The sequence below is a fragment of the Microcebus murinus genome, chromosome 2 (assembly GCF_040939455.1).
Source record: "Microcebus murinus isolate Inina chromosome 2, M.murinus_Inina_mat1.0, whole genome shotgun sequence".
In the NCBI taxonomy this organism is placed as follows: domain Eukaryota; kingdom Metazoa; phylum Chordata; class Mammalia; order Primates; family Cheirogaleidae; genus Microcebus; species Microcebus murinus.
The window spans coordinates 80,584,427-80,703,633 of record NC_134105.1 but is presented as its reverse complement, the minus strand read 5'-3'; the positions used below and the strand labels follow the sequence as shown (position 1 = coordinate 80,703,633).

Genomic DNA, 119,207 nt, shown 5'->3' with positions numbered 1-119,207 from the left:
TTTACCTCACCCTCATTCTTTTCTATGACTCCCCACCTCCCTTTCCTCTAATATATATTTTCTGTTATCTAAAAATTTGCCTATTTAGATATTTCATATGTATCGTTGTATAATACTCACCCTTTTTTGTTTAGCTCATTTCATTTAGCATAATGTTTTCAAGGTCCATACATGTTGTAACCTGTATCAGAACTACATTCATTTTTATAGCTGAACAATATTCCATCGTACTTCTATATCTCATTTTATTTATCTACTATCCATCAGTAGTAAAGATGGGATTCTCACCATGTTGCCCAGGTCTTAAACTCCTGGCTTCAAGCAATCCTCCTCCCTCTGCCTCATCCCAAAGTGCTGGAATTATAGGACTAAGCCACCATGCCTGGCCCTCATTGTGATTTTGATTTGCATTTTCCTAATGACTAATGATGTTGAGCATCTTTTCATGTATTCATTGGCCATCTCTGTATCTTTTTTGGAGAAATGTCTACTCTAGTCCTTTGCCCATTCTTGAATTGGGTTGTTTGTTTTTTTGTTGTTAACTTCTAAGGGTTCCTTATATATTTTGGATAGTAAACCCTTATTGCCAAATCCAAGGTCATGAAGATTACCCTTGCTTTTTAAGCTAGACTAATTGTTGTGGTATCATTCCACTGGGATAAAGGTTTAACAAACTGCTTGGTATCAACAGCTGGACTTCAAAGAGAATGATCAGTGCTGAGAATCAAAGAGATTCAGCTACTAATTAGTTACCCAGACTGGGCTGAAGTCTAATAGGAAAGTGCCCCCAAATACTTGTGGAATAAGCTGACAATTCAAACAAAAACTAAGAATATGAATAGGGTTTTAAATTTTTACTTATTTATCTTTCTCTTTTACCATGAGCAAATTGGGAAAACAAAGTCAATGTAAGTTGATTTTATGTAAAGTTGTAGTACATTTCAAGTGAGGCCAGAAAAAATGCAGATTAATGTTTAGCCAATATATCTGATTTTAACCAACTCAAAGTATTCATAAAATGAACTCTGCAACAAACACACAAAGTGTAGGAAATAGAAAATCCAATAGTAATTAAGAAAAGAATGAGAAAATATATATATCAACACCCAAATTAAAGTGTCAATGTTTTATACTACTCAGACACCTAGGTGCTCTTTATAGCAGTTTAAGACAATAGTCTTCTACCAGTCACAGTTAACAATTACCTATTAACAACTCTTTATATATTCAGGATTAAATTTTCAGGTGTTTTAAAATGAAGACCAGGACAACAATTTTTGCTCCTTACTGCTGTGTACCACAAGTTTGATTCTATGATATAATGCAGAGAGAATGTCTATTCATATGACTTTAAGCATTGCGATAATTTGTGAAAAGGCTAAGCAGTTTATAAAAAGACTTATAAAAGTGAAAGTGCCTGTTACCACAAGATATTACTTTCAAGCTAGATAAGTTCTGATTCAAATACGCTTAAAGCAATACAGCCTACATAACATAAAACTTTTAAGTATATCTCAATAGGTCATACCAACATAGTAAATTTTAACTATTTCAAAAGGTACAATTTCCAGCTCAGGTTAAGATGCCATAACATACTCTACCCTATTTCTCCCAATGACTACAACAAAAACCCTGGACAGAATACATGGAACAAATAACTGAGATTAGTATAGTAAATAATAAAAGTAATAAATAGTAGCAGACAAATTGGGGAAGAAATCAAAACTTAAAGAAAGACCAACAAAATGGTGAGTTTCATATTTTTTCCCCTCTATTATCTCAAGGGGACCCAAATTCTGGAACATTGCAAAAGGCACAGCCAAGAGATAACCTTTCTCTTTAATAAGATGACTGGGAAGAGGACCCTCTGGAGATGGAAGAGAATGGGAAATATTCTGTTTTTGTTTTCATTTTCCTCTATTTGCTCTGTAGGGCCCCAGTTCTAAAGCTGCACCCACCCTGTAGGCAGTGACTATAACAGCTTGCTGATTTGCCTTGAAGATTACCTAAGTCCATTTGGGCTGCTCTAACAAAATACCTTAGACTTGGCAATTTATAAACAACAGAAATGTATTGCTCACAGTTCTGGAGGCTGGGAAGTTCAAGATCAAGGCACTAGCATATTCAGTGTCTGGTGAGGGCATGTTCCTCATAGACGGTGTCTTCTGTGGCCTCGTGTGATGGAAGGGGCAAAGGGACTTCCTCAAGCCTCTTATATAGGGTGCTAATCCCATTCATGAGGGCTCCACCCAAGAAAAAGAAAAAGGGGGACACCAACATTCAGACCATAGCATAGAGAGATCCCATTGTGGGAGGTGTCTGACAGCACAGGAAGATTAAAAGTACTCAGACACCTGGCCAGGTATTTCGGCCAGAGGACCAGGAGAAGGAGCTCTGAGAACCAGAGGGTATTATGGAGATTTTGGAGAGGAGGAGAACAAGGAAGGTTGAAGAGTCCTAGGATCATCCCCAAGGTGTTCATGTGTGAAACTAATCTGAAGTGGAAGACTGCAGGGGAGGAAAGACTTTCCCACTACCCTTCTAGGTTAGAGAGCTAGGTCTAAGAAATAGACTGACAATAGGCAGATAAATCAGAGAAAGAATATACAGATTTATTATGTGCATGGGGGCACCACAGGGGGAAAAAGTGAATACCCAAAAAAGTGGTGAGATTTCGGAGCTTACATACCATCTTTACAAGGGAAAGGGGAGAGGGAACGTAGGCAACTTAGAGAAGAGTAAATTATTTTTAGGAAAGATGAACAGGCTCTTAGATGAATAGATAGGAGATACAATAGTCTGTGACAAAGTTTGTCTGGTGATGGTATCTAGTCTCCTCTCCTGTGATAATAGTAACTCTTCCCCAGTTGATGAAACATGACAGAGAACTGATGACAACTGAATTCTTTTTGGAGGATCTGTCTAGGCAGTTAAGAGGAGTTCAGAGAAGACTCTCCTTGCATTTGTTGTTTTTCAAGTATCTTCAACCAAAGTGGTATATTTGAGGTGGCATATCCTGAACTCCTTCAAGGTGTTGAAACTCCAAAGGTGTTGAACATTGGCCTGTGGTGTAGAATACTGCCAAGGTCTCATTTAGCTGCTTGGGGAAATACTCATAAAAGAGATCCATATACTGAGCAAAAGCTTGAAAACTGAAATTACATTGGAACCATGGCCCACAGAAGGTAGACCAAGACTTTTGGTTTAACACAACTAGGACTACTATCTACTAAAACAAAACAAAGAAAAAAACTCCAACATTTCCCAGAGGATTTTAACAGGACTTAAGAGTCTCATAACACAACTAAAACATCTAGGATATAATGCAAAATTGCTCAACAGTTGAAAAAAACAACAAAACCAAAAACAGGAAAATTGCAGGAACTCACAGGGGAAAAAAACAACAAACCCCAGTTCAAGATAACTCAGGTATTACCTTATCAGACCAAGACTCAATAGCTTGATAGCAGAATGGAAAAGAGGAAACAGTCTATGAATTTGAAGATCAATAGAAATTATCTAATCTGAACCACAGAAAAAAATATTGAAAAAAATTTGGACAGAGCCTGAGGGAACTGTGGAACAGTATCAGATATTCTGACATTCATGTCACTGGAGTACCGAAGGAAAGGAAAATGAAATTAGTTCAGAAAAAAATATTTGAAGAACAAAGTTGGAGGACACAGAGTACCCAATTTTAAGAATTATTATAAAGCTATAGTAATCAAGACATTATGGAATTAGCAAAAGCATGTACATGATTAATAGAAGAGAATAGAGTCCAGAAATAGACTCAGACACATATAGTCTACTGGTTTTTGACAAAGGCACAAAGTCAATTTAATGGAGAAAATATGCTCTTTTCAAGAAATTGTAGGGGATCAATTAAACATCCAAATGCAAAAATGAACCTCTGTTTCCACTTTATACTTTGTACAAAAATTAACTCAAAAATGAATCATAGACTTAATTATAAAACAAAAAAAAAACACTATAAAACTTTAAAAGGAAACATGAGATGAAATCTTCGTGACCCTAGGTTAGGTAGACTGTTTTTAGATATGACACCAAAAGCACAATGCATAAAAGAAAGACAACCCAGAGGTAAGAAAGCCTTGGCCTCATCCCCATCAGGAGACAGCCTTAACTACTCACAAAGAGCTAGATTGTACTGGGGACTGGTTTCTCATGAGTCATTAGGAAGGTCAGTTGTTCTCTCTTAAGTAGGCGGCTTAGCACACTTCTGGAGACGAGACTAGTAGTCTGGGGCTGGAGACTGACAGCCAATGTCCAATAAAGGTTACCTTCCTTTCCATAACACTCCATCTCTTTTATCAACAGCAAGAAACCTGAAATCCAGAGAAGTCATTAAAAAACCCCTTCTGGCTGCAACCTGAAAGCATCTTCCAAGCCAAACTGGGGGTAGAGATGATGACTCCAATTTCAGTGGGCCTCTTCTTTGATAGGGGAGCAGCCAGAGAAGAAGCTGGTATTGCTGGCCAGAGCTCGTTTCTTTTTTTTCCCTGGAGGCTTTTTTTCTCGGGATTCTGTTGCTACATGTTTCAACTCTGGAAGGTCAGAGGAGGAGGAAACTGAGGCAGTCTTCTTTAGCAGCACCTGGTCCACATCACACATCTCTTTCAGGATCTTGCTGTTGGGAGTGGCACAGACGGGATTGAAGAAGCTCGATCCTGGGGTCACTTCTGTGGGATCCTCCAATTTGAAGGAGCTTTCGGAATCCTGGGTCCGCTCAGTAGTGACCAAGCTATCCTTGCCTTGGTGGCGGTTCCGACACTTTGCGGGGTCACAGCTGCAGTCCACACCACAGCCTGACTTTTGCTTCCTGCACCCACACTGCTTGTTCCCACACCAGCCCTTGCAGGAGCACCCTTGGACATTCTTCCTGGACACTTTAACTAATTTTGTTGGCTTCCATTCCTCATCATCCCCATCATCACCGTCACCATCACCATCCTCATGCTCATTCACAGAATGCTCTAAATAATCTTTTAGATCCTCAATGTCCATGGTTTGGTCCAGGAACTTCTCTTTAACACGAAAAGGTTTTGGTTTAGGTGGGATATATTCAAAAGAAGAGTCTAGAGATAGAAGGGTATCCTTAGGAAGATGTTTCTGTCTGCTGGCTGCTTGGAGGAGAGTCAGTTTCTGTTTGATGATTTCATTTTCTCGAAGAAGCTGCTGATTTTGTTCACACACTTCTCGCACCTTTTCAAGTTCTTCATCCTGGCACTTCAGTGTGTTCAACAGCTGCTGTTCCTTTTCGCTGACTGACTCCTGTAGCTGCTTCTCTGCCATTGGTCTTTGTTGCAGTTGGCTGAGAAGGCACAGCACCTTCTCTTGGTGTCGTTGCTCCATTCTGACCTGCTCAGCTTGTAACTCTGTCTCTACTTCAGCAAAATGATTTCGTTCCTCACACAGCATCTTCTGTGTGTCAGCACAGCTGGCCTTGCTCCGTTTCAGGCTGCTTTCAAGCTTGCTGACCTGTATTTTGGAGGAGACCAGCTCTCCAATTAAATATTTCAGGGCACACTTGGCTTCCAGAAAGGTAGCAATATTCTCCCACCGTTGTTTTGGCCTGTCTTCACTTTCTGCATCCAGCAGCTTCTGCTGTAGGTCACCAATCTGAGCACTCCTGAGTTCCATTTCAGTCTCTAGGCTTTCAATCTGCTTTGTAATAGAATCCTCTGACTCTGAAACTAGACCACGCGCTTCAGCAAATGAGAATGTACGCCTCCGGAGTTTAGGAGGTGGATTCTCCCCAGATTCTCTTTTTTCTTTGAGGTGAGCCAAATCCTGAGCCAGGATCTTTCTGTCTTCAAGAAGGTTATTCAGATGACGTTTGGCTTCTTCAGTACTCACCATTACTTCAATTTCATTTCCAAGCCAATTCTTCACTCGAACTGCAGTGCCTTCCATTCCACGGCTCAGAGTCTCTTTCCGCTTATCTGCCACCTCCCGTTGTTTCTGAAGAGCATCCTTGAGACGCTTGTTGGCAGCTGCTGCCTCCTCGGTTTTACGTCTGAGCACATTGGATTGTTTCTGGAAGTTTCTTTCAAGTTTGAGCAACTCATATTGCCTCTTACGGTCTTTTTCTTTTAACTGCATTACTTCTTTGTCTTTTCGATGCTTCCACTGTCTAAACTTCTCAGCATCCTCTTTCATCTGACGCATTAACTGTACCCGCTGGTTTTTCATCATTTGAATCTCCTGGTTCAGTTTGGAGACCGTATACTCTGTGGATTCCTTCAATTTCAGAAGTTTGGACTGTTCGTTCAGTTTCTTCTTCAGATCAGCCATTTGACCCTCCAGCTCCTGGAGACGTTTGCGGCGGCGCTCACTCAACTTAGCTTGGTTGACATCTTTCTTTGCTGTCTGAAGTTCAAGAACCAATTCTTCCTTTTCCTTTTGCAGATTGATGACGTCTAGTTCTAGAGTTTTGATGTTATCCTGGTACTGGAACTGAATGGGGTGTAGTTGGCTATCAGTCTGAGTCATCTTCCTAGCTAGGGCCTCTTTCAGTGCAAGGGCTTTATTCAACTCAATCAGCTCCTTAGACATTTGAGCTTGACGGAGAGCATGCTGAGTGGTGAAGGCATCAGAAGACCTGCTGGTTTCTGGACTGGTTTCCACTTGAGTTTCTGGTCCCACTGCAGTATCAATGGCTGCAGCCATGCAAGCAATGGTTTCATCCGATAACTGGGTAATCAATTGCTGTAGGCTACATATTATCTCTATATTTTCTTTTAATTCTTGGTCTTCCAAAGTCTCCACTAGCTTTTGAAGATCCAGTTTGCAGGCTGCATGCTGCCTGAGCTCTTCTAGCTTGGCACTCATTTTTTCATTTGCTTGCTCTGTCAAAATGATCCTCTCCAACATCTGGGCTGTCTGACCAGCTGCCTCGCTCAGACCATGACTTAATTTTTCATTCTGTTCTACCAGAGACTGATTCTTCTCCATCAGGGATTGTAGATTTTCTGATGGTTCCACATTCATAGATCCAGGCAGGGTACCTCCATGGGCTTGTAGCAACAAGACCTGTAGCTGTTGTACCTGTTGCTTTAGATGATTAAGTTCAGCCATCTGGGGATCAATATTAACAATAGGTTTGTTCTTAATTTTTCTTGCTCTGTCAGCATAACGAAGGGTATTTAATGTTTCCTCTAGATTGGAGTCAGCAGGACTCACACAGGCTATCATAAGAGTATGGCTGTTACCTCCTAGAGAATCTTGAAGCAGTCGAGTCAACTTGGAATCTCTATAGGGCACAAAGCCACCCTTTTTGTCATCTCCAAGAGCACTGATTACATTTCCCAAACACAGGAGGCCTCGATTAATATTAATACCCTCTTTTAGACGATCCCCTTCAGCCTTGGTTTTCTTCTGCCTTTCTGATCCAGCAAGGTCTACAAGATGTAGCTTGGAGCGAAAGCTACTATTCTTGTCACTTTTCTTTCTTTGCTCTATGGAGATTGTAAAGATGGCATGAGATCGGGATGACTGGGAGTTCATAGCTGTGGAGGCCACAGTCCTACAATTGTTGCCCTGCTCCAAACAGGAAACAGTATCCAGGGCAACTAAAACAGCCTTCTCAGTGAGTCCTACAATCTTTATGCCTTCCTTAGGGTCCTCCCGTATATTTATTTGAGGTGCTTTCTCACGAGAAGGGCATAGAAGATCCAAAATTTCTTCATTGTAAACCTCCAAGTAAGACACTTTCAGAGTAAATTCAAAGTCACTCTTTTTATCAATTTCTTTGAAGAGCAGTTGTATTACCCTAGGAATGACCCCAACTGTTGGCTCATTTTCTTGTTCTGCAGTGTATGCACCTCCCATCGAATAGGTTTTTCCAGAGCCAGTCTGCCCATAGGCCAGGACAGTTGCATTATATCCTTTAAATACGCCTTTTATGAGTGGCGCTACTGCCGTGTCGAAGACTTCTTCCTGCTCAGTGGAAGGGTCAAACACGAAATCGTAGGTAAAAGACTTATCAGTGCCAACCACCACCTGAGGCTCCCCCGGCACGAAGGAAAGGCACATGTGGCATCCCTCGCTAATCTCTTTGGGGACCAGAGGGCGACAACGCAGAGCCACTCTTACAGGAATTCCCTTTGCCTCTTCCTTCATGATCCTACCTCAGCGCCGCCGTCTCAAACCAGACGTCCCTTTCCGGTCTTCCCCGGTGTCCCGCCGCCCTGTCCCAACCGGAGCTTTAACCGCCAAGTTTCAAATCGGTCCCCGTGACGCTAACCAATCAGAGCGCAGACAGCCTGTGGGCGGAGCACGCACGGCTGCGCGCGCAGGTCACGAGCTTTCTGTTGTTTGGGGGTTTTTTGTGTGTGTGTATAAAATATTTTTTTATTGCAAACAAAATCTGAGGTATGAGAAGCTGATCTAGAATTGAATTCAACATCAAAATTAAAAAAAACATTTTCTCTGCAAGACACTGTTAAGAGAATTAATAAACTGCAGACTTCTATTTTTGAAAATAGATAATGTTTGAAAATTGTCTATCATGACAATCACCTGTTGGCAACTATTTTGATAATATTTGAAAATCACCTGTCTGACAAAGGACATATATGCGGAATATATAAAGAATTCTCAAAACTTAAAAAGAAAAAAAAAATCCCTGTGTGTTGTAGGATATGTAGGAAAAAAAGAAAGAAAAAGATAAAGAAGAAAAGAAGAAAAAAATCAGTTTAAAAAATGGGCAAAGGATTTGAACAGACACTTCCCCAAAGAGGATACAGATGACAAATAAGCACAGGAAAAGATGATCAACATCATTAGTCATCAGGAAGAAAAATCACAGTAAGATACCCTTACATACCTGTTAGAATGGCTAAACAAAAAAACTGACAATACCAGAGCCTGACAAGGATGTGAAGCAACTTAAATTATCATTCATTTTGTTGCTGAGAATATAATATCACATAGCCACTCTGGGAAAAAAGCGTGGCAGTTTCTTAGAAAGTTAAACATATACTTAAATGACCCATCAACCCGGCTTCTAGGTATTTACTCAAGATAATTGAAAACTTATGTTTACACAAATCCTATACATGAATGTTTATAGCAAACTTATTCTTAACTGCTGAAACCTAGAAACAACCTAAATGTTTTTCAGTGGATGAATGCATAAACAGATAGTTATATATCTGTATAATGGGATACTATATGATTCTATTATATGAAACCCAGGAAAAGGCACAATTATTAGGAACTAAGAGTAGATCAACAGAAGCATAAAAAAATTTTTTGGAGTGATATAACTGTACTGTATCCTGGTTATAATGGCGGGTATGCAAATCTATGCATGTGTTAAAACTAAGAGAACTTGACACCAAAAAAAGTAAATGTTAGTCTCTGTATGTATACATATATAAAATACCTTTAGCAGTGGTAATATTTTTTTTAATTAATTAATTTTTTTTTTTTAAGAGACAGGGTCTTACTCTGATACTTAGCCTGGAGTGCAGTGGCCCAATCGTAGTTCATTGCAGCCTCAAACTCCTGGGCTCAAGCGATCCTCCTGCCTCAGCCTCCCCAGTAGCTAGAACTATAGGATAGGCATGCACCATCATCCTTGGCTAAGTTTTTTAATGTTTTGTAGAAATGAGGTATTCCTGTGTTACTCAGGCTGGTCTCAGATTCTTGGGCTCAAGTGATCCTCCTGCCTCAGCCTCCTAAAATGCTGGGCTTACCAGCATGAGCCACCACGCCCAGCTCAGTGGTAAACTATAAAATCACCTTTGCCTTTACCACAGGTTGTTTTGGTGGTATTTTTGGTGAGCTGGCATTCACCAGAACAAGTAAATACTATGTTATGATTTTTACAACAGGGAGGTACTAGGTATTTAGGAAGCGTGTATATAACAAGGTATTGATATTCCTCCCCTTCAAGTCCTGTGCTGGGAAGACCACTCATTTAATTAAGGAGTTACTCCAGATGTGCATGGCTGTGTGGTCATTTTTCTAGCTCCTCATTACTACTACCGAGCCATTTTCCCCTCACTGACAAGGAAGACAGATTTTCCCTTTCCATTCTTACCATCTTATGCCCCTGCTTATCCCTGACATCTGCTAGTTGCCTCTCCACATTTCTGAGGAGTATTAGCATGTGATTTAGAGTCTAGTTCCTCAATTCTACTTTATTTAGCCACCTACATCCATGGCCTCATTTTGGCCTTTATCAACAAGATGCTCTTCCTCTGAAATAATAAGCCCCATAGTTTGGTATTTATCCAAAACTTCCTTTCTTTTCAGCTCTGTCATTTTATTACTCCCACTATACCTATTATTTGGATTCTTCAGGATTTCCAGTCACTTTGTTTCTTCCATTTGTCTTATTCTGTTTCCTTTTTTCTTTCTTCTTTTTCTATCTGGCTTTGACCTTCACTGTACCTCTTCCCATTACCTTCCATTGCCCTGTCCTCTCATACATACTTCTATTCATTTATCCACAATTCCCCTAAATTGGATCAATCCAGTGATTTCCTTTCCCCTTCATTGTGGTGGGATTCAGTTGACCAATCTGCCAAAGATTTCTGGAGAAAATTATGCAACCACACAATTTAGTGGATTAGAACCATTGCAAATTTATGGTCTTCAGTATTAAATATCTACCTCATGGTGATCTTCGGTATCTTCAGTCATTTCTCTCTATTCTTCACAATGATCATTTTCAATCACACAGATCTCCTCTAGCCCCTTATGCGAACCATCCCCCTCACACACATACCTCAAAAAGAAAACTGAAGGCCGGGTGCAGTGGCTCACACCTGTAATCCTAGCACTCTGGGAGGCCGAGGCGGGCAGATTGCTTGAGGTCAGGAGTTCGAAACCAGCCTGACAAGAGCGAGACCCCGTCTCTACTATAAATAGAAAGAAATTAATTGGCCAACTAATATATATAGAAAAAATTAGCCGGGCATGGTGGTGCATGCCTGTAGTCCCAGCTACTCGGGAGGCTGAGGCAGCAGGATTGCTTGAGCCCAGGAGTTTGAGGTTGCTGTGAGCTAGGCTGACGCCATGGCACTCAGTCTAGCTTGGGCAACAAAGCGAGACTCTGTCTCAAAAAAAAAAAGAAAAAGAAAACTGAAGATATCAGGTAACCACTTTTTCAGCTTCTTGCACTACTCCTGTGGTAGGTAGACAGAATTCTAAGATAGTCTCTCTGATCTACACCCTCAGGGTCGTGCCTGTGATTAGATTATGTTAGGAGAGACAACATGCAACTTTACTTGAGCCTTGTGATGCTTAAGAAATCCCCTCAGCCTTTTGTTTTCCAAAATTACACCACCCCTTTGTGTTATGAGCAGTGGCTTATCACAAAAAACACTTTTCCCCATATAACTTAGATAAGACTTTCTGACTTTTTTGTGATTCCCATAAGAGTCCCCTGTGACTCCGTTGTTTACCTGTGGCAAGCTCCTTTTACATGAACCTGCTCAAAGGGCAGATACAGACCCTCAACTTCCATTCTTTGCCTCATGATTGGTAAGCTGACATTTGTACTGTTTGTCTCTCTGAAACTAGCTATCCACAGGTAAATCAGCTAATCAACTAAAATGTCCCTTGATTGCAAAACAGCTTCAGCTGTAAATCATGCCATCTACAGCTTCTTTACCCCTCCCTATAAGAAGGTTAAGGCATAATCACCTGTGGAGACACTCTGCTCCTTGCATCTGGGGTGTTCTTCCTAGTGCAATAGCCTGAAAAAAGTCAATATTCTTCCTTGCCTAGTTTTTGCCTATTGCACTTTCAAAAGGCTCAGACTTTGTGATGCCATGATTCAAGCAGGCTTGGATCTTAGCTTTGGATGCCTGTTTACCTCACCCAGGCAAGGAGGTCTCTCCAGGCCCTGTGCTTTACTCCTGCCCGGTGATCCAGAGATGCCAACTCCTGGTCCTGAATCCAGATTCCTGTCGATCCATGGCATAGTAAGGATTTAAATTTTATTATTACTTAAAATGTTTGTAAAACGAGATCTCATTATGTTACCCAGGCTGGTCTCAAACTCCTGGCCTCAAGCAATCCTCCCACCTCAGCTTCCCAAAGTGCTGGTATTACAGGAGTGAACTACTACACCCAGGTTCAATTGTATTACTTTTGAGTACTGGCTTGATTTCTGGTGCCATCTTCTTTTGGTTGTATGATCCAATCTTTTGGTTGTCTCTGTAAACTAAGTGGTTTATAAAAATCTTGTCTCTGTGGGTGAAAGACAGCAGTTTGTTACTTTTTTCTTTTTGTCTTTGTTTATTTTGAACTCAAGTCAATTAAGAATTTGTACCCATTGGGAAGAGAACTGCTCTAGTGAGTTTGTATTTTTGCTTGGCTGAAATTTTAAAATTGCAGCTATAAACTCCATATCTGGATCTGTATATATGTTTTTGTGTCTATTTTCTTACTGCCAGATGGTATTATTAGATTGTAAAAATCTCTTATGGGTGCTCTATTTAGATTGGTTTAGATATAAATAGAATTCCTAAAATTACCATACGTTTAGGAAATTGATCTTCCATAATTCAATGAGCTATAAAAAATGTATTTTTATAGAGATTAACTTAAATAGTTTAAGAATTCATTCATGTTATTTAGGTAAATCTTTGGCAAATGAGACTATTTTAATATTTCATTTAATAAAAACAGCTATGTCTTCTCAGTTATCTGTATTATTTAATAAAATACGAACATACATCTTTATTCTAATTGGGTATATTCTTCCTAAACTTATACAGGTTTACAGATCAAACAAGCTAGCATCACATCTATTAGATGTTTAAGATTATGAAAGATGTAAATTTGTGTTTAACCAAATTGAATCATTATTCTGGCAAACCTTATTTCAACAGTAATTATGTTTTGTAGTATGTCAGCTTGGAAATACTTTGTAAGATCTTTAGGTGACTTAAAATATTGGATTGGGCCTTAAATGGTGGCTCAGCCTGTAATCCTAGCACTCTGGGAGACCGAGGCGGGAGGATTGCTTGAGGTCAGGAGTTCAAGATCTCCCTGAGCAAGAGTGAGAACTCGTCTCTACTGAAAATAGAAAAATTAGCCGGGCATGGTGGTGCATGCCTGTAGTCCCAGCTACGCTGGAGGCTGAGGCAGGAGGATTGCTTGAGCCCAGGCATTTGAGGTTGCTGTGAGCTAGGCTGACGCCATGGCACTCCTGCCCGAGCAACAGAGCAAGACTCTGTCTCCAAAAAAAAAAAAAATCTTGGATTGATGCAAAATTGGGCCAGGATCGGGAAATGTTTGTGTGGAAATGATTGAGATGAGAACTGAGGGGCTGAGGGCCCCTGGGGATGACAAAGGTGCACAGCGGGTAGAGAAGCGAAATGGAGCCTGCAGTCTGGGTGATGGGAAGTGACCCGAAGGCACCAGCTGCCAGGTGCTTTACCCTCTCAAAGCTCCCAGTTTGCTGGCTGCAGAAGCAGCTTTTGGGGCTTGTGGGCATAGAAAAGCTTTCTGGCAGCTCGGGAGCCCAGTGACTGCCAGAGACGTGGGGGAACGAGAAATAAGCCGCTCCACCTACACTTCTTGCTGGACTCCAAGCCTCTCAGGGGTTGATCTGTACCACTATCCTGCTTCTAATTCTTGGGGCTTTCCTCCTGTGTTTGAGAACGCAGGAACCCACTTGAATCATCATGATAGCTGCTCTTCCCTCCTGTATACTTTGTTTTCTTTTCTTTTTTTTTTTTTTTTTCTCGAGACAGGGCTGTGCCTAGGCTGGAGTGAGGTGTGAGGTGGTGCAATCATAGCTCACTGCAGCCTTCAACCACAAAGCATAATTTTAAGTTTACGTATTTTTTTTGCCACTGCCCCCCCCATTTATATATATTTAATATACTTTTTGCCTCTCATACGATACAGAGAGGCTATATGCTTGGATATGTTAATAAATATGCTCATTTTTGTGACCTTGGGATGGGTGTCACTATAAAAAGTTTTGAGCGGTATAATCATATGGTCTGCTGGTCTGCTAAATATGCTTGTGTAATTACAAAACAGCTGCAATTATCTACCTCCTAGTTTTCTCTGTAAAATAGAAGTCCCTGTAGTTACAAAGTTATAATCGATATATGAGAATGAGACTTTAGTAGCAGCAAGAGAAGAGCAACTTTGTATACAAGGTATGTAGAATGAATTTTTTTTTGAAGACAGAGTCTGGTTCTGTTGCCAGAGCTGGGGTGCTGTGGCATCAGCCTAGCTCACAGCAACCTCAGACTCTTGGGCTCAAGCAATCCTACTGCCTCAGCCTCCCGAGTAGCTGGGACTACAGGCATGCGCTACCATGCCCGGCTAATTTTTTCTACATATTTTTAGTTGCCCAATTAATTTATTTCTATTTTTAGTAGAGACGGGGTCTCGATCTTGCTCAGGCTGGGGTGTTGAACTCCTGAGCTCAAGTGATTCTCCCACCTCTGCCTCCCAGAGTGCTAGGATTATAGGTATGTGCCACCATGCTCACGGGGTAAATTTTTATTAAGGAAAATGAGAGTAGTTTTGTGCTAAAGTAAAACAACTCTGTTCCAGAATGAGAAGGAGTAATGTGTAGGAAAAACCGGAATGGATATAAAAAGTCATAGAAGGTTCACAGAAAGGGAATTTTATTTGTGGTGGTCAAAGCTGGCTAATGTTTGATGGGTTTGTATATAGATTGTCAGAAAGAGTTTTGATATCAAATATTACACTTATGCAAAACTAGAATTTGGTTTTCTCTGTTAAAATGACAAAATCTTCTTGGATTTCTTGTCTGCTTTAGGAACAGGTTGCAAGAGAGTTTTGTTTATTTCCTGAGTAATCTATGTAACAAAAATTCTGTGTTGTATCAGAATAATTTCCTGTGCTTTATGTTGACTTTGACTTGTCTTTAGTTCTGTAAGGGAACAAAGTCTTCCCACTGTTGAAAGAAGAACAAAAGTTCTTTACAATCATGTTATCTTGTATGTATACTTTTAAATGTTTTATTGTCATTTGGTAAAATAGGGAGCCACGTATTTTTTCCCAGTGACCCATGATCCTATTAAATCAACTGTTCAATCCTCCTGACAACTTTTGATATTTTGCCTTCCCAACAGCAAGTCCTAAATGATATATTTTGCACCTACAACTGATTTTTCCAGAAAGCTTCTGAAAAATTGAAAAGAATTTATTCTTTCATCTTATAAGAAAAGATGTGCTAGAAATAATTATGTTTGTTATGTTACCATTGATGAGTTGCATGGGAAAAGTCTAATCAGAAGAGGTGCTTAACCTTCCCTAGGCTAAATTTATATTGCTAAAATGCTATTAATATAAATATTTCAGAAATAGTGTGCTGTGTAAGTAAGTCCCTAGAGATTTGTCAGTATCCTCACTGTCCATGTTATGTTTCTATTAGAGTCTCAGTGCTGCTTTGCCAGGTATTAGATAACAAAAGTATAATAATACTGGTCATAATTTATTTTTTCAAATGTTAAGTTGATCATAACTTTCTTTCATTTGAATCTCATATCCTCTTGTCCAGTGGTTTTCAACTGGAGATTTATATCATACAGAGTTTTATTAATATACAGATATTTAAGACCTATCCCAAATTTTCCAAGTCTCTTTAACTTGATTGATGCGGAAAATGTTGGGCACTGGGATGCAGCCGCTTGCTGCCTACATGTAGCTCTGCATCTCTGCGGGCCAGTGCTGCGCGTGGCCAGTTGGAGGGCACACTGCTGGGGCTGCTGGGGCTGCCCCCCCACCACCACAGAGAGGCGCCCAGCCCCACATGCCCCCAGGCCCATGAGCCGCTGCCTGTTTCCGGCCACGCTGTTTGTGTGATCCTGATTGGGTAAATTTTGAATCCCACTGGTTTGGATTGGATGTTAAAGCTTGTTGGTGATTGAATGTTAAAGCTTATTGTTGATTGGATGTTAAAGCTTGTAGTTGATTGGACGCTTCTTGAGCCCCACCAAGGGTATAAAAGCAGGGGCAGAAGGGCAGGAGATCTGAAGACATGAAGAGAGCTGTAACACTAGGTGTGCTGAGTCTGCTGTAGAAGAATAAAGGCTGTTCTCGGATTCTTCATGTGCCGCTCGGTTCTTTCCCCGGTCAAACGAATAAAAGCCGTAACAAGAGCTGTAACGCTAGCTGTATACACTGCCACAACAGATAAACTTATATATTCTTGTCTAACTAAATGCTTAGTATACTCATGGTATGTTACATTTCAAGATTACTATATGTTATATCTGAAGATTTTTCCTCTGTAAAGATTATGTTCATTTATTTTCATAAACAGAATTATCTACTCTTATTTGAAAATAAGATTAATCATTATGTTTGTAGATATTTTATCTAAAACTTTTTTTGGGTTGACATTATTTTGTTTTAAAAGCCATAGAAACATTTCTTTGCGAGTTGCATTATTCTTGTAATAACCTCTCATCAGATCTTTTGCTTTGGAAAGTTATCAGTAATAACTACAGCCATTTTAAGTGTTTTGTCATCTACAGTTTTTTGTTTTATTCTAATGCATCTCTGAAAGCACTTGCAATATGCCACAGGCCAGAGTGAGTTAACAAAGATGGACTGTTTCAGAGCCCTGTGAAAAAGGAGCCCTGTGACCAGGTACTCTTGGGCACAGGTTTATCATGACATTGTTTAAACAACTTTAAGTTTATTTCTTATGGCATTGTTTAAACAACTTTAAGTGGACTGAGTCAGAATTTCCAGAACTCTTGTCCAGAAGCAGATAAGCTCCTGAGATTGCTAACCCAAGATTGAGTGGAACAAGAATTAGTTAGGTAGAACTGGATGAAGTGATGGATAATTGTGAAGGTTTTGTTTGGAATATTATTGATGTTTAATGCTATATTTTCTGCATATAAGGAACACCTTTCTCTTGAGCTATTATCTATAACTCATAATAATGTAGTAATCTATGCTTTTGTAAATAGAAATGAAACATTTATCTTTTTCTCCCTGCCTGATCCCTCCAGAATTAGGAAACTCTTACTGGCTATTCTTATTTTCATGACAATATAGTTATTTGCACAATTTCATTAAGAGTCTGTCTTCCGTGTTAACAGGACTTAATTGGAAACATTGGTTATGCAACCAAGGCCTTGCTTGAAACGTCACATTTGAGAATAATACTCATTTAATCAGATATGACCTGACACTTTTAAGGAACTATGGTTAATTTTATGGAGCTAATAATTACAAAGCATGCTTAGGAAAACTGTACTGTTATCTGGTTTACAGGGTGAGTAAACAATGCCACTTCCTAGCTGGCCTAGGAACATTAGGTTATTTTATAGACTTTGAGAAGGGAGGAATCACCCTAATTTACAGGTAACATAGGTGAAATCTAATGGTGAGTTCTTGGCTTGACTTCCTAGCTCAAGAGATTTTTTTTTTTTTTTTTTTTTTTGAGATGAGATCTTGCTATGTTGCTTAGGCTGGCCTGGAACTCCTGGGCCCAAGTGATCCTCCAGCCTCAGGCTCCCAAGTAGCTGGGACCACAGGTGTGGGCCACCACACCAGGTTTAAAGAGGCTTTTAAAAGTCCAATCTGACATTTCTTATGACACTTCCAGGAAAGCAAATTTAAGAAAGATTATATGGTATATTACAATTTTTGTTGCGCACATATAATCAAATACAATGAGATGAATTTTATTTTGTGATCAAGAATAATATTTTTTCATATTTTACGTATTGGTTGATTATAGAGATTGTTCTGTAGCGCTCTTGCTCAGGCTGGTCTAGAATTCCTGGCCTCAAGCAATCCTCCCTCCTTGGCTTCCCAAAGTGCTAGGATTACAGGCATAAGCCACCTGCCACACCAAGAATAATCTTTAATTCTTTGATTAAAAGGGGAGTGACTAGAGAGCAATTTTATGTTTCAATGGAAAACTACAGCACTCTGGCCCACCCTTCTAGCTCTAATCCTGAGTTGCAATAGGGTTATCATTGCCTTCTAGCTATTTGTACTCTGTAATTGCAGGTAATTGATGGATATGCAAACTCCCCCATATCTCATCCTACCCTCTTTGTGGAAAAACCAGTTTAGGTATCTACCTGTAATTTGGACAGGATCCTATTACCTGGTACAAATCATCAACACTTACCAAAAGTTCAATTCTTCTAGTTTCCTTCAATATCTCACTCTAACCCTCTAAGCAAAGCTTCCCTAATTTTCTCCCTCCTGAGTGACTCAGCATCACTGAGAACTAAAACCTGACCACCCGGATCCCTTTCAGATCCTGCAGTAGCCTTTTTCTCCAGGATCTGAATAAGTCCTGTGAGGTAAAAACCAATAACTTCATATAAACCGTGATGACTCAGGACTCATCAGTATAGCAGACCATGCATTGATTTCTCCCTGAAAAAGCCACTGTCAGGGCCAGTAAGAAGGTTTGGCAAAATACTGGGTCATGCTTGCCTCTATGTGAGAGGTAGCTAAGACATCACCAAGAGCATCAACATCTTAGTTCCAAGAAACAGCGTCCCTGAGTTCCACCAACTCTTAGAATCCGCTGGACTGGTTACCTTCAGTTTCAACTCCTGAAACTGAACTTCAATATACTCTTTCATATTAATATTTCTCTTTTTCATTGTAGCTATCCTCTTTTAAGATGTCTGATGTCTAGGAATCTAAAACAACTGGCCTTTCTTAACCACCTCTCAATAGATAATTGAACTGATTTTGCAGAAACAGTTCCCACAAGAGTCTTCAGGAGACTATTTCTTAGACCCTGCTTGGGCCTTGCAGGAGGTTTACTCTCACTTCTGAGTTGTTCAGTGAAAAATCATATTCATTTATCTTAAACAAAAGGCTGACCATGTTGAACTTTATATGAGCCCTGTGCTCATGTAAACAGCACAGTGAACAGCAGCAGTGAAGACATCCTCCCAACCTGTGTGTGCCAGGAAAGGGCTTACTGCAAAGAACCACCCTGCTTACGGCTCCTGTAAGACTTGAGCTATTAACTCCACTATTTCCCTGTGACAAGGCCAGACACAGACCTTTCCCCCTTTGCATGAACTTACTGACAAGGCCAAACACAGGCTCAAAACTTTTTGGGTTTTGTTTCATTATTTTAACTGAGATTAGAATTGTTTGTTCCCTGGAAATCAGCTATCAACAGAGAAAAACATTTTCTGTTTAGCTAACCGGCTGAGACTGCTGCTTGCAAAACAACTTCAACTGTAAATCACCTCATCTGCAACTTGTTTACCCCCTCTCTGAAACTCTAAGGTCAAATCACCTGCTGAGATACTCTAATCTTTGGATCTGTGGTGCTTTCTCTATTGTAATAGCCTGAACAAAATTAATGTCCTTACTTGTCCAGTTTTTGTTTTTTCACGATAGCAAAAGGGATTTTTGCGGATGTGTTTAAGACCCCTAATCAGTTGACTTTAAAGATAGAGAAATTGGCCTTGGTGGGTCTAACCTAATCAGGTGAGCCCTTTAAAAGCAGAGACTTTTCTCTGGCTGGTCACTGAAGGGGAGATCAGAGAGACATACTCTGGCTAACCTGGAAATTGCCTGTAGGGGCCACATAGCAAGGAATTGCAAGAGGCCTCTAGGAGCTGAGAGTGGCCCCCAGCTGATAACCAGCCAGAGACTGGGGGCCTTAGTCCTTCAGCTACAAGGAACTGAATGGGCTTGGAAGTGTTCCCCAAGCCCCACTTAAGAACTATAACCCGACCAACACCCTGATTTCACCCTGTGAGACTCCAGAAAACTCAGTGAGAAATAAAAATAAAATCCTAAGCCCCCCAGGCAACTAAACAGACCCCCTCTTGGCAAAGGGAACCCCAGAGAAACCTTAAAACTGAGTTCCTGGCTATAATGAGAGGTCAGATGTGCTTTGTTTTACCCCCTCTCTCAATAACTGCCATTAGGGTTAAACAGAACCAGTCTTTTGAAAAGATCCTGATTTCAATCATCTACCCAATGCTGCTGCTTTCTTTTTGTGGTTTTGACACTGCAACTCACCAGCCTTTTTTCCCTATGAGGGGCTACTGACTGTAGGGTGGTTCTGACCAATCTACAAAGGATGTGTACAAAGAATTTTTGTGTCTGTCCTCTGCTTCATCTTTTGATGTCAGAGGGCTGAAAACTCCACCCTTGGGTCACCCTGATAACGCCATTTTTTACACATGCAACCTATGAAGGAACAAGGAACTCAATTGTACATTTGCATGTTTCTCCTTTCATAAATATGCATAACTTCTATAGCTTGTTAAATGTGTATATTTAGCCATTCTGCTCAGCATAAATTCCTGTTCCTATTACCTTTCCCTCTTCTGCCTGAGGCTGTGGTTTCCCAGCCTATCAGAATGGCTACCCTGCAGGCTCCAACCTTTTATGAGAAACAGGGCTCTCCTCTCCAAACTTATGAACCTTGTCATTCTTCAGCTGACACCAGCCACATCATGTTTCTTTTTTTAAAAACAGAGTCTCGCTCTGTCACTCCAGGTAAAGTGCAGTGGTGTCATTGTAGCTCATAGCTCACTGCAACCGCAAACTCCTGGGCTCAAGCCATCCTCCTGCCTCAGCTTCCCAAGTAGCTTGGGCTATAAGTGCACCACCATGACCAGCTAATTTTTTAATTTTGGTAGAAATGAGTGGGGTCTTACTTTTACTCAGGCTGGTCTTGAACTCCTGATCTCAAGTGGCCCTCCTGCCTCAGCCTCCCAGAGTGCTGGGATTATAGGTGAGAACCATCTCACCCCGCCCCACATCATGTTTCTGATCTACAGAAACATGAGTTAAAAAGGAGGTTGTTTAAAGCTGCTATGTTTGTGGTAATTTGCCATACAGCAACAGAAAACTAATACAGCCCCCTAGAAACTATTTTGCATCCTCATTGCTCCACATCTTATCTTCTTTCTCAGTGGCTATTACCTCTCTCTATGCTACAATCCTACCCCCCTCTGCATCCTCGTCCACAGGAATCTTACTCCATTGATTGTTCATGTTGTTTACTCTTCCTCAATGGTTCATCCACCTCAACAGGTAAACGTGATGAAATCTCTCCCATTAAAAACATAATAAACCATTATTTGGTCTTATCCTCACCTCCACTGATCTCTTCCTCCCTTAGCTATCAGCTGATTTGAAAGAATAATAGTTGATACTTGATGTTTCTGCTTCCTTACCTCTTGTTTACCACTGATTGATTATAGTATGGCTTTCAACCTAAACACTCTAAAAAAAAAGTGTTCTTAGCAAGGTCATCAGTGACCTCAATTTTGCCAAATTCTATAGATAATCCTCATACTTGGTCTCTTTGCATATTTTACTATGTTGCTTTTTGGTATTCTCTTGGTTTTTGTGATATCACCTTTGATGGGGTTCAGGGCACACCACTCCAAAATATTTATAGAAGACAAGAATATGCCTCTTTGGCATAAGGATTTTATTGAGCTGCTTATGAGTTACCCTTTGTGAGAGAAATTTACATCTATAAAGAAAAGCTCCATTTGTAAGGAAGTCTCCTTCTCTGTACTAGAAGGATGACTCCACTCCAAATGCATGGAAACTCTTTTTGATGGAGAACTCAGTAACTAAAATCTGCAAAACCTTGCTATTGCTTACAGTGGTTTCCATGATATCTCCATATTACTTACCCCCACCTCCAACATCCTTTTTTCTTTCACTTGAACATGGCATTTAAGCCTAAACTCAAAGCCAACTCTTGGAGATTTACCCATTTAACCTAAGTATCTCTCATGTAGACCTGAGGTATACATGTTATTAAACTTCTGTTTGTTTTTCTCTTGTTAATCTGTCTTTTGTTTTTTAGTTGGGTTCATCCCGACTAATAAATATAAAGGGTAGAGAGAAAATTATTTTTCCTCTTCTACAGTTCTGGAGAACACAAAGGGACCTCTAGTATACCCCACTTGCTCCTGAGACTGCAGATAGGATCAATTAATTTTTGGCTTGTGACTCTGGTTTTAGGGTACCCATTGGGATTCATCTTTTCCTTCTACGGAGAGCTATTGCTTTTATGCTCATATTATGTCCTAAAACTTGGTTTAGCTTTCAGCCTGTTGGGGCATGTAGGTTATCGAGCTTGTGTGTGCAGGTGGCCAACCTAAAGGTTGGAGGCCCACAAGAATATGGGCAGTCAGAAATGTGGGTTGTACCCCATTTGCAGCCAGCATCCTACCAACTTTTAACAGTTCTCAGGGGAGTTGTGCCAGTCTTTCTTTCCTTGGGCTATCTTAGGAGAGGGCTGTATATTTGTACCCTCTTTGGAGATATTACTTGTGTTCATGGTTAAGCCATAAAAGGCTTACTCGTTTTGGTCTTGAGTCACTTGATAGATATATCTTTGGTTTAAAGTTTGGTTTCTGATATTCAGAGCCTTATAGGAGCTATTTTTTTCCCTCTCTGTTCTCTCTATTGGATCCTGCTTCTCCGTGGGAACGTCTCAGTTGTCTGAAACTCCTTCCCAAACTCCTGCTGATTACATGCTCCATCATCTCTGTCCACCTTCTTGTTGGCACAGTTTTGCTGAAGATAACTTGGAACTTCATGGGCTGCTTTAAGAAACTCAAGATCTCCCAAACTGTCTCCTCTAAGACCTCTCCCTTCCCATTGCTTCTGTTCCTCTTTCCTCCTCTTGCCACCTTCAATCTTTTATCCCATTCCTTTGAATTCTTGTTATGTCCCCCTTTAAGCCCTCGTTGTCTCCATCTCTTTCTCCACCATGGCCAGACCTTTTTCTTTCTCATTCCAGCCCCTTAGCTACCCTCTTTAGTCCCCTGCAAAGTACTTACCATCCTCTAAAAGCAACTGTCTGAGGCTGGAAGAGAAAAAGGCCAATTGGAAATAGATTTAGTATTTTATTCACTCAGATGGCCTCTGGAGACATTCAGACAGCTGCTAGATGTCTCCTCAGTCACTTGCCTAAACTTTACTCCACAGCCTTCATAAAATTGATCTCTGGTGACAGGCAAATGTACCCCACAATTTTTCCTTGGAGAAAACTCAAATCCTTTCTCTGTGCCTTTGAGATACCAATTTTCTGCCTTGTCTTTTCTAGGACCTGAGAGCTATCTTTTTAAAATATAAAGTTTGGAGAGGTGGCCCTCACCAGAAGGAAAAAAAAAAGAGAGGAAAAGCACTATTTAGAAACAAAGTGGGCAAATAAGAAAATCTTAAATCTTTTCTACAAATATTAGTAAAAAGTTTTAGCTATTTGAGTAGCTAAAGCTAACTAGTCTCATTTGCCAGAGATATGATTTTGATCCAGCTATTCTTTTATAAACTAGTGAGTTTTGTATTTATTATACCTGACACGTAGCTAAAATTTTACAATGAAAGCCATGAGATCTCTGTGTCTGTCTATATGTTTATGTATGAATATGTAAATGTATGTATAGAAATGTGATCTTTATCTGTCTCTAGATGGTATTGCCAAAATTAATTTGTAAAAGAACTCTATTTAATTGGCTTAAAGAAAAATAAGTGCTTATGTAAGTTAACTATTCCTAAAACTCTCAGAAAAACTGAAACTAATTCAAATCTTTTTCAAGTTCACATAATTTGGGATAATCTTTGGTTAATAAAAGGTAGTTTAAGTTTGTTGGTTTAATCAAAACAGGTATACCTTCAGAGTTATCAGCATTCAATATAATTCAGATACTACTTCAGACTTCCTGGTAGCTGGGACTGCAGGCATGTGCCACCATGCCTGGCTAATTTTTCTATTTTTTGTAGAGATCGGGTCTTGCTAAGGTTGGTCTCAAACTCTTGGCCTCAAGTGATCCTCTGGCCTTGGCCTCCCAAAGTACTAGGACTGCAAGCGTGAGCCACCATACGCAGCCAGAATTATTAGCTTTTCTCGATAGCGTTTCTTCCTAAAGGTTAAACAGAAGTTTGAACATTATCTATGTAGAGGTAAAGGGAAAGCTTCCTCTATGTCCTCAGAAGTTTTGCTGAAAGATTAACTCATGAAAAGGTAGATTCATGTGAAAAAAGGCATACAAAATTATTGTTACTATGCACCTGGAGAGAATCACAGAGTGTTTGCCCAATATCCCATGGGGTTCAGGAACTTATATGCCATTTTGAGGTTCTAGGAAAAATGGGGGCTTGGTTCCTGGCAAACAGGTTGTGGAGGGAGGAGAAGAGGAATTCTGTTGAGGGGTAAAAAATGATACTAGGGAGAATGAATGGATGGGGAACATAGATTAACTTGTACATAGTCCTCTTTGGAATTTGAATGATCTTTAGAGATAGACATTATCTCATGAAAAGGTCTGGTCAAGAGTGGCTACATTCTTGGTCTTCTTTTCTGCAATGGGTAATGAGACAACCAGCAGTAGGGGAAAAACAGTTATTCTCCTTGGTGGGTATATCAGGTCCTTTTGTAGATAGGGGAAAAGCCTCTTCCATGTTTGTTGATATCTAAAGGCTTTTAACTCAAAATACTCAGTGTACCAGGGAACCATAATTTGGGGTAAAATTCTCTTTGCTCTTTCACCTGTAAATTTTATTTTACTTAAGAAAAATATTACAGAACACTTGATCTGAAGGATGATCCTTGAGAGCAAGACTTAGAGGTGAGAGAGGACAGAAACATTCAGGGGTGTGTGTGTGTGTGTGTGTGTGTGTGTGTGTGTGTGTGTGTGTGTGTGTGTGTGTGTAGGGGTGAGTTGGACCCAGCTAGTTCACCCTTTTCACCTAACTACAACATCTCTTTACTGTCCCAGTTTTCTCCAACTCTTTATTATGAAGGAGTTCGGAAAATGCTACTCCTAAATATATTTATCACTTTGAGCTGAAGGCACTTGAAAAACAGCAAATGCAGGGAGAGGCTTTCTCTGTCCTCCCATCATCTGCCTAAAGACAGATCCTCCAAAAGGAACTCAATTGTCATCAATCTCCTCCCTGGAGTTTCACCTACCAGGGAAAATTAACTCATAAGAGAGGAGATTAGAAGTTCACATCACACTCAGACAAATGTCACAAACTATCATCTATTCTTCTAAGGATTCTCCCCCAAGTCATGTTCTCTCCCCTAAGTGGCCCACATACCCTCTCAGAGGGTAGAGGAAAAATCTTCCATCCTCTATAATTACGTAGATCAATTTAACCTCTAAGGCCAAGTCTTTCTCTTTTCTCTAGCCTTTGGATTTTGAATCACAATGATCTGAGATCTCCAACTAAGGAGAAATGAGGAACAAATATCTATATGATATTCATATTTATAGCTGTTTTATATATAAATTTCAATATCATGAATATAAAAGTAATGCTCGACCTGAAGTTTTTTTGCATTTATTATTCAAAAGCACATTTGGTTAAAAGGGATACTCAGGATCAATTTGTGGTCATTTCTAGGAGGAAACAGGAAAGAAAAACCCCAAAACGTTCAAACGTATCCAGGATCTTTTCTTCTCTGCTAACACCAACTAGAAATTGACGTTATAACTTAGTTTTCCCTTTACAACTTGTTTGGTAAACCTTAAAATGCCAGTCTTAAGAATTCTTCCAGGAAAGAAGGGATCAAGTTTACAAATCTCTCTCTTAATCATAAACTGTCATATTTTAAGTATGGCCAGGTCTCATGTCTTTAAAAAATTCTGTGGGCACATGTAGCCTGAATGTCTCTGAGTTGAGTAGGAGAGGCTCTCTTTCAAGACTGCCTCTGTACAAAACAAAGGGAGGACAAACTGATAAGGGTCGTCAAAATGCTTAGACATTTTATAAAGTTTTGAGAACACATAGGTGGACTTCCAACCTCTTCAACTTCATAATATTTTGCAATGAGAAAATGTCTTTCATGTCTATGTATTCAATTTCCTACTCACCCATAACTATAGGAAATAATTTGAGGGCATCGAGAGTCTTATCTTCCTGACTCAAATTGGGTACTCAGGAATACCTCCCCTTTTAATAGTAGGCATTATTATCCAAAGAGACCTTATAGAAAAGTGTTTTCTTTCTTCTCTATTACATTATTACTAAACTTAAATTCTGTATTTATTGGCGTGGGGGAAGAAAAGAAACCAAAACCAAAAACCACAAATTAAATAACTATCAGTTCAACAACAGATAATGCCAAAATTTGTTTTTTGGGGGTTTTTTTGAGATGGAGTATCACTCTGTTGTCCCGGGTAGAATGCAGTGGCGTCATAGCTCACTGCAACCTCCAACTCCTGGGCTCAAGCAGTCCTCCTGCCTTAGCCTCCTAGTTTGGGACTACAGTTGTGTGTCACCATGTCTGGCTAATTTTTCTATTTTTTGTAGTGACAGGGTTTTGCTCTTGCTCTGGCTGGTCTTAAACTCCTGACCACAAGCAATTCTCCTGCCTTGGCCTCCCAGAGTGCTAGAATTACAGGTATGAGCCATGGTGCTGACGGGCCTTTGGTTTCTTTTCGATAAAGATTCATGAATAAACCTATTGATAGATTGATGATAATTGAAAGAAAATAGTCTGACATCAGTACGAACCCAAATTAAATGACTGAGGCAAAAATCTAAATCAATGGAGGTTTTTTTTTTTTTTTTTTTTTTTTTTTGAGACAGAGTCTCGCTTTGTTGTCCAGGCTAGAGTGAGTGCCGTGGCGTCAGCCTAGCTCACAGCAACCTCAAACTCCTGGGCTTGAGTGATCCTTCTGCCTCAGCCTCCCGAGTAGCTGGGACTACAGGCATGCGCCACCATGCCCGGCTAATTTTTTATATATATATCAGTTGGCCAATTAATTTCTTTCTATTTATAGTAGAGACGGGGTCTCGCTCTTGCTCAGGCTGGTTTTGAACTCCTGACCTTGAGCAATCCGCCCGCCTCGGCCTCCCAAGAGCTAGGATGACAGGCGTGAGCCACAGCGCCCGGCCAATCAATGGAGGTTTTTAAAGCCAAATTTGAGGATGTGTGTGTATGTATGTGTGTGTGGGGGGAGGAAACGAGGCCTTGTGAGGCCTAGGAAATCTACATTTTACATAGGATAAGGGGAATATTAGAAGAGAAAAAGGGAGTGATGGAACTATCAGTATGTAGATGTCCCTGGGTAGGTGAGAGAATGTCTGATTCTGTCTTGTCTCTGTTCTGTTCCCTGTAAAGATAAACTTGTAATTCACTTATAGTGTGGAATCAAACAGACTTTATTTAGTTTTAGGTGATAGACATAGCCTGCAGACCCTAAGTTACAGTTTGCCTGTCTTTGCTTATAGGAGGCCTGTAAGGAATTTCTTTAGTGAATGATCCGTGAGGCCAGTTCTTCACTGGTGACTAAAGCGTCTATCTTTCCTTTTGCATAAGGAGTTGGGGAGAGGTGGCCATGAGATTTTGATTTTATTTTTATATCATTAATGGAAACATGAAGAATTGATCATTTCAGAGCTGGCTTTCAGGACATAATTGGCACTATCTCTTACTGAGTGATTTGTTACAGTCATCTAATTTCTTTTAGAATCAGTTATCTCAAAGGGAACTATCACCAATCCCATAAGGCTATGGGGATGTTTTATTGGGAATATTTGAAAAGTGAAACAAGAGAGAGCAAAAATAATTATGCTTAATATTGGTCCAAAAGGAAAGAAAATTTCATTTCTGAGGAAAAAACCCCATATGTCATAATTTATACTGAGGTTAAACTTACTATAAAGTTAAATGTATTATAAAATTTAAAGCAAACATGCATGCCCCTATTTTGCCTGGCAAATTAGGCCAAAAGTGTTGTTCTACTGGAGAAAAACTATTGAAGGTGTGAGAGAAGTGCTGAAGAAGACACACTGCCCTCTTGTGGCGCTTCCAAAGCAAAACTCAGCACTTGCCCACAGTGCTCCAGTGCATTCCTGAATCCCACATATGTGCAGCATTCCTGTATCCTCAGTGAGCCTGTTTTTTTTTTGGGGGGGGGGGATAGCTCACCTGTCTGAGAAAATGGTTTGTTTATTAATTAATTAATCAACGTCTCTCTTTGTTGTCTGGGCTAGAGTGCTGTGGTATCTGTCAGACTGGCTGAAAACAACCTCAAACTCCAAGTGATCTTCCTGCCTCAGCCTCCTGAGCTGGGACTGCAGGCTCATGCCACCATGTCCAGCTAATTTTTTCTATTTTTAGTAGAGACGGGCGTCTCGCTCTTGCTCAGGCTGGTCTCGAACTCCTGGCCTCAAGTGATCCTCCCACTTTGGCCTCCCAGAGTGCTGGGATTACAGGCGTGTCCAGCCATGTCTGAGAGAATGGTTCTTGAAGGGATTTCTTTTTAAAGTAATCATAAGTTTAAGAGCCTGGCCAAAAAAAAAAAAAAAAGCCTCAATTGTACCCCAGTTTTCAAAGGGCTTTTTTTGCGACATTCTAAAAATATTGATTACATGCTTTTAAATTGAAGAATTCCCATTAGAATACAAAAAGAATTACTTGTGCCATAGAAGTCTAACACTTTCAATAAATTTTTATGCCATTTGAAGTCAATTCTAACTTCCTTGTATTCTCTGACCTCCCCACCATAGGATTTATACCTCGGTCCAAACAACCAGAGAGCCAGCCCTATGTTGTCACAAAATGGCAATGGCAGGCAGCGCTTATATGAAGAAGTATCCTGGAGGCACCCAGTTCTTTTCTGATCTCATGGAGATATAGGAAAAATATTGCTAAGCTAAGCATCAGAATACCTGTTTCTAAAAATCTATGTAATATTGGATAAGGCACTTGGACCCTAATTTTTTTTAGAAGTGTGTAAAAAGATATATGTGTGTGTGTGTTCACATGGCTGTGTGTGAAAGAGAGAAAGAGATATTTGGGATATGATAGAAGCCTATAAAATAAGCTAATTATGTAAATGTAATTAGGATAAACACAGGTTTACTGATCAAGTCTGAGTAATAATCTTGAAAGGATAAATTTAACAAAAATTATATAAAAGACCACAAAAAGCAGATAGTCTCTAAAACCTGAGGTGGTAAAGTAGAAAATATAATTTCAATTATTGTTGAAATAATGCAATAAAAATAAAAATAAAAACAATAGGAATACTTAATAAAGGGAAAGATTGAGAGAGTATCAGCCTTTGCTCTCTATTCCAGGAGTAATGCAGAGTAGTTTTCTAGGTTTGTCAAATTCCATAAATTGGGATTTCTATAAATATCAGGTTTTCACAAGGAGAAAATTAACTATATTCTTTTCCTTGTTTAGTTTAGAAACAACTCAGATGAAGAGGCAAATCTGTAATTTCTGTAACAGATTTTTATTGGGGGATAGTGAGACGATTTTTAATGAAGTCTAATCTACACACAGAAAAGTGCACATGTCATATATATGCAGCTCAAGTATTTTTTACAAACTGATCGTATATATATAAATAGCACCTGATTAAGAAACAGAACATTTCTATTCCCAGAAACCTCTCTCATCCCCTTTTCTAATCACTTCACCCCACCAGAAAAACCACTATTCCCATTTCTAATATCATAGATTAGTTTTGCCCATTTTTGTATTTTATGTAAATAGAATCATTTACTTATTCTACTGCATCTAACTCAACAGTATTTGTGAGATTTATCTTCATAGTTGCTGCAACTGTAGTTCATTCATTCTCATTGCTGTGTAGTCCACAGTACAAATGAATGGCAATTATTCTACTGTTGAGCATTTGGCCAGTTTCAAGATTGGGCCATTATAAATAGTGTATTTATTTAACATACCTATGTATGTATTTTGTGGAATATATAAACATATTTGTCTTAGGTATATAGCAAGAATGAAACTGCTGTCATGTTTAAGCTTAGTGGGTACTGCCAAATAGTTTTTTAAAACAGTCGTACCAATTTACACTCCCACAGCAGTGTATGAAAGTTCCGGTTACTCCATATCCATGTTGATACTTGTATTTCTTTTCTTTCCTTTTTTCTTTTTCTTCCCCTTCCCCTTTCCCTTTTTCTTTCTCTTCCCTCGTTTTCCCTTTCCCTTTTTCTTACCCTTTCTCTTTCCCTTTTTCTTTCTCTTCCCTCATTTTCCCTTTCCCTTTTTCTTACCCTTTCTCTTTCCCTTTTTCTTTCTCTTCCCTCGTTTTCCCTTTCCCTTTTTCTTACCCTTTCTCTTTCCCTTTTTCTTTCTCTTCCCTCGTTTTCCCTTTCCCTTTTTCTTACCCTTTCTCTTTCCCTTTTTCTTTCTCTTCCCTCGTTTTCCCTTTCCCTTTTTCTTACCCTTTCTCTTTCCTTTTTCCTTTTCCTTTCCCTCCTTTTCCCTTTCACTTTCCAATTTTAGCCATTCTGGTGTGTGTAGTTGATTTATATTTATCCTAGTCTGCTTTTCAAGTAGTGCAGAAGGAGGAAAGTGAAGAATTAGTTGTAGGAGCTGTGAGTAATACTACACTACCCAGGGAAGAGAGAAATTTATGTTACTGAAATGGAAGTTCAACAGTTTAAAGTAAAGAAAATATTCAACTGGTCAGTATACTATAATTATTCCTTCCTACAAAGTTTCAGCCTGATCATGTATTTTACTTTTCAAATAAACAACTTTCCAATTGTATAATGGAGGCCGAGGGGAAAATGAAATTTGTTCTTTGGAAATATATTTTATTTGAGCAGAATATCCATTCTGGAAAACAATGTATATAGGTAGGAATAACTATTGACACATAGACTAATATTCTATTATTATTTGACTTAAAAAAGACATTTGTTTCAAATTTGTGCTAACTTGGAGGCTTTATATAAATAAAGCATGCTGAATTAACAATAGGAATACTTAATAAAGGGAAAGATTGAGAGAGTATCAGCCTTTGCTCTCTATTCCAGGAGTAATGCAGAGTAGTTTTCTAGGTTTGTCAAATTCCATAAATCGGGATTTCTATAAATATCAGGTTTTCACAAGGAGAAAATTAACTATATTCTTTTCCTTGTTTAGTTTAGAAACAACTCAGATAAAGAGGCAAATCTGTAATTTCTATAATTATTTGGAAGTAGCATTGAAATTGATTAAAAACTCAACTAATGATAAACAGAAAAGTACCAATGTCCTTGCACTTTTCTTGTTTTATAAGATACGCCTAAAGAAATTTGACCTAATTTTAGAAGCTGAGAGTCTCACATTTTCTCACTAATTTGAAGTGTTAACTTTAGGACTGTCAATAAAAACTTCTCTCATTCAAGACATTAGGGAAAAAAGCCAAGAAAGAGGATATCATTAGTGGATGGTAGTCAAGCTTTAATTTCTGCTTCATGGAGTGAATTATGGAAGTATGGTTTAATTCATTAAACACAGTTATAAAATATTTGAAGTGCATTTTTTTTTTGAGACGGGGTCTCTCTCTGTTGTTGATATAAAGTACGGTGGCATCACCATAGTTCACTGCAACCTCAAATTCCTGGACTCAAGTGATCCTCCTGTTTCAGCCTCCTAAGTAACTATGACTCTAGGCATGAGCCTGGCTAATTTTTCTATTTTTTGTAGAGATGTGGTCTTCCTCTTGCTCAGGCTGATCTCAAACTCCTAACCTGAAACAATCCTCCCCCTTGGCCTCCCAAAATGTCAGGATTACAGGCGTGATCCACTGCACCTGGCCTTGAAGTGCATATTTAAAGGACATTTATGAATACTTCAATACTTTCCTTGTTATTAGAACAGAATATATTAAATAGCATTTGCAATTATGGTTCCTGAGACCTGTTACTATTTTAAAATAGCATCCCCAAATAGGTAACATGTTTAATGTATAAACAGCTCTCCATTTAGACAGAATGCATTTCAAGAGTATATTAACATTGATTTCCAGAGGGTAAAGTGTTATAACATATTTTTAAATTATTCATATATCCTAGGGAATTATTAGCTTGTCTTTGATAATCTTTATTTTTAACCTCCTTGCAGTTTTCCCAAGTTTTAGATTTTGCATTAAAATAAAACTGTATCCTTAGAGTGTAGTAAACCATAGAATGGATATTCAGTTTATTGAACTTAGTAAACCTTAAATCATTTATTTTTCTTTTCAAATAATCACTGAGTGTTTTCTATGTTCTAGGCATTGTGCTTCATGTTGGGCTTCAAATGATAACTAATGTAGAATTATAACTCTGTAAATGCTTCAATGGAGTTTCACAGGGTCCCATGAGAGACTATGGTAAGGAGATCTGGTCTAAAGGACCAGGGAAAGCCCACCTATGTAGTGAAAAAGGAAGTATAATACAGACTCATTTTTAAGAAAAAGTTCAAGTCCATACATTTTGTATTCAATGAAGCTTTGAGTTTTGCCAAGTAGTCCTGATATTTTTAGGGTTTGAATTTGTAATTTGTATGCTTACTATATGTAAAATAAATTAGTGACTTACATAAACATCTTTGTTTTTCTAAATAGCACAGAAATAAGTTTAGTTCTTTCAATGGCTAACATTTTCAAATGATTGGTTATACATAATATTCTGGCATTTGACAATTCCTAGGAAAGTTTCAATAATTGCAGAAATAGACCACAGAGTCTACCACACCTGTACTGTAAGTAGTGGGGAGAAGATATTTTACCTGGTTTGTTGAGTCTTCATCAGGACTTGAAGAATAGGACCAGTAGTTCGGCTCACTTCAACTTATTTCATTTAACCAAAGCTAACATTTACCTACTTACTCCCTCCCCAATTGTTAAAGCTAATCATTACCTTCCTTCACAAAAGCATGTGTGTACAAGAGAATATCTCTTTTACTACTTCCTGGTCAATATTGTTCCCATCATGAGGGGCAACCATGTACTGGAAGATGAATCAGTGACAGTGCCCAGCAGATGGTTTGATGGATTTGGAAGGTGTGTGGCCCTCTGTGTTCCATGTAGAGTCTCCTCCATTTCCAAGGGCCTTCTATTCTGAGCCATTTATCTCATGTAGTTAGGTGGTGGTTGAAAAATGGTAGTCAATAGTTGAATGAGAGTAAGTACCATAACAGGATGAGTCTTGTAACCACAAGCTACACCCACCATTGGGGATAAATCTCAAAAACATAGTGTTACAAACATCAAGTTGCAAAAGGTTAGAAATACTAGGATTCCAATTATATAAAGGTCAACACAGGCAGAACTAAACAGCATTATTAAGATATACATTTATAACACTATAGAGAAAATTAAGAAGACGACTCACATAAAATCAGGAGGGAGGATATGGCAGTGGCAGGGTGGGATCTGCTTTGGAGGGGCAGGCAGTATACTTTAGTGACACTGATAAAGTTCTCTTCTGAAGCTCTATAAAATTCTCCCCAAAATGCTTCCAGAAAAACCTGTTGACCATGCCTTATGTATTGCAAGGAAATATATCATCTTAACAGAATTTTAGTAGTTTCTCAAAAGTTAGGGAAAGGTATTGACAGAGTTTTGGGACATGGCTGGGTGATTTTTAAGGCAGGTAGTACAAGACGGAGCTGGTTGGGATTAGGCAGAGCTTATAAAATAATAATTTTATATTGGTGGACAAAAGTGAGGCAAGTGTTTTGAAGTGAATCTTGATGTACAAGATTATTATCAGAAAATGACTGGTGAGCAAGCTTTTTTAGTTGGCTTATAATCTTATCTTTCTAGACAGGAATTCCTGGAGTAAATACCTATTTTATTTTTATTTTTAGAGACAAGGTCTCCCTTTGTCACCCAAGCTGAAGTGCTGTCGTGCTACTACACCTCACTGCAATCTAGAACTCACAGGCTGGAGGGATCCTCCAGCCTCAGCCTCTGAGTACCTGCAATTAACAGGCACATGCCACTATGCCTGGCTCATTTTTTAAAATTATTTTTTGTAGAGAGGAGGTCTCACCATGTTGCCCAGGCTGGTCTCCAAGTCCTGGCCTCAAGTGATCCTCCTGCCTCAGCCTCTCAAAATGTTAAGATTACAGGTGTCAGCCACCAACCCCTGCCAAACAACTATTATCTTTGTTTGACTACAGTATTGTTTAAAACAGGAACAAGAAGTTTGTTTTACTTTTCAACTCTGTGGTGTGCTCATGCTTTTTATTTAATTATTCTTCTTTAAAAATTCATATATGTTATATACTCTTTTATATAGACAATATATTTCAAAACACAATTTCTTTTTCTCTAGAAAACCAATCAAACATTCAGTGAGAAATTTCTAGGCTGAAAACTGATAAACTATCCCCTTAAAAGTTTAACATAACAATTTCCCCCTTTAATTGTAAATGGACTGTTCTTTAGGTTGAGCACAAGGTATAGTGATTGGCCTCTGTGTTGAGGGCAGTTTTCCCGCCAATGTGGGATTCTGCCACGAATGGATTACAAGAGTTGAGGACAGTTTCCCCTAGCTCTTCAGCCAACCTGTCTCTCATTAGTTGTCACCAGTCAGAAGCATCCTCTCTTGTTTATCACAGTGTATTATCTTTTTTAATGTGTTCTACAACATGTAAAAGGTTGGGAAGCATGGGCTTAGGAGACGATGTTTTATAGAAAATGACACCTTTTAATCACTAGAATCATATTTGGCCCAATGGAACAATCGTATTATGAGAAATACACAGGGATGAAGAATCCCTGGGTAGAGCACATATTTGCTTATTTCTGAGTAAGAAGAACTGAATTCCGGTATGTTAAATGAACCTCTAATAGAAATAGATCTCTAGGTCTTAGAGTTAGTGCTTTGAAGTTGCCTAAAGAAAATTTTAAAAAAACGTATCTTTTCTGAAGACATGCAGAAACAAAGGGAAGTCTCCCAAGCAATCACACTCTAAGTATTTATTCCAAACTAGTTCATTTAATTTTCTGAAATACATTTCTCCCCTTTGTCCCATGATGAGAAAGACCAAATATAGTTAAAACCAACCAAACCAAAAACAATAAAAATTCATACAAAATTCTGTCTTGCTTTATTAGTAAAGACTTCAATACTAGCTCTTTTGCTTCTTTACAATTTAATATAAGTATAAGATTATAGAATTTTTTAACAAGAAAATTTGTTCTCCATTTTAACAAATCCATAAAATTTGCTGCCAATTCAGGTGATGTAAACTTTTGAGTTGTTTCCTTAAGATCAGGCTTTGGGAGGTCAAGAGAAAAAATAATTTGGAGAAACCATTGATTAAAATAAATATATTATTGTCCACCTCTACTCATTACATCTAGGAGACAATGAGCTCACATTAAAAATATTATATTTGGGAAGTTATAAAATGTTTTATGTCATTGGATGCTGGCCTTGGTTCTTGATGGCCACGGAACCACCATATCAGCCCTGGACTGCATACTCTGGACCTCTATCTTATGTAGGCCACACTGTTATTTTGGTTCTGTTATATGCAGTCAAACTTAATCCTAATATACTATGGGTCACCCTCATGAATCCTTGCTACCCTGTGGAATAGGTATTACAGTCATCCTTTTTTTTTTTTTCTTTTTTTTGAGACAGAGTCTCGTTCTGTTGCCCAGGCTAGAATGAGTGCCGTGGCATCAGCCTAGCTCACAGCAACCTCAAACTCCTGGGCTCAAGCAATCCTTCTGCCTCAGCTTCCTGAGCAGATTGGACTACAGGCATGTGCCACCATGCCCGGCTAATTTTTTCTATATATTTTTAGTTGGCTAATTAAATTCTTTCTATTTTTTTTTTTTTTTTTAGCAGAGACGGGGTCTCGTTCTTGCTCAGGCTGGCTTCGAACTCCTAACCTTGAATGATCCACCTGCCTCGGCCTCCCAAAGTGCTAGGATTACAGGCGTGAGCCATCCTTGTTTTTACAGTTGAAGAAACAAAGGCTCAGCGAGGCAAGTAATCAGCTTTGGAAACAGCAGAGACATTGTAACATCAGGATTGGAAAGAGATTGAGGCCAAATCATAGAGGATCTTTAATTCCCTCTGAGCAGTGATGGAAATAATCAATGTTCAAGAAAGGTTTTCCTTATAGTTCTGAGGGACTGAGTACATTGTGATCAATTAAGAAATGAAGTTAATCTAAGCACAAAACAAGTATAAGTAGAAAGAAAGGAATATATATGAGAACCTACATCAGATAAAAGTGAGAAGACTGTGATCCATTGAATGTGAGGTGGGAGTCCAAGATGAATTATTTTTGGAGCACTTCTTTATGTAATAAGATGTCTAATAGGACTTAGTGTTGAGTTTTGTACTTTGAAACTATATCAGTTACATGAGCCTGGCACAGTGGCACATGCCTATACTCCCACCTCACGTGGGAGGCTCAAGTGGAAGGATTATTTGAGCCCAGAAGTTTAAGACCAGCCTGGGCAACATGGTGAGACCCCCATCTCTAAAAAATGTGTGTGTGTGTGTGTATATATAAAATCAATTATAATACATATATTAACGTTGAACATTTGTACAATTAAGTGCCAAATTTGTTAGTAAATTTCCTTAGATATAACTTGCTTCCTTTGGTATTAAGCATGCCTGGGCATGAGCTCTGCCTGACTTTTGGCCACAATTCTCTTGTACCAACTTTGACCAGTGGCTACCTCTTATTATGCTTCCTGTTGTCTCATACTTTTCTGTCTTACCTTCCTTGGTAAGAAACTTACATTTGCAAATTTATCCCAGTTGTGTAACATAGCCCATGCTTGGCCCTGAGTCTGAATATTTAGCCAGGACTACATCAGTAATCTTATTAAGGTAGATAACTGCAGATACAGAATTCTGATCAGGTGATAGTAAGGGGGTATACCTAGACCTAAGCAGAAAAGAATCTAAAGCTTTCCATGGTCAGAGGGCAACTCATAATAGCAACTGCTAGACCTATGTGTGGATGGTGGGAGGAAGCATGAGGGCAAGTAGAGAAGATTATAGTCTTGAAGGTCTGTGAAAGAGGATTTGTGGTAGCAAGATCAAGGATTGACTCTTAGTCCAGTAATTTATCAGTTGTGTGACCTATGGCAAGACTCTTTATCAACATTCTCATTTATAAAATGGGTATAAATACCTTCAACGTGAAATTGCCAATTAGTAAGGGCTTCATAAATATTTGTTGAATCTGAACTTCTTATTCTGACCAATAGGCTATCAAATTGAACCAAAATGGATCACAGCCAACCAAAGACATGAAAATTAGAATTCCAATAAATGCAGATACCCTATGTTCTTAAATGAGATTAAATATCATAAACATGTCAGTTCTTATCAAATTATGTGAGTGCAAGTTTAGCAAAAATGCTAAGAGAATAGCTTTTGGATATGGAAAAATACTTAGGAAGAACAAATAGGCAGAGATATATAACAAGATTCTGCAAAAGGAGAGTAGGGGATGGGTGAAAGAGAAAGGTGGTGAGGAAAAGCACTAACAAATATTAAAACAAAAAACTGCAATAATTAAATGAGTGAATAGGCACAGAAAACTTCAACAATATATCCTAGAAGTAGACTCTACTAGTTAGGAAAAATCCAATGATTGAAAAAAATAATCACCATAAATCACATTCAACTCATGAGTGCAGAATATGGCAATCTGAAAAAAACCTAAGTAAATGGCTCACCTTGTATCAGATGCAGCTATAAAATATATATATAATAAAACCAGAAGAAAATAGCACAATTTATTAAATTATTAAATGAGACTGATTAAATTTTGAAGTGATATAAGAGATCACAAAGGTAAAGGTAAACACTGAAAGATTTGATGAGAAAAAAAAGCTTTTGTAAGCTAAGCAAAAACAAACAAAAAAACCTCTAACCCAAATTACAAGGCAAATATATCAGAAAAAATATTGCAGCCAAAATGACAAAGTATCAGTGATACTTTATAATTCAAGGCTCATACAAATGGAAAAAAAAATCTAAGCAAATTCCTTGAGTTTATTGTATTGGTACTTTGAGGGTCTATATAAGTAAGTTTGACAAAGTAATTAAAACCATTTGGTAATTAGAGGTTTGGGTTTTTAGGTTAATATCTTTTATCTGAAGATATATACATTCGCAGTAAAAATGAACCAGTAATTAAGGCAAAGACCAACTGGATCAACTTTAGTCATTTGATTTTTTTTATAAATATATATATATTATTAAGTAATTATAAGTAAAAAAGTCTTTTTGGCTATTTTAGGAGGCACATAAATACATCATGTATATTCTGGCCTGTAGTATTTGCCTTAAGTTTATGAAAGGTTAACATGGGAAGCAAAATCTCAAGAAGGTGACCTATTCGGGAATTTTCTGCACTAGCTATGCAAGGGAGCCAGATAACTAGCGCTGCTCTGGCATTAATCCCAGGAACCACTAGCAGTAGTGGGGTGCCACCAATCTAACATGAGCACAGATGCTTCATGACAAACATTATTAGCATGTTCAATGGCATAATGTTCTGGCTGTATTTTGAATGACATTGATTTATTAAATAAATTGTAAATGTATATATAAGAAAGGTAAATAAAAAGTTCACAGTAGTATAAAAAGTTTCAAGAAATACTAGGGAAGTGTATAGTTGCTAAAAGATCTATTTGTACATTGAAAGTTTATTTTGCTCCTAAATTTGACATGGCTAATTAAATAAATTACCAAAGCAGACTACAATTTTTCTTCCTCTCTTGCCTCCACACATCCTGCAGTGGTCAGCATTGACAAATTAATTGGCAAATGAATGAATGAAAGCAAAATATGGTCCTTTAGAAAAGATTTTTATTTTCTTGGCATATAGACATAACTGACATTTGTGCACTACATAGAGCAGCTTAAGACATATCAGAAATGTATTACAATTCACATGTTACAATATCGATAAATATGACCGGTCTAATGTCTCCCTAATTATCTTTGAAAACTTATTTACTATTAAAATACCATAGCATCCTAGTTAAACTGGCAAGTTTATGTCTCATTTTAAAGGGAAAGATTGATTTGGATCAGTCAAAAATCAATGCACAGACCACTATCAAAACAATACCTTACCTAGCATCACTCAAGAATGAAGCATTCTACCTAAATGTGTTTTAGCCAAATAACAGTTTTCCTTCTACAGTCTAAAATTGCTATTTTAACTACTTTGGATGGAATAATGTGTAACATGCCTTCTTAAACTTTAAAATGGACCATGCAGAGTATAACAATTTTTAAATTAATATTCTGCATTAGGAATATGAAACGCTTAGTTTTCTAGTGTAAGCAAATATCCTAAAAGTTTACCAAGGTAGGTCTTTGCCCTACTATAGATAACCCAATATGGCTATATTTTTAGAACTGTCAACTTGTTATTTATTTTTTTGGTCACATTTAATTGTCACCTATTAGTTCTTGCTTTCATTAAATGTTTTCTGTTACTGTTTTTTACCCCCTTTAAGGTAAAAGTTAGGGTACAGCAGCAAAACTACATAAACCTTTGATGAACTAATAGTTCTCTCAAGGAAGGCCATTCCTTTTGCCTCTACAGGTTATATATCGAGCAAAGAAGGAACTGAAGAAGGGAAATTTGGAAAGCAATGTGTTTACAGATAGTGATCAGATTACTATCACAACTGTCCTTAAATTTGTAGGAATTCATCTACTTACTTTAGGTTGGGAAACCAGAAAACTAAGCTAGTTAAAACTATTTCTGTAAGGTCAGCTTTGAAGAAGGGTGTGCAAGTAATAATACAGTAAATTGCAAGAGCTTTCAAGCATGAGTATTTGACAGCTGAAGCATTTATATATTTTTTGCTGCACATAAGTTTCATTTTGCTTGTTTTTCGTTTTTATTTCTCAGCCACAGTTAAGGGTTTTGGTATGTGATCTCTCACTAAGAAAAGTGCTAATGTACCATTATTTTATTACCTATAAATAAACCACTGAATAATATTAAATAGTAATGAAAGGAGTTTTGCAACTACTTTCTTCCAACTGAATGTATAATGATTAAAGTGTTTTCTTGAGGGAAAAAGACAGTAAAAAACCCAAAAAACAAAGACTTCCATCTAGGAAATGAGTAGTACTACTCAAAAATGTCAACTCATATAAATGTTAGAAACCTTATTCCTTTTGTGACATTTTCAGATTTAATTTAAGGTACCTTAACATGCACCTGGTGGTCTAGTGGTTAGGATGCAGTGCTCTCACTCACCACTGTGGCCTAGGTTTTTTAATTAAAAAAAACTTGAATAACTTTTCAATAGTTTTATTAAATTCAAGATAATGATTGAACTTATATCTATATTTTTATTAAGATTGTTCTCAGTGCTAAACCTGTCAGTGTAGGTTTTGGTTAATAGGAAACCAGTATCTACTATGATCTATCAATAGATTTTTTTGTACATAAACTAAAGATAATTTAGTTAAGTTTTTATAAAATTAATATAACAGTTTTTCTTTAAAGTTCTCATAATTTCCACTTAAAAAATGTAAACTATCTCATATAAGGAAATTAGAACTCAAGACTAATGTAACAGAACCGTTTTTAGGAAATTTCCGAATGCTTTGCATTTTTTCCCATATATCCTATGCATCACTAGCATAGTAAGTTATGTTAAATATCCTGTTGGCATTCATTATATTAAAAAAATATTACTATATCAGTGAAAAAAATAAAAGCACATTTTGAACATCTGTGCTCCATTTATGAACATACATTGTAGGTGAAAACTTCCATCATTCAATATTCTTTCAATATTTATTGAATACAGTGAGCAAAGTGCATTCTACACTTCTTAAATAGTGAGAACATTAATGAGCCACAGCCAATTCAGTATGTACTGTGCCTGAAGATAATATATATCACAATTTAAAGATAACTCTCTATTTCATTATTGCATTTTCATATTTTATTTTCACTTATGTACCAATAGATGATTTTTCCTTTTCCAACTCTGAATCTCTAGGCATTGGAACAATACTTACTGAACTTAAAACATTCCATTGATAATTATAGTATTTCTTTTTGATTCAAATAGAAAGCTACCTCTGTAGATTTTTTTTAAAAAACCCCAAAACCAGAAAGATCAATGCTTTTATAATCTTACCTAATTGGGCATCAATTTTATAATAGATAAGATTTGTAAAATGACTTGAGCATGTGCATATAAGGCATTTATGTTATACTATGACCTTGTATTCCATAATACAAGTGATTGCATACTTAATATCCATGAACCAATTATAAATCATAAAGTGTCTCAAGAATAGTAGCAATTGACCAGGCTTGCGTTTCACAGCTAAAAGGACAGTATTGGCCATTTTCATTGGTCAATTCTGGAAGTCCTTTCCAAGGAGATCTGAAAGAAAGAAAAGACATTTTATGAGATATAATCTAATACTTATTAACAAAATAGGCAAGACCTGCTGACTTTTACCTTCTAGTATAGAAAACAATCATATATAGTCATTTACTAAATAAAACAGTATCCTCAAGTTGCACATATAAAGAATTTAGACTGAAATAATTCTTTCATATTCTATCTTTGGGATTTAAGACTTACAAAGGAATTCCTTCATATATTAAAATCATAGAAGAAACTATCATTGAAAGCAATGTATAAATATGGAGACAAATACCCTCTCAGGCATAATTTTATTCCTTTTGGAGTATGTTTATGAGATTAAAATTGTAATTATGCAAGTATATTATATGGGGTTTTGATGAGATTGTAAAACCGAATGAAGTAATGAAGAAACACTAAGAACTACAGTTAGGAAAAAAAATACTATTCTAGAGTACTTTCTACTTTAGAAAAAGCCAATTAATTTCTCATTCTACTGAATAAATTTAGTGTTTATTATGCATTTATTATGTTCTAATACCAAGCACTTTATCTACATTATCTCATTTAATGTTCCTAGTAACCCTAAGATGTAGGTACCATGATTATTCCTATCTATAGAGGGGTAATAGAGATTTACAGAGGTCAAATAACTTGTTCCAAGTCTCCCTGTCAGAATATAGCATTATTAGTATATCAAATTTATTCTTAATTTTGACATAATCCTTTAAATATGAGATATAAATTTATAAAAACCAAAAATTTAGAAATCTGTAATGTTTCTTTTTTAAGTTGGATTGTGGGAACATATTTGTTTCATAATATGCTATTTGTAAATCAGGGCTATGTTACATACACTTTTCTGTAGTTTCTAAATATTTCACAGTAAAAATTGAAAAAAAAAATTCTACTGGATAGAATATCCAGGATATTTTGGATAATAACTAATAACAATATCAGCAGGGTATCATATTTTAAAAAATTGTCATAGAGAAATGAAAAATATAGAAAATATTTGTTTCTAAGTATTCAAGCTACCTCAGACTAAAATGCCAAATTTCTTTTCTTTTCTTTTTTTTTTTTTGAGACAGAGTCTCACTCTGTTGCCCAGGCTAGAGTGCCTAGGTGTCAGCTTAGCTCACAGCAACCTCAATCTCCTGGGCTCAAGCAATCCTACTGCCTCAGCCTCCTGAGTAGCTGAGACTATAGACATGTGCCACCATGCCTGGCTAATTTTTAATATATATACTTAGTTGTCCAGCTAATTTCTTTCTATTTTTTTTTTAGTAGAGACCGGGTCTTGCTATTGCTCAGGCTGTTCTTGAACTCCTGAGCTCAAACAATCCACCCGCCTCCACCTCCCAGAGTGCTAGGATTACAGGCATGAGCCACCATGCCTGGCCTAAAATGCCAAATTTCTGATGCTGGATACCTGGGTACTTGTAATGGGCTGAGTTGTGTCTTCCCCTTAGAATTCATATGTTGAATTCCTAACCCCCAGTACCTCAGAATGTGAACCTATTTGGAAATAGGGTAATTGCAGACATAATTAGTTAAGGTAAGGTCATACTGGAGTAGGGTGGGCCCTAATCCCATATAACCACTGTCTTTATAAACAGGAGAAATCTGGACACAGACATGCATGTGGAGAGAGTGACACATGAAGATGGGAGTTTTGCTGCCACAAGCCACAGAACTACCAGCAGCAAGGAAGAAGGCTGGGAGATATCCTTCCCTAGCACCTTCAGAGGGAGCATGGCCCTGCTTCTGCCTTGATTTCAGATTTCTGGCTTCCAGAACTGTGAGACAATATTTTAACAATTTCTGTTGTTTGTAACTCAGTTCGTGGTGCTTTGTTATGGCAGCCCTAGCAAACTAATATACAACCAAAATTAAGGAACAAAACAAGGTTACAAAACCACTCATATGCTGCTCATAATTAAATCTGGACACAACAGGGAACATACCCATACTGATATAAGGATTTCCCCATTCCTAAAGTGATTAGGTGGGACAGATCAAGCAAGGTCACCACAGCTGGGGGAGAGAGGAGGAAAAGGTAACAGGTGGTATGGAGTGGGATATCAGAGCCCAGGAGGCATGAGGAAGGTGTTCACACCAAGCACTAAGGGTGGAGGTGGTCCAGAACAGGTAATCAGAGCCCAGGTGGCACAAGGGCATCCACCCACAGAGGTGCCTAGTGTGGGGCATTAGGCCCAAACAGGCTGAGCAGAGTCCATGTAGTGGTGACAGCCCAGTGTGGGAAGTAGGTTACTAACTGTTGGAAAAGAGAATTACAGGCCGGGCGCTGTGGCTCACGCCTGTAATCCTAGCTCTTGGGAGGCCGAGGCGGGCGGATTGCTCAAGGTCAGGAGTTCAAAACCAGCCTGAGCAAGAGCGAGACCCCGTCTCTACTATAAATAGAAAGAAATTAATTGGCCAACTGATACATATATAAAAAATTAGCCGGGCATGGTGGCGCATGCCTGTAGTCCCAGCTACTCGGGAGGCTGAGGCAGAAGGATCACTCAAGCCCAGGAGTTTGAGGTTGCTGTGAGCTAGGCTGACGCCACGGCACTCACTCTAGCCTGGACAACAAAGTGAGACTCTGTCTCAAAAAAAAAAAAAAAAGAAAAGAGAATTACAATATGGGAAGGGAGAAAAATAGAATTAAATACTGAGCAACAGATTGGAACTGGCATGAATTCAGGTTTTCAATATATAGAGAGAGACAGAACTACATAGAGATGAAGATATGTGTGCATGCATGTATCTATGTGCATGTATCATGTATGTTCCTTAGCTCTACCTACTGTGGGGCATAGACTATGCCAAGTGCCCACATCTGGCTTCTAAATAATATTTGTCACTATAAAGAACCAGGGCTCCTTCTTGCCTCTGAATTTTTTTTAAAAAAGAAATAAAAACAAAAAGGAACCAGGGTTCCTTAGAGAATTGCCCAATTCCAGGGCTGTGGTCATGAAAGTAAAAGATAAACCTAGAACATCTTGCTGGGCTAGAAGCAAGGACTTCTATATGTGACAAATAGGAAGTAGTGTGGACAGAATTTCTTTCCTGTCTGCTACAAGCAAAGAACTAGGCAGGTTGAGTATGGTGGCTCATGCCTATAATCCTAGCACTTTGGGAGGCTGAGGTGGAGGGAATCGCCTGAGGCCATCAGTTTGAGACCAGCCTAGGCAACATAGCGAGACCCTGTCTCTACAAAATAAAAAAATTAGCTGGGTGTGGTGGCACACTCCCATAGGTATTTGGGAGGCTGAGGTGGGAGAACTGCTTGAGCCCAGGAGTTCAAGGCTACAGTGAGCTATGATTACACTGGTGTACTCTAGCCTGGATGACAGAGCAAGAACCTGTCTCTAAAAAAAAGGTAAAACAAAACAAAAAACGGGACAAAATATATGAAGCAATAATTTTTAAGACATTAAATAGGCAATGAAGAACAGTGATCCCTGGAAATGAGAATCAAATGTAGCAAGCCATATGACTGCTACACTTTACTGCCTTGAGAGAGTTTCCAGGATTTGGTACAGGGAGGGCAACAAAGATGGAGCTTCCTTGAGTTGAATCTGAGAATCTAGGAAGACTAAGGCAGGTACAATTTGCAGGACAGAGTTCCGGAGAGGAGGGAGCTATGCCAAGAAAGAACTCTGAAGATATGCAAAGGGTCCCACTCAAGTATTTGTAGTGTACCGATTAGCAAATTCTTAAGAGAGAACTACTCAAGAATGAAGAGAGAACCATCCAAAAGGATAAGATGAAGCAGTACGTGACACTTCCTTATTCCCACCAGCCAGATTTGAAAACTTCTTAATTTTAGGGACATTGGGTAGAGAACTTAGATGGTTCCTGACTCATTAGTGGAGAATAATTAGTCCTAGACTTTATGCTGTTCTGGTCAGGCTCAACTAAGCTTAAAATCAAGACCTGAAAGGATCAAACTATTTCCAAGTAGTTTAACTGCATTCTAAAACAAAGCTCAAGATTATTTACAGAAATACAAAAAAAAAAAAAAAAATCCAGCATCCAACAGGGTAAAATTTATATCTGGTATCTAATAAAAAAAATACTAGGCAAAGAAGCAGGAGAATGGGACCCATAATAAAGAGAATAAGCCCAAGCAAAACCAATGCAGAAATGAATTAGTGGACAAGTACACCAAAATAGCTACTGTAACTATGTTCCAAATGTTCTAAACATTAAGCAGAAATATGTTAGAGATGAAAAAGACCCAGATAAAACTTCAAGAAATGAAAACTACAATGTGTGAAATGAAAAAAACACTGGATGGAATTGATGGCAGATTATGCATAAGAATGACAGCAGATTTCTTGTCAAAAGAATGTAAGAACTTCAAAGCACAGAAAGAAATTTGTCAACTCTGAATTCCACACATGGTGAAATTATCTTAAAAATGAAGACAAAATAAAAACTTGTCATACTTATATGAATTGAAAAAATTCATCGTGAGGAGGCTCACTCTACAAAACATGATAGAGGAAGTCCTTCAGGCAGAAGGAAAATGATACCAGATGGAAATATGGATAATCCTAAAGATATGAAAAGCACTGGAAATGGCAACTAAGTGAGTAACTACATAAGACTTTTTTCTGTATTATTTAAATATCCTTAAAAGATAACTGTGCGCTTAAACAAAAATAGTAAGCTTGTAGTGTGGGGGTTATAACATGTAAAAGCAAGATGGATGACAATAATAGCACAAAGGCCTTGCGGAACAATATTTTAGGTTTCTTATACTATACTTGAATTGGTATATTACTTGAATGTAAAATATAAAGATGTATACTATAAACCTAATGCAACCTTAAAAAAAAACAAGAATTATAGCTAATTAGCCAAGAAAGGAGATAAAATGGAGTCAAAAATATTCAAAAGAAGTACAAAAAGAGGAAAAAGCTGATAAGGAATAGATAGGATAAACAGAAAACAAACAGATTTAATTGTAAATGGTCTAAATGCTCCAAGGGCAGAGACCATCAGGCTGCATAAGACAGCAAGACCCAATTATATGCTTCTGTGTATAAAAAATCCACTTTAAAGACAAAGACACAAATAAGTTAAAAATAAAAAGATGGAAAAGTAGATACTATGGTAACAACTAATCAAAAGAAATCTGGAATGACTCTATTAATACCAAACATGGTAGATTTTAAAGCAGAGAAATATTACCAATAATAAGGCCATTTTATATCAATAAAGAGGTCACTTTATCATGAGAACATAACCTTAAACATTTATATACTTAATAATATGGTTTCAAAATACATGAGGCAAAAGTTAATATAACTGCATAGAGAAATAGACAATTATAGTAGGAGATTTCAATACTCCTTCACCTACAGTTTAGAGAACAAGTAGACAGAAAATTCCTAAGAAATTTGAACAACATTATAAACCAACTTGACCCAATTGACATTTATGGAATATTCCACCCAATGATGGCAGAATACACATTCTTTTCAACTGCAAATAGGTTAACTAGATAGAAGTATTCTGAGCCATAAAACAACTATCAATAAGTTTAGAAGGATTAGAGTCATACCAAGTATATTCCCTGACCATAATGGAGTTAATTTTGAAAACATTAAGAGAACATCTCTGGAAAATTCATAAATATTTGAAAACTAAATAACACTGTTCTAAATTACCTAAGGGTTAAAGAAAAAATAAATAAAGTGAATAATAAAAAATAAAAAGTGAAAATAAAAAGAAAATAAAAAGAAAATATAAAAAGTGAATACAGTATTTTCAACTGAATGAAAATAAACACAACATATCAGAAGCTATGGGATGCTACTAATTTAGTACTTAGTGGGGGATTTATAGCATAAAGCACCTATATTAGAAGAGAAGAAAGGTATTAAATCAATGACCTCAATTTCTAACTTAAGAAACTAGAAAATGAAGAACAAATTAAACCTAAAATAAGGAGAAGAAAGGGAATTATAAAGGGTGGAATAGAAATCAATAGAAAACAGAAAAAACAACAGAGAAAAATCAATGAAACCAAAAGCTGGTTCTTTGAGAAGATATACAAAATTGATAAAGTTCTAACCAAGCAGATCAGAGAAAAAGGAGAGAAAATACAAATTACCAATATTAAGAATGAGAATGGTGACGTCCCTACAGATTCTACAGATAATGAAAAGATGAATAATTCACTTTAGATAAAACCAGTTGTTACAAGTATTTTTTATCTATCTTCTCATGTAAGTTCAACAGCAACTAATGAGACAATATTATTCTCATTTTATAGATGATGAAATTTATTTCAGAGAGGTTAGATAACTTGCTTAAAGTCATAAGTAAAGTAATCAGCAAGGACAGAGGTTGAAATCTAATCTGAACCCAAAGCTCATACCTGAAGCTACTATGCTATCAAACGCAGCATACAAAGAGACAGTAATAAATAAAAATGGAAAGGTAGTTTGAGAAAAGATTGTGGGAACTAAGGTATGTGGATTTCTTTCTGTAGGCAATGGGGAATTACTAACAATTTCTAAACATAAGATTAAAATTGTGAGAGTTATATTTCAACAAAATTAATCTGGGGTAATATGACAAGGTAGATAGAGAGGACACTGAAGTGTGAGGCTACTGCCTACTCCAGAGAAAGGTTCTGAGTTACAAATTGGGAAGTGGGAACAGAAAAAAAAAAGGTGAGCTCTTCGAAGGTAGTAGTGAGACAATCAAGTCTTGATAACTTATCTGGATGTTCTGAGGAGGTAATGAAGAAAAATTATAAAGTTGGAGCTTGAAGAACATGAATAATGGCAATACTATAACAGAAATGGAAACTATAGTGAGAAAAAACATGGGAAAATGAGTGATGGCAGAAGGACATCTAAGGTGTAAGAAGTTCATCAGGAGGCCGGGCGCTGTGGCTCACGCCTGTAATCCTAGCTCTTGGGAGGCCGAGGCGGGCGGATTGCTCAAGGTCAGGAGTTCAAAACCAGCCTGAGCAAGAGCGAGACCCCGTCTCTACTATAAACAGAAAGAAATTAATTGGCCAACTGATATATATATATAAAAAATTAGCCGGGCATAGTGGCGCATGCCTGTAGTCCCAGCTACTCGGGAGGCTGAGGCAGAAGGATCACTCGAGCCCAGGAGTTTGAGGTTGCTGTGAGCTAGGCTGACGCCACGGCACTCACTCTAGCCTGGACAACAAAGTGAGACTCTGTCTCAAAAAAAAAAAAAAAAAAAAAAAAAAAGAAGTTCATCAGGTAGTTGAAAAGTAGAACTGAAGCTTGTGAAAGAATCTGAAATTATCTGAATAAGTGAAGATATGAAATGAGATGAAATATACAAGAGGGAATATAAAATATAAAAGAAAGGAATATGAAGGACAGATTTTTGGAGAATGAATATATTTAGGTGTTAGGAAGATAAGCCAGTAAAAAGAACACAGCCTAGGGAGCCAGACTGCCTGGAGTTTAGTAAGAGCTCTCCCAAATTACCTGCCATTTGACTTTGTACAACTTACTCAACCTTCTAGATAATTAATGATAGCTCGTATCTGAGTTAGTATCTTGGCCATGTTACATATATTAATTTATTAATCCCACAAACAATCCTAGCTTATCCATTATCAGATGAGGAAACTAAGGCTTAGAGAAGTAACTTCTCCATGTTCACATAAGATAAAAAAAGTAATAGTAGCTATTTTATATACTTATTTAGATTAAATGAGGGATTTTATATACATACATTTAGAACAATGCCTAGAACATAGTAAGGGCTCCATAAATATTATTTATTATTATGACAGTTGTTACTGTTATTAGGTAAACAAGTGAAACCTAATGCTATAGATAATATAAAGTTTTTCTGGAAAAGAGGAGAAACCAACAATGTTAAATACAATAGCCAGGTCAACGAAGAGAACTGGAAGGAAGTTATGGGATCTTAGAAACAGAAGAGATCTTGTTGAGGGGCTTCTCCAGAGTATTGAGGGCAGAAGCAAGACTGAAAGTGGTAATGACTAAGTGGGTGGTCAGAAAGTAAAAGGAGGCCAGGCGTGGTGGCTCATGCCTGTAATCCTAGCACTTTGGGAGGCTGAGGCGGGTGGATCCCTCAAGGTCAGAAGTTCGAGACCAGCCTGAGCAAGAGGGAGACCCCGTCTCTACTAAAAAAAACAGAAATAAATTAATTGGTCAACTAAAATATATATATAGAAAAATTAGCTGGGCATGGTGGCAGGTGCCTGTAGTCCTAGCTACTCGGGAGGCTGAGGCAGAAGGATTGCTTGAGCCCAGGAGTTTGAGGTTACTGTGAGCCAGGCTGATGGCCTGGCACTCACTCTAGCCTGGGCAACAAAGTGAGACTCTGTCTCAAAAAAAAAAACAAAAAAAAACAAAAAAGAAAACAAGAAAGTAAAAGGAATTAGGAGGTTACTGCTATGGGAAGTTTGTGCTGGAAAGACAATGACAGGACAAGGTTTGATATAGTAACAGTACAAAGGCCCATTTTAAGATGGGCCAATAAATATCTTTGTAGCTTAAGAAGGAAAGATTGAAAGAGGATAATTACTAAAGCAAGGTTGGTCATGGAACAGGTGTGAAGGGATGAGATCATGAGTAAAAGTGGAATGATCCCTGGAGTGCCAGATATTCATTCTTTTCATGGTCAAAGGGAAGAAAGAGAAAATAAATGCAAATAATGAGAAATACTATAGGACAATGAAGAACAGGATATAAGAATGTTCATATCACATTGACTCAGATTCAATCTCTAGATGAGGTAGTAGAATCATGGTACGGTTGGGTTTTCTATGACTATATTTAAGCTAATGGAGTCAAACTTTGATACAACATTTACGATGGTAGAAGTCCCTTGTGTGCTTGCAAGACAGTGGATAAAATTATTCTGCTTATACATAATTACTCTGAACAATAAGACATAGATATATTTAGGTATAATCTAGGATTTGAGAAATTAAGATAGCCTTTGACTGAATTTGTGCTATCTTATAAATATAACTCTGACACTTGAGCTGCTAATAATTAGGACAAAGGAGGTGAGAAATGGTTCTTGAAATAACAGTCAAAACACAAACTTTGATATTGTAAAGTATTTCTGAAGATTATTTGCTGATTATCTTTGAATCAATTAACTCAAAAGGCCCAGCCTGAGTAGTTTGTTTTAATATCACCTTTACTAGTTTTATTTTTATTTTTTTTTTAAACTTGAGTGGGGGGGTAGGGTGTCTTCCGGTGAGGACTGGAAAACCTACTAGACAAATTCTAAAAGAGCTGTAACACTACTAGTTTGATTTTTAAAAAATTTTTTTAATTAGAATTTTTTTCACTTATTTATTTTTTTAAAAGTACTTTAAATGTTTGTATCTACCCTGTGCTAACCGTATCTAAAAATATCAGCTAAGTTTTAAAAATCAAAGACTATTCCATATGTGTAAGTCATACAATATCAAGTCTTCAACTTCAAATAAATAAATAATAAGGGAAGGTGAAAATTACATGATAAAACTCATTCTATTAAAGAGTATAGTTTTCAAATTTCATTGGATACCTAGGAGATACAGAAATGAATTCTCAGGAAATTTTATTTATCTAATATCTAATAAATTGGCTAAATACTAGTTATGGAAATTACATGCTCCTGATGACTTACCTCTCAAGATGAACATAATGTCGGGAAAGAACGTTTTTAACCAAAAATATAGTGTTTGCATTAGTTTCCGGACCCAGTAATCTGGAAAAATATAATTTTGCACGAAGAAAATATCCAACAGGCCACAGCCACTCCTAAAAAGATGATTTCAAAGAAAAGAAAAAAAGAACTATGAATATCTAAAATTATGTGAAAAATAATTTAAAATGAAACCTCAGAGGTAAGAAATTAAATTCTTACAGGTCCTTGGTGATAATTGAAGCCTTTAGCAAGATTGTAGTTGTCATTGTCTAAGGCATTGTCATAAATTCCACAGTAAACCATATCACTGCAAAATGATTGAAATTTAAGTTAAATAAAAGATCAGACATTATAGAAAGCATTAGAACAATTTCTATAGCAAAGGTAAGAGAAATAATAAAATTATTTCGTCATACCATCTATAGAATAAGCTGAGCATTAGTAAATGATCTATTTAAATTTCAATTAGTATATACTGAGTTTAGAGGACTTTAACAATGTGTTAGAGAATGATTAACAGATACTGGCTAATGAAAAAAAACATAAGCTATTCAGGCATCTTGCCTTCAAGGAGTTAGCCTGACACTAAATATTGGTTGGTTTAAAGTCAATTATTTCACTAGATCTTTAATAAATTTTGTATAATAATTAAAATACAATGATTTGAGCTAATAAACATGCTTCTCCATGAAGTTATTTAAAAATTAAAATTGGTGTATTATCAGATTACAAACAGCAATTTTGTAATACACATTGCTATAATACACAGAATTTATAATATACATATAAGCTAAACAATATTACAAACTTAGTTTTGACCAGTGGTTCCTAACTCCTCCGAAAATGCGGAGAACATATCAGAATGTAGACAAGAATACACATACAAAATTTTGCATCTCAAGACTGAAATGTGTACACAGTAAAGTAGGAAAAGTCTACAAAAATTGCAGGGAATGGGGTCCTATCATCTATTGATATAGAACAAATTGATGATGAGTATCAAACTTTCAGAAAAAAGTTGGAAAAAAACAGGTCATTAGAAACTCAAGAAAAAACGAAGTTAGAAAAGACAAGCAATATGGCATACACAATCATAAGATAAAAACAAAATTATTTTTTAAGTAAAAAGAATGGAATAATTACATAGAAAGGATGGAGAGGAATAGTGGTGAGGTGAGAACAGAATTAAATCCTCATCTGTCATCACAAAAAGTAAACAAATCATGCCTAATATTCAGGCATGATAGAAAATCGTAAAATAGCTGCATACACGCATTGTTTAGAAATATGGAAGGAACTACTAGGAGAAACACCTTACAAAATTGCCTCTGAGGAGTAGAATCGAGGGTGGGGAAATGTGGCAAGAAATTGAAATTTTTTATGTAATTTCTTCTAGGTATGTGCATGTAAGGTCAAAATTGATACAAAAGTGCACAGAAAAGCCTGGGCTTTTCTGTGCACTTTTCATCACAACCATCTTGTGATGCTTATCTACAGATAAAGAGATTTTAAGAAATCTTACTTTTTCCTTTATATGCATCTGTACTTTCCAATGTATACAATAATCATGTATTACAATCAGAAAAAATAGGCATTAGAAAATATTCATTACATACTAATTTTATAAATTTAAAACTTTTTCATTGATTATTAAATATAAAGCTAAAAAGCATTTTGAATACTGATGCTTAATGAAGATATAGAAGATGTTTTTAAAAACTCAGTTTGAATGTAATTTTAGAGATGTTATTGTTAAGCAAAAAAATTATGGTTGATGTCAATGTATTTGGATTAAATATAATGTTAACATTCTTAATTCTTATATTCCAACTTACTCTGGATCTAAAGTTTTCATGCCAAGGGGACCAAGCAGTTTTTTCTCTGCAATCTCCAAAGCTTTCCATGCTTTTTCTACAGTAAAGAGCTCAGGGGCCTAATGAATGTTAAAACCAAACATACAAATGTTTAAGGTCACAGAAGAATTAGTTCCCATCCACACAAACTATTCATAAACTTGGAAAAAAATAAAAATTATTTAAAAATCCAGTGTGAGTCAGAATTTGAGTGCAGATGCCTAACCAGATCTAATCCTATGAGCTTTGTGGTTTTTGGCCTTAGAAGTTAGGAAAGCTCTTAGAGGTGATTATTTCCTTGTGCCACTTCAAAAAAGTTACCCAGCTCCAAAAGGAAGTTGCCACAGCTACTCTGAAGGCAGAATATACCTAAACTTGTCTAATTCATTCTTTAGAAGATTTACAATAGCTTTCTTTAAGCATATCTGGTGCCCATTTGTTGCTTCTAGGGTCATAATCAAATACAGAAGAACTTAGTCAACAAGTATTCATTTACTCCAATAACTTGAGTAAATTTACCTGTGATGTGGAGAAGGAGCCGACAGTATTGTTGACCAAGAATCTGCAATAATTTTAATGATTAAATGAAATCAAATGCATACTGAACTGAAGCTATCTTTGTGTACCTTTGCATTTTTCATTCTACTATAATTTATAGTTCTATGTTTAATACACTTCTTGACAAAGAGGAAACAGCTAGGCAGGCATGGAAGAATACAGGCCTTCTCTATTTTACTATCCTTATAGTTTAAAGTATAGATAAAAAATGAGAGAGTCTAGAATTCTTGGCTAGATAGAACTAATTACATTACTGTAGAACTAATTACAAAGGAAATAGAACGTGAATTTAAGCTACCCACTTTAATTCACTTGTTCAGAGCTTTCCATCTAGCATGCTGAGGCACTGCTTGTGGCACAGGTGGCTCGAAATACAGACACCTTCAGTTTTCAGGGTATCTGGGTGAGGCCTGGGCTAACTGGGGCAGCTGGATCTGGCACAAGCAGCCTAGTCCATTTAGCCCAGTGTGCTCTAAAAATATCATTCTCTAAGTGTGCTATGATGTGAAAAAACACTGGGAAACACTTCATTAGTTATCATCCATTATATTCTATTTTTTGCTGAATACTATAGGCTAAATGTGATATGCATAATACTTTATTAATTAGAAAAGACTATCCAGTAGGCAATACCCTACTTTTTAGTAATTAAGTGAATTAGAAAACAAGTGGGAATAAAGAACTAAGTAAAACTCTACCACATTTTTTTGAAATTAAAAATTAAGGAACAAATCACGTACCACAACCATTGCTATGGTAAAATTAGGCCTGAGTTGATAGTCACACCAAGGACTTGAAGCTCCATAACTATCTTTGTATATGCCACGTTTGTGAACCAGATTTGGATGCTTTTCATTTAAATCTGAAGGGTCTTCTGAAACATGAAACAGCTTTTCAAAGTTGTCTTGTATTCTTCTGTTCCACTCATCATATGAGACTCTCACAATCTTTCCTGAAAAATAAGTTTTAAAGATTCAAAGCAATTTACATACCTAGTTATCGCCAAAGAGTAATATTTAATTAACTTACTCTTACCTACTATAATAGAAGGCAATAAATTACCTAGTTTTGAAAATGTAGCACATCTGAATTGAGATGTGCTATAAATGTAAAATATACACTGGATTTCGAGGACTTAGCACCACCCAAAAAGAATGTAAAATAGATCATGAATCATTTTATATTGATTGTGTTGAAATAATATTTTACATGCATTGAGTTAAATATCTTATAATTTCACCTGTTTCTTTTTTGTTAGATGTGGGTATTAGAAAATTTAAAATTATGTGTGTGATTCACATTATACATATTGTGCAGCATTGTTCTAGAAAAAGAATTAAAGAAAAAAAGAGATGTAAAAATTTCAAAATTGCTCACAGAATTGCTTATAATCATACTGAGGAAAAAGAGAAGCACAATAAAGGCAATAACTATGCTGCTTTTCTTATGTCAGTTCAAAGTTGCTATAAAAATGTGGTTAGAAACCAGATTTGTGACAATTTTTCATATTAGTAAATTAATGGTTTTTCTTCTCTATTCATCTCAAGGACTTTCTAATATTAGTTGATTGAATCAAATGATGATTACATAGGCTGTGCATACAGACAGTACATTTGAAGTTTCTTTGTAAATAAAATGAACAGCATACCATGTCTTTTAACTGTGACTTCATGATAAGGGAAAATATTTTTTTTGGATAATTCCAGCAACCAACGAACAGCAGATTTACTCAGGCCCACAATTTCCACAGCAGACCCATCTCTAAAATTAAAAAATAAATTTTATTCTCTAAGTTGGAGTCATTTAAGCATTAAAGTAAATTCAGCAAACAATTTTGATGAATCATATAATTATTATATAATAAACCAACTATCTCTCCAAGTAATCCTCACTTTATAAGAATGTATATTGTATAAGAAATCTCTCCTCATACTATTTTGCCATTGTCTACCTTCCTAACATCTTTTAAAAATTCTATGATGTAGAATGGAGATTATGGAGTAAAAGGAGATGGCAGTTGGAAAAAGATAGGAGTAGAGTGCCAGAGAATACTGAGAGCACGAGAGAAAAGAGAGTAAACCTGGTATATAGTGCTGGAGAAAGCCAGGGGAGGTGGGGACATTAATTTGTTTATTTTTTAAATTTTTTTATTTTTTTGGCTAAGTGGTTTCTTGGCATAGAGACATCAATGTAAAAGCTCATTTTTAAGGAAAATAAAAGGGAAGTACAAGATCTAATAATGTACCAAAATTAAACAGGGTTTTAAAATAATTTGCAAAGCACGTAAAGATAGTAACTTAAATTATTTTTTGGAGAATTCCAACTGAAGATAAAATTTAGAATAAGAAAGTAGCGTCTCAGCTTAATATACAGTATCAGAAGCTGTTTTCTGATAGCTTCTGATAATATTTTCTGATAGCTTCTGATACTGTATTAAAGCATTTAAAGTCATAACAACAAAAATGTTTTAAATGACAAATGCTAGAAAAAATTAGGGGGAAAAGGGTTCAAGAAGTGAAAGGATTTCATAAAAGACAGAACAATGGGTTGTTTTCCATGCTTGCATAATGAAATGTTTGCATTGAAAGCAGTTCAAGTTAAGAAAATGTCTTGGCTGGGTACAGTGGCTCACACTTGTAATTCTGGCATTTTGGGAGGCTGAGGTGGGAGGACTGCTTGAGGCCAGGAATTCAAGACCAGCCTGGACAACATAGTGAGACTCTGCCTCTTATAAAAAAATAAAAAAATTATTTGGTATTGTGGTGTGTGTTTGTAGTCTTAACTACTTGGGAGGCTGAGATGGGAGGATCCTTTGAGCCCATGAGGTTAAGGCTATAGCAAACTATGATTGTGCTACTATACTCTAGCCTGGGCGACTGAGTTAGAAACTGTCTCTTAAAAAAAAAGAAAATGTCTTAACTACTGGGATAATGAATTATAAAACTTTCTTTTGAGGTGCTTATAGAGAATCAACCCATGAGAACTTCCAGGACAGAATAGATAGCTTTACTTGGTAACTTATACCAAGAGGACTGTGTCTGTATAACGAGGGAGAGGAAGGGATGATGGGAAGGGGAAGTAGGAGGGAGGGAGGGAGATTCTGATTTAATGTGGCAAGTTTATGGCTAATAGAATAAAAGATTATACAAGTATGTGCTTTTTAAAAAGGGACTAATTATATATGTGCTATAAAATAAACACTACCTTGGAGTGGCTGGGATTCCTCTGTTTCTAGCTCTATCACTTTCTCCCATTTTATCCATCCATGTGCCACAATTTAATCGATTTCCTCCATAAACAAATCCTGTTTCTTCATCCACCCCTGCAGTTATATTAAAACCTAAAAAAGCAAAATAACACATTTATGAAATAAAATGTTTTATAATTATATGCTATATGTAGCATATAAAATAAATATTTTTATTTAAAACATTTATAAAACTTTAAAGGAATACAATAAACTAGACCAACCACTCTGAAGCTCAATTTAGTGATACCTTAAAAGTTGAAGATATGTATATTTTACCACATAGTAATCTCATTTCTGTATATACTCTACAGAAACCTTTATTTTTGGGCAAATGGGGATGTATACAGGATATTTATTGCCACATTGCTTGCATTAACAAGAAAACTGCTCACTAGAAGAATGGATAAACACTGTGGCTTATTCATACAATGGTAAACTATACCATTTAAAATTAATGAACTAGATTATTACATGTTCCAAAATGAATAAATCTCCAAAGCAAAATGATTGAGTAAACAAGTTGCAAAAGGATATGTATAATAAGATACCTTTTTTGTAAAAGCTTAGTTATGGATAATACTAATATATACAACTATGTATGTTTATATGGCTAGGCCTAATATATTTGTGCAGAATTTTAAAACAAATTCATTATATATAGTATATATGTTATAGTATACTGAATATATACTACATAATATATAAGTAATTTACACATATGCAAACACACATAAATACATAAGGCATTATACAAAAACTTCTGGTTATGGACAAGGGGAGAAGACTCATTTCTTCCTGTTCTTCCTAAGTACAACAAAAATCCCTGAGTGTAACACAACAGACTATCATAAGAGGACTCTAAATGTGTAAAGAGGAAGGCAGATTGGCTAGAAATGTGAAGACTTGAGGAATGACAGGGTAGTGAGTTCCCTGTTTTTTTTTTCTTTTTATTCCTCTATATCCCAGTTTGGATGTGATGTTGCCCTGGAGAAGCAACCCACAACCTCCAACAGGTGCTGACAAAAAGGTCCAAGAAAAACATACTTACTTGGAAAGGAAAGTAGTACCCCAACCAGACAGAAACTTTTATGATAACATTCACCCTATCCCAGCCGAACACCATGTGTGTTCAGACTCCCTGGAATGTTAGTGGAGACTGAGTGCACGTTGGGACTCATGTCCCCCATCTGGTGGTAGCAGATGGCCCAGGGCAGTGCTCCCCTCCCTTACTGATGTGGTGCTGGAAGAGACCAAGTGGGGAGTCTGAACTTCTACCCCAACCTGGCAGTAGCAGGTGGCCCTGGGGCAGTATGACAGCAGCATGCAGCCCAGTGTGGTGTTTCCCTCCCCTGCTGATGTGATGTTAGCAGAGACTGAGTGGGGAGCATGGGATTCCACTTGCACTCAGTGAGAGCAAGTAGTTTAGAACAGTGTTCCCTTCTCCTGCCAGCATGTTGTCAGCAGAGACTAAGAGGGAAGTGTGAACTTCCATGCTCTGCCCGGCAATGACACAGGGGTGTCGCCCTCTATGGTCAGATGTTTTTTTGCAAGCATGCCAAGACTATTAAGTGGAAAGGACCATCTTTTCAGCAAATGGTGCTGGGAAAACTGGATATCCACATGCATAAAAATGAACTGGACCTTTACATCATATGCAAAAATTCGCTCAAAATGGATCAAAGACCTAAATGTAAGAACTAAAACTATAAAATTCTTAGGCAAAAATACAGGGCAAACCTGACATTGGATTCATGACAAAGATTTCTTGCATATGGCACAAAAGGTACAGGCAACAAAAGAAAAAATAGATAAACTGGATTTCATCAAGATTAGAAACTTTTGTATGTCAAGGGACACTTTTAAGCCAGTGAAAAGACACCCCACAGCATGGGAGAAAATATTTGCAAACCATAGCTAATAAAAATTTAAAATCCAGAGTATACAAAGAAACTTATAACTCAACCATAAAAACCCGAACAACTAAGTTTAAAAATAGGCAAAGGACATGAATAGACATTTCTCCAAAGACGATATATGTATGACTGTTAAGCACATGAAAAGATGCTCACCATCACTGAGCACTGAAATGCAAATTAGAACCATGAGATACTACTGCATACCCATTAGGATGGCCACTATCAAAAAATCAGCAAATAATAAATATTGGTGAGGATGTGGCAAAATGGAACCCTTGTGTGCTATTGGTGGGAATATAAAATGGTGCAGCCATGGTGGACAGTTCCTCAAAAAGGTCAACAAAGAATTATCATGTGATACAGTAATTCTACTTCTAGGTATACCCAAAAGAACTGAAAGTAGGGACTCAGACATTTATACACCAATGTTCACAGCAGCATTATTCATCATAGCCAAAAGGTAAAAACAACCCAAATGTCCACTGATGAATGGATACACAAAATGTGGTATATACATACAATGGAATATCATTCAGCCTTAAAAAGGAATGAAATTATCATATATATGATAAGGGGTTAATATCCAGAATATAAGGAACTTCTACAACTCAACAACCAAAAAACCAAATGACCCAATTAAAAAGTGGGCAAAAGAATTGAATAGATAATTCTCCAAAGAAGACCTATAATTGGCAAACAAGCATATAAAAAGATGCTCAACATTGCTAATCATTAGGGAAATGCAAATCAAAACCATAATGAGATATCACCTCACATTTGCTAGGATCATTACTACCAAAAGAGCACAAAATAACAAGTATTTATGAGGATACAGAAAAATTGGAACCCTTGCACACTGTTGGTGGGGATGTGAAGGGTATAGCTATAATGGAAAACATTATAGAGGTTCCTCAAAACATAAGAAATAGAATTACCAGATGATCTAGAAATTATACTTCTAGATATATATTCAAAAGAACTGAAAACAGGATCTTGAAGAGATATTTGCATACCCATGTTCACTGCAGTATTATTCACAAGAGCCAAAAGGTGGAAGTGATCCAAATGTCTATTGACAGATGAATGGATAAAGAAAATGTAGTATACATACAATGGAATATTATGCAGCCTTACAAAAAGGAAATTCTGTCATATGGTACTCTGTGGATGAACCTCAGCATTATGCCAAATGAAATAAATCAGTTACAAAGGGACAAATACTGGGGGGACAAATGAGTATGATTTTACTCATTTGAAGTACCTAAAGGAGTCAGAATCATAGAAAGAGAACGTAGAAAAGTGGTTGTCAGGGACTAGGGGGAGTGGGGAGGGAGGAGGAACTAGCATTTAATGGGTATAGAGTTTGTTTTGCAAGATGAAAAAGTTTGAGGAATCCGTTGCATAACAATGTGAATATACTTAACACTACTGAACTTAAAAATGGTTAAGATGGTAAAATTAATGTTATGTGTTTTTTTCTCACAATAAGAAACTCAAAAAAGAGAAATGAAATTCTGACACATGCTACGACATGGCTGAACCTTAAAAGAATTATTCTAATACTGTATAACTAGCATGTATCAATAATAAAAAAAAAAGAATTCAGAAAGAAATTATACTAAGTGAAATAAGCCAGATCCCAAAGGGGAAATATTTATAATCCCACTTATCTGAGGTACCTAGAACGTTCAAATTAACAGAGAGAGAAACTGGGGCTGCGAGAGGGGATAATGAGGAGCTACCGTTCACTAGGTAGAGTTTCAGTTTGGGAGGTTGAAGAAGTTCTAGAGATGGATGGTGATGATGGCTGCACAAAACTCTGAATGTACTTAAAGCAACTAAATTTGTATACTTAAAAATGGCTAAAATGGTCAATTTTATGGTAAAATGATGAATATACACATGTGTATTTTACAATAAAAAAAAACTTCAATAGTCAAAAACCCAGCACTCTAATTAGAAAATGGGTGAAAGACATGAACTGACATTTCAGCAAAGGGTGGAGATGGATGGGAAATAAGCACATGAAAAGATATTCAACACCATTAGCTATTAGGGAAATGCAAATTAAAACCACAATGTGCAGTGGTCTATGCAACTAACAGCTTAAAAAATGTGGTAACACCAAAAACTGTTGAGATGTGGAGAAACAGGATATTTCCAGTTGGTGGGAATTTAAAATGGTACAACCTCTCTGGAATAGTTTGGCAGTTTCTTATAAAATAAAACATGTATTTATTACATGACCCGATCCCATTCTTGGGCATTTATCTCAGAGAAATGAAAACCCATGTGTCACACAAAAACCTGTATATGAATGTTCATAGTACCTTTATTTATATTAATATTAGCCAAAAATGGAAACAACCTGAATGTCCTTCAGTGGATGAATGGTTTAATAAACTCTGGTATATATGCATAAAAAGAAATACTGTTCAGCAAAAAAAGGGAATAAACTATTGATACATGCAACAACTTGGATGATCTCAAGGGCATTATGCTCAGTGAAAAAAAACAATCTCAAAAGGTTATATACTCTATGATTCCATTTATATTACATTCTCAAAATGGTAAAACTGTAGAGATGCAGAACAGATTAACAGTTGCCAGGGACCAGGGGTAGGGGTGAAGCAGGTAGGTATGACTATAAAGGGGCATACAAAGATATTTGTGATGGCAATTCTGTATCTTGATTGTGGTCATAGGGTCAAATTGCATGGAACTACACACTCACACACACACACACACACACACACACACAAACAAGTTAATGTAAAAACTGGTGAAAACTGAAAACACCATACTAATGTTAATTTCCTGATTTTGATTCTGTACCATAGTTATATACAGTACCTCCATTTGAAGAAGCTGAGTGAAAGGTTCAAGATATTCTATGTATCATTTTTGCAACCTTTATGAGTCTCTAATTCTTTCAAAATTACAAAATTAAAAAAAAACTACAGGCATATAAAATGATACATGCTTTACAAAATAAATATACAACAAACCCACTGGACTGGTTCTCTAAGAAATTTTATCTTTCCTCTAGAAATTATAAACTAAGATCAGGAACTGTTAATTTTTTTCACTGTTATATCCTGAGGGTTTGCACACAAATAAATATTTATCAAGTAAACAAATAATCACAAGGTTTAATTTCACATCAGTAAATCTTTAGAATGTAGTTAAATGGGGAATAAAATAGGGAATGGGGAATAAAATGAAATAAATTATTATTAGCTTTGCATTGGCTGGTAATGAGAGTATGTCATAAGATGACGTTAAAAGAAGTTAAAGCATATTTATTTTAATTCTATATATAAATAATCCTTTTAACAAAAAGTACTTTATAAGAGCCTAGGCTATAGACACAGAGACCATGGATGAAATCCTACCTCTGCCACCTAGTAGCTGTGTGATTCTGAGAAAGCTACTCTGCTTCAGTCTTTTCATTTAGTAAAAATGGAAACAATATAACTCATTCTCAATGTTCTTGGGAATGTTAAATGGGAATAACATAGGCAAAGTAGTTATGATAATGCCTAGCACTTAGAACTCGGTTAATGGCAAGTATTATGATTATAAATGCAACTACCAAAATTACCTTTCAAACTGGCTAACAAAAAGATAAGAAATTTTATCTTTCCTCTAGAAATTATAAACCAAGATCAGGAACTGTTAATTTTTTTCACTGTTATATCCCAAGGGTTTGCACACAAATAAATACTTATCAAGTAAACAAATAATCACAAGGCTTAATTTCACATCAGTAAATCTTTACAATGTAGTTAAATTTATGTACCTTCATCCTTCATGTTTCGATCTATCTGTGGACCGGCATTCCTTTCTCGGAACTGTATGCCCTGCATGTGTCTTTGCATAGTTTCCTGTATTACTTCAAACAATGGTTGATCCTGTTTGGGATATAATGGATGTTACCTCTGTTAGAAATTACATTTCTCTTATCTTCCCCCAAATCCTATAATTGAAATGATATGAAAACATATATTTTCCTTTGGAGGTAAAAATAAGGATCAGGATGTGGCTGAGGAAAGAAGTAGCTCCTATACACCACATGATACAGTTTGGCATCCTAATAACATCAATAGTTTTGGCTATTCATGTCTATGATGTGAAATAATTTATAATTTTGCTGATACATAAAAACCAATCTAGGGAGCTTATATAGTTTCTATTAGAGTGAACTATACAGCTAATAAATGAACCTAGCTTATCAAAATGCTGAACCCATTTTAAATTGGCATTGCTAGTCTTATAATGTGCATCTATAAGTAATGTGGATAAACAGTGTGTGAAAGGGGGATCTCAAATTTGAGGATCTATGATGACATTGGAAAATATCCCCAGTGAATGCAGAGGCCATTTTCTTTACCCAAATAATTAATAAATGTGATATTCAGGATGACATATACGGAACTATATAATAATATTCTAAAAAATAAGGTAAAGAATGTTAAGCAAAAGTAAAATGTTTAGAGTCCTTATATGTTTATTATCTCATTTAAAAAAACTGAATAAAATGAAAACTCTATCATATAAAAATTCTACTAGTAATTATAAAATTAAGAAGCTATGGAAAATTTTCTTGGACAAACTGTGAGAAAATAAATAGTTATATATAAAATAAATATTTGCCTGATAGCATGAGCCGATATTCACTATAGCTGAAATATCAGTCAATAATAGAAGACAGGTAAAAAAATTATTTTGGATGTTTTTTGAATACTTCCTGATATAAATAAATGTCATGGGGACACGAGTATATGCTAACCTTGAAGAGGTTCACATAGATATTATACCATCCCCCTACATTCATATATACCAAACAAACTATAATATAAAGACAGACCAGGAGTAGAAAAAGTACAGTATCATTATTGCATATTCTTAAGGAAAAAAAACACTAAAAAATGTGTCCATTCTTCACTGTTCATAAGGAAAGCTCTAAACTTGCTGGACTGTTAGTCAAGGTTCTCCATAACCTGCTTCACCCTTTGTGTTATCTCTCACTGTCCTACAGTGACCTGAACACAAAGCCAAAGCAGACTGTACAGTGTGTCCCCTAAACAGTGCTTCGGTCCATTACGTGCTTTATTATTCCTTCCATCTTTAATGTTTCTCCACAACTTCCTCCATCTCTCCTGAAATCCCACTCACCTTTTAAGGCTCATTTAGGTGAACTTTTAGGTACTTTACAAAGTTCTCCTTGAGACCCACCTGCTAGATTTCTCTCTCGCTTTTAAGCAATTACATAGCACTTCCTCTATACCTTTTTGCAATGATCACATTTATGTACACATCATCTTTTTACCATGTTGCAAGCTCTTTAGGCAAGGAGCAAGTCTTATTTCTGTGATGCCTAATAGTACCAGCAGGTGCTAAATAAATACTGATATTTGAATAATTCTTAAGATTAGGATTCTTAATTATATTTATTTTTATGTTAGAAGCTAAAAGTTATTTTTCAGGAAAATATTATTTGAAGAAATGATCATTACCAGTGTGCCAGCAGGCAAAGGAGCAGAGTCATCTGTAGGATACATTCTGGATACTGGGCACTTGAGAATGTCTACACCATTTGGAACCATTTTACAGTAATCCTGAATACACTGTAGCCACCACCACACAGCATCCCGGCAATTGTATCTGGCATAAGTTCCTTCACCAAGGAGATTAGGAATAAGACCATGCCTCAGGGTACCAGCAAATGCTAAAATAATATTCCTAAAATAACAGAATAAGGTGGATCACTTGAAATGAAAACAAACACTTAAAATATCTAAGACAAAAGTCAGTCACTACTGGTGATGATATTATAGATGCATTTTCTCTCCTGCCCTATTTCTTTATATTTTCATGTAGAAAGTAATCATAATATGATAGAACAAGCAGTGAACTAAAGTCAGAAACCTAGATTCTAGCCTAGGATTTTTCTCTAACAACCTGTGTAACTTAACCTCTCTGGTACAGTTTTTTTCATCTGTAGAGTGAGGTATGGGACTCTACTTTTGAAATCTGTGGTATTTCAAAATCTAAGTAACTACTAAATATGAACTTTATTATTTTAAATAGAAGAAACCACGTGCAAAACATAAGAAAATAAATTGGTATAAGCTGACGGTAAAAAACATAATTCATGGTTAAAAACTGGTAGAAGATAGCTTATCTCTTAAAGTATTATTCTATTATTATATATCAAATGACAACTTATTTTGTAAGAGAGCATGGCATTTTAGAAAAAGCATGAGATTGAGAAATAAGAAGGCTGAAGTCTAAATCCTAGCTTTGCCATCTTGATAACCTTGGAAAAGCCATTTAAAATATCTAGACCTTAGTGCTTTTTGGTTAAACTATTCTAAATTTTTTAAATTCCATGTCTCAGCTTAATGACTTTCTTTTAAATAACAGCACACCAGGAAACTCTTTATTTTCTAAAGTAGAAAAGTGTTAGTATGAACAGTGATACTTCCAATTAATAAAAGGTATTCAGAATGCTACTAATCTTAACCATCTGGAACAATGTTATACACTTTAATTAAAAGCCCCTCTGATTCATGAATACCTCTGTAGAGGGAGGAAGCAGAACCATCTATAGTAGAGATATGTGTCCACCAAAATAGGTTTCCTATATTTCCTAACCAAACTTAACAGTTAGTTGTGGCCAGGTAACTGTATTCTAAGCAACAGAATGTGAATAGAACTGATACATGTTTAAGTGCAGGGAAAATAGGTGTGTTTCCCCAGGCTCTTTCCCTCTCTGCCAGATGCCTGGAGAGGACTCAGAAGGCATGGAAGATGATAGATCCTCAAGATAGAAGGACATATATCCCTGAATCACTATGTGGAAAGTTGCCTACTGACTACAGCAAGAAATAAATTTTGTCTGTGAAAAGCCGTTGAAATTTAAGTGTTTATAATTTATAGCAGTTACCACTACCTTAACAAATACATTATCCTCCAGGAATCATCTAGATCAGGGGTAGGCAAACGTTTTCTATAATGGGTCATATAGTAAATATTTTAGGATTTATGGGCCATATATGGTCTCTGTCACTTCTCTCTTTTTCTTTTTAATCACCCTTTAAAAAGGTAAAAGCTGTTCTTTGCTCACAGGTTATACAAAACAGGTGATGGGTCATAGTTTGCCGACCCATGATCTAGATAGCCATATGTAAAGTTAAGAAGCAGAGATTTGTGATAGTGCATAGAAGTGATAAATGGGAGCCCCCTAGAGTAGTATTCTGAAACTTCAGCCTTAGCCTGCTGATAACCATCTGGAGATCTTGTGAATACACAGATTTCTGCTGACCAATCCTACCCACCCATACCCAGGATTGGATTCAGGAGGTCTGGCATAAGGACTAAGAATCTATTTCTAACAAGTTCTCAGGTGATGGTGACACTACTGATTTGTGGAACACATTTTGAGTGGCACTGCTGTAGAGCTTTTCAACCTCTGATAAATTCATTCATTCTATTGTGACATAAGAGAACACCATTTTAAGTCTAGAAAAAATAAAGCTAGAGCTTATAAGGTCTGACAACAAATAGAAGAAGGCCTGATATTATAATTCTTTCTAAAGACTCAAAGAGCTGGCAGTGGTTTCATTATAGAAGTCATAAAATGGTTATAAAATTTTTAGTTTTATTGAAGTAATTAGCTAATGCTAAAGATAACCTGACCTGTAATATGAAGAACTAGAATTTAGTAACTTTAAAGATTTTCATCCTTTTGAAATTCTATGATATTAAGTAAACATAAAATAAAATAAAAAACACCTAAAGAAAACATACCTCCCAAATGTTGAGAATAGATGGGAAAGTTTGAAGAGCATGTAAAAAACATTTAGATATACACTTGGCACTGGAATACTTTAGAAGGTCTCCTACCTGGCCTCTAAATAGCGTCCAGTAATCAGCAGTGTGCCTCTAAGCGCAATAAAAGTATCCCTTCCCCAGCAGCGGAAAAGACCAGAAGAAAAGTGAGGTAACCCTAACAGAAAACACAACATATGTAATATGTTAATTGTAATAATACATACAAATTTACGAACTCTATTATTATATAAACAGTTGCTCTAAACCTGGAGTACAAGGGTAAGTTTTAAGGAGTCTGCAACCCCCCATAAATTTTTTTTTTTGAGATAGTGTCTTGCCTATTCCTATTACCTAGGCTAGAGTGCAGTGGTGTCTTCATAGCTCACCACACTCTTGAACTCCTGGGCTCAAGCGATCCTCCTGCCTCAGCCTCCTAAGTAGCTGGGAGTATAGGTGTGCACTCCCATGCCTGGCTAATTTTTCTATTTTTTTTTTTTTTTGTAGAGATAGGGTCTCACCATGTAGCTCGGGTTGGTCTGGAGCTCATGGCCTCAAGTGATCCTTCCGCCTCAGCCTCCAAAAATGCTAGGATTACATTACAGGTGTGTGCCACCATGCCCAGCTAATCCCCTAAAAATAACTACAAAATGCATGTTTATACTTATGTCAACTTTTGTGGAGTAAGGTTCTAAAGTCTTATCAGTTTCTTAAAGGAATCTGTGACCCAAAAGAGATTAAAAAATCAGTGCTAGAGAGCGATGCTTATCTGAATTGATGTGTGAAAACACAGATAAATTTTTTTATAAACTAAATTTAAAGACGAAAATCAGAGATCAAATATTTAACATATAAACACTCAATATTAATTATGTATTTAAAAAGATTCCACCCTGAATTTAAGGATAAATAAACCTAAACATGAAAAGAATACCTTAATAACACTTAATTAAATATGTCTATTAATCTATCACTTAGAGTCAAAATTTATTACTAAATGTCCCATTAATTTAAAACAAGGGTGGGAAACCTGTGGCCTTAAGGCCATATGTAGCTTTCTAGGTCTTTAAGTGTGGCCTTTTGACTGAATCCAAATTTTACACAGAACAAATCCTTTTATTTTTATTAATACATTTTTGTTCATCTTTCATCTTTTTATTTTATTTTTAAAATGAACATACTTAAAATAACAAAGAATAACATAAGTTTCAACAAAATAATCCTCCCAGATTCTCTGGCACAACTAGAACAGTAGTAAGCCATAAGGGCTAAACTGACAGCTGTCTGACTGGCGCCACTACTGCAAGAGGCTGGTTGGCGAGAGTTTTGGGGGATTGAGTACGTCAGTCTGCTAACAGCTTTTGACAACAGTGCACCATGTTTCTGTTTGAAGTGGAATTTGTGAACAGTTGCATGGCTTTACAGTATTTTTTAATTTTGTCTACTTAGCAGCCCATGTCAAAGAAGACCAAGAGAATGCTGAAGGAAGAAAACAAATTTTTTAATGAGGATTGGGAATTGCAATATTATCTTGTTTCTGCTAAAGATAAGATGATTCGTTTGCTTTGTGATAGTGCAATATCAACATTAAAGAAATTCAATGCTCATCAGCATTATAACGCTCACAAGGACCACAAATATTTTAGAGTAAGAGGTGCAAAAGGTTGCAAAGCAGAAATTAAAAAATGAAAAGCAAAAGCAAAAACAATTCTTTCAAGCAGCAATAAGACCTGGAAATAATGCCAGTGAAGCAACTTATAAAGTCGTTTATATACTTGGGGAAAAAGGAAAGCCATTCAGGGACGTAGAAACTGTGAAAGAATGCATTGTTGAAGTTGTAGGATGCTTAGAGCCTGATAATGCACCTCTTTCAAGGAAAACCATAAGTGATTGGCAGCATGAATTTGCTGTCAGCATAACAAATTCAATACTTTATCAGGAAGATATATGTTATTCAATCACTTTGGATGAATCAACTGATACTACTGACTTGGCACAGGTTTTATTACTTCATTCATGTCATAACAGAAGATTTTCTTTGCTACAAAGAGTTACTGACTTTGGGCACTCTTGTTAACAGAACAGGGGGAATAGATATATTCAACAACTTTCAAGATAAATGTCATGAAGCTGGACTGAATTTGGTAAATTTAGTGAGTGTATTAGGTAATTAAATATGAAAGGTCTGATTTTGAATCAAAAGTGAAGTTTATTGTATCTCAAATAAAAGGCAGTACAATTAAAGTATGTGCCTAAACTATTGACACAGTTTTGCCATCTTAACAGCAGCTTGTTTATGCCAGCAGCAAAGAAGCCTAGAGAGCAAGTGGTAATGAAATTGCAAAAAGCATTTTCCACAACTTGTTGAGAATGGAGTATTTTTCCTTGCAAGAAGTGATCCAAAGCCTGGAAGAAGTGGTAGTCAGTTGGTGCAAGGTCTAGTGAATATGGTGGATGTCAGAGAGTTTCCAAGTCCAGCTTCTGTAGTTTGAGCAGCATTGTTGGTACAGTGTGTGGTTGAGCTGTCCTGCAAGAAGATTGGACTGTCTCTATTGACTAATTTTGGCTACTTAATTGCAGCATCCTTATCACTCCATCCAGTTGGTTGCAGTAGACATCTGCTGTAATGGATTGACTAGGTTTCATGACCCAGTAGTGAATAATACCTGTGCTTGACCACCAAATAGACACCATTAGCTTTTTTCGATGAATATTGCTTTGGACTGTGTTTAGGTACTTTATCCAATCATTGTGCTACATGCTTTCAATTATTAAAAAGAATCAATTTTTCATCACACATAACACTGGGGTGGAGAAATGGTTCACCTTTATGTCATGACAGCAAAGAAAGGCAAGCTTTGAGACAATTTCTCTTCTGACATTTGTTTAACTCATGCGGAACCCACATATCCAGCTTCTTTACCTTGCTGATTTGTTTCAAATGGTCCAATATTGTTGGAATAGTAATGTTAAACCTTGCTGCTTATTCATGCATAGGTTGCGATGGATTTGCTTCCACTATAGCTTTCAGTTCATCATTATCCACTTTGGTGTCAAGTTAGCCACATAGCTCATTTTCGAGATTAAAACCACAAGAATGGAACTTCTCAAACCAAAGTACCGTGCATGCATTACCCACATCCTTCCCAAACACTTTGCTGATATTTTGAGCTGTGTGCACTGCTGCATTGGTTCCATGACGGTACTCACATTAGAAAATAACACAAAATTTTGACTTATCCGTCATATCATAAAAATTGTTCTAAAAATTTTGAAAGATAATCACAAGCCAAAATATGTGTTTGAAAGACTGAGGATTTCCCTTCACAATAAAAATAAAACAAGAAGTGTCAAGTGAAATGTCAAAGACATCAACTGCCAAACTTAGTACTTAAGGAAATCGGACATTTCATACTTAATAACCTAATACATACATACATACATACATACATACACACATACACACACGGTACACCTTTCATGACAGAAAACATGAAGGATTTATTGCACAGATTTAAAAAAAGGTATTAACAGATCCAGATGCTCTCATTTCTTTTCATTGTATTTTGCATCAGCAAAATCTCTGTGCTAAACTTGCTATTTTACCTGACACTTTGCAACAAGTTATAAATATTGTTAACTATATTCCTGCAAATGCAATATCATCCTCAGTTTTGTAACATGCTAAAGTTGAACCACGAGGTATTCAGTGTGGATCTATCACTCTAAAGTATGTTGGCTATTGTAGGGATAGTGCTAGTCAAAATTTTACGTGTGTGAGAGTAGATAGTTAAATTATATGAAGAACAGGATCAGCAGTGTGAATTATTGAAAGATAATTTCTATAGAAATGCAGCATTTCTGTGTAATATCATGTCAAACCAGAATGACTTTAATATTTCTTTGCAAGGTAAAACTAAGTCTATACATGATATGTGGCAAAAAAAACCTAAGCATTTAAAAAAACTATCTTTTTTCAAAACATTTCTTGAAAGGGAAATTTAGGATGAACATTTTCTGCAGTTAACAAAACTGTTATAGACCTATTAATTTGAGAATACAAAGTAAGGTTCACTGACTTTGAGAATCATGATATCACACTCAAAATTAGCATTTCAGCCTTACCTAGTTGATATCACCAAGGCACCTAAGGAACTACAGATGGAGTTGATTGAGCTATCAGTAGATGACATTTTAAAGTCATTGTCTGATGGTAAGAAAGATCTAGTTGAAATATGGAAAAATGCTGTAGGATACCCATACCTGTGGCAACATGTCCCCAAAATGCTCTCTTACTTTTCAGCCACATATTGCTGTGAATCTACCTTCTCCTACCTAACAGAAATCAGGACACCCTTAAGGTCACAAATGACTGATACCCATCTAGAGGATCAACTGAAACTGTGGACCTTCATGCTGCAGCCAAATATTCACATGCTTTCCAACAAGAAGGAGACACAACAAAGTCATTAAAAGGTCAGTTAACGTTAAAATTAACAAATAGTTTTCATTTTTTGAAATTATTAAGTATATAGTAGTTAGATTTTTACAAAATAATGTACATTTTTAAGTATATGTAATTGAAGTTTCTTAAATGAGGCCTTATTTGGTTCTACCTAAATAAATACAGCCTTTCAACATGTAAAGGTTCCCCAACCCAATATAAAACATTTTAAACTGTTATATGTTGTACACAATATATACAGTTTTTATTTGTCAATTAAAAATTAATTTTTAAAAATGCTATACTGTCTTAGAAACAGTTTTGCAAAGAAACAAAGATTTCATGTACCAAATAACTTCACAGGTAACTGCAACCTTTATAAATGAGATAAAATAGGGTAACTAATGGATAAACTCTAAAATTTTACTTTTAGATTGAGTTTGGTTTCTTATAAAACATTAAAGAAATACAACTGTTATATATATTTGTACTAAAAACAATAGTCAAAGGAAAGTAAAGCAAAGGAAATCAGCATTTCACTCACAAAAAGAATTATGCTGGGGCCGGGAGCAGTGGCTCATGCCTGTAATCCTGGCACTCTGCAAGGCCAAGGTAGGAGGATTGCTTGAGCTCAGGAGTTTGAGACCAGCCTGAGCAAGAGTGAGACACCGTCGCTACTAAAAATAGAAAAAAAGAGCCAGGTGTGGTGGTTAGAATTGGTAGTCCCAGCTACTTGGGAGGCTGAGGCAGTAGGATCGCTTGAGCCCACGAGTTTGAGATTGCTGTGAGCTAGGCTGATGCCATGGCACTCTAGCCCAGGCAAACGAGCAAGATTGTTTCAAAAAAAAAAAAAAAAAGGATTATGCTAAGACATAAATGTAACAAATATTTCAGGAAGGGAAAACTGAAGACATAAATAAAAGGTACATAGCATTAATTCATAAATATCTTCAAAGCACATAACACTACTTGAAATTATCTTCTTTGTTTGCTATCTGTTGATCAATGACTGTATCTTCCCTGTAGAAAATAATACCTATAATAGTAGAAACTTCATCTGCATTGTTCACCAGTGAATATCATTGAAAATTGTAACTGGTATATAATATATCCCTATCAACATTAATATTTGTTGAATGACTGACATAAAAGACTAATAGTAAAATGTAAATTGAAAAGTGAAAGAATTCTACTAAGATAAAAGAAAATTTTGTTAATTCCTAAGTATACTTTATAATTTATGTTTCTGTTTATTGGGTCTGCACTTTCTTAGGAATTAGACTTATTTTCTTCCATTAAGAAAGATCAGAACTAAAGGCACATTCAGACTTTTTTTATGTTATTTCCAAAACAATGGCACAAAATTTCTCCACTTTGTCTATTATTTATTTATGGTTAATATATATGGCTTATATATATAGTTGATATACATGGTTGATAATTTTGATGATGATGATAGCAGCTAACATACACACAGCATTCTGTGCCATACATACTTCCTAATACTCTAACCCATTTAACTCCTTGTATGAAATATGAGTATAGATAGATTCAAGGGTGAGTTTGAATTGGTATGTCCTAAAATACAAGTAGTCATTCTTTGTTAAAAAGCCAAAACTATAAAATCTCTAGCACTAATATGTGGAAATGTTTGTATTAACTTTTTGACCTCTAAGAGTATACAACTTATACATCATATATCTTTTAAGTGGTTTCTACCTTGCCAACTATTATAAAAGTTTATAATTATAAATTAATTTTTGCAATACTCCCACCAAAGTAAGGCATTCCTGATTATTTAAAATTGCATACCAAAAAACCTATGTGCCAATCTGAATATAGTCCTATTTTTTGCAAGTAAAGAGTAGGTAACACTGTCCCTTAAGATGCTAGAAGCAAATATCAGAACTTCCATTTATATTTATTTATCAACTTTTTTTTAGTTTCTGTTTTTGTTTTATATTATATCTGTTATGTAAGTATGTCAGGTGTCATAGCTTATATCAGTATATCATTTATAAATGTGTACATTTTGGGGGTGTTTAATAGCAATGCTGCACAATTGAAAGGTTGAGATCACTATTTTATGTATAATAGGCTTTAAAAAGCAGGCTTTAAAACCAATTTTCAGCCATATGTGATGGCTCACACCTGTAATCTCAGCTCTTTGGGATCCCTGGGCAGGCGGATAACTTGAGGCCAGGAGTTTGAGACCAGCTTGGGCAACATAGTGAAACCCCATCTCTACAAAATGTAAAAAATTAGCTGGGCAGGGTGGCACATGCCTGTAGTCCCAGATACTCAGGAGATGAGCTTACAGTTAGCTATGATTGCATCACTGCAATCCAGCCTGGGCAACAGAGTGAGACCACATTTCTAAAAACAAAACACCAAATTCTTCACATGGATGTTTTTTTTCAACAATAGCCCAGGTCAGTTTCATGGGCGTATGCATGTATTCACAGGAGAATAAGAGGTACCAGGGGGAGATCAAACAGTCAAGTGAAAATCTAAAATACACTTATAGAATTAAAATACAGTTTTATGAATGTTTTATGATCATTCCAAATGAAAAGGTAACTTTTAGTTTAGTTGCTGGGTACCGCTAAGTCTTTTTATTTGGTCTAAGCAGTTACAAATTTAAGGGTAAACAGGGAATCACACAGACAATATTATTACTTTCTTCCTGCAATTTGATTATTTTTTGGTTTAGTTTGGAAAGTTCTAAATTTCAGTGGCCGTGAACACTAAGTACTTTCTAGAAATATACTTGAAATTTTTTAAAAAGAAAACAAAAGCCTATCCTTTAGTTTATTTTGCTTACTTGGATTTGTTACTCAATTCAGGTTTTAAATTTACTGGGAGGAAAGGATGCCAATAAATATAGTTGAAAGCATTTGATTAGAATTAGACACATAATAAAAATTATTTAACATTTGTTTTATGTTTTGTAACTTGTAGAGGCCCTTTACATGATCTCTTGGTAATTACAGGAGAGAGTAGTAAAATAATTTTGATTTAAAAAAATAAAAAATGCCAAGAGTTGGAAAAAATAGAAACATGCAGAAGAAAAGAATTAACCAGCCATAATTAAAAACACACATAAATCCCTGGTGCACAGTTATAATTAAATGGTAAGTATGGGTTATTATTTTTATGAGTGAATATCTATGAAATTTACTAAGCAGTAACATAAAATCTTGGAAAACATCAAACACTTTTAAAAAGTAATCATTTTCCCTTACCTTGTCCTCTATGAATATTACTGGCTTACACATTTTAATCCTGTCCATAATTTCTTACCTGCAGCTAGAGAAACACAACATTGCTCCTTTTCTTTTGTGATCTCATTTAGCCTGTATGGTACATCCATAAGTGAAGGCGAAAGAAGTGGCAGAGAAGGGACTTTTCCTACTCCACACATTTGAACTGAACCCAGTGAAAGGTGTTTCACAAAGGTTGAACCATTCTGAACAAAGCTGTAACAAAAGTGATGGGGTTTAAAATATTACTTGTAGAAATACAAAGCTTTTTAGCAGTTTTATTTTACTTGAATTCTTTTCCTCAGATAATTTTTCTACACAGATGTCTAACAATAGTAATATTAGTTGAAAAAAAACTTTCAATATGGTTAGATTTCAAAAGTACTTTCACTTCACGCATGGTTTTAGCTGGCGTTAAGTTCATAGATTGTTGTAAAACAAATGGCAGAGTTAAGTTGGCTCTTTCTGAAATTATACCCTAATCAATTTGGTGGCTCTTACTGGTATACTTCAACTGGTGGTTTCATTTTAGGAAAATTCATCATTAAAGGCAAATTTCATTCATAATAGCAGAATATTTTTTTCTCTTAGTTGATGAAAAATTAGATGACGAATTGTGCGTATTCTAAAAACTGTATCAACTTAAAAAGTTAGTGAATAAATAGAAACAAATACAATAAAACAATTTAGTTTTCCTATCAACATGTTTTATTAGCATTTAGAACAGATTTTAATGTCTAAATTTATTTTTGTATGCTACAGACTCAGGATGCTAATAAATTTACTATATACTTAAAAACTGTTTCAGCTCTATGAATCTATGACAATTCCTCATGTTTTAGTCTTTTAAGAGCATGTATAAATTGACTCTGTTTCTACACAAACATGACTATATATTCAAGCTTTGCTGGTTATACCTTGACATCTGCTTCCATGCTATATCCAGAAGAGTGGTATATGCACCAATTAGTATAGCATCAAAGTAACATGGGATAAGATAACGTGGGATCTGCTTCAGGTAGAAGAACATAGCCTGCAGCCATTTACCAACCTGTTATAAAAATAATGTAAAAAGTTAATTTGGTATGTGTACAGGCTATGCTTTAAAAGGTAAATCTAAACATGCAACTTTACTACCTAGTAATCTTATCAACCAAATTTCCATTTATTAGAACTGAAAGATGATGAAGAAGGGAAGAAAATGGTTCAGATTAGAAAACAATGTAAATATTATATATAACATGGTAATATAATTCTTATTACGCCCTTGAATTTTTTTGGACTAGAATATTGCTCCACTTACTTCAGCAATAGTTCCTGATCGTGAAATAAGCCGGCTACTGACATAGTCAATCATCCAATCTCCAGATCTCAAATTATCACAAAAAGGATGCCCCAAGTCATTCTTTGGTCTTATTTCTGCCAATACGGACATTAATCCTGAAAATTCAGAGACAAGTCATACTGTATTACTGGCAGAGTCAATTTGTTCCCAAAGCTTCTAGTCTCTACTCTTCTGGTCTCTATTCCAATGATTTTTGGTGAACACACAGAGGCAGACACAATAACCGCATAGTCCACAGTGGCACTTAACATAGTTGGAGAGAAATGTTGACAGTACTGGCTTGAACCAAGATACAAAGCCATATTGAAGAGGACTACTGTCACAAGAGCTATGCAGAACATTCCAAGATTCATAACTTTTGGGACTGGGCTTATTCTTCTGGATTTTAATGTTATATAATATTCAAAGATAACTGGCATGGTTCCCCTGCCCTAAGGCATCTAGGGAAAGAGAATTGATAAGTCTGTGTCTTTTCATGTTGAAAAGTGGTAGATTCACTAATACTCAGGCAAGATTTAAGGAAATCACAGAATTGGGTTTCAGAGAGTACAAGAACATCTACGGTGATAATAAGAATAAAATCTGCTTTGGAAGAAATCTTTGAAATATAATAGGAGGTAACTGGAAGTAAACAAAGTATCAAAATGAGGTATATAGGCATATCTTCAATCCTTATAGTCCTCAATTAGAAGCATAAGAATTCCTGTGCATACTTAGATTTTATTATTTCAATGATATACCAATAGTACTTCTTGCATCATTCAATAAAATAATAATTTATATCTTTAAAAAATTTTATATGGCTTCACTGACTTCATTTTGACTAAATTTATTTACTTAGAATTTAATGAATTTTACCATTTATGTAGCATCTTTTAAGAAATTAAAAAAACATACTTTTAAGATTAAGTTCTTTCCCTCAAGGGGCTTACAATCTTCCTTGGGAAACAAAGCTTAAAACATAAAAAAGCTGAAAAACAGTATAAAATAATGCTCTATATAAATGTGAGCATTTTCATGGAAGGCAAATAATGCTTAGTAAATGTTAGTTCCACTGATGAATAATGGAATATCATGATTAAAACAATGTTTTAGAAAACAGATCCGATGACAACCAATAGAACGGAATGATTTATGGAAGAGGATTAATAAGGATTGGAAAGCTGGTTAGTTTATTTTGTAGACAGCACTTAGTCCTAGAATAGGATGATAACTGTGGAAATAAAAAGGATATGGTATACCAAAGAAAATAGAGAAAAGAATCCATCAATCATAATTACTGATTGAATACTGAGGATGAAAGGGGAAGACCCAAAAATGGATTCCTGGATTCCAATACAACCAAATATACATTATTATAAGAAGTAGGGAAGTAAATTTTGTTTAGAGGAGAGAAATGTCAATGAAGTAGTTAAGTCTGATTTAATCTGAGGCTGCTATTAACAACCTGCAGGAAATATTCTATGGGCTGTTGAAAATATTAAGCTATCAGAGGGAAAAGGGATTGGTATAAAGTAAAAAATCATTTCATTAGGAGGATAATCAGAAACAGTAAAGAACCAGACTGAACTTTAAGAAGACAGGCTAGAAAAGGAGCTCACTAAAGTGTGGTCCTTTCAGTCAAATAGAAGGAGGAGTTCAACAACTCAGAGTGAAAATGGAATCATTAATTGCTTAAAACTGGAATATGTACACTTCTTCATCACTCACAGCACAAAACTCTTTGTGTTAAAAATAAGGGTGTTTTTGGCCAGGCACAATGGCTCACACCTGTAATCCTAGCACTCTGGGAGGCTGAGGTGGAAGGATCACTTGAGTCAGGAGTTCAAGACCAGCCTAAGCAAGAGTGAGACCCTGTTTCTACTAAAAATAGAAAAAATCAACTGGGCATGGTGATGTGTGTCTGTAGTTCCAGGTATTTGGGAGGCTGAGGTAGGAGGATCACTTGAGCCCTAGAGTTTGAAGTTGTTGTGAGCTATGCTGACGCCACAGCACTATAGCCTGGGCAACAGAGCAAGATTCTGTCTCAAAAAAAAGAAAAAAAAAAGGGTGTTTTAGAAAAAAACAAAACAAAACAAGAACCCAAAAAAGATAAAACTTACATTCTTCTTTTCCAAGGTACAATCTACATAGCGGAGTTTTAAAGCTAGTAATTTCCGAGTCCTTAGTATGAACTAGGTGCTAAGTGCTTTATATGTGTTAACTCATTTAATCTTGACCATAATCCCTTGTGGTAGGTACTGTTATTATCATCTTCATTTTACAGATGAGGAAACTGACCCATGGAGAGTTTAACTACTCGAGTACTAGGTTATACAGTTAGGCAGTGTAACCTAGGTAGTCTGATTTTAAAGCCTGTTCCTTAACTGCAATGATAAAAAAAAATCGCAAAAAACATTATGCTAATTACCAAAATAAGGTGATTTGTTTCAAGTGTCAAGTAAGAGGTATACAAAGAAACAGAATGGCTGTCTGGAGGACAAAGAAATTACTGTAAAAAAATAGTTAAGAGAGGTTTTATGGAATATTTAAGAGTTACATTGGCCCTTATAGATGAACTAGATGGACAAAAAAATAAAGAGTTAAAAAAAGAGGCATGATAAGTGGAAAACTATATGAACCAGGAATACAGGTGTGACAAAGCAAATCTCTTAGATAAACATTTAGGAAAACATTACCAACTAGATGGACTAAATGGATAGTTAAATATTTAGTTCCTTTAACTCATGTTACAACTACTCTAACTACATAATATTTTACCATAAGTTCTCTTTATAGGATAAAACAAATATGCAACAAAAAATTTCCAATTAGATGAAAAGAAAAAGATGAGTGTATTATATTTACAACCTAGTCCCATCTGGGGCCCAAACACACATATTCTATTTCTTGTTTTATATAATAAACCAGATCAAGAAACATTAAGGTTAAAGTATACATAAGGAACTACAAATGATCTTAATGGATGACACAGAACTAGTAATTCTAGGTAACACTGATTACTTTGTGCCACATGTTTTTAGTGTTTTGCATGAATGGTCTCATTTAATCCTCACAAAGCCTCACATTTAATCATCACAAAATTAAGCTAATAATACTAGTATAGTATACTAGAATTATTAATACTATTCACAAGTTATAGAGGCAGAAATTGAGGCATGAAGATGTTATGTTACTTGCCAAAGGTCAATCAATGAGTAGGCGGTAGAGCTATAATTTTAAACCCAAGCAGTCACACTCTGAGCCCATACTGTTACTTCTATAAAGAAGATACCAGATGATCCTAAAAGAAAAACACACAGTTTAGTGATCCTTCTACTTGCTTACCTTGAAGACCTGCATATTTAAGGGCTGACCAGTTTGGTATGGTGTAGCACCCTCCACCATCTTCCTGTTCTTCTGATTCGCATCGGTAAAGTATCTGATTTAGCTCAGCCAAAGTTAATTTGGAGGCAATACTAAGAATTGGAAATAAAGATAACTGGTTAAATACACTGAAATCTCACTTGCTATCAATAGAAACAAAAGAAGAAAATCTGAATTATGATTATAAAATGTCCTAGCAATGTTTTAGGAAGTCAGCATTCAAATACACATATACAACATTATAAATAATAATTAGTGGGAAAAACATGCCAAAAATTCAATTAGAAGCAACATTACTCCCAAACCAAGGAATTAATCAAGTGCCACATTTTATTTTTTTATTTTAATTTTTTTTTAGAGACAGGGTCTCACTATATTGCCCAGGCTGCAGTACAGTGGCACAGTCTTAGCTTACTACAGCCTTCAACTCCTGGGCTCAAATGATCCCCCTGCCTCAGCCTCCTAACTGTGATTACAAGTGTGCACCACCAGGCCTGGCTATTTTTTAAAATTTTTTGTAGAGATAGGGTCTCACTATGTTGCCCAGGCTGGTTTTGAATTCCTGGCCTCAGGCATTCCTCCCACCTTGGCCTCCCAAAGCGTGGGATTACAGGCATGAGCCATCATGTCTGGACAAGTGCCAAATTTTACTGATTAGAATTACACTGGAAAAATCTTTTGGTTGCTGTACCTTTTATCTTATATTTTAAAAAAATCTTTCCCTTTCAGACTTAGTTTTTTCCCTCCTTATATACTCCAAAGTGAGACATCAAGAACTTTATATGCAGTTCTCTTAAACTCAAAATACTTATCCAAGGACTAGTAAAGGAATAATCAAAAGTCAAAGTTAACTACCTAAGAAATCATATGGTCTCTGCCTTTGTATTTTCCTCCCAGTCCCTTTTCTCCTCTTCTAAGTTTCCTTCTCTCCCCTTCTAAGGTTGCAATGCCCCTCAGTTTTCTTGAATAAGAAACCAGGATTCTCTCAGATAAACATGCTTCTTGATAATGGTCAGAGGGAAGAAACTATCATGTTGATTTCCCTTTGTTCAGTTAGAAATGAGATCGTATAACTCACAACTCTGTATGAGAGGTACTATAATTTCATCTATTATAGCTTGCCCAAGGTCTTACTTCGTATAGCTAATAAGAGCCTGATACTGAATTCAAACCCAAGGTGGATATTATGAGATACATATATATATATATATATATATATATATATATATATATATATATAAGTTTTTATCTGTGGTTCCTGGCTCATAACTCCAATAGTTCTTGTTATAATGTTGAACATTTTAGGCCTCAGGAACAGGCCTCAGAAACTGAATCTCTCCCTCTGACCTACTACTGTCCTCCTTTCACTGCCCAAGCCAAGATTATAATCTAATTGTGGGCCAAAAGACCCTCATTCCAGAGCTGATCCTGCCCCATACCCTCTGTGGGTAAGAATAAGAATCTAAACAGATAGGCCTTCCTGGGTTTAGATCTTGCGCTTTTTGTCCAATCACATTTCTGCATGGTTGTCAATCATGCCTATGTAATGAAGTCTGTATAAAAACCCAAAAGGACAGGGTTCAGAGAGCTTCTGGAGAGCTGAACACATGGAGGTTCCTGGAGGATAGTGTACCCAGGGAGGGTGTGGAGGGTATGCCCTTTTTCTCATACCTCATTCTATGCATCGCTTCATCGCATCCTCTGCAATATCCTATAAAACTACGGCCCCCAACCCCCAGGCTGTAGCCCATTACTGGGCTGTGGCCTGTTAGGAAACCAGCAGCGCATCACCACCTGGGCTCCACACCACACCCACCTGCCACGATGTCCTCACCCTCATCCCATGGAAAAATTGTTTTTCCTGGTGCCAAAAATGCTGGGACTGCTGCTTTAAAATAAACTGGTAAATGTCTTTCCCTAAGTTCTGTCAACTGCTCCAACAAATTAACTGACCCCAAACAGGGGGTTGTGGAACCCCAACTTGAAGCAGGTCAATCAGAAGTTCCAGAGGCCCAGACTTGTGACTGGTATCTGAAGTGGGGGCAGGTATGGGGACTGAGCCCTTATTCTGTAGGATCTGATGCTATCTCCAGGTAGACAGGGTTGAAACTGAATTAGAGGATGCCCAGCTGGTGTCTGCTGTTTGATGTGTATGGAGAAATCATGTCACAGAAATCTTCTTGGGTATTGATTGTCACGGTTTGAGACCAGAGGAAGAAAAACCACTTTGAGTTTTTTCCAAAACACGCAGGTAATCTGGTTCTATACTCCATGCTCTTAAATACCACATTGCATAATAACATATACTCAGTATTGGTAAGGCGGAAACTCTTATACAGAGCTGAAAGTATCAACTAATATAATCTCTCTGGAGGGAATCAGTATGTATTAAAAGCTTCAAATATATGGATGAAGTCTAACCAAAAAATTACACTTCTGGAAATTTTTTCTAATACTAATGATAGCAAACATATATCCAGCACTTACTATGTGCCAGGTATTGTGTTAAGTGATTTATATGTGTTATCCTATTTAATCCATACAAAACCTAAGAGGTAGTTACTATTACAAGACCCATTTTCCAGATGTAAAACTGAGATGAAGAAAGTTCTAAGTAACTTGTCCAAGATCATACTGACTGTGGTGAGGATGAAGTTAAACCCATGTCTAAACTTTAAAACTCACACTCTTTGATACTATATAGTACCACCTAGTAAGGGAATAACTAAAGATTTATGCAAAGATGAATGTTCAAAAAATGGAGATTGATTAAATAAATTGTGGTATAGCGATATAGAATATGTTAATAATTTAAAAAAATGATATGGTAAAAGGTATTATGTATGCAACTTAGTCTCAAATAGTTCAGAGGATGTATGTGTGTGTGTGTATGCATGCAGGCATTCATGTATGCATGTCTATAAGAGAGACTGCACACGCATGGGAGAGTGCACATCTGAGCACACACACAAAGGATAAAGCAATAGGGTAAAATGTTAACAATAGGTGATGCTGACACTGCTGGTCCTTGGACTATACTTTCAGAAACAAGGATACAGAGCACCCTTAAAACTGCTTAAATCAGTCTAATGGTAACTTATCAGTTATTGAAGTGGCAAATTGCTATAAAATAAGGTATACTTACGAAGCAAAAGGAATTTTTAATATAGGATTTGAGTTGTCAACAGCAAGGCTCCCAGATTTAAAGTGAGGACTGAACTGTGTCAGATGATTTCGAAGAATTCCAATAGCAACTTGCGCATGTGGATCAAGACTAACTCTGAAAACATTAATTAAAAACGATTAGTTTTTAGGAGTAATTTATTCAACGTTAACAGGATATTCAAACTATTTTAAATATAAGTAAAGTCAATAGTTTCAACTCTAATTAACATACCTGAATATAATAACACTTCCTGGAGACAAGTTTTCAAATTCTATTTCTTGAACATATTCATTGGGTCCTTTTGTGGTTACTCCAGCTTGTTTAACAATTTTACTCTCATTAAGCTTGAAAAAAAATTAAATTAAAAAAATGATTCGACAAATAATTCTTATGTCCTTAAAATATTAAACATAGTAGTAAGCTGACAGTCCCAAATACCTGAATATGTTCTCTAATTTCTACTGTGATATTTGGCATTCCATTGATTGAATTCTCATCCTTCCTATAAGGATTTGTATTTCTCTCAATAGTTCTAGCTTCAAGAACTACTTCTTCAATTTTGCCTAGGAATATATAAAAATTTTAACAAAATTTCATATGGAACCATCTGAAATTAGGAATTGCTAACATGGTTTCAAATCATTTAACTTAGAGTTGAAAATAAAATTCAATTAATTACAAAAAACCCCAAACAGTCTGAAAGTAGATGATTCTATCCAAGATGTACTTTTCATATAAACTTCTTAAGAAAAAACAACAACTTAATTGACAAAGCGTTATTTGAAAAGAGATCTTAACAACTAATAATGGCTTAGCTCTGAGGAACAATCTATAATCTTCTTAATTTTGAGCAGAGATAAGTAAATTGTTTGAAAAGCTTATGTTTTTAAAAGACTAGACTATTTCAGAAATATAAAAAGTAAAGAAAATTTTTTAAAAACACAGGTCCTGCTACAAAAATTTACAAATATAAGTGAAGACCCTGAGTACCCTTTCTTTCCCTTGAGAGGTACTACAATTCACAATTTACTGTTTATTACTCCTGGCATTTTATTACATATCCATATTACATTCTTAAACAGCATATAATATTATTTTCCATATTTCCAAGTTGTATTAAAATGAACTCAAGTTATATATATTTTTCTGCAACTTGCTTTCTACTGGTCAACACTGTATTTTTTAGATTCATTCACATTGTTACATTAACTCTAGCACATTTATTTCAAATGCCAAATAATATTCTACTGTATGAATATACCCAAATGCATTCATTCTATTAAAGTCGTCCCTAATTTCTTTCTATTATAAATAATGTTGCAATAAATAGTCTTATGTATAAGTTCAAATGGAAATGTATGAGAATTTTTTCAGATATATACATAGTAGTGGATTTGCTGGGTCAAAGGATATATAAAATTTGAACTTTGCTATTTAAATAACTTAAGCTTTAAGCTATTAATCTGGAAATAAGTAATAGTACCTTTTGATCCAGAAATTCTACCTCTTGAAATATACACTAAGAAGACTGTTCAAAATAAAATGTTCTTAGTGTATAGTCAAAAATGAAATAAAGAACACTAAACATACTAAAGAATATTAAAAATGGAATGCTAACATAACAAAATATGAGACATTTAACATAACGAAAATCACGATTTTATAGACTGACAAATGGAAATGTTTTAAGAATGATCAATGACCAAAACAAAAACTGAGATAATATTGTAATCTTTTTTTTTTTTTGAGACAGAGTCTCACTCTGTCACCTGGGCTACAGTGCAGTGGCAATATCGTAGTTCACCACATCCATCTAATTTTTAAATTATTTTTAGAGATGGGGTCTTGCTTGTGTTCAGGCTGGTCTCGAACTCCTGACCTCAAGTGATCCTCCCGCCTTGGACTCCCATAGTATTAGGATTACAGGCATGAGCCACTGTGCCCAGCCAATACTGTAATCTTCATTTACTCAATCAATCAACAAACTTGGACAGTTGCTGCATACACAAGCACATGCTATGCTATTATATATATATATATATATATATATATATATATATATATATATATATATGTTTCATATATAATAGTAAGGAAATAAAATATACACATATTTAGAAACAAGCAATAATATGGATATATTTCAGTCATGTATTTTGTAATTGTTAAAGGTATGACATACACTATAATTACTATATATTCAAAAGGGAGAGAAATCACTGAATACTTATAGAAGGCTTCTCAAAGCAGGTGAAGCTTTTGTCCTTGAAAGATGTAAACAATTCATATATAGATGGAAGTCAAACTAGTTGGGAAGCAGTGAAAATATCTATTTGGCTGAAATAGTGGAGTGACATAGGACTAGACTGGTAGAAGAAGATGGATTATGAAAGGTCTTAAACACATGGTTAGAATATTTTCCATCTTAATTTATATATATGCATACACATACACAAATACACACTTATACACATACACACATATATATACAAATAAATATACATATATTGTGCTGAGTATAAGAGAAATACATATTAATCTTACACAAACTAGGAAATGTATTAAGATATAAACAAAAATATTTCACAACTTAAAAAATGTTAACATTTGGGAGTATTTCTGTCCAGGACCTGTTCCTTGCAATAAAAATATAAGTTACCAAAAATTTCTAATTCTTTTTTTCAACAATGTCCACACTTGCACCGTGTTATAATATATATAACTATGATTTCATATGACATTATATTAATATAATTTAATATAATGATATACTATAATGATAATAATTCTTAGATTGCTTTACCAGGGATGCACATTTGAGGCACTTCCTTGCTGTAAAATGAAGTCTTAGGATTTCTGAAAGCAGTTCTAGATACAGCAACAACAGACTGATGAATACTAGGTGAGTGCCTTGTCACTGCCACTATGTCTTCATCAACTTGATCCACATATACCTGAGAAATAGAAAGAATAACTAGGTTAGGGCTCAAACTGGAAACTCATGCTCAGATTAGAAAGATTTATTCTGAAATTAAACCTTAAGAAACAAATTTATGAAATTTAGTTTGCTTGCCTGAATAAAACCCTTGGCTCCAAGCTCCTGATGAAGTTTGTTGATAGCACACCTGGCTGCAATAATTCCACTTTGGAAATTAACATCACCTGTATTTGATGGCAATGCTCCAGGATTCCACTTAGTGTAAAATCGTTCTTCAGAAACCACTGAAATCTGAACAAAGGTAAAATTTAGCCAGGTATACATTTTAACTACAATGAGAGGTTGTGATAAAAGTGCTCAAAGTTGTTAGTCATGTAGATTTTAAAAAACAATATATAAACAAACCTGATGAGGTACTAATTCATCATAGCCTCTCGTACTTCCACTAGCACAACATGCCATAGCAACAATTGTTGAACTTGGAAGAGCATCGTATGCTGATCTGTGCTGGAAAGCAGCAACAAAGCAAAAGTTTACTTTCTTTCACATGCAAAGTGCCATTCTATGGCATAATGAAGTAAAAAGATAATTACATAAATATATTTTATAAGGTACATTAATTTGTTTTTAAACAAAACATTGTAAAAACTATGTGCTACAATCACTTATAAATCTAAGACATTATTTTGAAGTATGTGGATATTATTGCCACTAATTATCAGAGAGCTAAGTATCAAAGCATTTAGCAAAACAAGTACATACATGAAGATGATTAGATGCTTACCACAATAGGACACTCATTGTCATGGGTAATATCCATAAACAGGGCATGGGCGATTGCTGGCATTAAAGGCCTCAAACAGGGCTGAACAAAGGATCCAACAGGTTCTCCCCCATATCGGTAAACTAATCTGCCCTCTTCATGACTGTTATAGGCACTCATAGCCTCTGCAGAGCATTACAGAATATTTTAACAATCTCATTATTTATGTCCAAGAAGAGGTTAGATTTCTTATTATGACTGATTTTCACAATTAAGACCACATCAACGTTATCAAAAATAAAACTGCTTTAAGCATTTAAACAAATGTCCATTAGTTTAAGTGACAAAAAAGTCTTCCTATAACTTAACTGGAGAAATGGCTCATGTAAAGAAAAGGGAATGTTATGCTGTTTATTAGGATGTAAGCTATACAAAATCCATCATAAAAAATTTAAGGAGTACATCATACATCCACGTAGGAGATGAAAAACAGATTTGTATATTTTCAACAATTAAAAAAATGGTTTTACTTGTGAGTCATCAGTTCATATCACTGATCTTTCAATTTGAAACAAGGTATCTTACACCAAAGTAGAAATTTTTACAGCATTATATTAGAAATATTTCTATTAGAAAAATAGATGGCATTATATTAGAAAACTTCATATAGACTATTTCAGAGAACATTAACTGTGTTAAAAATTATTAAGTATTGCATATAAAGCTATAAAATGCTTTTTAATCTATTTAAACAAAAGCTAAAGTTTTAGATAGGAAATACATTGCAACAAGCCTACCTCTTATTAAGGAACTAATGCCCAGTCTAGTAACAAAGATATTGTCCAGATCTTCGCTTCCTGTGAACAGTTCAGCTACTACATATAAATTGGGTTGTAATTTCCTAGCAGCATCCAACATATACTGCAAAAAGCATAGATAAAAATGTAACAGAAAGAGAAAAGCAAGATAGGTGAAAAGGAAGGAGATACAATTGGCATGGTTTTGATAAACTTTTAAATTCTTACACTCTTTAATAAACTCTTCAACTCTTACATCTTGCAAGTTTCACTGGTGTAATTTATGTTTAACACTGGTGCTACCTATCTAGCTGATAATCAGAAAATACTGGCTTATAATCAGAAATCAGGTTGGTTCCAAAATTTTTTAACACACAAAGATTAATAAAATACTTGAAATTAATAAAATACTTGAAATTTAATGAGCTAACAAGTAGAATCCTGAAAATTTTTGTAATTTAAAATTAAGCAAATTAAGTTTTAACATTCTTTTTTACCATAATGTTATAACAATCTTACAAGTACATATTTCCTTTGCTGTTGCTAAAGGCATGATAAAAATAAACCCTGCCATTTTTTTGTAAAACAGTGTTTTACCAGCTTAACTAATGTTCATTAAATCCCTTCAAACCAAATCAATTTTTCATCACAGGACATGAAATATATGCATTATAATACTGCTTTAATATTATGGAAGTAGGAATTTTTCAGATAAGCACATACCTAAGTGACTCTTGTCACTAGGAAGCTGGATGAAAATTATGTTTATTTACAAAGTTTTATTAGGTAGAAGATACTATAAGTATTGGCATTGTTCAAAAGTTACTATAAAAAGCCCAAAAGAAATAGACATTTATGTGTACACTTATATTTTTATAAATAATTAATAAAAATGGAATCAATAAGACTAAAAATGGCTTCAGTATGCTATAATGTTAGTGTTTAAATAATTACTATAGGCCAGTGTGGTGGCTCACACCTGTAATCCTAACACTCTGGGAGGCTGTAGCATGAGAAGTGCTTGAGGCCAGGAGTTTGAGACTAGCCTGAGCAGAAGTGAGACCCCATCACTACAAAAAATAGAAAAATTAGCCAGGCATGGTGGCACGTGCCTGTAGTCCCAGCTATTCAGGAGGCTGAGACAGGAGAATCACTTGAGCCTAGGAGTTTGAGGTTGCTGTGAGCTATGACAATGCCACTGTACTCTAGCCTAAGTGACAGAGTGAGAGACTCTGTCTCAAAAAAAAGAGAACACTATAATGTGTAATAAGCTATTCAACTTCACAGTTGCTACTTATATTGAAAGCAACCTAAAAATTAGACAAATATTTTATATATTATCAGTAGGCAATATGGTTGTTCTATATATTATCAAAAACAATATGATCAACTTCCCTAAAGTAAAAAATTAACTTAAAAATTAATAACTTAATAAATTAACTTAAAAATTTTATAGCCCAGTATTCCATAATAACTGCATCAAAAGATTGTTAAAATTATGCAAACATTAAATATTACTACCAAATCAATACTGACATCCAACTAGAAAAAGAAACATGTATCTGCATAACCTACTAGGAGAAGCTAAGAAAGAATACTGAATTCTTTCCCTAATGTAGATGAACTATTTTTCTGTACCTCAGCGACATGAAGAGGTGTTGAGTGGCAGTTATCAAGACGTACTCCCTGGAAATATGTCGCAGTTAGTTCAGTATATTTTCTCATGTGTGCCCAAAGATAAGGACAGTCCTCTGGTTTATTCCCATAGCGTAATTTAACACTATCTCCCCAGCAAATAAGTTCTCTCCTTAAATAAACCTCTGAACCTGTTAAGAAAGGAGATTACTTTCAATGGTTCAAAAAATGAAATGAAAACAACTGCTTCAAGGAAATATTGTTGTTTTGAAGTTGCTTTTATCATTTCTTCCACAAATGATATACTGGTTAAAATTATATCCAAAATGATATGGGATAAAGTTTTAAAAAATTAATATTAATTTATTTCTCATACCTATTTTGTGAAAATACTAGTTTAGAGTCTCTTCTAAAAATGTGTTAATAATTTCAAAAATCCAAGTTGCTTCTTAAGGGGAAAAAAAGAAATGGTAATATCATAGGGCTTTTAAAGCTTTAGTTCTACCAAAAACATTTAAAGCTTCATCTCTCCTCTACCCATTTTTGGCAATAGGTTACATTAATTCCAGGGCATACAGCAGAATGAATTTTTTTTCATTTAGAATGGCTAGAAAAAAGAGGACAGAGATACTTAAACCCAAAATTATATTATGAAAACAAAGAACATAAAATTTCTGAATTAACTTTAATGTCACTAAATAGACTTCTCATTCTGAAATGTTAAAAAGTATATCAGTGGGCCCCCTGAAAAATTCTTCCGGGCAGTGAAATAGCTTTAGAAAAACAAGACGCTAACAGTGAGGGAAACCTAAAAATTTCTTTCTAGCTGAATTGCCACTCAAATATCTTAATATAATTGTAATAGCAGTGATTTCAAACTTCTTTTTAAAAAAGCAATAGAATAATATTTTGCCCAAATAAAAGCTACACAGACCCACAGTATATAAAATAGATACATAAAAGCTATTCTGTTGGAGAAGATAAAAGGTAGGAAATGGGGCAAAGGAGAGGAAAATAAACACCATCCTTTCTGTCTCTTTTTTTCCTCTCAGACTGCATGTACTTCTGGTAGCTCTATGATGAAGCAGTTTAAAAACCACTAGACTAGTGGGCGAAAAAAATCAATAAAACATATTTTGAGCTTGCCACGAACTCCTTTCATTTCCATAGAAAAGTTAAAAAATGATGTACCTGGTTCAGCAAAGTTTCTAAGAGGATCATCTCCCATTACCCATCCATTATATGCCATCAGAAAACAAGCTTTATTTGGAAGATGAATCATAGATTCTTCTGTCGAGGGGGCCAACTCTTCAAAGGGGAAAGTAAAATACCTATGGAGATACAATTAAACATTAAATCCATAGAGGGAAACACCTTGGAGAGAATTTGACTTAGCAACATTAAAATTAAACTTCCTCCTTAATAAATAAAATTAGTTTGATATCGTTTATAGGAAATAAACTTCAATACAGAACAAAAATCTTCAGTAGATTTTTTGAGTAAATCTAGGAGGATTTCAGGAATACAGAGCTAACATTATAGCATATCCAACTAACATTTTAAATATTTTTTAAAACCTTATAAAATCATAAGAAAATTACTGAGTTATTTATGATATTATTAATACTTTGTAAAGGCTTTTACTGTACTCTAATTGTCCAGTCTATGCTATATGTTACTTATAAAGTAACATGCTCAATAAATGCTTGCTCAATTTGATTAACATTAAATTTATTACTATGTATACAGTCCTCCAGAAATATTAATGTAAATAAAAACTATAAATGGCTTCATACTAATGGTAGTTACTCTAACTAAAGATTTGCTCAACATAATTAAGCCTACTTCCAAGTAAAAAATTTTATCTCATATAAAGTCACATATTAAAGAAAACATTTAGGTTAATTTGAAAAGTTAAATATAGATTGAAAAGTTAAATATAGATTTCAATTATTAACCATCAATGAGAAGAAAACAAAAATGGAATACCTGGTCACATATAAAGTCACATATAAGTCACATATAAAGTCACATATTAAGTCACATATTAAAGAAAACATTTAGGTTAATTTGAAAAGTTAAATATAGATTTCAATTATTAATCAATGAGAAGAAAACAAAAATGGAATACCTGGTAACTAAAGGATGTTTTCTAGTGACAGGTCCTAGTTTAGGACCATGGCCAGCTAGTCGTTCATAAAACACATTTCCCAAAAGGCAATTAACTGCCTGGAAAACATTAAACTATGTTACATCATCATCATCAACAACAAAATAGCATTAAGACTCAAAAAGACAGTTCTAAATAGGTAAACCTGTTCCTGATGATAGTTCACGAGTCGAAGCTTCTCTGAATTTAATTCCTCAATTCTCTTACGAAACCAATTACAACATTCTTCAATTGCAGCCGGCCCTTTGCTAGAGCAGACAGAGCAATATAAACTTATTATATAATGGTTTTACAAATTCTACATTTCAAAATGTTCTAACAAAGGTCAAAGACACCTTAAATATATTTATCAGGATCTTAATTATGGCTAAAGAAGTTTTCCAATTATAGAATGTTTACATACATGTATAGGAACATGGTCTGGCATACAGAAAAAGTAGGAAAATGTCATGTGTTGAAATAGTAGAATTATAGTGCATTATTTTATTCATTTTCTATTAGGAGTTTTAATAAGTAGTAAGAAAATCATACTAGCCATAAAGGTTTATAAGTAACACTATTCTTTATTTCACAAGAAAAAATATAAATAACATACTCATGTGGTATGAAAGTTGCTAGTGCAATGTTCATATCTACAGTACAGCCAAACCGTCTGTATTCAGGATCCTGAATAATCTTAAGATGTTGGTTTGGATCAGACTTGGTTACCCTCCTATTATCTGAAAGACAGAAAAGATATATTAAATGCAAATGTCCACAAGGAGATTATAACTGTCACTGCTTTCAAAGTTTTAGCCTATAATTTTTTCATAGAAAATAAGACAAATATTTATTTCACAAAGATCCTTCCTACCTCCCCTGCCCATCCTCCTGCACATCACCACAAATGTACACACATACATGGCATGGGGTGGTGCGGGCGAGTTGAGGGGGAGAAAGAAATACAGAGAGAGACAAAATATCATAAAAGAAAATACACGGGGATTCCTATCAGTTCAACTCCAGGCCCACTTTTCTGCCTCAGTCAGCATTTTTTTTTTTTTTTTTTTGGAGACAAAGTCTCACTCTGTCGCCCCAGCTAGAGTGCCGTGGCGTCACCCTAGCTCACAGCAACCTCAAACTCCTGGGCTCAACCAATCCTCCTGCATCAGCCTCCCAAGTAGCTGGACTACAAGCATGTACCACCATGCCCAGCTAATTTTTTTAAATATATATTTTTAGTTGTCCAGCTAATTTCTTTCTATTTTTTTTAGTAGAGACAGAGTCTCATTCTTGCTCAGGCTGGTCTCAAACTCCTGAGCTCAAAAGATCTTCCCACCTGAGCCACTGTGCCCAGGCATTTATTTAAGACTTAGGTGGCAAACATTTTCTTCTCAGTTGCTATCAAATATTCTAACCTTAGGAGTTCTTTTTCTTCAAAGATTGCTTATTATTCTAAAGTAAGTCTTATTAACAATCTGACTTTCTTTGCATTCTCTGAAAGATGCACACAGAAGTTTGTTTTTACACTTTCTCCCCCTTTCACCAACAACCAGATTCCTTAGATAATAATTTAAAAGAAAGTAAATGGTTTGGGGGGGATTTTCATTCTTTTCTGGGAACTTGTTTTGCATTGGTGCAGGATTGCCTCCACTGAACTTGATTTTATATTAACTAATTAATTTATATTTGGATTATTCTAAGGAGATTTTGAAGTAGCTTCTAAAACACAAACAAAATAATAAAATAGAAATAGATTCTTAAAATCCAGATTCTAAGGTTCATCCTGGAAGAGGAAATAGATGAAAACTAAGAGACGTTTGAAAAAGAGAAAAAACTATGCCATCAGCATATATTAATTAATAAATAGTTTTTAGTATTGGTAGAATAAAATATCACTGGAAGCGCACAGATATCAGGCCAATATGTATTTAGCATATGACTACATATTACAAAGTATTATGGTAGTACTTCAGTGAAAAAGGATGGATTATCAAGTCAATATCATTTTTGGAATAAAAATAAAATTAAATGCCTTCTTTAAATAATATAAAAATAAATTTCAGGTATATTAAATGTTTAAATGTAAAAATATAAATAAGATTATTAGAAGAAAATAGAATGCTGATGAAAGGTCTTTTCTAAGCATAATGTGAAATCAGAAGCCATAAAAGAAAATATTGACAAATTTGACTATATTGAAAAAAAAGTAGTACCAGAAATAAGAGTGGAAAGATCAATAGCATACTAACAGAATATATTTGAAGGCCAGTATAATAAGGAAGCATCAATAATAATAAATCAATATGAAAAAGACAAACAGCCCAATAGAAAAATGGGGACAAAAGATTAATAGGCAATTCATGGAAGAAATATAAATGGCTAATTAACATGTAAAAAGATACTTCATTAATAAGCAAGGAAATGTAAATTAAAATAAGGTAAGTTTTGCCTGACTGGGAAAGATTATAAAGATTAATGGTATCTAACGTTGATGAGGTTGTTAGTGATAATGTTAAGTTGGTATAACTTGTTGTGAAAGCAATTTGACATATTTGAAATTCATATATGCTTTGACCCATGTCTAACAATTTATTCTACAGATTTGCTCACATGAGCAAGTAAACATAACATGTACAAGGATATATTTTCTGCAGCACTGCTTATAAGAATATAAGTTCCACTGGCTACTGAATCCTCATGCCTTGGAAGGGTATCTAGCACACAGTAAGTGGTTCAATAAATATGCAATGAATGAATATAAATGAATGAATGATGAAACAACAGGAAATAACCTACCAAAAAGGCTACTTAAATAACTTCAAGTATTTTAAAACAGTGTATTGCTATGTAGGACTAAAAGAAATAATTAGCTATAATAAATGTATACTGCCAACTAAAAGACCAAGTTGTTAAACAGTCTATGTACTAGTCTTATTTGCATGTGTATAAAATAGATATAAAACTTATGCATATAATTTATGTATTTAGAATTACATTTACATCTGAATTTTTTTCAAAAACAGTCTAAAAAGAAACTATTAATTAGTTTCCTCCAAGAAATGGGTTTAGGGGTGAGGAAGTCACACATTCTATTTTATCATATTTTGAACTATTTCGTTTTTTGTTATAATAAACATCCATTATTGCATATAAATAATATAACTTATAAATACCAGAGGGAAGGGAAGACAGAGGCCCTTTAGTAAAATGAAACATGAAGGAAAGTTAGTATCAAAAATTCCTATATTAAGTTGTTACACAATTGCAAAAGTTGATGTGTTAATCTGACTCTCAGCTTTCTGGATCTCAAGTCATACTGACTTCTACCTCAAAGGCAGTATTTCTGGGTCCTACTCTAGTTCTATTTTCTGCATGAGAAAAAAAAATTCCTTATTTTAAGAGCCCCCAGAAGATCCTCACTGCTAGGTTGTCTTATACTAATTGCAGATATATTCTTTATAATCCTTTCTAATTTGTCTCCTTAAACTCCCAATTTCTCTTTTAGCATGCTTTTTCCTATCCTACTTTGTTGGGGGGCACACTAATTAACTTCTTGATTAGTTATATCCTCAAGATTCATTTCTTTACCTTTTGTTATCAGCTAATATCTGATTTCAGTCTCACTAGTGGTTACATCACTGTGATAGTGGGCACTATCGGCTACAAGGCCCTCTATGTCTGTTACGATTCTTAACTAACAGGTAGCAGAAGACTCTAACATCTCTTGGTTTCAAAGCCTGTTTTGAGCCTTTCTCAGCTGAAGTAACCTGTTCTACCTACCTCCTGTTCATATGTTTAACAAATATATACTGAGTTTCACTTACTGTTGGTTGTGAGCATTCTGCTAAAGAACTAACAGTAAGATAGTCCCCAAGGGAAAATAATTGTGTTATGTATTATTATGACATGTCCTTTAGATGTCTCTGCCCTTAGCTTCCAGAATCATAGTTTTATAATATAAAAAGTTACATAAATATCATATAATACACTTAATAATGATGTTAACCAAAAGAAGAGCTATACTGTTAAGAGTAATATTAAATTTCTTAAAATTGATAGAACAGTCTAGTGTATATACTTTACCTTGTGTAAGAAGTCCTCTAAATTGTTCAACTGCTTTATAAACATCTACTTGGAAAAATTCCCAGAGTTGAATCTTTGGAAAAACATCCTCCCAAAGTATTCTTCGAATGCACTGAAAAATTTCAATAGTTAAAAAAATATGTATTTAAAAATCTTTCACCACATACTGTTTACCATATTAAAATACTAAATAATTTTTGACCATATATTTAATTTGTACTTTAGAAATTTTGTTATTCTGCTTTAGTGTGGTACTCCTCTATACATACTGACATTCATGTGTTGATCATTTTCAATCAAAGCAGGTATTCCTTTTCCTTTGTATTTCCCATCTGCAACATCACAGGAGAAATGCCAAAGTGCTCTGTCTAAGACCCAGGCAGGTTTTAAGTGTGGAGAATTCACAAGATTATATGCACATTCTGGATGTTCCTCGAGCCATTTACTATTAGCAGCTTAAAGAAAAAAGAAACACAAAGGAATATTTCATAATTCAGATTGTATCTCTGTTAAGTTTAAAAGTAAAATAAAATATTAACACATACCACTCATTTCTTTTTACAGGAAGCATCAATATTTTATAATGATACTGCCATATCAAAAAAATTTTCTTTGGCTATGGTATCCTATTTGTTCACTTCACCATTCTTTATTTTGAGAGTGAGTCTTACTCTGTTGCCCTGGCCAGAGTGCAGTGGTGTTGTCATAGCTCACTGCAACCTCAGACTCCTAGACTTGAGTGACCTATCTTCCTGTCTCAGCCTCCTGAGTAGCTGAGACTACAGGCATGGGTCACCACACTCAGCTAATTTTTCTATTTTTTGTAGAGATGGGGGCTTGCTCTTGCTCAGGCTGGTCTCGAATTCCTGACCTTAAGCACTTCCGTATGGTGCTCACCAGCTGCGAAACCTTGCCCACAGCCGGCACTCATAGTCCGCAGGATAGTTTGTGCTGTGCATTGACGACGAATCCATTTTGCTCTTGTGTGATGAGGAAAGCTTTAAAGCACTGAAAGCTTGTTTTACTTTACAGGCAGCTTTACTTGTAATGTAAATCAGAATAGGTAACATATACATATATGTTTTTATTACGTCATTTTTAAATGTTCACAATTTTATTTTGATAAATGAAAAATTAGAAAAGTCAATTCAAAAGTATAGTTTTATTTCATTCATATCATAAAGAAATAAGCAAGTTTTTGAATATTATGATAAATTTTATTCTTTGGTATGATAAATTTCGAAGCATGGGGCTACACATAGGCCAACATTACATTGTTCATAATAGTATCTAGTACTACACCTTTTATTATTTTTTGAGCATACATCTTCTTAATGGATTTTTCCTTTTTGTTTTATCACTATTGTGAGGTGCTGGAAAATGTCTTTCTCTAAAACGCATGAGATTTTCTGATGCAGTACAAGGGTTGTATTGCCTTGATACGGAGTACTGTTGTAGAAGTTTTGTTATTAACGCTAAAGTCGCTCGGCTGTGCGCATTCATCTGTGGCTATCGACTATGCTCATACCAAAGTGGTTAAGCAATCCTCCTGCCTCGGCCTCCCAAAGTGCTAAAATTATAGGCATGAATGATTGTGCCCACCCTGTTTTGTTTTGTTTTTTAACTTTAATTCTGCTTAGAAAATACTATAGAACAAAAATTAGACTTCTCATAGGTAACTCTTTGTACAGCTAATCCTAAAGGTTTAATAAGATATGTTGTTTTGATAAGACTGATAAAGTGAGGCCAAGAAATTGCTAAAAGAAATATACTCAAAGTATAAGGGTGTAGCTTATATCTTATTATTCATCTATATCAGTAACTCCAGGAATCAGGATCAGGAGTTTAGTAAAGAATTCAAAATATTTATGACATTAAAGATAATATGCTTTAATTTTTTAAATAAACACAATTATACACAATTTGTTTGATGTTTAAAATGGACTAATGCCCTCTGAATTCATACTGCATGAGTGGTTAGTGTACATAAAATAAAAAGTAATAATTATTGAATACCTACCACATAACAGAAATTGTTCTAATCAGTTAAATGCACTAATTTATCATTCCTCATTTCCTACCACACGAAGCAGGGCATATCATTATATTCCTTTAACAAATGAGGTAGTGAAGCACAGACAAATAACTCAGCTGAAGTCATACAGACAGGAATTAACTTGGGCAAGTCTCTCTTCAGAATCTGCCGTATTAACCACTTTGCTGCTGAGATGAACGTGTTCATGCCTCATTTACTCAGCTGAGGACTGTTACAGTTTTAGAATCATTATTTCTAGTTTCAGTCATTTATTTAGTAAATCATTTATTTAGTATTTATACTCATAATTAAATCCTCTGATGAAGACAGGATACATAAAGAACAGAGATGTTATAATAAAAGTTAAACTGATAATTCTTCAAATTTGCATTGAGATAGCTCCCCCTAGTTTCATCATCATACTGAAGGAAATTCAAGGCAATTGTTAAAAAAATAAAATGTAGTGATAAAAATATCCAATTAGGATTTTCACTAATTAAGAATAAATACTAAGGCTACCCCAATTTCTTAATAAATTTTTAAATAAATCCTAAAACTATTTCTTTTCTCAACATTTTGAAACATAAATCAATTACAAAATGAATGAATACTAAACATTAGGTAACGAAAGTGTTTTTTCTAATTCTACATGAAAGACGAGTCAACCTGAAACTATGTTAACTATGTTTTAACATACATTAAAATTAAAAACTAAACATAGACTTCTGGAGTGGCATGGTAAGGAATTCAGAAAACACTGTCTCCGGCAAAATAAGAGACTGGAGAAAATTCTAAAAAACAATCATTGAAAGTCTCTAGACACTGTCCTAGAGCATTCAGCATATGGAGAAAGATTTGTTCAAGATAAGAACAGCAGAGTCTGTGGCATTTGAACCAAGATCTGCTCCAGGGTGATTGGGTTTCCGGTATTCTTGGCCTGCTGCACCTGGGGTAGGATGTCCACCCTACAAGTGGGGGCTGGGCAGAGGAAGGAAGCTGTGATTTTTCTCTGCCTGCCAACCTGGAATAGAACTCCTATGACATAGGGCTGACAGTAATGAAAAACCCTGAGCAGCTGCACTTCCCAGAAGGAAACTATAACCTCAGACTGGAGTTACTGGGAGAGAAAGTTGCCATCTTGTCCACACCTGCCAGGAGTAGAGCTCCTGGAACAGAGCTTCTATAATGGAGATGTTTGGGTAGGATAATGGAGCAGGTCTTGGTCAAATGCCACAGACTCTTGCTGTTAATAATAATAAAAATTTAGTAGATTTTCTTTAGTAGATTTTCATGTTTCTCCATATGCCAAATGTTTAGGACAATCTCTAGGGACTTTAAATGGTTGTTTTAAAACAATTTTCACCAATTATGGTTGTTTTGCTAAGTAGAGGGTATATGAAGTTCTCATGTTGCCATTCTGTGTGGTGACTTCCCCTAGATAATAACTTTTTTAAATGAAGACCTGTTTCACAGAAAGGACATTATGATTTGCAACACTTTCCAAGTAAGCCTGTGGCAAAGTTCATTTCTTTTATGTTGCAGAGAATCTTTTGAACGCTTCAGAAATATAGTCTGGTAGAGACTATATCCCAATTTTTTTTTTTTTTTTAGAGATAGGGTCTCAAGGTTGCTAAGGCTGGAGTGCAGTGGCAAAATCATAGCTCATTGCAACCTTATACTCCTGGGTTCAAGTAATCCTCCTGCCTCAGTCTGCCAAGTTGCTAGGACTACAGGCATGCACCATCAGGCCCAGGTAATTTTTTCTTATTTTTGGTAGAGGCAGGTCTCCCAATGTTGCCCAGGCTAGTCTCAAATTCCTGGCCTCAAGTAATCCTCTTGCATTGCCCTCCCAAAGTGCTGGAATTACAGGCATGAGCCACCATGCCTGGCCTGTACCCCAATTTTTATTCTCCCTGTCTTTCTTTAGTAATAAAACTCTCAAGGTTAAGCTGTACACATGGCTGACAAAAAACTAAAGACTACATTGCAAGTTTCCTTTATAGCTACATGTGGCAAGAGACAAACTCCCATCTGATGCAATGTGATCAAGAGTAAAATACACATACCATTTCTTTATTTCTTTATTTCCTTTCTTTATTTCCACTGGAGAATATAAGAGGAGCTAGAGCAGCCATATTTGATTAAAAGTTGGAAGCAAAGTGTTGGAGACAGCAGGGCAATATTGGAGAAAGTATGGCAACATTGGAGAAAGAACCCAGTTTCCTATCACCATTGAGCTACTATTCTAGTCCTGGAATGCTCACCTAATCCTTTATAAGAAATAAATATAATTTTATGTTTAAGTCACTATATTTTTCTGTTACAGCTGCCTAAGTCATATGCTAACTCATATAATTTATAATACATTATCATTTTATGGTTTGATATATTTGATATAAAATAATAGATGTCAAAGTAATTGTCAATACTATCAAATTATGAAGTGAAGAATACTGAGTTCATGGATATTACAAAGTTTTCACTATAGACTTTGAAGCTTGGTTTCTAGGTGCATGCAGAAACACCAAATTTTAGAATGTACCTATTTCTTTACCTAACTTTGACTGTTTGCCATTGTTATTGGAGATTATCATCTATATTGATGAACTGCACCTATGAGCTTTTAAGTATCTTCCTAGTTCCTATGGTTACTTAGAACTATTTTATGAAACAGCAGATATTTCTCTTAAATGTTTGTATGACTCAGAATTCCTGTTCTTTACACATGCAAATCAGTGGTTTCCAACACTGTGGCACACACACAAGATAATATTTGTAAGGTACACTGGGTTAAACTGAAAGCTGCTCATGGCCAGAGGTTTTACCAAAGCAGGTCTAGCTGCTTTGACAGGTGAGGGGAGCAATCATCTCCTCAGGGATTCCTAGTTGGGAAAATCTGATGTATTTTATAGAATTGTGTATCACTAAGGAATCTCAGGGACCAAAGTAGGCTAATTTATAATAAGCTATTTTAACATGTAAAAGATGTAATTTCCAGATTTAACTTCTGAGAGTGTATCAATAATTTTTTCTGTAAATAATAGAAGTCATTCAGTTTCTTCACATATGCTATAGTACCAGAGCTCCTGCTATACAGGATCCATTTGTTATCCTGGAAAATATTAATATAGTAGTCCCTCTTATCCATGCAGGATATGTTGCAAGGCCACCAGTGGATGCCTGAGACTATGGATAGTACTGAACTCTCTGTATACTATGTTTTTTTGATCTGACAACCAAGCTGGCCACTAAGTACCTAAGGTAGCATATACAGCATGGATAGACATGAATCTAGACAAAGAATCAGCTTTGATGATCCCAGTGAAATAGAGCAAGCAGCACGAAATTTTATCATGCTACTCAGATCGGCCTGTAATTTAAAATGTATATATTGTTTATTTCTGGAATTTTCTATTTAATATTTCCATACCGTGGTTGGCTATGGATAACTTAAACCAGAGAAAGCGAAACCACAGATAAGGGGGAACTATTACACTCTAAGTTGAAATATGTGGTCATTATGTCCTGTCTATGATCATTCTCCCGCTTTTATAAGCACCACATGCAAAATACTAATAAATTGACTATATCTTCAACAAATACCAATTTCTTTGAAAGAAAAAAGGTGATACTAAATAAAGTAACTTCTTAAATTGAAGGACATCTAATTATCATTTGTGTTTTTAAAATTTATGTTATATAAAACATTCAGGAATGAAACAATTAGAATATAATATTCTCATCAAAATTAATGAATGAAGTTAATGAAGTTCATACCAGTATGATTGTAGACAACATCAGTAATACAAAGAATATTCCATTCCTTTTTCAATTTTTCCACTAGCTGTCCAACATCAGTCCATGTGTACGTTTTATTACGTCTTGAAAAGTCAGGATTTAATTCTAACTGATTGGCAAGGGAATAGCATGACCTAGACAGTCCAAGAGTCTGCAATGGGGTGAAATGAATCATATTGTAACCTGTAAAGCAAAAAGACAAAGACCACTGTAAGAAAAAAACAAACAAAACCAATGCAAAACTAAGGAAAATATAAATTTAAACTTTCTTAAGTAATTATAAATGGTATGGCAACCATCCTACTAGAAAAGGAGTCAAAGATTTAGGTTAAATCCTAGCTATACCACAAGAGACTTTTAAGCAAGTATTTTTAAATCTTTCAAGATATCAGTGTCCTCATACACAAGATAGGGATAATGAGATAATGTATTTGAAAAAGTCACACACAGTTCCTGGTTGTTATTAAAGGTTCAATTTATAGTTGTTGAATGGATATAATTTACATGTAGAAAATATATCCTATGCAAGTATATGGAAACATCTTTCTCCTACTTTTAATGTTCCATAGTCCTTGTATTTTATTTTAGTTACATCAGTGCACTTCTTATTCCTTTCTTCATACAATATTTAACTTTAAAGTAGAAAGTTAATATTACCCTTAAGAGCAAAATATAACTTAAGTTTCATTTTATTCCTGGTATGTATGGCAGCACATGCCTTCCACATGGAAGATGGTTAATCAATGTTCACTGAATTAAAATAATATATAATGGTAATATATTTTCCTACACATTAAAATAGTTTACTTCTAGTTTTTCTATATCAAAGTAAAGTCTTAGAAATGATAATTATCTCATTTTATCATAGAGTTCCTGCATTTATTAAGGTAAATCATGTAATTTGCCAGTTTTATAAGTTAAAAATGGTCAATTATCAAAGCTTCATATGGTTCTATTTACATTTTTAAGTATATTAAGAAACAAAATTAAAAGTAGAAACAAAACCTTTGAAATCTGTATCAGAGAGGATAATTACATTCATTTTTAAAGAGAAAAGAAAAAGAAAGAAAGTTGACATTACCTGATTCTTTTGCAACCCTAAGTCTGCTTTCCCATTCATCAAAAGGGCCCAAACACTTAGTTAAAAATGTCTGCAGAGTAACACAGTCCAAGGGTAACACATGATTATCAGCACCAACGTGTAAAATGGGATCCACAACTATGTAACCTCCACCACTTTTCTCATTTCTAAGGGGAAACAAAAACAAATCAAAATTTTCAATTAACAACAGGAAAAAAAAAATACTCATCTAATATAGTCTGATTCTAAATGGAAGGTTAATTATCTCATTAAAAAATATATTTATTTCTAAAACATAAAATCATTTAAAAAGTTGCAATAAAACTTAATGGAAAAGCCACTTTTACCCTTTCCCAATCTCTGCATAATCACATGATATAATATACCTAATATCCAATAATGCCATTTTAATGAAAAATAAGTAACTCAAATCTATCAGTGATAATAAGAGCACTCAAATAAATAGCATCTTATAATCATGTTGCATGAAAAGACTAGAGTATTAAGCTGTCACTTAAAATAAATTTACATAATACTTTGTTTTGAATCTGCAATGGGCCATACAATTACCTCCTAGAGACTGAAGAACCATATTCTACTTGCATTTCAAGTAAGCTGTAAAAATTGTACTGCCATGGTTCATACAGTATTTTTTAAAAGTTAGGTAACTTGAGGTTTTAGAATACATTTTTGTCCCACATACAGAACACCTGACTTACCCTTGAAGGAAATAATACTGAAATGAACCAGACTGTTGCAGATTAAGTTTACAGTATTTATCAGAATCATCTTCTCTTTCTGTTGGATTTTCCCAACCCAGGGAACGGAATTTTTCTCGATTAAATGTTTCTCCAGGAAATGGGTAATTTGTGTACACAGTAACTGCTTTTCCCTGTAAAGTTGGGCCCAGTCGGAACTGTAGTTCAAATCCTAAACAAAAAACACATTTTAATAAACCCATTGTAGGACTTAAATTACTACATTAAAAAATAGGTGCCTTATTTAAAGTATCATAAGAAACTTTGATTATTTTCCAATTATATTTAAAGTAACTCCACATACCTAATGCTGTTTTGTAACTATTTTATATTCCAATTTAGCTGAATTTTATGTAAGTCCTATGTGCTAATACATTGTGCCACTGGAGCTGAATTTTATATTTTAACAAGTATAGTAAACATAATAGAACTGTCTTCTCTGTAATGTCCCCTTCTCATTCCCTTGGAAACTGATTCCTATTCACATGGCTACTTTGGGATGTGCAAATTCTTTCATGACCCCATTTACCATGATTTCTTATTCCTACCCCTAGAAGTGGGCATCTGAGCAGAGACCTTCTCTAGCAATTTTCTAACTGCATCAGAGAAAGCAAGTTTCTCTATGGTGTCTGAGTATGTGGTAGTATGCAAAACCGGGAGCTATCTTGGGACAACCATCTCACCATTCAGAGAAAGTTAGTCTTCAGTGAGAGAATTCTATCTTTAGAGAGGCAGAATTCAGACTTCTAACAGGAGTTCTGGAGGCATCTGAGCCCCTGACTAGTGTCTGCTCAAATCCAGTGGTGTGCTAAAAGAGGTTTAACAACTGGCTGGGGTGGTGGGAAGCTCTGATTTGTAGTATATGCTGACCACCTGGTGGAAATAATTCCAACATGGACAATCTTAAACTACTATGACACAATGAAAGTGGAATTGGGAAGAGATGTACACAATCAGCTCTGTGAACCAGCACAAGTTGCCTCCAACACATTATTCCCTATATCCCTACTTTTCATGGTTTAGCTATTAAAGCCTTTCCTGGAATCCTGAGAGCCAATACATTCCCACCTGTGCCCAAGTCAGATTATTCCTATTAAAACATATGAGACTTGTTTACTATGATGCAAATATTTTAGCATAAGAAAAAAAATAATAAGCACATTATAGCTAAAACTATACTGTGAAAGAAAAGGTTTGGTTGGTTTAAGGAAGACTTTGAACCTTATTTATAATTATTAAAATGTTTGCTTAATATTTTAGTATGAAAAAAATTTAAAAAACTGTAAAAATTATGACTATGGTTAAATCTATTAGATGTGTAGGGCATATAAATTTTACACGAGAATGTAACTACGAATTTCAATTGATGATGGGTGATAATAACTGATGAAGGCAAGAAAATTTAGTTGTGCTGAGTATAATTTTTAATGCTTAAGGAACTTTTCTGAGAACATACTAATGTTTATAATGCTTGATTTATTAAACATCCAATAAGGTAATAAAAATTATGCACTAAGTGCCTACCATGTAATAGGCAACATAATAGAAAATAATTCCTGCCCTTGTGGAACTTGAGTTCAAAAGAGAGAAGGCAGCCATTAAACAGCAAACACAATAAATAAATAAGAAAAAATAACATGTCAGGAAGGAACAAATGTTAGGGGAAAGAAGAAAAATCAGAGTTGGGTAAGGAAAATGGGGGAGTGGGAGGTGGTAAAAATTTTAAACAGCATGGTAATTGAGAATCTGAAGGCCTTGAGAGAGGTGAGGTAGTTAGCCACACAGCTATCATGGCCACCAAGGAAAAGTATTGACCATGTGAAGGGAACAGAGAGGACAAAGGACATATGGTAGAAGCATATCCAAGGTCCAGATGTGGTTCCAGAAATAACAAGCAGCTCTGTACAGCTGGATTGGAATAAGCTGAGGAAAGAGTAGTAGGAGGTGAGGAAATGAAGATAACAAATAAACCAGATCATGTGGAACCTTGCAGACCAGTGGCCCCCAACCTTTTTGGCACCAGGGACCAGTTTCATGGAAGATAATTTTTCCATGGACGTGGGTGAGGGAAGGGTGGGGCAGCAGAGCTCTGTGACCTGGTCCCTATAGGCCACTGACCAGTACTGGGTCCACGACTCAGGGTTTGGGAACTGCAGTTGAGGACCATTTTAAGTATTTTGGTTTCTGTGACTGAAATGAGGAGCTAGTGAGCAGTTTAGAGCAAAGGGGTGATATAATCTAATTTATGTATTAAAAATATCACTCTGGGCCAGGCATGGTGGCTCATTTCTATAATCTCAGGGATTTAGAAGGCTGAGGCAGGAGGATAGCATAAGACTAGGAACCTGAGACCAGCCTGGGCAACACAGCAAGACCCTGTCTCTAAAACAATAATAATATTAATAATAAGAATAAAAATTAGCTGGGCATGGTGGAGGGTGCCTGTAGTCCCAGCTACACAGGAGGCTGAGGCAGGAGGATTGCTTGAGCAACCAAGGCTGCAGTGAGCTATGATCACGCCACTACGCTCCAGCCTAGGTGACAGACTGAGACCCTGTCTCTAAAAATAAAAAATAAAAACAATTACTCTGAAAAGAAAAAAAAGGAAAAAAGATCACTCTGGAGATATCTGCTTCTGGCCATGATAGAGTAACTGGTGCTAAACTTACTCACTGCTGAAAAACTAGGAGATATATATGAAACAACTGTCTCAGAAGCAGGTAGTAAAGGACTGTGATCCTTGAGAGAAGGGTGATCCCTAGAACTTGCTAGTGTTCAGAGTGAGGGAACTTTCTGGAATGTGCACAGGGAGCAAGAACAGTGGTCCCAATTAGTTGAGGAGACAGATTAGGATTTGGAGAAGTTGAGGAGACACCTAAGAATTTGGGGAAGTTGAGGAGACTTCAATTTTCAGAATATGGGGCAGAATATGGGAGAGATGAGGGCTATACAAAGAAAGAGCTCCAGAAATTTACCTAGGATCACGTTGAATCTGTCTGAATGCTAAGCTATATATGAGTAGTGTTTGACTCCATGAGCTAAGCAAAGAAAAACTACTAAAAACTGTAAGCTGAAAAATTTCTCAGAGTTCACATAGGCCTGGAAGCTGATTTTTGACTAGTCAGAATGAATTCCACATTGTTGAATTCTTGAAGTGTTCAGTAGAGAACCTAGAAGAGTCATGCCTTAAGTAGTAGGACCAAAGTAGGCCTAGAGTTAAAACCACTATAAATGTATCCTATCAAAGCTTAAAAACAAGCCTCAAAATGATTAAGCTGATGCACAGATAATATAAATGGCTGCTAAAATAAAACTCACTACTCCTTTAAAACAAGACAATAAAATTCAGAGATAAAACAATAGAATGTTCATGATGTCTAGCATCTAATAAGAAACTGATCAGAAAGAGGAGGTGAGGCAGTGGATCACACAGCTATCTGGGGAAGAGCATTCCACATAGAGGAGACAGAAGATGTAAAGGACTTGAGACTTTTACTTCTGGCAAAAATGGAATAAGAAGTACTGGATTTATCCTTGGCTGGGCGCGGTGGCTCACGCCTATAATCCCAGCACTCTGGGAGGCCGAGGCGGGAGGATCACTCAAGATCAGGAGTTCGAAACCAGCCTGAGCAAGAGTGCGACCCCGTCTCTACTAACAGTAGAAAGAAATTATCTGGACAACTGAAAATATATAGAAAAAGTTAGCCGGGCATGGTGGCGCATGCCTGTAGTCCCAGCCTCGGGAGGCTGAGGCAGGAGGATCGCTTGAGCCCAGGAGTTTGAGGTTGCTGTGAGCTAGGCTGATGCCACGGCACTCACTCTACCCCGGGCAACAGAGTGAGACTTTGTCTCAAAAAAAAAAAGAAGTACTGGATTTATCCTTCTCCCTAAAACTTAAGAAAGATGAAAGAAAAAATAAACAAAATATACGAAATTATGGTTTTCAAGACCATAGACATCAGGCAACAAAGAACAGTGATCCCTGAGACATAGCATCAAGGTAATCCCTACATTTGCCCCTGCCTACTACCTTGAGAGAGTTTCCAGGTTGAGGTATAGGGAGGAGGAACCCAGGCAGAGCCCAGACAACTCCCTAAGCTAAGAAGATTAAGAGTCCACAGAGATCAAGGCAGCTAGAGACTACATATGATATAGATGAGAGTAGTGAGGAAGAGAAAGCTGCACAGAGAACTCCACAGATCTACAGAAAGCCTTCCTTGTGTATTCAGCAGAGCACCGATCAGTGCATATCTGTGAGGAAAACAACTGAGACCAGGAACAGTGCTTATTCTTATCTACTAGATTAGAAAAACTCATAATTCATGAAGCATTTGATAGAAAATTTGGAAAAATCTTGCCTCAGTAGTAGGGAATAAGACCTAGACAGAGGATAGTTCCAGTCTAGCTTAATAAATCATAAAAATAAGACCCCAAACACACCACCTCCAATAGCTTAACTTCATTCCAGAACAAAGACTACAAACATTTATAAGAGTCCAAAAATACCCAACACCCAACAAGGTAAAATTCACAATGTTTAGCATGTGAACAAAGATTACCAGATACACAAAGAAGCAGGAAAGCACAACCAATAAAAATTGACCTAGGAATGACAGATGTTGGGATTAGCTGATAAAAATATCAAACAAGGCCGGGCGCGGTGGCTCACGCCTGTAATCCTAGCTCTCTGGGAGGCCGAGACGGGCGGATTGCTCAAGGTCAGGAGTTCGAAACCAGCCTGAGCAAGAGCGAGACCTCGTCTCTACTATAAATAGAAAGAAATTAATTGGCCAACTAATATATATAGAAAAAATTAGCCGGGCATGGTGGCGCATGCCTGTAGTCCCAGCTACTCGGGAGGCTGAGGCAGGAGGATTGCTTGAGCCCAGGAGTTTGAGGTTGCTGTGAGCTAGGCTGACGCCACGGCACTCACTCTAGCCTGGGCAACAAGTGAGACTCTGTCTCAAAAAAAAAAAAAAAAAAAAAAATATCAAACAGTTATCATAACTGTTTTCTATATGTTCAAAAAGTTAGAGACAGGGAAATAATAATAATTTTTAAAGATCCAGTCTTCTACAATATTAAAACAAAACAAACCAAAAAATTCCAAAGGTCCAAATCAAACTTCCAAAAATGAAAACCATAATCTTTGAGATGAAAAATATACAAGATGACAATTAATGGGTGGTGAATTATGAATTATGGCAGAAAAAAAGATTAGTAAATCTGAAGACATAGCAATAGAAACTATGCAAAATGAAAAAAAAAGGAGAAAAAAGAATCTAAAATATTGAAAGAGCATCAGTGACCTGTGGAACAATTCAAGTGGCCTGATATACAGGTAAGTAGAGTCCACAAAAGAGGGAAGAGAGATGAGAACTTAAAAATTATGTGAAGAAAAATTGGGTGAAAATTTTCCAAATCTGAATGAAACAACAAACCTAAAGATCCAAGAAGTTCAACAAATACCCAAAACAAGTAACATGAAGAAAATTATACCAAGGAACATAAAAATAAAATTGCTCAAGACCAGTGACAAAGAGAATCTTTCAAGTAGCTAGAGGGAAAAAAAACACAGTAGGTACAGAAGAACAAATTAAAGATAACAGCAGATTTCTCATGGGAAACAATGCAAGCAAGAAGACAGTGGGAGCAATATCTTTAAAAGTACTGCCAGATTAAAACTGTCAGCCAAGAATTCTATACCTGGAGAAAATATATTTCAAAAACAAAGGTTATTAGAGTCAAATTTTTCACTGTCAGAGAAAGATGTTACAAATAAGCAAGGGGGTAAAGCTACAATGGGCCCTGTTGTGTTGGATATGAATCAGAGGTAACAGTATGAATTGCTATTTATTTGTACATAAAAAAGTCAATTTGGTTCAAAGCAAATCCTGAAACTGGGAACATGTAGATATGTTCTAGTCATGTCTAAAATTGCTCTTTAGTAGAAGTAAATCCCTCATAGTGATGTTCAACAGGTAGTAAATTCTTCTATGCCACAGTGTTAAATATTGAGTAAAATATTCTCTGTGAACAAAGATTTCAGTAAAAGATATTAAGGGAATGCCAAACCTTTCCAATTTACTCTATTCCAATTAAATACTTATATAATTGCTAAGAGAAATATATGAATGGTCTGTTTTGCATACTACAATACAATATGGATAATATGAGGAAAGAGAAGTTCTAAGCATTCCTAAAAATATTTCTTATCTAGTGATAAGTACTATTGATCACATTCTTGGACTGGACCCAAATATGCATATAAATTTATTCACAGTAAATGTCTTTAGCAAGCATGAAACAAATTATGCAAATGAAGTTATTAAGTAACTAAGCAAAAATCTAGACACTCACTTTTTACTTCTCATACTGTACAATAAAACTAAGAATTTCTTTTCCAAGAAAATCTTGTACAAATTTTTCTATACAGCAATTTGGTATTAACATATCAAGTGTCTGTATTCTTTGACCTAATAATTTTACATAGACGTATGTTTTTTGAGGAAATAATCAGTGATGTAAACAGAGATTATGTATAATGATGTTAATCACAGCCTTATTTATTATAATTAAATAAACTGACAACAATCTAAATATATAATGATTGAGAATGATTAAATTATGGTACATCTGTAAGTTGGGATATTACAAAGACATTATAAATCATGCCATCAAAAGATATTTAAAAGCATTAAATAAGCACTTCTAACTTACTCTATTTTGTTACATTTCATACATTTATGTAGACCTTTTAAAATCTTTTCTGGAAAACAGGATGGCTGAAACATGGCAGTAAGCAGGGAAGTAGAATACACATACCATAACAATACTGTAAGTAGGGGGAAAAAGCAGGTTACAAAACTGTTTAGAAAATATAATACCAATTGTTTTTAAATAAAAAGCATAGAAAAAATTTTTATATATTTCTATAATTTTGTAATAGGGACAGTCATTTTAAAATTAGAGCTACCATGACAAAAGGAATAGACTGAGAAATAATTGTGCAAAGAATTAAAACATGAATGCTTAGTGACTGCAAAAAACATAAATATCTACATCTTTATAATAATGAAATATATGATCAGGAAAAATGGTATCATTTTGAACAAGTACAAATATCAGAGATTAGCTGTCTGGGCATATTTGTACAACCTGTCCCCTGTTAAGCTTATACAAATATTGTTTTTATAATTACACAAGGGTTCAGAGAATTTGTTGTACAAAGGTTAAAACTCATCTACGGTCTCTAAAACAGCATTTGTATCAGTGGTCTACCTTCAGGAAAAAAGATAAGCATTTGCAAAATATGATCTTTATTTATATAATGTACATGGAAGGTAGAAATAGATATATATAAATTACAAAACATATATAATTATATAAATTATGAGATATAAAAATAAAAGGATAAGATGTAAATGCAATAACATTTTAAATAACAAATTTTATTGATTAATGAATGGAAAAATATTTTAGCTCTTACAAAAAAATATTAATATCTATCAGTGAAAGCAAGGTGATTAAACCATGATATTAATTTTCAATCCCATTCACCAATTATATAAAGATTTTTGATGAAATGTGGCTAGTAAATTTTTCCTGATATCTAGCAATTATTTTTATAAGGTAATACATGCTCCATATTTATATATTAAACAGATTATTTGAAAACCAGCTGAAATCCTCTACTTCAGTGGGGAGATTTTAAAGATTAGAAAACTCTTTTACTAGGTTTTTAAAGTGGGCAGATATTCATTTCTATGAGTAAATTCATATAATGAGAAAAGCATTTCTAAAAATACACATCAAAATGATTTCGCTATAGCAAGTGTCAGCAAATTATATCCAGCCCAACACCTGTTTCTGTAAGTAAAGTTTTATTGGAACAGACCTACACCTGTTCATTTATATATTGCCAGACTGCTTTCATGATATAATGGCAGAGTTTAGTGGCTGCAACAGGGAGTACATGTGCATGACCTGCAAAGCTGAAAAGATTTGCTATCTGAACCGTTACAGGAAAAAGTGTGCCACGCTCTACTCCACAGCATCCATTTCCATCAAAAAAGCAGTTAACTTTCTCACCCATGTTAACCTTACAGAGTCAAATTAAGTGTTTTTATTTTTTCTAAAAATATTCTCTAAGTATCATACTATCGAAGACTACTTGTCATTCCTGAAAAGGACAAATCTCAAAGACTTTCTGGAAGTTTAACAACTTCTGTGAGGTAAAAGAGATGTTGGTTACTCTATCTCTCTTTACAAATTATGGTAAAGACTCTATTATGGCCTGGTGCAGTGGTCACGCCTGTAATCCCAGCACTTTGGGAGGCTGAGGAGGTAGGATTGCTTGAGGCCAGGGATCTCTCTTAAAAAAAAAAAAAAAGACTATTATTTAAGATAATATAACCTGTATATCTATTTAACATAGCTTAGGTAAAAGGGCAATTCATGGCAACATAATGCAAACAAACAAATGAGGGTGTGACTGTCAACTCCTTTTAGACCTACAACCTCAACTCTTTCCTCAGAGTATGTATTTTTTGTGTATAACTCATCTGACACACAGAGAGCTTTAATGTCAATAATATGTTAGCAAAATTAAATTACTTAAATAAACTAAAATAGATAGGTAGAAAGAAAGATTCTATATTTTCTATTTCCCAACTGACAGATCAGTGCATATCCTAAGGGGTATATAGCCACTCTGTAGATCTCAAATCCAAATCACTGAAATTAATGTACAGTAAATGAAATATCATAATACCTAGAGCATGTCAGGTTCCATAATTAATCACTCAGTTTGCTAAAATTAGCTTAGGTCATAGCAGTACACGATGTGGCTATCTTATTCCTCATACTAATGCTAGGAATATTTTACTTGGATTAGCCATATACCTTTTGCAGGTACTAGCAAGATGAGTGATTAAACTATCATTATAAACAAAATTTTATATCTTCTTCCATCCACTCAATTTACAGAAATCCAACTTTCTAATCAAAGAACATTCATATATAAACATTTTCTTAAACCTATCCTCACAGATCTTAAACTCTAGTTTGATACTCCAAGACTGACAAGCTTTTTGACACTGCTTCATTATTCAGCACTTAATTGTTCTGTGCTCGTTGTGTAATCTAACAGAGAGAGCAGATGCTGAAAAATTAAGGAAAGACTTCACAGAGGAGGTGGGATTTTGGCCAAAAACTGAAAGGCAACACACAGAATGATAGTAAAAGGGATTTAATAGATACAGAGGAATCTGACAGGAGTGGGGGGTATAAGGATAGGCCTGAGAAAAATCGCTGGGAAGAGAATTAACAGGAATTAATGGGGTAACTGTAAAGATGTAAGACACAATGATGGAGAACAATGAGATACAATCTTAACTAGGAAAGGTAGAGTCCCATTACAGAATGTCTTGGAAGCCAGACAAGTGTTTAAATTCAATTTTATAGATACCAATTAATAAAAAGGGAATAGACTGCATAAGATTATTTTGGCATCTGTATTTGAACATATGGAATAGACAGAGACAGAAAAGCATAGATATTTAGAAAGAAATTACAGAGCTTAATGAGAGATTACAGTTAAAAAGAAGGAATCATCAAAGAATATAAAGTTTCTAGCCTGGGAAACTATAAAAATGGAGATATCACTAAAATGAACAGGAAAGCTGAGAAATAAAGGATTGATAATGGGGAGGAGATGGTTTTAGACATGTTAGATTTAAATGTATATAAATGGAGATATCCTAAGGCTGTTCTATAGCGTAATATTGGGTTGAAGCCAAGATCCAGGGTAGGAATACATAGGTAGAGTGATCTATCAATACCTTATATTTACTTAGGGCTTTATCACTACACAGCCATATATTATTAATTTTGAGCCTCAAAACACAGGAGAGTAGAAAAGCAGAAACTACTACTTTCATTTCATAAATCAAGAAATTGATGGTCAGAATTAATGTAATTTGCCCCAAATCTAACAGTTTGTTAGCAGCAGAGTCAGGAAAATCCTGATTTCCACCCTTGTCATACTCCAAAAGCTTCCAAAAAGAAAGCAAAGCTCAAGGCCCTTCTTTCAAAAGGAGTCATCAGCATAGAGGCAACAAGCCGGTGAGAATGTATGATTCTTTGAGGGCAGGAGAATAGAGAAAGAAAGGATTCGTAGCAGATATCCATAATTAATTAAAATGTGGAAGGAAGAGAGACCAACAAGTTGACAGGCATACTCAACAGAGAAGAGGGGGTAAAAAATCAAAACCAGAAAAGTGCAGAGTCAGGAAAGCCAAAAATGGAATAAGTACTTAGTGATTTTAAATGCCAAACAAAGCTAGAAGAAGAGGAGGGAGGATCTGGCATGGAGGTAACACATTTGATTGCTGGAATTTTAAAAAAAATTTAACTCTTAAAATTTTAGAGAAATAAAATAATTCCTTCAAAATGTTTATGACTATCAACATGCATTTGGTACACCAATAAGAGGGATTATATATTATTTTTCATACATTTAACTTCTATTTTATAAGTTATATTCACAAAAAATGTTTTCAATGTGGAAAAATTACACAGTCTAAGAAAATAAAGCATCTATTAGTCAAATACTAATCAAATAAAATAAAGCATCTATTAGTCAAATACTAATCAAATAATAGAAATTAATTAATCAAATAGAAATTTATTTCATCTTTTAAATCACAGCTCAAATATATTTCACCATAACCTGATCAGTTATTTCACTTTTTACTTGGCAAGAAAATATTTTCAGCTTTTACCTTCTCCATATCTGAGAGACTTTGATAAACATAGTTTATATTTTTTGCTGTAATCTATATTACCAATTGGAAGATTCAGTAAAGGAAAAGAGGAGAGCTATAATAAAGGTAAACTATAGAAATATGGAAAGCAAAATTATATATGAAGTAATTTACCAACTTTAATAACAAATGCTGTTATATGGTCAGTCTTCTGATCATATATTTAACTTCTGTCTTAAATGGAGCTAGCATGCAAAGAAAAGTGAATTATTTGATCCTTGTCCTAACATGACAGATATAAAATATTTTCAACTCAGATCAACCTTTATTAGTGACATTTGCAGAACACAGCACTGTCTTTGCATGAATCAAGTTTTAGAAAGATCCTTGGAAATTATATCTATCTTAAAGTTTTAAAAAATTTAATAGGACCGTCAATGAATTAAAAATTTAAAAGACACAAACAAGCAAATCAAACCACTTGCTACTGACCTTGTTCAAGCCTGAAGAGGGTCTTTTCCAGCTTTTCCATTTCGTTTAGAAGTAAAATTCGAATCTGTTTACTGTGTCCCATTTTGGCTTCTAGAGGATTTGAAACCTTTCAGAAGAATTAAAAGAACTCCAAAGTCGAATAAGTTACCCCTACAAAACAAAAAGGAGTTAAAATAAAGAAAATAATTATTACCTTTTACTATCCAGAGCGGACAGTGGCACTTACATGGTCTAACTGTGTTTTAATCCTAGCAGAGCAATGAAAAAGAATGAATCTTATAAATGAGACCGGAGAAGGCCAATTAATAGGTGTTTTCTCCCCTCGAGCACAATGAGTGAGACCTAAGCAAAAACTGTACTATAGATGCTTATGATTAAAAAACAAAACAAAACAAAAAACCTAAAGCATGCTCAGAGAAAAGCAATACTTTAGGAAAGCCCGGAGTTGGGAGGAAATACCTAGCCCCAAAGCAAAGGGGCTCTGAAGACTCCTAATGGCATACTTCTGCTTACAAGAGATTAGTCTGCTCAAAGATAACAGGTGGGAGATCTCCCCATTCCCAAATTCGGGTTGGAAGCCACCAATGGGGAGGTGAGAACAGAGGGAAGCAGTTGTTGCCCCTGGAATAGCTGCCGTAGCCAGAGGATGTACGGAGAGAGCTATAGATAGAAAGAATGCGTTTCCCCGCGACGCCAGCGGCATTCCTAGCACTTACGCCGAGCAAGTTATCCGGGCGGCTTCTGGGACACTGCAGGACCTGCGACTCTAGTCTTAGGGTCGGAGGAGGGGACGGGAAGGAAAGCAAAAGGGGAAACGCTGGCCGTCCAGCCGCGGGGAGAAGCCGCAGCCTAAGGAGGGCCGGACGCCGTGAAGGGCAAAGGGAGGGGCTGCGGCGGCCGGGGCATGGGCCAGGCGGCTGTGTGAGGGGCAGGGACCGTCCCGGCGACTCCGCCTCGCGCTGGTCCCCAGGAGACCCTGGAGCTCCCAGGGGGCGGAACGCGCCCTCGCTCAGGTGGGAGCGGACCGGTCCTCTCGCCCACTTCCGGACGGCTCCGACCCGCTCGCCGCGACCGCTAGTCTCGCGAGAGCGTGGGCGCCGGGGCCCGGGGCTAGGAGGCGGCTATGGCCGCTGCTGTGATCCTCCCTTTGTTCTTGCTACAGGGAAGGTGCAGCGGCGAGGGTGCGCCCCTCCTTTGACAGCCTGCAAGCTCACGGTTGCAAGTTAAAATCCTGCGGTACCAGGCTGCGAGCTAGGTTGAGCTGCGCAGCGCGATCTTTTTGTGGAAAGGGCTGAGTGGTGTAGGGACCCTGAGGCCTCAAGGCCACATGAGGCCCTCCAGACCCCCGAGTGCGGCCCCTCCACCGAATCCAAACTTCACATTTGTTCTGTAAAATTTGGATTCAGTCCAAAGGCCGCACTCAAGGATCCAGAAGGCCACAAGTAGCCCCCAGGCCACAAGTTCCCCACCCCTGTACGTGCTAACAGACAGGGCACATGCTCCTGAACGCAGACCCGGATGAGTAGGTAGGTGAAGTGTGGCCAGTCTGCAGACAATACAGAGTGCAAATACCAACCTTATTTACAGCATCCAGTTGTACCTAATGTACACCAGATAGACCTGAAGATCGTCTGAGATTAAGCTGCACTTATTTTAGGTCAGTAATTCAGGACTCTGCAGATGCCTAAGGAGATTTTTATGCCTGAGGGAAAAGGAAAACCTAACTTGCAGGGCTCTTGGAGGACACCTAATTAATGGTCATGAGAAAACGGACAAGAGGACCCGGGAAGGTGGCTCATACCTATAATTCCAGCACTTGAGGAGGCTGAGGCAGGAGGATCACCTGAGGCTAGAATTTCTAGATCAGCCTGAGCAACATAGCTGGAGACCCTATCTCTAAAAAAAGGAAATTTAAAAATTAGCGGGAGGGGAAGCGCCTGTGGTGTGCACTATTGGAGAGGCTGAGGCAAGAGGATCGAAGAAAATGTACAAAACGTTTGGATTAAGTTAGTGGGGTGTGTACAAGAATCTACCTTTCTTTATTGTGGAATTGTTGTAAGTAAAAGAAGGATAATGGGTTTAAAAAAACATGCCGAAATATTTAAGTAGACTTCTAAGGATGGCTAATTGTACATGGTTCAAAACTCAGTCTGGGAACCAGCAGCTCATGTATGATCACTTACTATTTGCCAGGCATATAGGTGCTGGGAATGCAGCAATAAAACAGCTACTGCCCTTGTGAACTCCTACATTTTATAGGTGGCAGGCAGATAAACAAATAGATTATATAGGATAGTAAAAGGTTGTGAGAAATAAAGCAGGGAAAGGAGAAAGCGTAGAAGAAAAAGCAGAAGGAGATTGGCAATTTTAAATACAGTGGTCAGTGAAGTGATGTCAAACTGAAAGAAGGAAGAAGTTGTCCAGGGTATAGGATTACATGCAGAGAGAGATACAAGATGCACAAGGCCATGAGGTAGTAGCATACTATGTGAATTAAAGAAGGCCACTAGTGAAGAAGAGAGTGGTAAGAGATTAGAACAGACAGATGGTGTGGGGTGGGCAGCCAGCTCTTGTAAGGTTTTGTAGGCCATTGCAAGGATTTTTGATTTTTACTGTGGGAAAGCTTTTACTTGTTACTGTGGGAAAAAGAGCCATTGGAAGATTTTGAACAGAGTGACATATGTTGATTGACCTTTTAAGAGGATTAATCTGCAACTTGATGAGGAATAGCTGAATAAACTGTGGAGTGTAGCAAGGAGACCAGTTAAAAAGCTGTTTTAGTCAGCCGAGCAAGAGAAAGTAAATTTTGAGTGTGTGTTTGTTTGGGGGAAAAGGTATTGCTATGAAAGTGGTGAGAAGTTACTGAATTATGGATCTATTTTGAAGGCAGAACCTATAGGATTTGGTAGTGTAAAGAAAGGAGTCAAAGATGATTCCAGGATTTTTAGTTTGAGCAACCAGAAAGTACTGTTCAATAGAAATATTAAGTGCCACATAGGTAATTTCAAATTTTTAAGTAGCCATATTTTTAAAAAGGTTAAATTAATTTTAATAATATAATTTATTTAACTCAGTATATCTAAGATATTATTTCAACATATAATCAATATAAAAAGTTATTAATGAGATATTTTACATTCTTTTTTCATACTATCTTCAATATCTGTGTGTATTTTACACTTTCAGTATTTCTCAGTTTTGACAAGTACATTTCAAATGCTCAACAGCTTCATGTGGCTAGTGGCTGCCAAATGCACAGTACAGAAGAAATTGCCATGTACTGAGAGAGAAAGAAAAAGGGAACAGGTGGGATTGGAGGGTGAAAATCATAAGTTTTTTGGTAGACCTTGAAATTTGAGATAACTGTTAAACATCTTAGTGGATTTAGCATTTGTAGCCCTGGTCTCCAAAGCAGTGTTTTTCAAATTGTGAGTTGTAACCAATTGGAGGATCATAAAATCAATTTATTAGTAGTAACCAGCAATTTTTACAATAAAAAAGATTCAAATGTATTACATCTAGTAAACGTATTAGTTCATAAAACTTCTGTTTCTGTTACTTATTTTTTTATGTGCTGAGTCATATACTCCTATGGGGGTTCATGGTTAAAAACAAGATGGAAAGCGACTGCTCTAGAATACATGCTGCATAGACCATAATTCATGATTATAAAATGGGACCTGAGGTTGAATCCCAGCTCTGCCACTAACTGTGAAGTTTTGAAAGGTACTCAACCTCTTTGTGCTTTGATTTTTCCAAAAGTAATATGAGGATAAAAATATTATCTACTGTTAATTAAATGAAGACTTAAAACTGTGTCTGATATATACCAAGTACTGGTATAAAAATAAATGTTAGCAGAGTAGAACCCTAACTATGTTGTCAAACACAGATCATGTTTATGTTTGTTTTCAGGCACTGCTTTTTCATATTCTATTCTACTTTCTCTTTCTCTTGTGACCATCTCATCACACTACCCTCCTGTTGATCAGTTTTCCAGGGCTTCAAAATTTGCTTTTCCTGCCCTTTTTCCTCCCCAATAAAACTCTCGCTTTATTGCCCAATGTTTCAGCTACATATAGGGAGTAAAACACATGAATGACATGAATTCCTTTAGCAGTGATTTATTCTTACACAAATGCTTGACTTTTAAAAGAAGATTTGTTAATCCAAATCATTTTAATCTTGGAGATTTCATAGTGTGAAAGAAGTGAATAATGTTAAGTAATGGAACCATTATTTAATGTTATGTGCCTCCAAGATTAATTTTACAAGCCACATAGTATCCTTTTTAAAAAGTAAAGTCATGCTAGTGTGCTATTTATGAAGTTCTGGAATGCCAGTGAATTTGCAGTCTAGGGCTACAGTGGGGCCATGTGCGGCCTTCATTTTGGCACACAGTTGTCTTGTGCCTGTCCTGTGCATGACAGTGAGCTATATATACACAATAATCTCATGCTGTAGTTGTCAAGAGAAGACTCTCCTTGAAACATATGATGGATAACCTCAACTATTTGACAGTGACCCTAGTTTTTTCTGAAGCATTTATGTTAATGCACTTGGGGAGTGGGATAAGGGCTGTGGTCAGAAGAAGCTTTCTTCAGGTTTGTGTATAGGTATGTATGTTTTCTGAAAGGAAAGGAGTTATTAACTATAGTTAGGTCCTAATCCTGTGATCTTCTGGATCTGAAATGGGTGATGCTGCCTTATTTGGTTTTTATACTTGTCAGCATTTTCTGTATATTTTATTTTATAGCAATATATAATGACATTATTATAATGTCATAATTTTGTTTTGTGAAATTTGGAATTGTGTTTTCAAAATCTCTTCTACATTGAACAATTTATTCTGTACTTTTGAAATACCCAGACATAGCCACTGAAGAGAAAAGGGGAAGATAGCAAAAGAAATAGAGCTAAAGTCAGAGAAGTGGAAGACCGGAATATAATGACATAGAGGTATGGAAGATCAGAGAGAGATTTTTCAAAAACGAGATAGTACAACTTAAAGAAAATGGGCTTTGGAGATAAACTTTGGATTAGTTTTAATCTCTCCAAATCACAGTTGATTTACCCATAAAATAATGAGAACAACACCTTATTTGCAGGGTCAGTATGAAGATTAGATGAAACAAAGAAAGCAGTCAAGGTGTCTAGTATAGCCGTTAGCCTATTGATTGGCTTTTAGTATAAATGACAGCTTTAAAAAAGAACAGATGATGTCTATGTCTAGTTGTCCTTGCTGGGCCAAGGATGGTAGTCAGATAATTCAGATGAAGAGGCTCCCAGGGCATGACGGAGGCAAAAAGTTTCAGAAGGTTTCTTACTCTATGAAGAGGTGATATAAGGGTAAATTCAGAAAGCAAAGTCATATAACCCAGTGTTTCAGCCAAAATCACAAAAAACAGAAAAGGCAGAACCTAAAAATAAAATAAGGATTAGTCAGTATATGATAAATATTTGTTAGAGATTTATTGAGATTTTCATATATAAAGAAAAAATGTATTTCTATTCAAAACAAAATTAAACTAAAACTTAGGCTCTTAGAATTTGCACCAAAAAAGTCATTTTAACAGTTCCTAAGCAGCGCGCCTGTAATCCTAGCACTCTGGGAAGCCGAGGTGGACAGATCGCTCAAGTCTGGAGTTTGAAACCAGCCTGAGCAAGAGTGAGACCCTGTCTTTACAAAAAATAGAAAGAAATTAATTGGCCAACTAAAAATACATAGAAAAAAAATTAGCTGGGCATGGTGGCACATACCTGTAGTCCCAGCTACTTGGGAGGCTGAGGCAGGAGGATTGCTTGAGCCCAGGAGTTTGAGGTTGCTGTGAGCTAGGCTGACGCCACGGGACTGTAGCCCAGACAACAGAGTGAGACTCTGTCTCAAAAAAAAAAAAAGTTCCTAAGCATTGATATAACAAATTAGCTAAAAATAGTTTGTAGAATGCTTAGAAATCATGACAGGAGGAAACTCCAGAGTTTTTTGGTGATGATCTTTTTTTTCTTAGAGTAGATCTTTTCAAATGTTCTTTGGCCTCAAATCTGCTTGTATCTCATTAACCAAAACATAGTTACAATGTACACATAAATGTAACTTTTATC

At 35.7% G+C, this 119,207-nt stretch overlaps 1 protein-coding gene, 1 non-coding gene and 1 pseudogene across 3 annotated transcripts; all 3 read right to left on the bottom strand.

Moving 5' to 3' along the window:
- Positions 1-4,443: 4,443 nt before the first annotated feature.
- Positions 4,444-8,145, bottom strand: LOC105862378 (chromosome-associated kinesin KIF4A pseudogene; annotated as a pseudogene).
- Positions 8,146-38,832: 30,687 nt separating this feature from the next.
- On the bottom strand, positions 38,833-114,186 carry AGL (amylo-alpha-1,6-glucosidase and 4-alpha-glucanotransferase). Of its 2 annotated transcripts, none has more exons than XM_012748627.3 (34): positions 113,822-114,186; positions 113,106-113,255; positions 101,809-102,019; positions 101,090-101,256; positions 99,988-100,191; positions 94,449-94,630; positions 94,176-94,287; positions 90,706-90,829; positions 90,256-90,358; positions 90,072-90,169; positions 89,132-89,271; positions 87,944-88,131; positions 86,306-86,429; positions 85,530-85,693; positions 85,151-85,252; positions 84,881-85,036; positions 84,611-84,761; positions 82,246-82,370; positions 82,039-82,151; positions 81,787-81,921; positions 78,603-78,733; positions 75,234-75,370; positions 74,848-74,981; positions 73,971-74,146; positions 66,299-66,401; positions 63,907-64,132; positions 62,190-62,301; positions 56,426-56,561; positions 54,870-54,982; positions 53,962-54,173; positions 52,646-52,743; positions 51,030-51,117; positions 50,790-50,923; positions 38,833-41,132 (listed from the first exon to the last, which is right to left on the bottom strand). In XM_012748627.3, the coding sequence occupies exons 2-34, from the start codon at positions 113,185-113,187 to the stop codon at positions 41,015-41,017; spliced, it is 4,599 nt and encodes a 1,532-aa protein (XP_012604081.2). In that variant the 5' UTR covers positions 113,188-113,255; positions 113,822-114,186; the 3' UTR covers positions 38,833-41,014. The 2 variants fall into 2 exon arrangements, with proteins under 2 accessions (XP_012604081.2, XP_012604082.2); XM_012748628.3 differs by lacking the exon at positions 113,822-114,186 and adding an exon at positions 113,332-113,746.
- On the bottom strand, positions 50,358-50,421 carry LOC142869802 (U7 small nuclear RNA). Its single transcript, XR_012918357.1, has one exon. It is a non-coding gene; the product is annotated as a U7 small nuclear RNA (small nuclear RNA).
- Positions 114,187-119,207: the final 5,021 nt, after the last annotated feature.

Bases quoted from the DNA above. Each gene is read 5' to 3' on its own strand.
- AGL (XM_012748627.3), bottom strand. From the start codon at position 113,187: ATGGGACACAGTAAACAGATTCGAATTTTACTTCTAAACGAAATGGAA. The intron at 88,132-89,131 runs GTACATCATTTT...CTTTCTTAACAG, and splicing joins TAGAAACTTTGCTGAACCAG to GTTCAGAGGTTTATTTAAGG. The intron at 66,402-73,970 runs GTAAGAAATTAT...GTTTTCTGTTAG, and splicing joins TTGTGTTTCTCTAGCTGCAG to GGTTACCTCACTTTTCTTCT.